At 43.3% G+C, this 144179-nt stretch overlaps 2 protein-coding genes and 1 pseudogene across 9 annotated transcripts; 1 reads left to right on the top strand and 2 right to left on the bottom strand.

The window, feature by feature from the left end:
* The first annotated feature begins 35563 nt into the window (after positions 1-35563).
* On the top strand, positions 35564-40245 carry LOC147465808 (cytomatrix protein-like protein). Of its 4 annotated transcripts, none has more exons than XR_015188113.1 (9): positions 35564-35699; positions 35904-36077; positions 36160-36271; positions 36974-37047; positions 37156-37701; positions 38160-38342; positions 38795-38899; positions 39034-39140; positions 39449-39587. XR_015188113.1 is itself a non-coding variant. In XM_086512487.1 (9 exons), exons 1-9 carry the CDS (start codon positions 35676-35678, stop codon positions 39632-39634), a joined length of 1521 nt encoding a protein of 506 aa, XP_086368613.1. In that variant the 5' UTR covers positions 35564-35675; the 3' UTR covers positions 39635-40245. The 4 variants fall into 4 exon arrangements, 2 of the variants coding, with proteins under 2 accessions (XP_086368613.1, XP_086368605.1); XR_015188115.1 differs by having other exon boundaries at positions 39446-39584; XM_086512487.1 differs by having other exon boundaries at positions 39024-39140; positions 39449-40245.
* A 23951-nt stretch (positions 40246-64196) lies between these two features.
* LOC147465806 (Ankyrin repeat family protein) lies at positions 64197-134376 on the bottom strand. 4 transcript variants are annotated; one of them, XR_015189454.1, is made up of 11 exons: positions 134218-134375; positions 98215-98271; positions 98057-98124; positions 97783-97978; positions 97528-97652; positions 97195-97270; positions 97059-97118; positions 96898-96948; positions 96734-96812; positions 64551-64717; positions 64197-64419 (listed from the first exon to the last, which is right to left on the bottom strand). XR_015189454.1 is itself a non-coding variant. In XM_086522068.1 (10 exons), the coding sequence occupies exons 1-10, from the start codon at positions 134296-134298 to the stop codon at positions 64632-64634; spliced, it is 879 nt and encodes a 292-aa protein (XP_086378194.1). In that variant the 5' UTR covers positions 134299-134375; the 3' UTR covers positions 64197-64631. The 4 variants fall into 4 exon arrangements, 2 of the variants coding, with proteins under 2 accessions (XP_086378194.1, XP_086378207.1); XM_086522068.1 differs by having other exon boundaries at positions 64197-64717; XM_086522081.1 differs by having other exon boundaries at positions 64197-64717; positions 98215-98260.
* Positions 67663-70639, bottom strand: LOC147465807 (uncharacterized; annotated as a pseudogene). The gene is made up of 4 exons (XR_015188111.1): positions 69766-70639; positions 69300-69666; positions 69048-69209; positions 67663-68927 (listed from the first exon to the last, which is right to left on the bottom strand). The product of XR_015188111.1 is annotated as an uncharacterized LOC147465807 (transcript).
* Positions 134377-144179: the final 9803 nt, after the last annotated feature.

Below are 144179 nucleotides of genomic sequence, written 5' to 3'. Positions count from 1 at the left end.
ATTCATAGGAGAAAGAAATAGTTCCTCACTTATCATCACTCTTCTTGCTAGCATACATAATAGCATAGTAATGAAGATGGAGAAGATGGCAAGCTTAAGCATTGAAGCATGGCTCTTGGTTGGATTTGCATTCCATAGCCAAGAGTGTTGGTGTAGGCTCTCAACTTCTCTACTAGCTTGGAGAAGGAGATGGAGCTTTTGCACTTTGCACTTCACACAATGAGAGTGTGTGTGAGTGTGTGTGGAGAGTATACCCCCCAAGAAACCCCCCTTCTTGCTTTGGTCGACCCCCTCTTCTAGCTCAACTTGGAAGCTCATTGGACCCCTCTTCTAGCTCAACTTGGAAGCTCATTGGACCCTTGCAAGCCTGGCCAATCACATGCAGAATGCATATCAAGCAACAAGGGTAGTCTTGGGACAAGTGTCCCCCTTTCCCCTTTGAGAGAGAGAACTTGATAAATGCAAAAACAATCAACTAAATTATCATTGGACCCCTTGGGAGGCTAACCAATAGGCTTTAGGAACACCATGAGGGCAACATGGGTAGGGGCTTGACATGTGTCCTTGCTATCTCTTGAGTCTTGGGCTTACCTTGTGTGTGTGTGTGTTGGGGGGGGGTGTTCTCTCTCATCCCCCTAGCTTTAGGGCTCGACCCTTTGTAGGGGTTTTGTTGACTTTTGTAATGAAATTGGCCTATTAACTTGAGAGTAGCGGAAATTAATGAGAATACTTTTAAGAAATAACTTTGTGAGCATAGCGGGTGAACATAGTTGAAGATAACAACATAAACATAGCAACTAGTTAACTTGGCATGAACAATACTTTTGCTAGAGAGAGAATTTTAGAGAACATGACAACAGTTGAGTACAGGGTTTATGTGGAGCCGGTTCCCCCTCCAATAGCATTTGTATTATGATTTCTCCCATTAAGAGAGACTTGTTACAATATAATATTTGTGTTCCTTGTGACCTAGGTGATGCATGAAGATGGAAAACTTCATGTATCACAAGCATAACATAAACTTTGAAGAAAGCTTTAACTATCCCAAGCCTCAGTCCCAAGACCTCAAACACCTTCGAAGGTGGAGAGAGCTAGCAGGGAATGAGGGTAGGGAAGAGGAAAAAGAAACATTTTATAGGAGAAAGAATTAGTTCCTCACTTATCATAACTCTTCTTGCTAGCATACATAATAGCATAGTAATGAAGATGGAGAAGATGGAAAGCTTAAGCATTGAAGCATGGCTCTTGGTTGGATTTGCACTCCATAGACAAGAGTGTTGTGTAGGCTCTCAACCTCTACTTGCTTGGAGAAGGAGAGGGAGCTCTTGGCCTTTGAACATTGCATAATGAGAGTGTGTGTGAGTGTGTGTGAGAGATTATACCCCCTAAGCAACCCCCTAGCTTGCTTTGGTCGACCCCCCCTTGTAGCTCATGCTTGAAGCTCATTGGACCCCTCCAGGCCTAGCCAATCACAAGCAGGAGGCATTACAAGCAACAAGTGTAGCCTTGGGACAAGTGTACCCCTTTCCCCTTTGAGAGAGAGGACTTGATAAATGCAAAGATAGTTAATTAAATCTCCTAAATTGTCATTGGACCCCTTGGGTGGCCAACCAATAGGCTTCAGGCACACCATGAGGGCAACATGAGGAGGAACTTGACAAGTGTAGGCTTATGCTTTCTTTGTACCAAGAATGCCTTGTGTGAGTGTGTGGGTGTTCTCTCTCATCCCCCCTCATGTAGAGATCACCCCTTCCTTGTAGGGACTGGATCTTTGACTTTTGACACCTTAAGCCCCTCAAGCTTAGGCCCAGTTCCCACTACAAGCTTGGCCCTTAAGCACTTTAAGCTTGGGCTAGGTTCTCACCTCAAGTATAGCCCTATCATCTCAAGCATGTCAAGCATATCAATCATCAAGCATCTCACGCATCTTAAGCTTAGGCCGGGTTCCCACCTCAAGCACCTCAAGCTTGGGTGGGGTTCCCACCTCAAGCTCATCCCTAGCTTACCTAAGGTCAAAGGACTTTTACACTAACTATTGGAGGTCTTCAATGAAGCTAACCCTAAGGTCTTATGCTCCATTGGTTCTTGCTCTTTGATAGACCATCTCTCATTTGGGCCCCTTTAGCATTGGCCCCGTGTTGAGATAGGTCTATAAGCACATGTCTATATCTTAACCTTTGTTCCCGTTTATTCTCCCACATTAAATTATTAGTTTAATATGAGAAAATCATTTGGATTGGTTAGATATTAGATTTTATGACAACTTTTGGAACACAAGCACCTTAGTCAGCAAGCATGACAAAGCACCTCAAGCTTGGGTAGTGTTCCCACAGGCACCTCAAGCTCCCTAGTCAGCAAGCATGACAAGCACCTCAAGCATCTTAGTTAGCAAGCACAACAAGCACCTCAAGCATCTTAGTCATCAAGCATAACAAGCACCTTAAGAATCTTAGTCAGCAAGCACGACAAGCACCTCAAGCATCTTAGTCAGCAAGCACAACAAGCATCTTAGTCAGCACAACAAGCACCTCAAGCTGGGCCGGGTTCCCGGGCCGGGTTCCCACCTCAAGCACAACCCTAGCTTACCTAAGGTCAAAGGAATTTAAAAAAGAGTATGTGCACAAGGTTCTTGATTGTCTCAACATGCAGAAGGGGGAGGCTTTGAGTACTCCATTGCCTGCATATTTGAAACTTAGCAAGAACGAATGTCCCAAATCTTTTGGGAAAAGGCTGCAATGGATAAGGTTCCTTATGCTTTAGCTTGTGGTAGTCTCATGTATGCCACGGTGGCTACAAGACGTGACATTGCACATGCAGTGGGAGTTGTCAGCAGATTTATCTCTAGCCCTGGTAAAAAGCATTGGGATGTTGTCAAGTCAATTCTCAGATCCTTGAGTGGCACTGCATATAGACAGTTATGCTATGGTCATGGAGAGTCATCCATTCAAGGATTTGTAGACAGTGATTATGCAGGCTGTGTTGACAGTTGTAAATTGACAACGGGTTGGATTTACACATTTGCTGGTTCTGCTATTTCTTGGAGATCCGTTCTTCAAGACCGTACATCCATTTCTACCACATAGGCAGAGTATGTTGCATTGAGTGAGGCATGCAAAGAAGCTACTTGGCTTGCTCGCCTAGTGAAAGATCTTGGATTGGAGCAGTGTACACCAGTTCTTCATTGTGACAGTCAGAGTGCTATTGCCTTGGCTAACAATCCAGTGTTTCATTACAGAACAAAACACATTGATGTATGTTATCACTTCAGTCGTGAATGCTTGGCAAACAAGAGCCTTGATTTAGTGAAGATTCCTACATCAGAGAACACAGCGGATGCACTCACTAAAAGTCTCTCCAGCCTCAGTTTCAGCACTGTCGTGAGTTGATGGGCATTAGGTGAAGAGTGGTTCTCTTCCATTCTTGTGGTCTCCCGCGTTGGCCATCAAGTGGGAGAATGTTAGGTTTAATGGCCATGTAGCCGACCGCCCATCACTAATTGCTACTAACACTAAGTGTACAGCTATACACTTGTGTGAGCCACTAACACTAAGTACAATGTGTATGTGCCTTAGTGCATAAGATAGAGAAGAAAGAAAGGGGGCACACAGTGTGTGTTGGCTCTCCCCCTCCAACTTGTGTGTAAGGCTATGGTGGTGTGTGTGTGTGTGTGTGTGTGTGCGATTCATCTTCCTCTTCCGCTGTGCTCCCAACTCCTCTCCTTCAAGGGGTTGCTCAGGGAGGGGGTGCCCAACTGCCTACCTTCTTCTAGTTTGTGTTTGGTGGTGCAGCATTGGCCAATTTTTTTCATGAAGGGCCTAGCAATAACCATGCTTCTCTTTGAAGCTCAATCGCTCGCCTTCCTTGCCTATTTGGGGAGGGGATCCTCAGTAGGCGGATTCCGTCGTGGTAGGACATGCTTCACTTGGTGGATCTAGAGTTCTCTTCCATCAAGGTGGGCTCCCCTCAATCCCAATTCGATGGTGCTGGTTTTTGGCGGCATTGGGCCTTTCAGACGGTTCCTGGCTCCCTGTTGATAGCCTAAGGAATGTGAGGTTTTGTGACATTTGGTCCACTACAAGTCGTCGATAGCAAGTTGGTGTGATGGCAGGGCCTTGCTTGCTGGTGGCTTCGGCCTGTGGTGGTGGTGGTGGTTTTTTTTTTGTCAGCTTTGTCTGCTTTGCTTATAGTGAAGGTTATGTCTCCTTGAGCTTTCAGCCAGTCTTTTTTTATGATTTTTCTACTGCATGGTCTTGTCAGGACAAGGGTCCTGTACCCTAAGAACTAGGATAGTCATGGACTACGGCCAAGGGTCGGGCTAGGCAATGTGGACAGGGGATCCGTCTAGGGCAAGGGGCTAGGAGCCCGCCTATATAAAGGGAGGTTGGGAGGAGGATCTCAGGTCTAGTTTCCCTAGTTCTTACACTGGTATCAGAGCTTAGGAGTTTCTCTTCCACTCTCTCTCTAGGCGTGGTCACTTTTAGCTCCTAAAAATAGGAACTTTAGGTGAGAACCGTGGCCTTCGTAAGGCTTTTTCCATTTTTAGCCAAAAGACTGCCTAAATCGGGTAACACTTCCCATTTTGGAAACAAAGCTATGGTGCACGATTTTCTGTGCACTTGGGCTTGAAGGAAGCGCCCTGGGAAGAAGGGGGGAAGTCCAAGAGCTCGGCGCCTCACACTGTTCAAGCAAGCCACGCACAGCCCGTGTGTGCTCGCGCTGCTTCTTCCTTGCTGCCTGCGGATTTTTTCATCAAAGAAAACGTAACTTTCACATTGCAAGGCCGTTTGGCCATTGGTTTTGAGCCTTGGCCATTGCTAGTGGCCCTTCCCACAGGCAAGGCGGCACAAGGACGAGCCTTCGTGTGCCGGCAAGCCTCCCCTCAATTCTCGTGATCCGGTGGAAGGCAAACGACCACAAATTTTTGTTGAGCAGGAATAACTCAGTATTCCGAACCGGCTGCAAGCCAGATTTTGCAGTTTTGCACACCACAAATTCCAACCGATTTTCCGTTTACATAAGATGCAAATCCAGTTATCGGCCACTATGAATTGATCGGTGTTTTCAAGTGCATCCTCGGCTGCAAGTCAATTGCTGATTTCGCGGTTGCTTGGGATCTGAAATCCGACTTCAAATTCAGCGTTCGGTTCATCAAGTCTACATTAGACGACTTGCAACTTGCTGGACTGCACACGATGCGAACAAGTTTATTAGGAAGCTCGACTTTCTCAATACCTTCAATGTCATCAGCAATTTGAAGTTCCTCGGTGATTTCACCTCTTCGCCAATTCTACCGTGGCTTGAAATTCACCTTCTTTACGATCGCTAGCGAAGTTAGCACGGCTCACTACCGACCTCTGTGTTCAATACGGCTACAAGCTTTTTTGCACTCCAAGGTTCTCTTTTCTCTTTTGTTCGCACAACACAAATTCGCCATGAGTGCAGAAATTGATGATCACCACATGTTCGACTTTGAATACCTGGAATTGGCTCCACCTGTGGATGTCATGGGGCCGGATACTCTCACGGAGGGTTCCATCGTGGCAACAGGGATGGATGGTGCAAACCCAGGTAATCTATCTATGTCTCCTCATTTATCAACCCCTCCTCCTCAGAGCGTGTTGGATATTCTAGAGGATGACAGTCAATTGCCGGATGCCAGGGAGTTTGTCACTTGACAGGACTGGCAAACTTTTGATGCCCGATTTTGTAAGCTAGCTGTAAGGGTCCAAATATTGGTGACGCAAGTAGAAAATCTCACACAATCAATTTACCATTTTTTACTAGAATCAGCTTCTCACTCGCCAGCAACCCAAGGGGTTGTCTGCCCAACAGTTATGACCAAAGAGGTCCAGCAGGTACAAGAGAACTCGATTGTCGATACAGATTTGGTCGTGCCCAATGTGGTCAGGAAATGACTCTCACAATCAGACTTCCAACGGGCAAAGCGTCAAAAATTATGCTTTTATTGCTTAGGAACACATCAAAAAAAGCAGTGTCCACATGTCTGACAAACGTAAACATGATGCATTAGTTAGTGATTTGACATAAACTCCAGTTTTGGTGCAAGGCACAATAGTTATATGTCTTTATGCGTGCATGTGACGTATTGCCCATTTTTTTCCAATTGGGTAGGAAAATGCCCTAATTTCTTTTCTAAAATAATCAAAAAAAATTTGTACAACCAATTTCACGTGCAACACGGTTTCTAAATCGGGTTACCATTGACTTGGGGCCAAGGGTAGTGGCAACCAAGTTTAGGGCATCTACATTAATCAGGACCTCATTTCACCGACTCACTACCAGTCCCATCGGGTACCACTCAAATCAATGCAAGGCATTTCTGGCATTAACTTTTACGGTAGCCACGGGCTTCCACTTTTGTATGCCAGGCATGCTAGCCAGGAGGAATGACATCCACCACTTCATGGATTACGCTTCCGCTACCACACTCGCAAATTTGTCAAGGACAGAATAAGTGATGGATTGTTTAAAATGATTGTCGGTTGTTATTAACACACAACCACACTAAAAGGAAACCTAAATCTAGGACTTATTTCAGGGGCAACGTGCCAAGGCTAAGTCATCCTCATACAATCACGACCCCTGCAATCTAGGTGGATTGGAATAAGTTTTCTGTTATCTCTCTCATCGAGAGAGTCATACCAGAAAACTGAGGAATGCTTATACGATAAGCTGCAAGTCACGCATACGATGCGTAAGAGAACATAGCTTAGGCACACACTCTAAAATCTTAAGGAATGTTCCTCGGCCCAGCATGCTCTTCTTTTCGTTCTTCATCTCTTTCTCTAAGGAACAAAATAAAAAATTTTCTACGAAGTTTTGTTACATGTTTCACTAGTGAGTTATCCTGAGCCAAGATGCTCTAAAACTCTCAGCTAGAAATTGGGCAAGGTGCCATCCACATTAGTCTTCATCGGTTCGATGATTGAACACTAATTGCCATGATGGCTATGAACCACGCATGCTCGTTAAGAACCATTGTTAAACCTAGGATAAGATCCACTTGTTGGTATTCCTTGGACGATTGTTCTCAAGATCGAACAGCTCTACCTAGTGGAGTACACATTGACGTTAATTGATAAGCAAGCGTCTTGTCATTACGGATGTCATTACGGATGTTTAGGGTGTCATTTGTGCACTACATGTTTTTAGTGCAACGCTCAAGTGAGTTTTTGATAATCTTAAACTCACACCGGCTGATCTCTATCACGGAGTATAGACGCAGCAATCAATTGTGACAGCATGGTTGTAAGAGATCGGTAGTTCACTTGTGTGGGTCTCCTGCTCTCTCTATAGCACTACGGAGTGTCTATGGACATACTATTTTGGGGTAAGACCCGGCAGGTGATTGCTACATCACCCCATAGGTTAAGGATCACAATTTGATCTGCATTGAGGATCACAATTGATCTCTCCCAGTTCTACTTTCAAGGAAAGAATTCCACAATCTACCGCGTGGTAGCAGACGAATACACTTTTCAAGTTGATTCCACTCAATCTGTACACGGTTAACTATGTTGGTTACCGTTATCTGCTAGTTGAGCAATTTTCTACAAGAGTCTTATCAAGGGGTTTGACTACGTAGATTCTAATCCAAGGGCTTGGATTGCAAAGGCAACACCCAAGGTTCCCAATGCAATGCTGTTTGTTTTTTCAAGTAGGGGACGTGTTCCTCTCCATTTGAATACATGTAAGTGTACATTACGTTCAAATCTCCAGGTACGCATCTATTGATTTGGTGTCATTCCATTTTTAGTATGCTTTGCTTGGTTTTTCAAGACGTCTAAGTACGCTTGAATATTACAGAGCCATGCCAAGGGCATATAGGCACAAAGTATTTTGGGTCAGGTGTCCAATATATCTTTTTGTCTTATGCTCTTACGAACCTACTTGTAGGGTTCAATTTGGCACATGTTGTCACATGGGATACAACATGGTCTAGGAACTCAAGGAGTTTGGTTTAGCCAGTGTGGAGCAAGATAATGAGGGTCCCTCTCCACTCTAGTCACGGAGTGTTTTTGCAGTTCCTACACACATAAGTACATCTTGTACTTGATGGATGTCGCTTTTTTGGCCATCCTTATTTGAGACATATTCCACATGTGGTGAATATGAGTCTCTGGGACTGACATTGGCGCCTAATTCTTAATGATGCGTCACGATGAAGTCCCTGCATGCTGGTCACATCCGTTTATTAGACCATTTGGAGCACACCGTATCAGGAACAATTTCAGTGGCCAGAAATTGTCGAGTACTCAGTACAGATTTGTTGCAATGGACAAGTGTTGTGAAACCACTTTAACGGAGGGTCGTTTCTACATATATCCAAGTATGCTAAGTTTCTGAGAATGGCTCATGGTTGGTACCTAGGTGTGACTGATATTTCACATTCTGTTATGGTCCACCTCTTGTTGAAAGTCTTTCACTTACGTACCGTGGAAAGTCCCGTCATGGAATTGTGGTTTGGATAAATTTGTGTTAAATGCATGCACACTAGGTGTTATGGGCCCTAGTGTTTAGCACTAATTTATTTGGAGCGGCATGCCAATTCATGGACTTTATTCTCTCTGCACCTTTTTGCACTGCAGGTGCAATCTCTCCTACATATTTATTATCAGTTTACACCCTGCCATACAAGGCACTGGCTCAGGATGGTTGTCTACGGTTGGATGGTCTGAACTCTAGGAGCTTACTCCAGTCCACCCGCTTTCAACCTAGTTGGTTCTCTTCACTCCATATAAAATATATGGCTGGTTACTCAATGATTGAGTAAGACCTCACTCTTACTGCTGCTATTCATCTCGTGCTGGATGGGCAACTTACAAATATTTCTTTTGCTAAAGGATCTGCTAAGAGCATACGTTAGCACAACGCATTTCTGAATAGATGATTTTCTCCCTATTCCAGAATTTGTGTAAGTACGGTTTTCAACTTTGAACACCTGTTGTGATGGGGTTAGAGATTGTTTCATTAGTCTCATACATCAAGGACTTACCAGGTGTGCTGACAAAGTATGTTGGCAAGTAACCTTCATTAGGGATGAACCTGTAGTTCTATGTGTTCCAATATGTTCAAAAGTCTGACATAAGGACACACCCTACTATACTTCTTCGTAGCTATGAAGCTTTTTAAGATACTCACGCGAGTTGGAAATCTGACTCTCAACTTCATGGACAGTTGCGCCAAGGTTTCCTTGCATTATTCCAGTACCTTCAGAAGATCTGAACATTGGTTATGCCTTTGAACAACTCTTAGTTATGGTTCCTCCTTTACAGTACTCAAGTGAGTTATAAATGGAGTTACCATTTAGAGCCAAGTGCTTGCAAACGGACAACAATGTTGAAAATCAAGATGTTGCTCTTGGTTTCATTGAACCTCCTCATTGCATCATGTATCAGTGGGCTCGCGTATAGGATGCCAACACAGAAAACATCAGTCTTCTTACGAAGATATTCCCACTTTTGTTTTCGAGGACGGAAACTCTTCTTTAAGGGGGGAGTAATGTCAGGACAAGGGTCCTGTACCCTAAGAACTAGGATAGTCATGGACTACGGCCAGGGTCGGGCTAGGCAAGGTGGACAAGGGATCCGTCTAGGGCAAGGGGCTAGAAGCCCGCCTATATAAAGGGAGGTTGGGAGGAGGATCTCAAGTCTAGTTTCCCTAGTTCTTACAGGTCTGGACATGGCATTCCTTGTGAGAGAAGGGATACTATGGTGGCTCTTGATTGTGTATCTTCTCAGGTGTATTGGCATTAGAGTTTGTCCTATTGTGATTAGTGCTTGTGTGGGTTTCAACCTTCCATGTAAAAAGCTCGAGTATGGACTATGTAGGTTATATGTTTTGTGGTTGATGCCATCACTCAATGTGGGCATGTCTTGTAATGTGATTTTTTTTGTTTTTAATGTATTATACACACTCACTATTTATGAGTTCTACAAAAAAAAATGTACATTAAATAATAGCCACCATATTGCTATGAATGTGAAGGCAAAGGTAGCTAGTCCACAAGTTGGTGATACAAACAAGCTTTGCATGTAATTCAAGTTGTTTGGTAGCATGTCCATAGTATGTAGCTCTAGAAAATGGCTCAAGGCATGATATGCATTGTGCACTTGTTTTGGCATGTATTCAATTTGACCCCATTAATTTTTTCACAAGGAGCACTTTGCTAGTGCCCTGGCAATGTCTTCTTTCAAGCCAATAGATTTGACCCCATTAATTGCCAGGGCACTTTGCTAGTGCCCTAACAATGTCTTCTTTCAATCCAATAGATTTGGTCACACTCATACTTGTGCCTGATGCCACTCAACATTATAAGTCTCATGAGCTTTTTAGGGATGCAATGTCTCACTGCTATAATGATCTTGATGTGCAGCCAATAGCATTACACATCTCGAATAAAGTTTCAATGCTTGTGTGAAAAGCAAATCTCAATCAAGCTTAGCAAAGAGCTTGCGTTTTGTTTTTCTTGAGGACTGTGTCAAGCACACTAGTGTATTACTTATAACATCTCCCATTGATTGATTGAAAATACCTCCTTAATAAATTTCATGGCAAGATAATTACAAGACTTGCAATGTATGGCATGGTGCCATTTTCGGTTTCAATGTCGCAATACGCATTGACATTAGCATTACTATAAAAAGGTCATGTAAGAATCACTACTAGAATTTGATCCTCATTTGGTGTCACAATCGGTATAAAGCAAGGTTGATACCAATGCAAATTGGTAATATGGATGCTCTATGCACCATAAAATAGGAATTCAAATCAGCGTTAAAAATAGCAACATATCACTTATTTCGCCCAATGAGAAACATGTCATCAACATAGACTGCAATGGTAGAAACATAGCATCCCCACACTTGACATACATTTATCAAGCACATGGAGCTTGCTTCAAACCATACATATTCTTTTGAGCTTGCACACCCTTGTTTTCCTACTCTTTTTGAACAAATTGTGAGGTTTTGCTACATACACTTCCATGTGCAAATCACCATTGAAAAATGTATTCTTTATGTCCAATTGATGTACATTCCAACTTATACACAAACGTTATGAATGGTAGTTATATCAACAAGTGGGAGAGAAAGTCTCATTCAAATCAATGCCTTGTTGCCACTAGTCTAGCCTTATAGTAGCAGCCAACACCACCATTACGCGTATGTTTCCACTTGATGAATCCAATTAGTACCAATTGTGTTTATACTAGGAAGCAAGTCATGCAAAGACCATGTGTTATTCTTCACAATAGTATCATACTCATATTGCATTGGCCAACCAATTTTCTAATTTTTTTGGTTCATCAAATGACAATGGCCCTTTCTCATCATGTAGTGAAACCAAAGAATAATTGGATATATAAATCTCAAGAAAAGGGTAGGACCAACAGAAGTATGGCCCTAGTCTTGAGTAGTTTAGGGATTCCTTAAAGGTAGGCTAGGATGTCTATAAAAGGGATATGGTCGAGTGGAGAACGAAGGTTCAATACTATGTCCTCTTAGTGGTATTACATCTCAAGAAGAGAGGAAAGGAGGCATGGAGATTTGGTGTGCAATTATCAATGGCATTCATGCTTTCTCTATCTCACTTTCACACACACACACACACACACTAAGTTGCATGATAGAAGAGTCAGGAAACAAAGTCTGTGCATGACAAGCCACTTGCAATGAAGAGGGTAGGGGAAGAACTAGTAGCTCACAGCAATTCCAAAGAGGTTTGCCTTGGGGAGTTGCTCCTTTCTCATCCCTAGAGCGGGTGCAACTAAGCAACGAGGTATCCTGGCCAAGCCCATCTTCCTCCAAAGCACTACCTACGTTCTTGAGCATGCCATGGCTTCCCTTGGATTCACACTCCAAGCCCAATCAAGGTTAAGTTAAATTGATCAACTCTCTTTAGGTTATTGCCTCCTCCCAAAATGGACTTCTTGAGCATGAGTTGGGGCTTTGCCTAGGAATTTTGATGAAGCTTGGGGAAATTGTACAATATCACATGGCTTCAATGCAAAGATGAAAAGCAAATCCAGCTTTGAAACTTGAGTTTTTTGAAATTGTAAATGCAACAAATTTTAGAGTGATGTCCTCTAATTAAGGCTTGCAAGCAAATCATTGTTTTGACTTCTAATCTGCACCTCTTGAAAGTACGAAGGAAGCTATGGAAGAGTTGCACGAGCAGGATGAGTTGCACAATGACCACCAATTTGTTGATATGCACATTTTCAATGCCCTATTCCATCGCACAAATCAAATGGAACATAATTCAAGAGCCATAATTGCAAATATGACTATTATCATGAAGCTCGTCAATAACTTTATAACACAAATGGCCAAGGAGAGGTCTCAAGGAAAAAAATTGGAAAATCATGGTGCTGATTTGGCAAACCACCACCGTCAAAGTCTTTTTTGAAAGGGCAAGAAATCTTGAAGACTTCCTAATGTATAAAGGAACTGAAGCCGCTAGTGTGTAGAGGTGAAGGTAAAGAGTGCAAAAAGATGTGGTAAACATAATTTGGCATAAATGGACCAACATTCACCATCAGCTATTACAAGCAACCCTAAATTTTGTCAGACCTTTAGAAACAATCTTAGCACTTCAAGGCAAGGCCCCCCATCCATGAAGATGATTTAAATTGGCAGGCTTAAGAAGAATGTTTCATGCATAGATCATCCCTCACCAGTTACATTTCCCATTATCTAGAAGTGATACCTAAACCTAATAATCTCAATGCATATCAAAAGGTACACATTTTCCTACAAGGTCTGCATCGTGGGGGGGGTCAGTGTAAACCTCCGTATCATGTGCCTTCCAGGCCTATTTTAAAAACCCTTGACCTCTAAACTTTCCACGAATAAAAGACACCCTTTTCATATTCAATTTGTGTAAAGCTTCTTTCTTTAGTACTCTCCCCATAAGTGATAGCTAAGATTACGCACTTGCATTCTAAAACTTTGAAGGATGAAATTTTTGAAGCTTTAGTATATCATGCATATGAAAATGGGCTACGAGCTCCATGACCAATAGTAGATAATTGTAATAGTTTTTGCAATAATCATCACCATAAATGCAATGTGTCTTTTTATGATCGTAAGTAACAACAAAGGCTAAGGTCTCTTGTGGTCCTTTGTCGGCAATAGATTTTGCTGAGGCTAAGAAAGATCATTTATGTTTCAAGTGTCTTTCACGCAAACACACAAAGCACCATTGCTTGCTGAACATGGGTAATGAGCAAAAAAAATCCAAGTGCAATGACAAAAAGGCAAGCAAAAGGTAAGGACAAAGCTTCACTGCTATCTAATTACTACAATTACACCCATCTACAAAGTATACTTAGGTAGAAGTATCTCATTCCACTAAAGCACATAAGTACTTACTTACAACTTTAATGTGGTAGTAGTTAGTGGATCCACATGAATTATTCCATTTGCATGGCTACATTAATGGGCACAAGTTGTGTTTACTTATTTATGATGGAGCAACCCATAACTTTCTCAATTCTGCTTTGGTGAAGCACTTGAAGCTTCCACAAACAAAGAGACATAGTTATACGATGTCTCTTATGCAAGGGCGAGGAGCAAATAAATGGTATGACACTATGGTTAAGGATGTGCCACTGGAAGTCCAAGGACATCCTATGAGTATCAATTTCTAGATTATGACATGTCAAGAGAGGATGTGGTTCTTCAATGTAAATGATTAGTTTGGACCTACTTTAACTTGTAGTTATTTTCAAAACACTTTACATTTTGAGGTTGATGGCACCCATGTTTTATTGTTTGAAGAATAGGATGTCCCTTATTCTCCTATTATATGTACAATGCAATTACTCTAGAAACCGAATGAAATGAAGTGTATCTATTTGTGTTCCTGCATATAAGCTTAGTCAAAGTGAAGCTAAAGAGTTGGAACTCCAACTAGCTGAGTATCTAAGTAAAGGTTTTATTAGACCTAGTTCTTCTCCATGGGAATCCCTAGTAATTTTGGTGAGGAAGAAAATTGGTTCTATGTGTATGTGTGTAGACTATTGAAGTCTCAACAAGGTTACTATAAAGAATATCCTATGCCTAGAGTCAATGAGCCTTTTGATCAACTCTATAGGGCTATATACTTTATGAAAATTGATTTAGAATCGGGATATCATCAATTACAAATGAATGCCAGGGATATCGTGTAAATAGATTTTTGAACATGATTTGGACATTTTGAATTGATTGTGCTTCCCTTTGGGTTTACAAATACTCCCTTCACTCATTACACGTATAGACAATCCTACAACCTTACTTCGATAAATTTATAGTTGTATTTTGGATTATATACATGTTTACAACTGTTCTAAGGAAGATTATTTATATAATCTCAGACAATTTTTTGGTATGCGTAAGAAGCACACTTTATATGCCAAGAAGATTAAATGTGATTTTATGCGAATAGAGGTGCAATATCTTGGTCATATTATCTCCACTAAGGGTCTTGAGATGGATCCTAGCAAAATCTAGGCTATTTTGCCTTCTTCCAAATATTTAGAAAACCTTCAATTTTGGGCATGGCTAGCTATTACTACAAATTCATACAGAATTATACCAGGATAGTTGTATCTATGACTAACCAATCAAAGGGTTAGGGTCATCAAATTACTTGGCAAGCGTGGCATCATAATAGCTTTGATTAACTTACGCTTTAGCTAGTACTTCCATATTACACATCGTTGATCTATCAAAACATTTTGTTTTAGGGATTGATGCCAATAATAAGGCCATTTGGTGCATTGCTACTAGACCTCATCGACTTTGGGAGTAAGAACGTAGATGATTCTCATACACAAAATTAATATATGTATGAGCATGATTTGTGTGCCATTATTCATGCTCTTTGCAATAGCTGGAGGAATTATTTGAGTTGTGTGTCATTATTCATGCTCTTGGCAGCTGAAATAGTATTTGACAAAGCGAGGAGTGTATGCATGATCGTGCAGCCACTTCTTACAGTCCCCACCCTAGCGTGACATCTGCCATGCACCTAACTCATTGAGATACGCTCGCTCTCAAAGCACAAACATGTGGCGCGTTGCATTGCATCAAAACTTGCCTACTAACCAAATGGACTTGCCACATAACTCGACGAGTAACCAAAAATGGACCCGCCACATAACTCGATGAGTTTTGTGGCCACTCCACAATGGTAGGAAGAGAATTCCATGTCCCCATCATGGTGGACAGCCCACGAAACTCGGTGAGTTACGTGTACACCAGCATGGAGGGTCCTTCACGATCTACGTGGCGATCTAGTCAACACATAACTCACAGAGTTACCTGGTGAGTCCACCAACGTGGGACAAGATCACCATGTAACTTGGTGAGTTACATGGCAGAACTCACCAATAGTTCGACGAGTTACGTGGTGATCAACCATTGGCTATGTGACTCACTAAGTTTGTTTTTTATTAAAAAAAAATTTAAAGGGTGCCTCAAATATGTTGGCCTCCAACTCTAACTCAAGTAATCGAGTTTGAGGGTGAAAGCGAAAGAGTCTGAGAGCGTCATAGAGAGAGCTACGAACATAGCACACCATAGTTGCTCCCCATCTCATTGTGTGGCATTGCAAAGGGGCCATACTCGCGTGACAGCACTGATGTGAGACGCGATGACCCGCCGCATCCGAAGACATTCACAAAGGTCCTCTCTCTCTCTCTCTCTCTCTCTCTCTCTCTCTCTCTCTCTCTCTCTCTCTCTCTCTCTCTCTCTCTCTCTCTCTCTCTCTCTCTCTCTCTCACTCTCACACACACACACACACTCACTCACTCACTCTCTCTCTATCTCTCTCACACACACATGCACCAGTTGTGACCAAATAGGTGTTGTCTCTCTCTCTCTCTCTCTCTCTCTCTCTCTCTCTCTCTCTCTCTCTCTCTCTCTCTCTCTCTCTCTCTCTCTCTCTCTCTCTCTCTCTCTCTCTCTCTCTCTCTCTCTCTCTCTCTCTCTCTCTCTCTCTCTCTCTCTCTCTCTCTCTCTCTCTCTCTCTCTCTCACACACACACACACACACACACACACACACACACACATGCACCAATTGTGACCAAATAGGTATTGTCTCTCTCTCTCTCACACACACATGCACCTGGTGCGACTAAATCGGTACTCTCTCTCTCTCTCTCTCTCTCTCTCTCTCTCTCTCTCTCTCTCTCTCTCTCTCTCTCTCTCTCTCTCTCTCTCGTAGAGACACACACACACACCTACTTTTAAAATGTATTATGTGTATGTGTGTGTGCGTGCCAGAACACACACACACACACACATAATACAAGTTTAAAAGTAGGTGTTGTGTGTGTGTGTGTGTGTGTGTGTGTGTGTGTGAGAGAGAGAGAGAGAGAGAGAGAACAAATGGAGAAATGAAATGAATTTTATTTTTTTGCAAAACTCACAATGGTGAGTGAATTATACTAACATAACTAAGAAATTACAAATTCTAGTCATGCTCGTGCTCCGAGCCATGAAGTCTCCCAACACCCATGGATACATCGCCCAATAGGGGAGCCGGAGCCACGTCACGACACTTAAAAAGACACTAGAGATAAACTTAGCTAAACAGGAGGTGCTAAATGGCCTTTACAGCAACAATTGCCCTGCTCCACTCATCAAAGTTCATCTGCTTCCCAATGGCGACAATTGTTTCCTAATTTCTTGTAAAATCTCCATGAATTTAGCTGTTTTCATGGGGTTCTCAAAGACCCAACAATTCCTGGCCTTCCACACATGTTTGAAGTAGAAGAATCTAACAATTGCATGCCAATAAGTAGCACTTGGCTCTTAAACACCTTCCCTCCCAAGAAAAGACTTGTTCTTGAAGAAGCTATCTTCCAGGTCTTTTGTACCCAATTGCAAATCTTCCCTACTAGGCCACAAATCGTCGGACATTCCTTGAATAGGTGAGGGATGTTCTCACTAGCCTTTCTACATTGCGAGCATCTATAAGGACCAATGCCTCTGGAAAGGATCTTCCCTCCAGTAGGTACTCAGTAGATAAGGCTCCCCACAAAACCTTCAAAAGGAAGACCTTCATCCCAAGCGGCCAATGTGGGCACCATATGTTTTTCGTGATTGTCATCCATGTCAGTTTTGGCCATTGCTTGTTAAGGGGGGAAACTAGTTGTTTAAGACCATAAGAGAGTTGTACACGTCCTTGGTTTGTTGGTGAGCCACCACCATGCCTTCCACTCAAACCTGAACTCACAGGTGCTCTTGCTCTTTAAGTTTATCCCCTTTTCCATCACCTGTATCATTCTTCACGTACAAGACACACACACATGGGATGACTATGTTTTATCTCCCTCGTGAGTTTGAGAAACACCTACTGCATCCTTCCAAGTAGCGTATACTACTATTGAAACCCATACCCCTCACATCGTGACATGTGTACACATACACACACACACCTCTATAAGTGTGCATAGGGAAGACAAGGGGAACCACCTTTGGTAACTTGATATCATTGTTGAACCCTTTGAGAATCCCAAAATCAATTGCTAGAAGCTTTGGGATCTCTAGAGTATTTATAGAAATATGGTAGTATTTATGGAGAAAATCTTTGTATGCCATCCGTAAGAATTTTTTTTTTTTTTAAAGGTTCGATATTGGAGTTCCACTACTCATAGTCTGAGGGTTACCTTATCTATCTATTAGAATTTTGTTTCATCCATTTGCATTTTGTGATATTGATCATGTTATCTTTTCAATGCATACACCATGTTGTAGCAGTTGAAGCAAGGAGATGGTGACCCCCCATAGTAACCATAGTCCCCCCAGCAGTCGGCTCCCCCACGACAACCACAACCACTATAGTAGGTTAAGGCACCTCCAGTTCCTACACCTTCTCAAGTGCACATACACACTTTGGTGCAAGAGTTGTTTCATTTTGAGGCACCTTCGATTCCACACCCTCTCGAGTGCCTTCACAAAGTAGGCTAAGGCACCTCCGATTCCTACACCCTCTTGAGTGCACATTTCATGGCACAGAGCGCCTTCATAGTCTTCCTTTCTACCTAGAGTCTAGGTCAGGGCTTCGGAGGCTACCATGGCTACTTTCTCCATGATGCACGACCCGTGCCTTCTAGGAGTGGTTAGTCACGCATTGTGTTGGGCGTACACACTTGACATGGTGTCAAGTGGAGGCCTTGCCATCAATATGCTCTCTCAATTTACAACAGTTTTGTCCTAGCCAAGAGACTTAGTTCCACGAGCACCCTTTTGTATAGAGGATTATCTTCACCCTGGCATGAGAGAGCATGCCTTTTTGCGATAAATGATATACTATGGAGCCATGCCCCACCATTTGGAGGTGCCTACATACCTTGCATACCATCTTTGTGCATAGTTTGTTCTTGGACTACTGTGATAGATGACCAGGAGGGGGGAACATGGATTTGGCATGCTCAGCCAATAGTAGAGGTTCTTGAGGACGATGGAGTTCACAGGTTGTCTGGCTTGCCAACATCCGAGGTAGAGTCGTTGGTTCCTTGGAGCTTAGTCCAGGGGCTTAACACAACTTGGACATGAGGTCCAATCCATGGGCGATACACTCACCCACCTCGTCAAGTAGTTTGCATAGCCAGGAGGCCCTTCTCAAGTATGTTCTAGCATCTTTATCATCACTATTTTCATGTCCTGTATTTTTGATAGTGGGAAGGGACACTCATCTTTTCTTTTTTTGCGTCCTCTTCTTCTTTTCTTTCTACCTCCATAGTCCATACTTCACTCAATATTGTTTTGAGTTCCTGGTATTTCTTCTGTCCACTCTAGACCATTTTGGTTCCTCGAACTCAACCTTCCCTGGTACTTTTGGTTTCTTATGTTTCATTTTCTTTCCCATTTTTTGAGCTTGTTTCCTCATGCTCCTAACGCTTTCCTTTGTTTTTGTGTCCTAAGTTTTTGTCTCAACCTGAGATTTTGTCTTTTAAAAAATCTTTAGCCTTACAAGCATTAAAATCGTGTTTCTTTCACTCTTGGCATCGGATTTTCTCAGGCTATGTATAAAGCTCTTTTCGTCGTATAACATTGTTACCGTCTAGGTTTTGATTTGGAAAGTCATAAAACCTAACAATCGCTATGGTTTCCTCTTGATCACTAGGGTTATCAAAGAACTTTCTATATGCATCATTGTTGAATTCAAAATGCTTCGGAGAGTCATATAACAACTCTCCCTCCTCCTTTTCATCTTGCTCTATCGTGTTGGGTTCATTTGAAGCTTGACACCCGTATTCTTTTAACTGCATTGACCATGTCATATGATACCACATCAATCTCATCATTGCCATAGAACTTTGTCGTGGGACTGTCTTCAATGGCATACACATCCAAGGTTGCCAAAATGTGTTCCCATTCTAAAGGCTCTAGTACCTCTTTGAGAAAGGGTTCTGGGATTTTATAGTCTTTGTATTCTAAAGACCTTTCTAGGATACATTCCTCTCGTTTTAAGCTACCACAATCTAAAGCTCCACACATCCATGGATATTTGGATAGATGTAGCCATGGTGGAAGTTCAGATCTAGCTAATGTAGCTGAATTGAATTCTTCAACAGGAGTTCTTGTCACATATTTGTAACTATGGTCTTTCAATTTTATCCTGGTTGTGGTCTCCCTATTTCTTAGGTAAATATGGTCTTACCCCCAATCTTGGACTATTTTTAATTGTCGTGTGAATGGTCTTCCGACTATGATGTCATAGTTGTTCTTCTTGCCAAAATCAACAATGGAAAATGTATGCTCATATTCAATTATGCAAGAGGTGACAACTACCTTCTCTAGAAGTCCTAGGTGTTTCTCCATATATCAATCTGCAAGCTATAGTTTCATTCTTGTTGCTCTTAAAGCAGGCTTTCCCCATTTTTTCCATGTTTCTTTTATAGCAATGGCTACCCCAGCTCCACTATCAAGAATTGCCATGATGATGACACATTGAAATTCCACAAGATGAGTCATGTTGCCATCTTCACCTTCACAATATTCTCCTACTTTGTTTAATGGCACAAGCCTGGTATTTAGGTGAGGCTTTTCGAGTTCTTAGATTCCCTCTTGAATTCGTGACAAAGGATCCTTTACTCCAAACTTTTTTAGATAGTCTCCTACCATAGTCCACATGTTACGTCGTATTTGTAATAGCTCAGCTAACGTTATTATATATGTCACTAGTGTCGAATATATGTCTATTAGACCTTTAGATTCAATGAATTTCTTGGAAGAGAGTCTTTGTGATGGAACTGCAACAATGTCTGATTTGAACTCATGCTCTCCCATATAGGACGGTAGTATTTTAGCAAATGGAGTCGGATATCTATAGATAGAATAGATCCTTGGTCTCCCCAATACGATTGCATTTCTAGATTTATTTGAGATCCTATCTCAAAATTCCTCTATTGGTGGAAGAAACACTCCTCTCCCATTACTGGTCTAGTTTACATGTTTGCTTAGCTCTTTTCCTTCGTTGGCCTCTCTAACCTGTTTCCACAGTTTGTCAAGACCATATATCTCTCTATGCTCCTCTAGTATGCATTAGCAAAATCCATCAAAAGACTGATTTGTGGTATTCAGCACTATCTTTGGTCCTTGTGCAGGTTTTTTGGGTTCTGGTTCATGCTTCTGACTAGTATCTAGCTCTATTTGCTCTTGGTTTGGTGGAATTATTGGTGGTGGTGGGACAATTATTACATCTTTAGGTCTCCCAATTGGAGTTTCTAGTAAAGCTTGGGCTGTTTGAATCATTTTTTGGTACATTTCAAGCCTTTGCTTCTCTAGTTCCGCATATGGATATATCATCCACCTTCGTTCTTGGGTTTGATTATTTTTTAGCCATGTGTCATAGGCTTTAAGGAGGGCATCTAATGGTTCTTTAACCTTCTCTACCAAAACCGATCCTCCCGAACTAGCACTCTTGGGTTCCTCAACTATGTCTGGCTCTGGTACTACCTCCTGGGTTTCCTCTTCTCTGTTTGTTTCTTCTTGAAGTTTCCTCCCTTTTTCTTTCATTTGTTTCAGTTCTTTAGCTAAGGAAATCTATTTACGTTCCTTCCTAGATTTCATTCTAGCCTTCCTAGATTTCCTTGTGTTTTGTTGACTCTTACATTCAAGGCTAGGCGTATCTATTTTTGGTTCTTCTATGATGGGTTCGTTTGCCATTTTTTGAGCTTGTGCTCTTGTGATTACTTGTATTAGTATCACATTTTCATTTTCTAATCCACTACTTGATGGTATTGCCTCTAGTATGTTCAACGTTACTTTTGCTCCTTTGTTAGGGTTCTTTGGGTAGTCAGAAATCATATGAGTGATTCCACAATCATGACAATATGCATTCACTTGTATTATCTCCATGTGAGGATAGTCTTTCATCAGGTGGTCACCACCACACTTATAATATGTGGTCCAACATATCCGATCATGCTCCATGGTTCGAGCGCTTTTGGTTCTTCAGGTGGATAATATCCCATGCTGGTCATATATCCACTAGGCTCCTCGTAATATGCATGGATTGGTACAAGTGGCTGCTCTTCTCGCTCTTCTACATTTGGTGCATATCTGACCCCTATCGATCTTGTTTGTGGTATTGGAGGTTGTTGTCCTAAGACTGGTTGTGGTCTTTGAACTCCCACTAGTCTCGAAATAATTCCTGTTGTGTATGTCGGCATTGGTGGAACTTGTGCTTGTGCTACTTGGGCTTGCGGAGCATACTGGAATTCTTTTGTGTAACCCTTGTTGTAATAGCACTCTTCAAACGTGTGATTTGTCCAATTTTGCTCTATCCCACACCACTTAGGTTGCTTAACTTTGCTGCATAGCAAATGGATTAATCCTCTTGAGAACTTCTTTGATGACATGTTCTTGATTTAGTGAAGACTCGGATTTTTGTATTGACTTGGCAGACTTGGATCCACTATGCTGTGACAAGGAATCATCATCTAAATCCTTGTAATCTCCTACCTTGTAGACAACACAATTATCTACCAAATATAGAGCTTCTTTCAATAGCTCGTCCAAAATAGTGCTCTTTTTCATGTGTAGATCTTTCTAGGGATTTGCATCCCTTTGTCCTTGCATAAAAATGAGCATTAACCTTGACTAGGTTGGTAGTTTTTCCACTAGATAGAACTTCATATTCTTTTTAGCCTTAATGTTTCTTTTTGTACAAATTTGCCTTCTTTCTGCTTGAATTTATGGATTTGTGAGGTGGTGTTATGAGCTATCCCTCTTTGAGAGAATTCCTTGATAAACTCGTCAAAAACCTCCTTGATTGACCCAAAATCCCTACGTTCCACAAAATCAAACCAGGTGGCAGCATCCTCTTCGAGAGTCAATCCAAATCCTGCAAATTGCATTGGAAAATCTAGAACTTCCTCGGCTCTGATTACATGCACAAAGGCTGCCAAGTGATCCCTGGGATCTTTGCTCCCAAACTTCTTCTTGTTTACCCATTTTTGGACATGGGATTGTTGGATCCTACGGTGGTGTACAAACCTAAGCATAGGCTTTCCCTGTCCTCCTTTATGAGCTCTTTCTAGTCTAAGGTAATGTAAGGGTTCCTCCCCTAGAGGTGCTCCTAATCCGTAATTCCTGGTTGGTCTCACGGGTGGTTGTTCCTCTCTTTGACCCCTTTCTCTCCTCTCTCGTTCTCGGTGTGGGCCTCTTGTCACGGCCGGACTTTGCATTCTCGTCCTGTTCTCATCTTGGTACTACTGATGGAGTGGTGGTATTGGTGGTGCTACTAGCCTTGACATGGCTTGATAACCACCTCTATTTGTGATCTACTCTGATGTTGCATACTATTGGAGACATGCTTGGAATGATGGCGGTGTTTCTTGTTTGCTGATCTTTAGAGTTGGGCAATGGTTGTCCATTGGTCTATGACGTGGTGTCGTAATCATCTGCAAAGGGATTTGTAGACTTGCTAGGGGTTTGTATGGGCCTTTGCCTCTCTTCAAAATCATGCTTCAGCACTTCTAGAGTTATCAATCTTTCTACATCCCTAGGAAGGATAGGCTCATATTCACGTCCATACTTGTCAACATACATTATGTGACTCCCTTTGCTTGAGCTGTAAGCATACAAGTATAGAATCTTTTTTGTACTTAGCTCTAATGCATAGGGTGTTAGGCATCTGAAATATATGGCCCTACCATTCATATACTCATAGATTCCTATGTCTTGTTGGAACTTTCACTACCTCTTGTCAAACACCCTGATGGCTTTAGGGAGATCTACTCGAGGTGGCATGTCTTCCATCTCCGAGATCATCTTCCCTTTTTTGACATTGTCTCCATATTTGTTATAGTCTTTTGGGTCTCTGATAATGAGGTAATGAACTCCCTCATCATCTCAAAACCTATCTCCGTCATCGTACACTAGAACTATTTCCACTCTTCAATACATACACTTTTACGTCGTCTTGCATCAGAGTATACCAAGGCTCCATGGGCATTCGGTTCCCCTAAGAATATGGTTGTATACCTAGGTGCCTAATTCATACTCCTCGAAGGGCTGCCTTCTTCAACTTAGGTTGATTGATAGCTATGGTGTTTTGATCAGCCATAAAGTAAAGAGATTGGTCTGAAGAGGTGTCAGTATCACTACCCTCATCTATGATTGGAGATAGGGGATCTAACCCTGCTTGATTCATGCTCTCTTCAATTGATACTAGGTTAGCTTGGTCTATACATGCTCTATGATCTCTTTGAAGATACTTGCCTGATTTTAAATACATCAATTTATCACTATTTCAACAACCAATCCAAACCATATACCTTACAAGTCCATTTGCAGTCTTCCTTGGTTGTTGCCTTGATTTTTGGATGACCTAAATGCATATATTTATAAAATCAAACACTTTACCTCTTGGCCTTTTGAGTGCTTAGTCCAAATTTTCCTTTCAAAACCTTCATCGAACTTTACAAAAATTGCACAAAAAAAAAAACTCAGGTCAAAATTTTGAAAAGTCAAGCTCTAACTTCCACAAGGTCTTTGAGTGTGATTCTGGAGTCTATTTAACTCACCCAAGGTATTTTTGAAAACATTGCAAGATGGCCTATGGGATGGTATGGTCAAAACCTAAATCTGAGCTTGGTGTGGTAGTGACCATGGTAGTTGCAACTTGAAAGCTTTTTCAACCTAGTGACGTCCTGCTGATTGACTACTACCTATTGAGTCTATACACACCTTGTATGAATTGTTTTGATGCATGTTCGTGTCTGTTTGGCCCAACTATTAGAATCTGGCTTTAGAATTCAGCTTTTGGTTGATTTTAGGGTCTTTTACTTATCCAAATGAGTCACAATAGATACCTTTGGGATCCCTCGACTGTTAGGAATCAACTAGAACCAATTTGGCCCCAAACTGACATAAGTGGTAGCGACTGCGATAAGTGCTTTTTGAGTTTTGACACTTCCTGCAGCTTCCCTATCCGATATATAGTATGTAGCACCTATGGATGACCTGCAATTCCATGGTTTGTCTTCTCAAAAGACACTCTTTCTCTCCAAGTGTGGTCATTTAGGCAATTTTGGCTGGATTTACCTAATTTCTAAACTTTTTTGACCTGTGGAAAGTGGATTTGGCAAGTGCAAGGCTTGAGGATCTTGATGGTATGCTCTATCTGGGAAAATCTGTCAGGTGGCAGCAATTCGCAGTAGCTAACAACCATGAGATTTTTGGACCTTGATGATTTCTATAGCTTCCCCACATCCTGCACTACTCAATGATACCCTCCACCACTAAAAAGCACCACTAAAATATGATTTAGATGAGCTTGCTCTCTAACTTAGTCATGAATGCAAAAATGTTCTTTTGGCACTGCTGATGGCTTCAAAATTCAACTAGAAATTTGAGATCAATCCTTTTAAGGTATATGCAAGTGCACGAACAAGAACTTCTCAATTCAATCTTCCAATCCTTAAAGTTATGCATGTTTCTTGCATGTTCAATCACTTTCAGCTAACAATATGGCACTCAAAAGGAACTTTGGCTGATCTATGCAACCCAAAACTAAGTCTTAACCTAAATACTACTCCTATCTCTAACCTAATACAATAAAGTAGCAAAAACCTGAAACAAAACAAAATAAAATGAAGTAATAGCAGGGTAAAAGATAGAAAAATCTATGACTCTATTCACAACTCATTGCAACCACCTACTAGACACAAACTACGACAAAACTCAAAGTGCAAACTCAATGCATAGTGCACTAAAATCAACAATTGGGGTCGTCCTAAGCTATATGGTAACCAAAGGACAACACTAGAATCCTCAGTCTACCTGAGAGCTCAACATGCCTAACTAACTCTCCTACCTAGAGATAAATGTAATGAACTGTAACACTCAGGCACTGGGTAAAGAAGAACCTCATCGTGACCTCCTTCACTAGTGTAAGTCATATGTCCTCGGCAATGGTGCCAATGGTCGTGGGCCACCGCGATCGAATGAAGTAGCCTAGCGAGAACTCAAACCAACATAAATATGTCAATTCTAGGACGTAGCTGACCCGAGTAGTGCATGAAAACGTCAAATGCAATGTCCTAGTGGCAATGCATTGAGAATAAAGGTGTCACTCTCAAGCCAAGAAGCAGCTAAAGGGATAATGCCTAAGTCTCCTATGCGGTCTATCTCTCACTCTAATGGTCGTTGTGGTGTCAAATGAACTCCAAATGACATGAAATTTAAGATTGGGTATCTCTAGGCTAAATGCAATAGGTTCCTAGCAACCAAATATACAAAAGTCACCGTCGGGTAGGTGAGCAACCGTGATCGTTGCCACCTCTTACCTTCACCAAAAACAACGAATGAGGGGTCGTTTGGCTTCTCCTAGTGCATACTTACCTCTATCCACGCTTAGTTACACTTAAAACACCATTAACAACTCACAAAGAATAAATAAACACACGAGGCAACCTAGAGCTAAAACTGCTCATTGCGTTGCACACACGCACTCAATCACAACACATAAGACATGTACAAGATGCTAAGAGTGAGAGGAAGCAACACAAGAAGTTTTGTTAGCAATGCTCACCCGTACAAAGAGTAGAGAACGTGTAGGTATGCTCTTCACCGTGTAAGCTCAATAGTTATCCGATCCTTAATAATTATAAACTTTTGGCTTATATACCCATGGGTTAAAATTGGGTATTGGCTTAAAAGAGATAATTACTCATTAAGTACAAAGTTGTTTTGATAAGATCGGATTTTGCCTGAGGTTATGAATTACAATGCCGGCTTAGGCAAAAAATGAATAATTAAGTGGATGATTTTTTGTTGACCCATCAGATTTGGCGTGACCTGGTCCTTTGCTTCAACAACAACAAATGGCCATGAAACTCTTTAGGGGTGGGTAGCGCATCCTACTCCCCACCCTTACAAAGTTTTGTGGCCATCGCTCATTTTCTTGATGGTCAGGGGTGGTGTATACGCCAATTTTTTAACCATTGGGGCCCCATTGAGGTTTATGGCATAAAATTGATGAATTGTGCAACACCACACTGACAAGACGGCAATAGATGGGCACCAAAATTTGCAAAGGTGGGGAATGCACCCTCCTCCCTACCCCTAAAAATTTTTGCATCCATCTCACACCATCTCGACAGTCAGTGGCGGTGCAGATTCCAATTTTTTGCCAATGGGTCTCTAGCGAGCCCTATGGCAAAATTTGGCAATTGTGCAGTGCCACAGCGATGAGACAACAATGGATGGATGTGAAACTTTGCAAGTTAGGGAGGAATGCACCCTACTCCTTTCCTGTGCAAAGTTTTGTAGCCATCACTCACCGTCTTGATGGTAAGGGACGGTGTAGACACCAATTTTTCTCCATCGGGTCCTCAACGAGCCCTATGGCAAAACATTGATGATTGTGCAGCGCCACACCAACGATGGCAACGGATGGCCATGAAACTTTGCAAAGGTGGGAAATGCACCCTACTTCTTGCTTATGCAAATTTTCCTAGCCATTTCTCACCGTCTCGATGGTCAGTACTAGCGGCACAAATGTTAATTTTTTTCCATTGAGCCCCCGAGCGAGTCCTATAGCAAAAAATAGTTGACTGTGCAGTGCCACACTGACGAGATGCCAACGAATGGCCGTGAAACTTTGCAAGGGCAAGGAATACACCCTACTTCCTACACATGCAAAGTTTCATGGCCATCACTCACTGTTTTGACGGTTAGGGATGGCACAAACACCAATTTTATTTCCATTGAGCCCATAGCAAGCCCTATGGGAAAAAAATTGGTGATTGTGCAGCACCACACTAAAAAGACGTAAATAAATGGCACAAAAATCTTTGTAGGGGTGAGGAATGCACGCGACTCCCTACCCTTGCAAAGTATCACGACCATCGCTCACCATTATGGTCAAGGGTGGTGTAGACACCAATTTCTTGCCATTAGGTCCCCAACAAGCCTTGGCAAAAAAATCTCTTCCAAATCTGATTGCTGAAGTAAGCTCATTAAATTAAAAAGAATGATTGATGCTAGTTATTTGTTGTCGGAGAAATTACTTTCTCACTCTCGAGTCTGCATACCTCAATTATGTGTATAGTTTCGAATGTTAGGCGTAGAACTCACAATTTACAAGATTTTTGTAAAGAATGGCAACCGATATATATAATTGATGATGGAGTAGCAACAAAAACAACAAGAAGAAGAATAATTATATGATGAAGAAGCAACAATAAAAGGTCATATAATCATTATTCTTCTTTGACATTCTCTCTCTCTCTCTCTCTCTCTCTCTCTCTCTCTATCTCTCTCTCTCTCTCTCTCTCTCTGTGTGCAATGCTTCTTTAGGTCGATGATGAGTTGCTGTCTTTGACATTCTCTCTCTCTCTCTCTCTCTCTCTCTCTCTCTCTCTCTCTCTCTCTCTCTCTCTCTCTCTCTCTCTCTGAGCACACACACACACAGAGAGATCTCTCTCTCTCTCTCTCTCTCTCTCTCTCTCTCTCTCTCTCTCTCTGAGCACACACACACACACACACACAGAGAGAGAGAGAGAGAGAGAGAGAGAGAATGTCAAAGACAGCATCTGAAATTGCAACTTTCATCAATACAAATTAAATGCTGAGACGAAGAATCAACCCCAAAAACCTGCCAATTGTCAAGATATTTAACATGATCCTGCTATAATATTTGTGTGCAAGCTATATTATCTAAGAAAATGACTCTTACAAAAGCAATCAAATTTGGTTGGTGTAAATGAAATTGTAAAGGTTGTGCAACTAATTAGAGTATGCCAACTGCATGCCTTCGACTTTGACATGGCCAACTCACAATATGAGCTATGATGAGCTTCAACAACCCTTGCATGCTGAGAGTTGCAGCCAATAGAGAAGGGTTGGAAATGGTGCAAACAACGAGTGCGAGGAGGGTAAGGAGAGACAGGAAAAAAGCACTATGTAGCATAGACGTGAAGGCTAGGAGGGCGAGGTGATGGGTGCCTTGTCCTGTGCTGTTTGAATCTGGGCTTCAAAGTTCAGCGGCTCAGTAGATATGTGAGAGTGTGTGTGTGTGTGTGTGTGTGTGTGTGTGTGTGTGTGTGTGTGTGTGTGTGAGAGAGAGAGAGAGAGAGAGAGAGAGAGAGAGAGAGACTCGAATGTTTTAATTCATTTTGAGGTATCAACAAGGGGTCACTGTCCACTTATGAATGCAAGGTGTGACTTTTCATGATTTCAAGAGCACCTTTCAATGAAACCACCCTACGCATTGTTAATATTAGTCATGAGTCTCATCTCCATGATTAGTGGCCATCTGAATATATTTGCTTGTTTGTTTAATGAGTGTCTTCTGCTTCCACCAGCCAATCAAAAGATTGTGCTTTTAAAAAAAATAACTTTTTCTTTTTCATTAGCAAAAAGGGTGAGGTACCACTAAGGCCTCACCCCTTATGCCCACCCCCTTGGGGTAGGCCAAAAAGGTCACAATTAAAACTTGGCGGTTTTCTTCAAGGCAAGTTGGGTATCAAACATTTAATGGTATTTACACTAAGTCTTGGTGGTTTTCTTCAAGGCAAGCTCGGAATCTAGCTAGGGTTTTACATTTTAGCCGATTAGAAATACAGTAAACCCTATTATTATTTCTTTTCGAGGGGGAGAGAGAGAGAGAGAGAGAGAGAGAGAGAGAGAGAGAGAGAGAGAATTTGACACATTTACACCATTCATAGCAACGTGGGGTTTGCAATTTTTTGTCGAGTAGAGGGTGAGGTTAAAAGAGCAAATGGCAAAAGGCAACATTGGAGAAAGGTTCCTTTTGATACGAGTCCAACTTTCTGACTCTTGAGACCCTTCACTACCTGAGATGATTCAAAAGGTGTCTCCTAAGTGAATCCAATAGAAAATTTAACGAAACATGATTTGCAAAGGAAAGTTGAATATAGCTATGTACATCCCTCTCTCTCTCTCTCTCTCTCTCTCTCTCTCTCTCTCTCTCTCTCACACACACACACACACACACACACACACACACACACACACTCACTTATCTAGCTTGCAAGTTTTTGGCTAACCCTTGACTGACAGCTTCCCTAGAGCTGCTATTCTCTAGAAAAGTTTCATTGAGTCTCTATAGAAGACCACAGGTAATTGTTCATGGTACCAAATCTCTACCACACCCACACACACCCTTGCTTATTAGATATAGATACTATTCTCTATTTCGGCCCTGCTCCAGTCACTACCTACTTAATAATAATGTGTGTGTTTTAGGATCATAATGAAACCATTGGATCTACATATCCACTTATACATTGTTAATTTTTTGGCTAAGGTTTTGAATCCACCTCATCAATAATACGGCGGGAAGGCATCCCTAGTTGTCTTTGTATGAAGGTATCCTTGGTTGACCTCCCTCACCTAGGTACGGTTCATCAATCTAGCTTCACCTACCTAGCTTTCTGGTGGGTGGATAACAATAGGTAGATATAATTTGCTCACTCCTTGCCATGGTTGGCATACATGCTTTAAATGGATTTTCAGTGGCCCTCTTCACACCTAATTTCATGTGGGTGGTGTAGGAGCTTTTAAAGCCGGTGGAACACATGCATGAACATTCCCTTGTCTATTGTCGGTTTGCATCTGACGGATAAGTATCAAGCCATCCCCAGTCAACAAAGGTGGGTGCTTCATAATGGACCCTCTATTTTTTGTATCGAGGTTCATTTATATGAACCCGTTGGCTTTCTCTGCATACTCACAAACCCGTTGGCTTTCTCTGCATACTCACAAACCCGTCTGGGTCTCATTTTTCCCTGTGAGAGAACGTGCGCATACGCACGTGCACGCACATGCACAATAGAGGATCTCTCTCCCCACACACCCTATCTCCATCTGACTCACTCACGGTTATTGCTCATTGGGAGGCTCTCTGCATACGGGTATGCTCATGCTCCATCGTTCTCTTCTTCTACGTGGCTATCACGTGGCTTCTCTGTGGGTATAGATCAGGTAGTAGGTATACACGCTACTCTTCACACACGGTTTATCAAACACCTATCTACATACGTACATACACACATAACATGCAAAACTTCAGAGGGATATGGTAGCGAAGGTTGCACATCAGCATGCGACTATTGCTGTAAACATTCAAGAGGACGCGGTTAATGAAAACCGTTGCAAGCATTTGTTTTGTCTACTGATGCCTGTCAAGGAGACTTCCCATACTGGATCGATAGCATTTCTCAATCTACAACTTCACAACAAGGACTTCAGGTAGGTGCTCTTGCACCTACTCAGTATTTAAGCATTGCATGATGGTCGAGGTACTGGTTTTTTAACACATGTATAAATGTTTTTCATCTACGGTTAAGTATGTGTCAGTAATCACGCATCAGATAATACACTTGCTCAATACATATAACATTTGCTCAATACGTATAACATTTGAACTAACGATCGAAAAGTGGAACTAGTATTGTGTATTGAAGGTTATATTATATGTTTTGTACATTGAAAATAACCTACATGGTTACGGCTTCCTCGTGCGTGCAAGTCATGGTGTGCCTTAATACCTACTTACTCGTTTTTAGCTTCGATAATGTATAACCTGAATAGATAGTGATAGGCTCATGAAGATATTGGTACTGGTCTTTTCTGGTATTCAGTACATTTAAATTTTTGGATTCTCTAAAAATAGGTATATTTGCATTATTAAGCCTACAGGTATGTATTCTGGAAAATTCGGTGTCAACAGTTGAGGAACTCTGACCGTTATATGATTTCATTTACCTGCCTACCTACCTATACATAGCTCATAGCATAGATTCCATGCCATGGTATTGAACTTGTGGTGATTCTACCAGACTTTAGGTTTTGGAAGCGGATTCGTGTAACATTTGAATTCGTTTTTTAATGCATTTTCTGGTCCTATAATATATTTGGAGGATGTTCTACTGTTATTTTTTTGAAAAAGGTCAAATACACAAGCAAATTGCTAGCATAATTCGTGCGCAACTGAAAATTAATGAAAATGGTTTTTTAGTTACTCTTTCGATCTACATTAATAGAAGAATATAAAAAGTCTTAGCGGAAAGTTAAGGAAAAGGTTTTTTTACTCATTTGGCTCTATATTCAGTCATAGGAGGCATATTTCGATTGTATCCCCTCTAAATCAGAAATGGTACAGGATGTCACTACTTGGTTTTTATACATGCTGTGACCTACCTACATTATTGAACGTACATGGCTAGTTTACTGCATCATAAAGAAAATTGTTTGTAGACTTCAGAATTTGGCATGACCAAGTTTGGCATGATGATTTTTTGACTTGAAAATAACACATATGTATTGGTTGCTAGAGCCTTAGACCTCATGGGAGGGTCTCAGCAGAGATGGCATTGATTGGAAACTTGAAATATTGTCCGTTTTACGAAGGAGATGCTGCCCAATTTTTTCTTTTTAGAGATCTTCAATACCAGAAGCAGGGAATCATTTCAAGGCTACTTACCCAACTTTATTAGCTCGAAACTAACTTATCTTGTGTTCAAGGCTAGTAAGAACATATGCATAGTTGTAAACATTGGTAAAGAAGGATGCAATACGACTTACTGCAGATATTAGTAAAAACCAATTTTCTTAAATTGTACTTCTGTGCAGGAGCTCACTTTTGGTAAAGGTAAGTATATAGTGGTGAATTCACAGAGTTGTTTGATGCTATCCTTTCTTGATGAATAAATGCATAGCTTTTGAAACAAAGGGTTGTAATTTGCTTTGAAATTAATTTAATGATTGTTTAAAAAAGCCTTAATCCTCAAGTGGGGGTCTCAAAGGAGATGGCATTAGACTGGACTTTTTGAGAACTGATCCAATTTACAAAGGAGATGTTGTTCGATTTTTTCTGGAATTAAAAAATGTAAACAATATCGGAAATAAATTGCTTAGTCTTATGTTATGTTGCTGGTTTTTGCTGTAATTTTTGACACCAAAAACAAGGGGAGGGAGTCGTTGACAGGTACCTGTCTTCCCAAGTAATGCCAGTTCTGATGGGCTTGTGTTTCTTGGATGGTGACAGGTAAGAAATTCTTTCCTTGGGATTACAACAAAAACTGTAGCAGTAACGGAAGATCGTCCAATGTACCAACAAATATACCAACTGGATCCTTCTACATGTAGATGTAGTGGAAGCTCATACCAAAGGATGGGCACATAAGATACAACACTAAGATATTATATTGTAATGAGCAAAGATCAAATTTTGATCTAAATGATTGTATTATCCATTAGATACAGAATGTTATATTGGTGTATATGAATTGATTTATGACATCTTGTTTTAAAATATTGTTATTTAATATATTATCTAATGCAATTGTCTAAGTATGGTTCAATTATGAGGGGATTTTTCATACTTAAACACACACACACACACACACACACACACACACACACACACACACACACACTGATTTCTCTTATTTGAAAACTTGAGTTGCAAAGGAAAGTTGAATATAGCTACATATCTCTGTGTGTGTGTGTGTGTGTGTCTCACTCACTCACACACACACACACACACACACACACACACACACACACACACACACACACACACACACACACACACACACACAAAGAGAGTCCGATTTCTATTACTTGAACTAGTATGGCTGGCCGCATTCGGCAGCCTCTCTCCCTTTTTATCGCATGTCCAAGAGCTACTCTTATTTTTGGAATTTAGCCTTCATCTTGCAGCTTGCACCATGTGTAAAGGACACTCCCTTCCGCCATATTATGTTAGTTTAGATGATGACGGAAGTGCAAAGCATGCCCAAAGGCAACATCAAATAGGCAATATACAATGAGACTTCATGGGCAAAAACTAAAAAAAATGAATGTTTTGACAAATCCAAGAGAAAAAGCCTTTCCTAAACATAGTAGAAAATGCCCATGCCCTAGCCATCTATGGAAGACAAAGGATGACACCTACCTCTCTTTCAAAGAAGCACTTTCCACCAAAAGTGTTCTCTACGATTATACTCCAAAATCCAAGATAACCAGAAAGCTACTAGTAGTATCAACAAGAAAGGAACTTGCTGCCAAATGCAACTACTCAATGTAAGCCCAACAACTAGCTCCGTTGGCAACCAAGGAGCTCAAAGGGACACATAATGGAGATAACAATCGATGATGGAGAATAAGAAACTTGCATCACCAAGAAATATACTTAGAGAAGTCAAGAGGAAGAACCATCAATAGTCAAGAGGAAGAACCATCAATAGTACTAAACTGGATTTACCAAGGTGGTCTTAGCTTTTGTCAAAGACTATGCATTTGCTGGAGGTGGGTTATCATTTGCCAAGGTGGTCTTGGCTTTTGTCAAAGACTATGCATTTGCTGGAGGTGGTGGGTCATCATCCAAAATTGGGAACAAAGCACATGCCCATGAAGATGGCACATTAGCGGCAACACAAGTGCGCTATAGGTAATTTGAGGGTGTAGGTTGAAGAAAGCATCCATGTGGTATCATTGTTAGATGTTGACAATGATGGTAAGTTATACACACAATGAGATTGGTATGAGGGGCCCTTGGGAAAAAAGATATTGCTAGCTTGAGAATGCTTTGGTTGACATGCACACCATGTAAGGTGTTTTCATGACAGCAAGCCAAGTTCTTGATAGTCTTAAGTTCTTAATAGTCTTTGTGTTCAAGATGGCGTCTTTTGGACTATGTTGATTGCAACATATTCCTAGCTAAAAAAGGTGAGAAAGATTTGGGCTATTTTCATAGGAGGAAACATGAGGGCTTCTCTCTAGCTGCAATAACATCTTCTTGCATATGGAAGGATGTAAAAACAACAAATAGTTTAACAACATGGCGTTCTTTTCATTTAATAAGCTCCATCCATGTGACCACTCTAGGTCTATTTGATGAGAGAGGGCTCTTCTTCCTCTTGAGGATGTTGTCTATTGAAACATTTCTTTGATTGACATGCACTTCAAGTTTAGAAGAGGGTTTTCTCGATATTAGCTTCTGTTTTCTTGCTACAATTGGCAACACCATTGCCAACTATGAATCTATGTCACTCATCTCCCTTACAATCCTGGCTTAACACCCTAGGCTGTATGCATGTTTTCATATAGCAATCTGAAGTTAGTAGATTCTCTCTCAAAAGACATGCAACTCTCTCTCTCTCTCTCTCTCTCTCTCTCTCTCTCTCTCTCTCTCTCTCTCTCTCTCTCTCTCTCTCTCAATGCACTAGTGGTGGGTATATTTTGAAGGCATATGACAAAATGTAGGACATGGAAGAAAATTTATGACACAATTATGAATTAGAGGCAAATTTTCCCTAATTGTTGATACATATTGGCAAGTGCTCACATTTAATTGCTGGAATAATCACAAATTCTAGTGCAACTCTAATCCAATTATCCTCAGCATGTGTAAAAATTTGAAAGCTCCTTGTAGCAACAACTGGGATAGATCTTGACCACTGGTAGAAGAGAAACGAATCCGCCATGCTAGCCAATCCGTTGACAGACGATCACTGCATGGCATTGGAGGCCCTTAATTTAACTTTGCATAGGCTAGATGTCACCTGCTTTTGCCCTCAGGGATGCAGCCTTGTCCTACGAGGTTGCGCCAACTTGACCTGCAGCGCCTGCTCTTTGCAACCTAGTTCCACGTCGCCTTGTCTGCCACAATGTGCCGACATCTTTAACCAAAAAGGCATTTACGCTAGATTTTGCTCTTTATTTATTTTTTAAGAATCGTTGGCATGTACAATACTGATGCAATTAGGAATTAGAGGTAGTTAAAGTATTGTGATACTTGGTGGAGCCTACATATGTGTGCTCTTGAAGACATGTGGCATCATAAAAGACCTTAACATGGGCAAACAAATCTATATGTATTCTATAATGGCAGTGAGAGTGCCCTTTACACGTGTCGAGAGTTGCGAGCTGAAGGCTAGAGCCCAAAAGTCCTCTGCATGCACGATAAAGAGGGAGAGAGAAAAAAAGAGAGAGAAAGGCGGCCGACCGTACTAGTACATATAAGATTGTTGTCACTAGCTTTGGCTTTATATAACTTCTCTTTGTGCAGGAGTCCCAGTTTCATTTTGATGCCTAGGCCAAGACCAACCAAAAAGATATAAGAGTGTGAAACCATTCAATTTCGTTTGAGGGGGAAAGACGCTGTTGGGCGATGGCATGCGGAACTCCAGAGCAGGTACACAACATCGAAAAACCTACCGCTTGATTGAGAGAGAGAGAGAGAGAGAGAGAGAGAGAGAGAGCCTCTGTATAATTGCATGTTTTAGCTCGATCTACAGAGCGGGTTAAGCGACCTATTGGTCTGCTGTTTTCCATTCTGTCATTAGAGTTCATGAGTGAATTTTTTTTTGTAAGAGCTGGTTGTTCTCTCCGATTTTAGACATGTCTGGACATGGCAATCCTCGACTTGCAAAGGTCGAAGCAAACAGAAGCGGTAGCACTCGAACAAGCCAGTATACTCCTAGAAGAGAAAAAATTGCTGGAGGAAAAGGTTAAACTTCAGCATGATTTGTGGGACTTGGACAAGCAGCAGCTCGAACAGGCTTTGATACGGGTTAGTTTGCCTCACTCTCACTTGATAGAACAGAGGCGAATTATGCATCGTATAATTTGTACAATCATTTTCTGTTTCGCAGACAAAGAAAGAACATGAAAGCAGAAATGCCATTCAATCTTACCAAATTGCCGCCCTTCATGTCTCGCTTGGATCTTATAGGCAGGAGGCCTTGATGTTCAAGCTTAGACTCGGTCAGAAACCTTCCTTTGGGCTACTGTAAAAGATAGTCATGTATGGGTTTGGCTATATTATCTGTTAAAGTGTTTGTCAAGTACTTTTGGCAGCCGTCTGCTCTGGTGTATCATGGGGCTAGTTACAAGTTTTAAGGAAGACTGAAGGGGCTGCTAAATAATTCTCTGAGTGGTTTTTGGTTTAAATGGCTTTCTCTTCAAGTGCAGGACATTGGCCTTGTTTGCAAAAGATTGTCGAGTTTAGAATGGGCCTTGACATTTCTAAACATGCCCCACATCCCTGACAATGTTGGCCTCGGGTCAAGCACTTCTTCTTCACTGGTTTTTGCTGCTTATTTTGAAAATGCCGTTTCTTACCTTCTACACATGGTTTGCTGCACCTTATATATCACTACCTATTGCTTCAAGGCTCGTATGCCCACACAATTTAACCTTAAGACGTTTCAATTTTATGGCGACATAGGAGAGCTAATGGTACTTATGACATCAATCATTAAGCAAGGCTTGGTAGAGAAGATGAGACCATTGAGTCTAGGCAGTGGAGCAACTTTGAGGCTCAGGAATGCCCTTGATCATGCTGCATTTCTGCAAAAAAGCAGCTGAATATCTACCGTCTTGTAACTTTGTTTTCTATCTGAGTAATGAATTCTGGTAGTTCAATGAGATTTGTCATTGTCTAAAGTTTTCGTTTGAAATATGTAGAGGGAGCTGTGGATGAGGTTGAAATTTTGTCTTCAAGGCTGCATGTACTCAACGTCCAGCTTCAGGAAAAGGATGTAAGGTCCAAACGCAGAACTAAATAGAGATCTTATATATTCTATATCAATGCTTTAAACTCTTTGAAAGCATTTGTAATAACGTGTTCAAAACATATGGCAAAGCAGGCTCAATTTTGTGAAGCACATAACAAACATCTCCAAAGAGAGGCTCATTTGCAGCAGCAGCAGAGGCTTGCCGCAGGAAAGTCCATCAGTAACTCTCACCAACAGGCATCTAACATGCAGTACCTCAATGAGCTGAAGCGAAAGCATGAATTAGAAGTTGAAAATCTGAAAAAGGAACAGTGTGCTCTAAGCTTGAAAAGGAAAGAGGAAATGTCTGCTCTGCTTAGAGAGAAAAATTTTGTCTGGGATCAACTGAAACGGATGGAAAACGATTTCACGTCTCGCCTCGACACAAAAAAGCAGGAGCTCAAATGTGCAGAGGAAGCATTGCAGAAGCTTGAGCTGCGTGTTGATGGCTTGCAGAAAGCACATGATGAAAAGACAGTAGAAGCTACCGTCTTGAGAATTAATGTGCAAGCAGTGGAAGCAGAATTATTGAAGCTTCGGGAAGATCTGTCGCATCTAAAGCCATCTGAACATGGTGCTATTAACTCAGATCTTGTCATGAAGAGTGCAGGACCGATTGTGACTATCTCATGTGATGAGGTGAACAAGCACAGTTTAATAATTACCATAGTTGCATTCATACTTGTGTGATTCATTTCTCAGCCATCTGCAAACGTTTGAAATATGCACGTTTGTTATAATGTTTTCAAACCCTAAACTTCTCTCTTGGTCTTATGTGTGTTGCGGATTGTGAAGCTGATGTATATTCTTCATCAATCGTGATTCATTACACGTGTTATGGTATTTTGTGTCTATGTCTTTTGAGTATTGCATTTTGTCATCTATGTCAATGAAATCTATATTTATGATATTCTTAAAACATTCAGGGTGCATATGATTTGACTCAAGCCTTGAAATCATGCTTGAATCAAACTTTCATACTTGTTTGCATTTGACGTTTGATGGATGTATGGAAAAACGATATTTAGTATAATAGGCTTGAAGTATGAGAGTGCAGTCTCATGGTTTTTGTAGCTAACATAATTGTTTTGGTGCAGGGGCAAGTTTTGAAAACTGGGCAAGCAGTGGTAGCTTTGGATGGGTTTCAGGCTTCAAAGCTTTTAGCTGAAAAGGAGGAAGAGCTGAAAAAGACCAGGAAGTTCATGAATGAGCTTAGGCTTGAAAACCAAAATCTACGGTTGCTCTACGCAGACTTGGAAGAACAATTAAAAGAGAAGCAGGTGAAGATTTGTACATGGCTAACTAAATTAATTACATTGTCAATCTGCTTAAAATTTTGTTCTGAATGCATTTTGCGGAGATTTTCTGAGTATTTTGGCTCATTACATTGTTGATCTGTCTGAAATTTGAGTAGAAATGCATTTTGCAGAGATCTTCAAGTGTTTTGGCTCATTACAGTGTTGATCTGTTTAAAATTTGATGGGAATGCATTTTGCGGAGATCTTGGCTCTTGATCTGTTTAAAATTTTAATGTGGATGCATTTTATGGAGATTTTCAGAGTATAGGCTCATTACATTGTCAATCTGTTTAAAATGTTGATGTGAATGCATTTTGTGAGAATTTTAAAGCAATTATGGCTCGCTAAATTATTAGTCTGTTGAAACGTTCGATGTAAATGCATTTTGCGGAGATTTTCTGAGTATCTTGACCTCTTTTGATGAACTGAAGCAGAAGCCAGAAAGGCCCTTTCGTGACAATGGAAAGGATGCAACTTCCCGGAATTTGAATGCTGATTTGGATGCAGTCGCCATAGTTTCTGTTCAAGCATCGCCCAAGGTATGTCAGAACTCTTGTTCTATTTTGTCATTCTGCATTACATCTCTTGTAGTGGTCACACTAAGAAGCATTAATGAACTGATGCTAGTTTCTTCTTAAAAGTCAAGACCTTTATTTCTCACAGGCTTGTGCAGAGTTTAAAAGGAAGAGATTGCTAGCTCTGGCGGACTCTTGTGCACAAGAAATATCTGAGAGGATGGAGCAACCTACAACTGTGAATGGAGATGCTAGCAGCACAATGGTAATGGGCACATGGAGGTTCAACTGCATCACTACTATAATTTACACAATAATACTCACACTTTTGATCCTACATGGTCTACCAAGAATTGTATGTATTTGTGTGTTTGCATCTGCCCGTACGTGTTTGTGTGTACGTGCGTATGCCCATATAATGACGAGAGTGGTGGTGCACCAGCACCAGCCATTAACTAGAGTCTTGTGAAGTGTTAGTCTCATCACCTCTGTCTTTCACATCAACAATGGTGGTGTTTGCAATCACACCAGTATTTTAGGCAATTGAGTCATTCCCCCTCTCTTTGCCAGCAGGATCTCTCTGCAAAAGACCCAAGTAATGAGATGAAGGCAATTGAAGTTGGTGAACAGAGCTTTATGCGAATGTCACAACAAAGCGTGGAGTCGAGGTCTGAGTTGCCAAGTAGTCAAGCCAAGCTCACAAAGAACAGGCTATTTTCCTCAGTTTTTGGCATACCCAAAGTTGTAGCTGGAACATGAGGAAGAACAGGCTATTTTCCTCGGTTTTGGCATACACAAAGTTGTATGAGAATCCAGGGTTGGGCTGTTGGATGTGGTGAGTAGAGTAGAAACTACTGATTTTAATGCATTCGGGAAGGGATATATACATACATATTGCTCTGAGAGAGAGAGAGAGAATTTCCAAAATATTACAAAAAATATGTGCTATGAGTGGTGGCACCCATAACCCATGCACATGACCTTGTGGTAAATAAAGCGAAGGATTAGCCAATGCACATGACCTTGTGGTAAATAAAGCGAAGGATTAGCTAATGACTAGCATAGGCAAGTGTTGACAGAGTCCTGGGCGAATCATACCAAGCTTTGGTTTTACAAGAACCAGCTTGTGTTTGGTGGCAGATATTGGCGTCATGTAGCAAGATTTTGCCGTAGCCAATGTGAGTTAGTAGTTGGATGAAGATAGGTGTCGGGATGAGTCTACAATGCATTGACTTCAATGAAATATTTTCATATTTTCTCCTGATGTAAAAATGAGCTCAATTAGATTTGTCTTAAGCCTTGTGGCTTCTCATGATATAAATCTCGAGCAAATGGATGTAAATACTGCATTTCCTTACGATGACTTAGAGAAGGAAATTTACATGCTTCAACATTTCTAGCTCTTATCCCACTTCTCAGTGTCCAAATCATGCACCACACTTCTTGATGGAAGCACCACAATCAGGAAGTGTGGTACATGTTACCAACATTTTGTCTAGAATGGAATTGTGAGTACCCCTTACAAGCTGCCATTACTTTACCCAATGGCCCCCTTAGTGCCAACTTGCTAAAGTGAACGTCTTGCAAGCCACATGAGACATACTTATAACTACATTGACATGCTGTCACACGTCAAGGCATTGCACCGCCACAAGAAACACAACCATGAACACTGATACTCCATGTAACGCCATTGGCTTTGAAATCATGGGGGACAAACTAAGGCATCCAAACATGGTTACCCCACTTGTACACTTTGACTTGAAATTTGTCAAACTAGTGTAGCCTTCCCTCTTAGGTAGCCTCAATCCAATCCAAAAGAGCCTTAATCCCTATACTATTGTGAGAAATTTTTAATGAAATGATTGGTTTTCTTCGTATGGATTCTTTGCCCTCATTCTCAACCTCACGTGGGCATTGTGATTCCGTCAAAGTCCAAGCGAGGGGGGTTGTACATCGTGGCCCTCCATTAACTGGCAATTCAAACAGGGCATTCACTTCTCAAGCTGCTGACACATCAGTTGGCAGAATCTACAATCTTTTAATTTTTTTAAGCCAATCATTGGCACGCAAATGGACGTAATTGCAAGGTCTCTTTTGCTATGTAGAATTTGCCCCGCCATTGCGTTTGATGCCAGGAATGGTGCTCGTAGGTTGTTGTTTGGTCCCCCTCGTCGTGGATGTTTGATTGATGGCAAAGGACACTGAGTGCCCTTTCCTTGCAATCAATGCTCCCCCATGGCTCTCTGCCTCCACCGGATATAGGGCTTTCCCTACCCCTTCAATTTTGAGATTGCATCTTGGTTTCTTGGCATACATTGAGGACAACGAGTCAACTCCTTTCTATTACCTCCGTTCGGAATCTACTCAAAGTGTCGAGAAAGCCTTTTTTCCAATAGTGGCTCTCTTACATAGATACAATATATATGTGTGTATGTATGTCTGTATGTGTATACACACCCACACCCACACACTTACACTTGCTCACTATATTTAGTATGGGTTGCTTTATCCTTGACTCACACATACAATTTTTTGATTCACCCATGTTTAACTAGGATTCACTTACTGGTTAATGTCCAAGTTTGTATTTGGCTTGACCCATGTTTAACTAGGATTCACTTATTGGGTAATGTCCAAGTTTGTATCTGGCTTGACCTAAGGCCTACATGTGCCATGGTTGCTAGTAATATTGTCTTATGGGTGATTGCGTTGCATGATTACCTCAAATTGAATGGGACTTATGTTGATGTTGATCATTTTATGACAGTGGTTGCAACTTATCAAGTTTAATGGGGCTCTCAAAAAATCTTGGTCAGTATGGGAAACAACCTCTTTTTGTAGCTAAGTTTTGCCTTGAGCATAACGTGGTCACTTCATCTAGCTAGGATTGCTTCATTCAGCTACACACACATATGTTGATGTAGTTGATGATTATAATTTCTTGTGGGTTATTACCTTGAGTCTATGTATATATATATGTGTGTGTGTGTGTGTGTTTGTCCCTAGTGCGCCAGCTGTGGCTTATGGTGCAGCCCTCTAAGGATTATAAAGCCCATGCTCTTGCAGTTTGCGATCACGTGGGGATTCTCTCTCTCCCTCTCTTGGGATGAGGCCTCCTTCCCACAAATACTTGGTGTACCCGGGAGATGTATCTCCTGCCCCACTGGCCTAGGTTCTCGCCCTTTGGTGTTGACTAGCCTCCCCTTTGAGCACTAGTGTCCAAGGACGCTTGAGGCTGCTCTTGATTTGGTATCCACATGGAATCTGCTTTCGACCTATTGATAGCATCTATACTACAGGTGAGGGGCATTGTTCCCTCACTTAGCCTTGCAATTTTATTTAAATTGAATGAGTAGGATAATAATGCATCTTTGTTGTGCATCTTTTCATCTTGCAATACTACTATGAAAGTGAATGGGTATAAGGGGTGTTATGCTCTGGCAAAGGTTCTTTGCTATAACTTGGAGCATGATACACTACCTCTTCACAGGTTTTCTCAAAATCCAATGGTTATTATAAGTATGTAGTTTGACGAAATGAAACTTTTTACTTCTAATGCTAATTTTATTGGTTATTTAAAATAGTTAGTTGATTCACTAATAGCTGAATATAATGCTTTGCCCGTTTTCATAGCTTTGTCGACTGAAATCTGCTATAATGTAACTTTTTCCATCTTTGTCTCGTGACACCTAAGAATTTTGATGGTAAATTGGTGGTTACTTATGCCATGCCACTCAGGCTACTGATAGATTTGAGTGTTGATGATGCTTAACCAATGCTTGTTTGCTTGATAATACCGGCTGTGTAAGGTTTTCTGGTCCCATGCTGGTTGGATTTTTTTTTTTTGCTGAGATGATATTGGTGGCTTAGGGGAGGCGGCCTTCTAATATTCTTAGTTTTTTAACCTAACCTACTATAAACAAGTTATTGTCGTAAACTAGAATGTGGATTAAACATGATTTTTTAAACCAAGAACACCAAAAGTCCTTGATGTAGAGGCTGGCCTTTTAACTATGCCAATTTCTAATATTTTTCTTGTTAAAAAAAAAAAGACAGAATGTTGTGCATTTAAAGGCTTTTTTCTATCCCGATTGGTAGCTCAGGCACTGATGTTATTTGGTGTGGTGATCTTGGCCGTGATACTAAGTGGTCTCTTATAAACCCTAGTGAAAGCTCTTGATGGTGTGGGATTCCAAAAAATCGGTGTTTTTGCAACTTTTGATATTTTTTTTTCTAAAAAAAATGGGGGAATATGGCAGGCTGTTTTACCTATTACTTGGATAAGTGGTGGAGGCATTTAGCATATAAATTTTTGGCCAAGCCTTTTCCAAGCAAGTGTCGATGCTTTGGAAGAAAACTCAAATCTAGATGACTATTGAAGTAGGGGACAAAGTAACATATTGCTTTAAGTAGATGCGGTAAATAATTGCATATTCAAAAACCGTAATGAAAGAACTAAAAAAAACATTTTTTCTTTTTTTTTTTGCAAAACTCACAATTGTGAGTGGATAGTATTAAGAACATTTGAAATATACACCAACCTCGAGCTCAGACCGAGCCTTGAGGGTCAAAGGATTACAAGTTCTCTGCTTGACAGAGAAACCACACTACTCCTAGAACTAAAAAAAAACCTTAATAGATGACCCAATTTGATTTGAAAGAAACACTTTTTGATAACTAAGTTTCACTTGACTGGCTCAACAATGGTTATTAAAATACATAGGCTTTTATTGTCCATGCAATTGTTTGTATATTACTGAAATTAACGTGAAACTTGTAAATATTGTTTGAGTTTGATATGATGCTTGGCTCTCTCAAAATATGGAATTGCCCTTTTGGCATTGGGGATGAGTCTAGCTGTCTAAACACAAGAAGTTTTAGACAAATTCTCACAATATTTTTCACATTGTGACTTACCTCAACAGACCGGCGGTCCCCTGCCCCCAATCGTACCTAGCTAGGTATGCGATGCCTCTTGAGCAAAAGCTCATGATGTTATGCATTGTATGAAAAACACTGAGAAAGACTCCGTTTTCCTACATGAGAAAATTTCTAAATCTTCTTGTGAAAGCTTGATAGTTGTAGCAGGCTATAGTGTCACTTTCACAGGACACAGTTAGTACAGTAGGCTACAGTGTCACTTTCACAGGACACAGTTAGTACAGTAGGCTACAATGTCACTTTCACAGGACACAGTTAGTACAGTTGGTCTAGGGTGGTTCACACTGGACGGACCATCTGGCCTGGGGAGTGACACGTGGCAGGGTACCGACAGTGGTCTAATGGACCTCGTGGCTAGGTCACCATATGGCTGACATTTATGAGCCGTTGGTGGCTCTTTATGGTGGTACATATGAGTAGTAGCGGTTGGTCATCGACATATTCTCTTCACCTCTGGTCCAGCGACGATGAGTCGGCTAGAGTGATACACAGAGCATGTCTTCACCATCCCTGCACATCTGAGCCTCAACACCCCATTGTACCTGTGAGTCCTAGGCTGGAGCTGAGTGTTCTGCCACGCTAGAGTCTGTATCGGTGCTTTGAGATAGCCGAGTCACTTGTTGTGGTCTACTCTACTGCTGCTGTTGTGTCTCTATGAGCAAGGGTGTGTCTATTGTTTCCTGTTTTCAGTCTGTTTGAGTGAGATTGTCACGCACATTGCACTGAGGACCACCCACTGTAGAGAGCATGGCACATTATCCGCGCTACAGGTGCTCTCATTTTGGCGATCACGGTTGGACCTCAACTGAAATCTCACTCTGTGAGTACAAATCTTGAAGCTAGTTGGGTCTATCTAGGTTAGCCTACCTTGCCTTGCACTGTTCTAACTAGTCTAGTCCTCTCACGCCCTAGACATCTCTCGCCCTGGTCCAACATGTACTCGTCCTTGGTCTAGTCCTCCTCGTCCTTGGTCTAGACCTCCTCGACCCTGGTCTAGTCCTCCTCGTCCCTGGTCCAGCCTGGTCTAGTCACTTACCTGGTATGGTGGAGTCTAGACCTGTCTTCAACCAGTTACAAGTTTTCTTGCCCAACGCTTGGTTGGACTAGTGGTCACTGCATGACACATACAAGGTGGTCAGTCGAGCGTCAAAGCTCACTACTGAGCCCTCTGAAGTACTATCACAGAAGACAACCTTTGGCACCTTGTAGAAGTTCATCGACCTCATCACCTATACCTACACATACGACATCACCCATTCCTTCATCCGGTTCCTCATCTTCCCGATCACCTTTTCCAGTAAAGCTCTCTCCTATTCTGCTACAGCAGGCTATTGAGCAACATGCTCATCAAGGAGTCATGGAGCTGTTAGCTAGTGTTTTTGCCAAGGTAAACATCAAGTTCCCTACCTTCAAAGGACTCTCTTCAGAAGATGCTGACGACCATGCAAGAAGGTTTGTATCTCTCTACAGGGGTCGTGGTATGAACAGAGAAGATGCTTATTTGGTACTATTTCCATCCACCTTGGATGGCTTAGCAGACAAATGGTACAACCAATTTGCAGAGAATCATTTTGCAACTTGGGCAGCCTTAAGGCAACAGTTCTGTGCAGCTTTCAAGCCAGGAGACTACCAGGAGAAGGTGTTGGATGAGTTGGCCAACATGGTGCTCCAGCCAGAGGAGACTTTTGCAGAGCTTATGACTAAAACTAAGTCTCTGGTGGCCAAGCTTCCCCAGCAACCCAGTGAATTCATCGTTAAGAAGTGGGTGGAAAAGGTGCTCCCCAAAACTTCTCAGCAAAAACTCCGAGAGAGTCTCCGACCGGACGCAACTCTGGTAGAGTTCATTGCAGCTGCTACTAGGATAGAGGGGGCTAGGAAACTGTTCAGCAACTCCCCTCACATAGAGACTCCCTCTGTGTTTTTAGAAAGTAGTCCTGCTGATCCATTGACTTCTTTGCGTAGAGAACTTGAAGCCCTAAAGTTACATAGAGCTCTTCAAGAGGACAAATCAATATCCCTCAGACAGGAGAAGCCCCCACATCACGACGCTTTGGATCAAATAAAGAGAGAGCTAGAAGAGCTTAGGTCTCAGCAGGAGACGAAGCCACTCTCCAAGACACCCTCCACAGGACTGTCCCCTTCGGATTTACTGCCACTTTTGCGAAAAGTCGGGGCATGAAGACAAGGATTGCTACTACCTCAAGGGATTGCGACAAATACAACAAAGTCTTGGTCCTACTTTTCAACAAGGGCCAGCACCTGCATCCAACATGGTCTCTCCATGTGGCCATCCACACCACATGCCACCTTTATTGTCAGCCCCTCCAATGCAAGGTATGCAGAGCACTTTTCCCTCTCAGAGCTTTTATCACACCCATGCTCCCTCCCCACCTCACAGCTTCTATGCCTCCACCTCCAACTCCATGGAGCAAGGACCACCTCGTCCTTTGACTCGTCCATTGAATCGGCCCATTTTGTGCTACAGATGCGGGAAATATGGTCATTACCAAAGCAAATGCCCTCTGCCCGAAGGGTCCCCTCCCTGCCGTCATTGCCCTGATATAAAGGATCACTACAGTAAGGATTGCTCTACAATTGGGGCATCCACAGCTTCGAACCCAAGTCAAAGCCAGACTGAGTTTGCCTTTCCCAAGCTCAATTTGATAGCAGTTAGCACTGTTTCTCAGCCGCCCCCTTCTACCCACGTGGTTATCCCTAAAAGTAAGCCGCTGCAGTTGGTAGAGGAGCCATCGGGCGTCCTCACCCGGGCCCAAAGAGCTGCTCTCGGTCTTAGCATTCCAACAAGTTCAACTCCCCCACACAGTCTCACACCTGTGGATATCCTGCCTGCAGCTGTTAACAAGCTATCTCCCAGTGCCATGAAAGAATCCAAATCTTTGCTCTCCGATATTGATGAAGCTTTCTTGGAAGCAGTTTCCGATCTACAAAAGATCAAGGTACCCGAGAAACCACTGGTAGAACAGGAAAAGCTTAAGGTAGAGTTAGACTTGAAGAACACCTTCCAACAAGTGTATCTCTATGACATGTTGCGACTAGATGCAAAGTTTAGAAGTGACACCCTTACGATTATTCAATCACTTTATCCTGCAAGTCCTAGTGGCGGGCACCTCCCAATGCGACCATCAGAGTCCTATATGATATCCAATCCCGCTGCTCCACTCACTGATTATAGAAGCCCTCGCCTGACAGTATCCGTTTTGGATCGGAAATTCTCAAGAGTGATAGTGGATGGTGGATCTGGCATCAACGTGATGCCCGAGTTCACTATGTTAGCTCTAGGTCTACAACCTACTCGCCCTGCTCCCTTCACAATTACATTGGCCGACCAACGGACAGTCTACCCAGTGGGCATAGTGGACAATGTGCCTCTGCAGGTACAAGACTTTACTTTTAACTTGGATTTTGTTGTGGTTCTTCTTCCCCAAGTTGAGGGCGGATTTCCCTTTCTCATTGGAAGACCATGGTTGCAGCACACTAAAGCACTTCATCATTGGGGAAACGATGCAATGTGGATACATACTTCTGGCTCCCCGATGAAACCCATTCTCTTAGAAGGAGGTATGGATCCTGTGGTGCAGCAAGTTTCTTTGTCAATGGAAACCAACCCTGAACAAGAACAACCTACTACACCTGAAGGGTCAGACAAAGATCTGTTGGAGTGGTTAGAAGCTACCAAATCTATGCCATGCTATGGAGTCTTTATTCACTCCTTGCCTAGAGGTACACCCTCTTCCAATGTTTCCACAACAACTAAACCCAATGAGCCACCTGAGCCAGCTCAAAGGTTGATTGTCATAGAAGTTACCCCAGATGCGCCCTTGGTGGAAGTCTTTGAATTTGGTGAACCTATGGAGGATCATAGGAGCGGGCAGAAATCTTCTCCCAGAACAAAGCTCCCTTCACAGAGCTCGTTCTGCCTTATGAATTCCATTCTCATGATAGTTGTCTTGCTCATGGTGGCTGCGCTCTGTAGCATCTCCTCTTTCAACCAGTGGACCATGGACTTCATCTACAACCCTAGTTCCCCTCACACCTCCTCGCCCTCAGTCCCCCCCTCACACACCCTCGCCCTTCCCTACCCTCCTCCTACCTACCCTCGACTGACCCTACCTAACTCTCGCCCCTACCCACCTCCTCCCTTTTGCCCTCGCCCTTGCCCTCCCCCTACTTGCCCCTACCCACCCCTCTTGCCCTCGCCCTCGCCTTCCCCTCCCTAGGCCTCGCCCCCTCCCTACCCCCTCGTCCTCGCCCTCACCTACCCCTAGCCCTCTCCCTACCTCCCTTGCCCTCGCCCTCGCCCTCCCACCCACCTACCCCTCGCCCTCTCCCTCCCCCCTACCTACCCCTAGCCTTCTCCCTACCTCCCTCGCCCCTCTACCTACCCCTCGCCCTCCCACCTCCCTACCCCCTCGCCCTCGCCCTCCCCCTCCCACCTACCTACCCCCTCGCCCTCCTACCTACCCCTCGCCCTCTCCCTATCTCCCTCGCCCTCGCCCTCCCCCTACCTACCCCTCGCCCTGCCCCCTACCTACCTACCTACCTCGGATTTGAAGCATTCACCTGGGTACTACCTACCCACCCCTCGGCTTTCAAGCATTCACCCGTGTTCCTTGTGGATTTCAAGCATCCCGTTGTTGTTAATGCTTTTTATTCTGCCTTTAAGATAGAGCTTAACCTCACCTACGCTATTACTCGAGCTTCTGATCATCAATCTTTTCAACAATTTCATCTGCAAGTGAGGACGAGGTTATTTTCTTCTCACTATGGTTATGGAGGATAAAGATGCGCTGGATCCGAACAGAGCATATCTCTTTGCTGAGGAGCCTCAGTCTGTTTTGCCGATTGGGATTCTTGGACTATGCAATCATATTGGGTTCTTGCCTATTAAAAGGCTTAAGGCGTTGCAAGCAGGGCAGTGATTACTCCACTTTTGAGGCATGTAAGGTCATGGTTGGGCCTAGCATCTGCTTCAAGAAATGTATGGATGCAGTACCCAATGGTTTTCTTTCACAGTTTTTTCAGTATTCCTCTCACCAAGACGGTGAGCGGTCTTGTGGCGGGCAACCTGTAGTAGCAGGCTACAGTGTCACTTTCACAGGACACAGTAGTACAGTTGGTCTAGGCTGGTTCACACTGGACAAACCCTCTGGCCTGGAGAGTGATACGTGGCAGGGTACCGACGGTAGTCTAGTGGACCTCGTGGCCAGGTCACCACATGGCTGACATTTATGAGCTGTTGGTGTCTCTTTATGGTGGTACATATGAGTAGTAGCGGTTGGTCATCGACATATTCTCTTCACCTCTGGTCCAACGATGATTCGGCTAGAGTGAGTCTATACACAGAGCACGTCTTCACCATCCCTGCACATCTGAGCCTCGACCCCCCATTGTACCTGTGAGTCCTGGGCTAGAGTTGAGTGTGCTGCCACGCCAGAGTCTGTATCGATGCTTTGAGATAGTCGAGTCACTTGTTGTGGTCTACTCTACTGCTGTTGTTGTGTCTCTGTGAGCTAGGGTGTGTCTATTGTTTCCTGTTTTCAGTCTGTTTGAGTGAGATTGTCACGCACATTGCATTGAGGACTGTTGAGATGCCGAGCTCTACATCTTGAGCTGGCATCCACTACGGGTCTTGGCCGCTTACGACATTTACTCACTGGCGTGTTAGGTGACCGACACGGAGGATCTCTGCCAGTGATTCTACAGCTGAACTACACTTATAGTGCCAGCCTAGTACGCTTCTAGCGAGTTCACACTTAGTGACCGCATGTCATATGTGCTACTTTTCAGTTTTAGCACTTAGTCATTTTCTACTGTCTTTTCAGTGAGAAGAAGAAGAAGCTTTCCATCTTGTGTGCTTTGTGCTTGTCTTGTGTAGCTCTCTTGCATCCTCATTCTTTACATGGTATCAGAGCCTGGTGCATGCAAGAGAGGCTAAGAGAGCAAGAGCATCACAATCCCTTCGTTCACAATCCACGACCAGATGCAAGTTTAGGAACAGGTCTCCAAAGTGCAGTATACAGAGATTTACTGTACAAGTACAGTGGTTGTATGTATGCTTGATTGTGGACACTCGTTGAGTGTAGAAAGCGTTACAGGTACCATGATAGCAGGTTCAGCAGATTTGCAGGTTTTTGCAGATTGCAGCTATTTTGTCTTAGTGCTTCAAGATGTCTGACGGTTTCAGTCAGATTGTCACTGAGAAGCTTGAGAAAAATAACTACCCTGCATGGAAGTTCAGAATAACAAATTTCCTAAAAGGAAAAGGTTATTGGGACTATGTAGAAGGAGACAATGAAAAGGAACCAGAGATTCCCGAGGCAAATGCTACAGCAGAACAAAGGAAAGCTTTGAGGGACTAGCAACAAGGCAAGAGAAAAGTGATGTATTGGCTTTCTATGAGCATCACAGATGGCATGATGGGCTATCTACAGGATGTTGAAACCCCCGCCATTGCATGGAAAAACTTAGGCAGAGTGTTTGAGGTGAACACCAAGGCCAGGAAGCTTCAACTAAAGTCGGAGCTAAATCAGGTTAAGAGGAACAACCTCTCCATCAATGATTATGCTTTGAAGATCAAGAGTATCATCGAGGCTCTTAGATCTATTAAAGTCTCAGTGGAAGACGATGACATTGTCCGTGCATGCTTGGATGGCCTAGGAGATGAGTATGTACATTTCAGGTCTTCCATGAATACAAAAGACGACATCCCCGGGTTCCAAGATTTGATTTCTATGCTTATTCTTGAGGAGAAGAACCTTGACACATCTTCTTCTCATGGCAGTAATAATTCTGAACAGGCCTTCTATTCTATCTCCAACAGAGGTAGAGGTAGAGGTAGAGGTCGTGGTTGAGGCCCAAGTGGTTGCAGGGGCCAATTTCAAGAAGGTCAATCAAATCAAAACAATACAGGTGGCAGGGGAAACCAGTCTCAAGGCAGGGGGAGTCAAAGAGGTCGTGGTGCAGGATCAAGCAGACAGCAACATACTGCAGATAGCAGAGAATGTTGGACTTGTGATGAAAGAGGTCACATGTCACGTGACTGTCCAAAGGGAAAAGCAAGTGGAAAGAGAGAACAGGGCAACTATGCATCTACTAGCAGAGATGCAGATGACAACAAAAACGAGCACATGTTTGTTATGCAGCATGTAATGAATACAATGACTGCAGAGAATTCCACCCAAGATGATGTTTGGTATGTGGATTCAGGTGCCTCTAATCACATGAAGTTTCGTGGAGAGTGGTTTAGAGATATGCGCAAACCAGATGTGTCAGGCTATGTGCAGACAGGAGATGACAGAGCTCACCCCATTGCTCATGTAGGGGACATACCTTTAAATACGAAGAGTGGGAAATCAAAGTATTTAGCAAATGTACTCCATGTCCCAAACATTACAAAGAATCTTGTTTCTGTTGGACAAATGGTTGAGCAGGGTTTGCAGGTTCGCTTCAATCCAAATGGTTGTTATGTAGAAGATTTCCAGAATGGCTGTAAGCTGATCACAGAGGGAAAATGTGTGGGCAGAATGTTTACGCTGAATGTAGACATGCCTGAGGTAAAAGCTGCATTATTTGCATAGGGCACAGATGTTGTGGCTGATGTTGACATTTGGCACAAACGCATTGGCCATGTCAATGAGCAGAGATTGCGCAGCATGCAATCAAAACAGATTGTAAAAGGTTTGCCCAAATTCAAGGTGGATGGTATGCATAAAGTGTGTGCAGCATGCCAGTTTGGAAAACAGTCAAAGGGCTCATTTCCACATGAGCGCAATGTATGTAAAAAGCCACTTGAGGTGGTGCACACAGATGTTTGGGGTCCAACCGATACTTCAAGTATACATGGTTGAAGGTATTATGTCTCTTTCATTGATGACCATACAAGGAAAGTATGGGTCTACTTCATGCGTAACAAAAGTGAAGTGTTTGGTCACTTTCAAGACTTCAAAGGCATGATTGAGAAGGAGACAGATATGCAAATCAAGACATTGAGATCAGATGGAGGGGGAGAGTACTTCTCCAATGATTTTTCAGATTTTCTGCGAATGCATGGTATACGCAGACAGTTTACATGTAGATATACTCCACAGCAGAATGGGGTCGCAGAAAGGAAAAACAGGCACATTGCAGAGGTTGCATGTGCATTGATGAATGAGAAGAACATGCCTCATCATTTCTGGGCTGAAGCTGTAAATACAACTGTATACATTATGAACAGGACACCTACAGCTGTGGTGCATGATGTAACACCTGAGGAAAAGTTTACAGGTACAAAGCGTGATTTGGCACACTTGAAAGTGTTTGGCTGCATAGCTTACGTGCATGTACCAGATGAGTTGCGTAGGAAATTGGATCCTAAAGCAGAGAAATGTATTCTTGTGGGATATTCCCTTGAACAAAAGGGGTACAGGTGCTACAATCCTACTACACGAGAATTACAAGTGAGTAGAGATGTAGTCTTTGATGAGATGAGCAGCTGGTACAGTAATGCACATGGCACTATTGGGGCTGATGTAAAAGATGATGTGATTGTACAAAATGTGAGGCCACAGTCACAGGTTTTGAGTGGACCACAAGAGTTCTCTTCTCGTGGCTCTGTTGAGAAGCCATGGAATGGTAGACTACGTACGCAGGTTACTCCACCAGCAGGTACAGGGAATGTATCACGAAAAGGAAAGAGAAAGGTTGATGAACCTCCCTTTATGGCTGATGCATCATCAGGTTTTTCACATGTAGACATGGATTCAGATGGTTCTGAACAAAGTCTTGATGAGGAATTTGGAATTCCGGCTGTCAGGACACCTGGTGTAAGGAAAGTACAAGAAGATGCTAGAGGACAAAGGAGTGACCCAGGACCGCGCAGATCTAACAGAGTCAGAAATCCAGTTCAGAAATTGACTTATGATGGGTATCTAGCGCATCACCAAGCCTACATGGCTAAGGTGATACAGGATGTGGAGCCCACATGTTTTGAGGATGCAATTGGAAATGTGCATTGGGATGACGCAATGAATGAAGAGATGGCTGCATTGGAAGCAAACGACACATGGGAGTTGGTGCCATTGCCAAGTGGCAAGAAAGCTATTGGCTGTAAATGGGTGTATAAAACCAAGCATAAGGCTGATGGTAACATTGAGCATCACAAGGCAAGGCTGGTCGCAAAGGGCTATGCACAGACGTATGGCATAGACTATGAGGAGACCTTTGCTCCAGTGGCAAAGATGACGACTGTGAGAGCTGTCATAGCAGTGGCTGCATCTAGAGAATAGATTATGCATCAAATGGATGTAAAGAATGCCTTCTTGAATGGTGAGTTGCAAGAGGAAGTGTATATGGATCAGCCACCTGGTTATGTCGATCCAGGTTACCCAGATTATGTATGCAGACTTCTCAAAGCTTTGTATGGTTTGAAGCAGGGCTCTAGAGCATGGTATGACAGGATTGCCAAGTATCTTGTCAGTATTGGGTTTAGGAGAGCTCATGCTGATCATTCACTCTATGTACGTGAGAGTGATGTGGGGATTGTGGTCATTACCATATATGTAGATGACCTTATTATTGTGGGTGACAATGCTATGGAGATTGACCATGTGAAGGGTCTGCTTAAACAGGAGTTTGAAATGAAAGATTTGGGCGAGTTGTGCTACTTTCTTTGCATTGAGGTGATCAGGACTCCAGAGGGTGTATGGCTATCACACAGACAATATGCTTTGGACATGTTGTCAAAGTATGGTATGGCTGATTGTAAGCCAATTTCTATTCCCTTGGATGTGAATGCAAAGCTGAGTGCAGAGAAGGGTGATGTTGTTGAGGATGTCAATATGTACAGGAAGATTGTGGGTAGTCTAATCTACTTGACTATCACGAGGCCAGACTTGAGCTACACAGTAGGCTTGGAGAGTCAGTTCATGCAGCTTCCGAGGAAGCCACATTTGGATGGAGTACGACGCACACTTCGGTATGTGCAAGGGACTCTTGACTACGCATTGTTCTATGCAGCAGATGCACCATTAGCATTGTATGGGTATACAGATGCAGATTGGGCAGGTAGCATTGTTGATAGGAGATCTACGAGTGACTTCATGTTCTCTTTTGGGAGTGCTGCTGTTACTTGGAGCAGCAAAAAGCAGCCTACGGTTGCTTTATCGAGCACAGAGGCCAAGTACAGAGGTGCAGCAGTTGCAGTGTGCGAGGTAGCTTGGCTACGCACATTACTTGAGGACTTGGGAGTGCAGGTGGACCAGCAGATTGTCATCCATTGTGACAACCTCAGCAGCATGTAGTTGGCTAGGAACCCAGTGTTCCATGCAAGGACTAAGTACATAGAGGTCCATTACCACTACGTTCGAGAGCGAGAGTGTTGGCGGGCGACATCGACTTGGTCTACGTCATCACAGAGGAGTTGATAGCGGATATCTTTACCAAGGCCCTCGGAGCTGAGAAGCTTTGACGTTTCCGGACTATGCTTCGACTCTGTGACATGCAGAGCTCGAGGGGGAGTGTTGAGATGTCGAGCTCTACATCTTGAGCTGGCATCCACTACGGGTCTTGGCCGCTTACGGCATTTACTCATTGGCGTGTTAGGTGACCAACATGGAGGATCTCTGCCAGTGATTCTACAGCTGGACTACACTTATAGTGCTAGCCTAGTACGCTTCTAGTGAGTTCACACTTAGTGACCGCATGTACATATGTGCTACTTTTCAGTTTTAGCACTTAGTCATTTTGTACTCTCTTTTCTGTGAGAAGAAGAAGAAGCTTTCCATCTCTGTGTGCTTTGTGCTTCTCTTGTGTAGCTCTCTTGCATCCTCATTCTTTACAAGGACCACCCACTATAGAGAGCACGACACATTATCCGCGCTACAATAGTTCTACCATTAAACTGGTTTGATTATGAAGCTTATAGGTCATCTTTCAATATTTTAAGCATTACTAAAAACTTCACATGAATTTTACTTCTCTCTCTCTCTCTCTCTCTCTCTCTCTCACACACACACACACACACACACACACACACACACACACACACACACACACACACACACACACACACACACACACACACACACACACACACACACACACTTGTTCTTATCTGGACTAGAGTCCATATGTAGTTGTCACTCTATACCACACCCTACCATATACACGAATATTTTTATGACCAATAATTTGAATCTTGAAGCTGGTGTCATACAACTGTAAGGCTTCTATTGCAATATAACCTTGAGGGATCATGTTAGTATCACCAAACATAGCCTAACACATCACAATTATATCCTAATTTGTTGGAACTTTGACCTCTTGTACCTCGCCCACCAATGACAAAGGCATGGTCCTTAATAGGGATCCAAATAAACTAGATTCAATAACACCATAGTTTACTGAAAAGAGTTATTCACAGGCTTCAACTCCTTGTACCTAGTCTAAACTTTCGACTACAAACCCCCATTTTGTGCTTGAAATGTATTTATGCTCCCCATTCCAAATGGCCATCAATGGTATCCATGAATGAATGGAAAGGCCTTGATACATTTTACAAAATGGAGTTAATGCCCAGATGGCCATGAATGGTATCCATGAATGAATGGAAAGGCGTTGATACATGTGCAAAATGGAGTTAATGCCCTACCTTTTGACATCCAAAATCTTTTACATGGCCCATTCAAATGAATGACATCTTATCGATCTACACGCGCGACATACACAACTATTCTTAGAAACACTGAACCCAAGCTATCCTTAGAAATACATAACCCACTATCTTGGGTAATCGAAGGTTATCTTAACCCCTAGTTGCATTCAATCCTATCGGTTCGCCCGATTATGTGTGGCCTAAGTATTTAATTTAGCTTCTTTTGGTTGTATCTTACTAACAATCTTACCTTCCTTCTTAATATTGGATCACATGCACTGCCAGGTGTACAAAACCTGTTTTCTGACAATAAATCCCCCCCCCCCCCCCCCAACACACACACACACACACACACACACACACACACACACACACACACACAAATAAAAAGTTGCTATAAATTCATTCAAGCTCACTCTTCGTAATAGGGCTCACATACATCCGCGTACACTTTCGCACAATTGCGCAGGTGAGCCATGCTTCAACCTGTGATCATCTCTTGCGAACAACCTTTCTTGAAACTACTCCTTACTTGCCACAAGCATCGTTCCATGCTTGCAAAACCCTAGAACCCCTAAAATTATACACTTCACAACTGGTTTTTTTTGGCTTAGCTGGAGCTTTGAGCGGGTAGTGGACTTGAACTAATAATCTTTGAGACTATCACATAATGTGGATGCTCATAATGAAGTCAACAAAGGCATGCATGGGTGATTCAAGATGACCTTTCTATGTTTGAAATTGTGGTTCTTTTATTATAGGAAGTGGTGGTCTTTCTCTGATTACCCACATGCCCTTCCTTGTCCTGTTCTTTCCTACAAGCGAACACCCGCGTGCGCACACACACACACACACACCCCAAAGGATCTCTCTCTCTCTCTCTCTCTCTCTCTCACACACACACACACACACACACACACACACACACACACACACACACACACACACACACACACACAATATTGCATGTATCATTACTCATGCTTCACTACAAAAAATTGGACTAAAAGAGCATGGCTTTATATATAAAAAAACCCCTGTTTCTTACCATTACATCTCAATTAACCCTTCCATTACATGATCACACAGACAATTGTCACAATAGTAACAAATGTTTGGATGCTCGGCCGAAGGTAAGATACGGTTGACTAAAATCACTCCTAACTCCCTAGTGTGGGGTGTTTGGTTAAAATATCCTTGTAAGGGTAGGCCAATATGGGGATACAAATATATTTTATGATGGGGTAGAAACTGAGCTAGCAAAAATAACTGTTAGAAAAACCCACGCTTCAGTAAATGTCCCACATAGTAATACTGTGGCCCTAACCCTAGGGCTTCCTTTACCATCGCCAGACGGACATTGTTCCTGAAGTGTGCCCGACCCCAAAGGGTCACCCGTGTTACTCTTTTTTTATATGTCAACCATTTAGTATGCGCAACTGATGTTCCTAATTGAGGGAATAGAAGATGTCCATAACAAAGTATGGTGTTTTGACGGATGGACTCTCTTGACTGCTGCAGATGAGCAATAGATATCGCTATTACTTGTTCTTGCATATAAGCCATAGCTGATGAAATATAAAGACACAGCTTAAGACAACCTATGAGAGAAACTTGTAAACTGTGAATGAGTTTAGAAAAGCCCAAGGCGGTTACACTGCACTATGAGTTATAACCTACTTGTCTTATATAGACCCATACTGCAACCATGAGTCTGTGGGTATCCGTACTAGAGGCCCTCCTTATGTGCCCTATTTGATTGAATCCTATAAACACTTTAACTTGTCCTCTGTGTTCATGACGTTTGTTTCTCCTAGGAACCTACCCTTTTGGCCTTCCTACCGAATTTAGTTTCTTAGAAAATGTAGGTATTTGTTTAAACCTTCCAATGTCCGAGTCTTTACCTCATAGAAATTCTTGAGCTGTGCATTAACTTTTTTCCGAAGTTAATATTACTCTAACTTTCACCACTAGCAATAAAAAATTATGGGATTCATTATTGCCTCCTTTGTGTAATTACTCAAATAGGTTTTATTTATTGCCTATAAACCCACTTATTGTAGATCTTTGGGAAATAGATTGAGGCTCCTTATTTGTTTGACGTTGTTGCACATTGTCACCATTTGCAGTCCTTGAGTCTTCACCGTTCTCAAGCTCCATGTACTCATCACCTGTTTCTTTTGTTGTTTTCTTTCCAAGTAATCTTTGTACATATTTTGTTCGTTAAAAATTACATCCCTACTCCTAAAGATTTTATCATCTTCAGGATTCCATAGGCGATACCCAAAGTCACCTTCTCCATAGCCAATGAAGAAACACTTTTTGGACATTTCATTTAGCTTTGATCTTAGGCTTCTATCTATGTGCATGAAAGCCTCACACCCAAACACTTTGAGAAATACATAATTCACCGGTTTACCTGTCCATGCTTCTTTTGGAACTCCCCCATCCAATGCCGTTGAGGGTGATAGGTTGATTAAGTACACAGACGTACTTACATCTTCTGTCCAAAGCTCAAGCAGTAGGCCTTCATGTAGCCGCATACTTTGTGCTCGCTTCATGATTGTCCTATTCATCCTTTCTGAAATCCCATTTTGTTGAGGTGTCCTTGGGGTTGTCTTTTACCTCCGAATGCCATTGCTAGCACAAAAGCTTTCAAAAGCTTGGCTGCAATATTCACCTCCATTGTCGCATATGAGGCATTTAACCTTGGTACCTGCTTCATTCTCCACAAAGGTTTTTCACCTTTGAAATATGAAAAACACATTGCATTTATTCTTCATGACATAAATCCATGTTTTTCTAGTGGCATCATGTATGAATGTTACAGAATACAATGAGCCACCAAGTGATGGTGTACTTGCAGGACCCCCAACATCAGAATGAACCAACTCAATTTTTTATTTTTTCTTTCATTTCTTGATTTTTGAAATTTTACCCTCTTTTGTTTACCATAAACACAATCTTCACAGAACTTTAAGTCCACTTCTTTCAAACCTGGTAAAAGCTTCTTTGTTTGAAGGATTTGCATTCCTTTGGCACTCATATGCCCAAGCCGATAGTGCCACACCGCACTGTCGACTTCCATAGCTATTGCACAAGTTGAAAATTGCGTGCTAACAGTACACAAGTAAAGTGTACCGACCTTTTCTGCCTTGGCAACCACCAAAGATCCCTTTGAGATCTTCCATCGTTTGCTTCCAAATGCAATGTTGTGACCTACATTGTCCAATTGTCCTGTAGAGATCAAGTTTTTGCAAAGAGAAGGAATATGCCTAACATCTTTAAGATTCCATTCATTTTCATTAGTAGTTTTGACACAAACTGCACCTTTGACGACAATTTCACAAGCTTCATCATCTCCCAAATATACATACCCAAAATTACCTTTGGTGTAATCTTGAAAATGTTGTTTGTGTGGTGTCACATGGAATGAAGCCCCGAAATCTACTATCTAGGAATTAAACACATCGTCTAATGAGAGAATTAGAGAATCTTGCTCTACTTTACCTGCCACATTAGCCTCCAATGTTGGCTTGTTGTCTTCAGACTCCGATTCTTTCTTCTTCTTGGACCAACAATCCTTCTTGACGTGGCCCTTCTTGCTGTAGTTCCAACATTTAAGAACTGACTTTGTGCGTGACTTGCTCCGTCTTGAGCGATCACGACCCTTTTGGTTTTTGAACCTCTCCTTAGGCCTCCTCTTGTTTCCACTAACAGTGCAACACTTGATGATTCTCCTTTGCTTCTCCTTCGCATTTCCTCGCTTTGGAGAACACCCACAACATCATCAAACATAAGAGTATTTGTGGAAAAAATAGAATTACTTACAGCCATCACAAGGCCGTCCCAACTATCCAGTAGAGACGATAGTATAAGGAGAGCTCGCACTTCGTAATCGAAATTTATTTTCACCGATCGAAGTTGACTTATGTTGGTGTTAAAGTCATTTAGATGTTTTGCAGCTGAACCATTTTCTGTCATCTTTAGATTGAACAAACGCTTCATGAGAAATACCTTATTGGATGCCGATGGTTTCTCATATGTCGTCAAGTGACTTCATCAAGTCCTCCATGGTCTTCATCCCCGAAACGTTGGAAGCCGCTGTTGACGCCAAGCTTAAATGGATTGTTCCCAGTGCCTTTCGATCAAGGAAAATCCATGCTTCATCTGCCATCGTTGCGGGCTTCTTTGCAAGACCGCCTAGTGGGAGATAGAGGTCCTTCTGGTAGAGATAGTTTTCAATCTGCATCTTTCAATGTTGGTAGTTTTTACCATTGAGCTTGTCGATCTTGAGCTTCCCTTCCCCCGCCATTACTCCCACTCAATTCAAGGAATCCTTTCGTTGAGATAATTTAGCTACGAGAAATCCTTGCTCTGATGCCAGTTGTTAAGAAATATGACGTAGTTAAGTAAATAATTGAGTAGATTACTTAATGGAGAGAGATAATTTTCACACACAAGAGATTAGAGAGAGAGAGAGAGAGAGAGAGAGAGAGAGAGAGAGAGAGAAAGAGAGAGAGAGTACACATGATATACGTGGTTCACCCAATGTGGGATACATCCACGGGAAAGCAGCCACTTAATGGCTTTAGTACTTCAAACAAGAAGTAGGTTACAAAGGGATTATACCCTTAATAGAGCTCCTGCCTTGCTTCACTCTCACCACCTCACACCCACCTTGTTGCATCAACTTCACATTGTGAAATGTGTGTAGAAATAGCCTCCTTTTATAGGCCAAAAGGGCTGCCCTCTCTCATGAGAGGCAGCCATGTGTAGCCGCCCTTGTGTAGATAAGTCCAAATCGGACCCTCCAATCTGCCCATGTGTGGTTGCCTTGAGAAGACAAGTCCTCCTTTGAAATCGGCCACCGGCCATTGACTTCCGACCATCGGCCCCACTGACCATTGACTACCGGCCACCGGCCAAATGACCTGCCGTTTTTCGACCACTTTTTGGCCGCCATCCTGCCATAATATTCCGGCGATGCTCAAGACTGACCGTGAAAATTTTGGTTTCTGACGAGTGATTTTTTCTTCACGCACGATGGCTTCTCCTCATAATGGGGACCTTATAAATGTGTGTTTTTGGTGATGAGTTTAAATGGTGATGGGTAAATCATGCTCCATATTAACAGCTTCAACTTCTTGTACCCAGTCTAAACTTTTCATTGCAAACCCCCATTTTGTGCTTGGAATGTATTTCAGCTCCCCATTCCCAATGGCCATGAATGGTATCCACATGACTCAATGGAAAGGCGTTGATACATTTTGCAAAATGGAGTTAAGGCCCTACCTTTTGCCATCCAAAAATTGTACATCACCCATACAAATGAATGGTATCTTATCCATCTACTTGTGCGGCATACACAACACAACTATTCACCGAACCCAAGCTACACACAACCCACTATCTCGGGTAATCGAAGGTTATCTTAACCCCTAGTTGCATTCAATCCTATCGGCTTGCCCGATTATGTGTGGCCTAAGTATTTAATGTAGCTTGTTTTGGTTGTATCTTACTAACAATCCTACCTTCCTTCTTAATATTGGATCACATGCACTGCCAGGTGTACACAACCCGTTTTTTGACAATAAATCCCCCCCCCCCAAACACACACACACACACACACACAAATAAAAAGTTGCCATAAATTCATTTAGGCTCATTCTTCGTAATAGGGCTCGCACACATCCGCGTACAGTTTTCCACAATTGCACAGGTGAGCCATTCTTTTAGGCTCATTCTTCGTAATAGGGCTCGCACACATCCGCGTACAGTTTTCCACAATTGCACAGGTGAGCCATGCTTCAACCTATGATCATCTCTTGCGAACAACCTTTCTTGAAACTGCTCCTTACTTGCCACAAGCCTTGTTCCATGCTCACAAAACCCTAGAACCCCTAAAAGAATACACTTCGCAGCTGGGTTTTTTTTGGCTTAGTTGGAGCTTTGAGCACGTAGTGGACTTGAATTAATAATCTTTGAGACGATTCACATAATGTGGGTGCTCATAATGAAGTCAACAAAGGCATGCATGGGTGCTTCAAGATGACCCCTCTATGTTTGGAATCGTGGTTCTTTTATTATAGGAAGTGGTGGTATTTCTCTGCTTACCCACATGCCCTTCCTTGTCCCGTTCTTTCCCAGGCTCACACATACTTGATATGGATGAACCTTTCTTAGTTACTCGCGTGCGCGCATGCACACACACACACACACACACATGCCCATACCTCGTTGGATCTCCCTATTCTCTTACTGGTCTTTTGGGGTTTGCTGCTCTTGATAGTCAGACCGTGGCTCCCTACTCGCGAAGCCTCGGACCCTATGAAATACGCCTCGCATGCCCACGATGTTCTCCCCCAATTCACACAACACACCCCCCCCCCCCCCCCCCCCCCCCCCCCCCCCCCTAGCTACCTCGCTTTCAAGCACTTTGGGTTGGAGATTACTTAAAAACTTTACATGAAATTTTACTACACACACACACACACCTACCTATGTGTATATAATTGTTAGGATATTTGATTATACAACTTAACACAAATGCGGCCAACATACAACCTTGCTATCTGTCATTCCTTTCATCATTGTCTATTTAACTGATGGGAAGGTTTATTTGAAGGTATCTTTAGTGCTACTGATATCACATTTACGTTGATGAATGTTACGAGAAAACTCAAGGGTATTGAATTTTTCAAAGTATACCTGCCTCTTACTTTGCACTCTCACGAGGCAAAACATGCTAAAGACTACCTTATTCCCAATAGATGAAAGATGCAAAACAACAAGACGAGCATGTCTCATCATCATCATTGCTGTTTGGAAAAACAGAAATCCACTTTCAACAAGGCCACAGTCAAGTGGTGTCTCTATTGTGAAAACGATCACTATTAATTTCTGAAAATCCCAGTCTCACTGTGCAATGCGAGTGAGAGAACATATTACCCTAGCAAGCTAGGGCTCAAGTAAACAAAGGCCAATAGGATGCACGACATCTGGTTAGGGCTAAGACTTCTAGCATGACAACATTTTCATCTTGGTTGTGCATAAATATTTTGTCCATTTCACATATTTAACCCTTGCCCAAAGTCTATGCACCTCCACCACCAACACAAAAAACAAGTGAGGCTGTTTGCTAAATTTGGGATACATACAAATTTTCTCAATTTTGACGATCAAACTTGACCACTTTGAGCATGATGTAAGCAATTAACTCTAACTCTTGTAAAAGCCTTGCAAACTTGGCAGCATTCAAGTGAGCAAGAATGGGAATTGGAATGGAGAGGGCTTTTTTTCTCTTTTTGCTTAGATGATGTATTTTACCAAAAACGCTCACTCAAAAGGTGATTTGAGCAAGCTTTTGAGAGAGCTTTTTTTAACATTGTTATCTCTCTCTCACACACACACCCAAGTGTGGTAGATTGCTTATGCCATTTCCCTCTTGAATAAGAGTTCTTGGGTTCAACCCCTCATCGGCTAGATCTTTAAGGTCTCTTGGGATAGTTTCCTACGACATTAAAACTCTCTTCTTCTTCTTCTTCTCTCTCTCTCTCTCTCTCTCTCCCCCCCCCCCCCCCCCCCCCCCCCCCCCCCGCCCCCAAGTAGCACGCACTTGAGCTTAGGGTGATTGTGTGTGTGTGTGTGTGTCTCTCTCTCTCTCTCACTCACACACACACACACACACACACACATATATATAGGTAGAGGTTTGGAACGAGCTTCAAACCTCTACCTAGGAGTAATAGGCACTCCTTGACATTAGCTCGTTAAAATCATCATCACCATCATCATCATCATCATCGCTATTTTGTCAAATTAGACTTCAACTTCCAATGCATTTTATATTGTAGAGTAGCTGAGGCACAATCAAGTGGTGTCTCTCTTGTGAAAACAATCACTGTTCATTTTCCAAAAATCCAGTCTCATTGTGCAATCCAAGCGGGGAAAAGACATCAACTTAGCAAGCTAGGGGTCAAGTAAACAAAGGAAAACAAGATGCACCACATCCGGTTAGGGGTAAGACTTCAACATGTCAACATTTCGATCTTGGCTACATGTGAATATTGGTCTTTTAGCCTTTGTACATAGTTGTCCAATAGGTCATCTGACCATTTGTACATTTCTTTTTTGTAATCGAAACGATTACACATTAGTGAAAAAAAAGAACAACAATTGCAACACTTCGATTATTGAAAAGGTATACGAGTCTCACGAGTGCATTTTGAGGCAATGGAAGTCCCATTCATCTATGACATGCTTGAAAGTCTTATCACATTCATGGCATCCACAATGCATACATATTATAGATTGAAGAGACCATATAGCATAAAAAAAGGGCTTTACTAAAGATTACATAGGTAATTACAGACAACAAGGCTTTTGAAACTTCATATAAGTCATGCTTGTCTTGTTGTTCTGTATGTTTCATCTAAAAGGAATAAGGTAGCCTCTAGCGAGTGTTCTAATTCAATGTCCAAACAGAGTTTTTTCAGAACATTCCCTACCATCATTGTGATATCAGTAGCACTAAAGAGACTTCAAAATGAACATTCCCATCAGTAAAACGGACAACGATGAAAGGAACGATAGATGGCAAGTTTGTAAGTTGGCTGCATGGTTATCAAGCGAAAGTGTAGGAGGAAATGGGAATTTTATGTTAACCTCCACCTCCATGCGCAAGTTTTTCCATAACATACGCTAATATCACAGCACTAAAGAGACCTTCAAAATAAACCTTCCCATCAATAAAACGGACAACGACGAAAAGACCGACAGTGGCAAGGTCGTAAGTTGGCTGTAATGTGTCACATAAGTTGTAGTAATCAAATATCCCAACAATTTACACCGATGGTCAAAATAAATGCAGCAATTCTGCATAATTATCAAGGGAAAGTGTAGGAGGAAATGGGAATTTTATGTTCATCTCCCTTTGCCCTTGCACCTCCACCAACACCAAAAATAAGTGAGGTTGTTTGCTAAATTTGACATACATACAGATTTGCTCAATCATGACAAGCAAAGAACACTCTGGGCATGATGCAAGCAATTAACTCTTGTGAAAGCCTTACAAACCTGGACAGCATTCAAGTGAGCAAAGATGAGCACTCCTTGACAATCGGATCGTCATAATCATCGTCACCATTATCATCATCATCATTGCTGTTTTGTCAAATTAGACTTCAACTTCTGTTGCATTTTGTATTGTAGAGTAGCTGGGGCACAATCAAGTGGTGTCTCTCCTGTGAAAACAATGACTGTTAATTTTCGAAAACCCCCATCTTACTATGCAATGCAGGTAGGAAAACATATCAGCCTAACTAGCTAGGGCTCAAGTAAATGAAGGCAAGTAGGATGCACCACATCTGGTTAGGGATAAGACTTCTAGCATGACAACATTTCCATCTTGGTTGCATGTGAATATTGGTCTTCTAGCCTTTGTACATAGTTTATCAATTGGTCGTGAGAGTTACATAAGTACAACAATTCTGCACAAGTATCAAGGGAAAAGTGTAGGAGGAAATGGAAATTTTATGTTAATCTCACTTTGCCCCTTCCCAAGGGCTGTGCACCTCCACCGACACAAAAAATAAGTGAGGTTGTTTGCTAAATTTGAGATATATACAGATTTGCTCAATTATGACAATCAAAATCGACCACTTTGAGCATGATGCAAGCAATTAATTCTACACTCCGAATCAGATCATAGATGGCCTCTCTGGACTATGAAAATTCTGATGTCCTTTCAACAGCTGCAGGAAATACAGTCGACACATAGGGGTCCATCCCTTAATGAAATCTATGGAAAGCTCTATAGACCACATGTAAAGAAATGAGCAGGGAAAATCATGGACATCAGGACATCTGCCGGTAATGCAAAACCTGTTGAATGATCAAACTCCTCAGCTAACTCAGGACTCACTCTCCTGCTCTCCCCTAATAGTGCCTGCTGTAAGAGGCCCATATGTGTGAATTGTAGGATATTATTTTACATTTGGTTCAAGGATTTATCGGCATACACCACCTTGGTTACACGTGAGTCCATAAAACTCTGTGTAGGAAAAGCTTCTTACGGTATTACTTATAGAGCAAGTTTGCTATATGAGCTTAGGCATGATTTACAAGGCATGGCAACGTATGCACCTAGTGCAATAAATATACTCCAAAGCGATCGCAGGCATTAACTTTGTCCATATAGACAAAGCAACAAAGATAACTGCTGAGTTTAGCACTAAGGATTAAGGAAAAGTATCTGTGAGTACAAGCATGATGAGCATGACACTAGGACTACACTCTGTGCACCTTGGGCTTGTGCTCTTAGGAACAAGGCAGAAACTAGTCAATTGGCACCAAGCACAACTATTCTATTATAAAGAGCCCAAAGCATCCGTCTTTCCTACTATAATGAGATAAAGCATCATACTTGATGGTGCCTTCTAGTGAAGGTAGGGTATCTGGTCTTCTTCAAAGAGCAACCTAAGAGAATGTAGTTGCATCGCTACGAATGCCTCTCAAAAATGGTCACCTTAGCTGTCTATTTGCACCTACAACACAGCAAGAGCTCACAACTCCAATTTTACTTGTGTGCTTATCACATACAATAAGCCAACGCATCCAAGTTTATTAAAATCACGTACTAAAGTCTTGTCACTACATACGCATGACAAAAGAGTTCTTGTGTGCGTGCATGCGCACGCACGTGTGTGTGCGTGCAATGTTTGCTGATTGGAAACAAGTAACTTAGCATTTATCTTGGCATGGTCAGAACGGCGATGGTGGCAATTCGCTCAAACTAGAAAGTATACATTGGAGCATGGTCTTCGATCAAACCCTAGTCCAGCATTCTCCCAGATAGGCATTTTTTCTTTTACAGCAAGGCATTGGTTCGATATCACATGTCATTGACTCTATTGGAAATGTACTTTCATTTCAACAGGCGATTATTTCTTTTGCGCTTGGTATGCATTAAAAACACACATGGCAGATTATTCGTGATCTTATTTCTAAATCTCCACCGCTCTTTGCTGACGATCGACTTCGAGGATTGGAATTTTTTTGGTTCCTCTATGCTTTCCTCAGCGAAGCGAGTATATTATCATTTGCAATTATCCTTCTGGATAGAAAAACACTGCAATATGGTATGGAATATGCATAAATGTACTAAATGGTGGCACAATAAGGACATGAATGTTTGGCATACTAGAATTCCCATGGAGATGTCTGATTGGAGTTCTCCCAACTGGCAAATTTCTTCATACCCGAAGAATTGCTTCTTCATGATGCATTCATTGCACTACAAAGATTGAGACTAACTATCCCACATCCGTTGTGGTACTGCTCTCATATGCATCGGTTTGTTGATTACATGTATTCGGACTCGTTTTCCTGGGATATCATTGTCAAAGTCGACGATGCGGAAGCGTATGTTAAGTATGGAGCCTGATTTACCCTTGTAATTTTCTGTGGTAAAAGCGCACATTTGTAAGGCCCCCATTATGAGGAGAAGCCATCGTGCGTGAAGGAAAATCACTCACCGGAAACCAAAATTTTCACGAACAAGAATCAGAGGCAACTTTAAAGACCTCGGGGGCGGAGGCCCCCGAGACTTTTTTTTTTCCGCTCTCCGCCCCCGAGACTTTTTTTTTCCCGCTGGAATATTATGGCCGGACGGCAGCCGGAAAGTGGTCGGAAAACAACCGGTCGGTTGGCCGGTGGCCGGTGGCCGGTAGTCAATGGCCGATGGCCGGTGGCCAGTAGTCAATGGCCGATGGCCGGTGGTCGGAAGTCAATGGCCGGTGGCCGGTGGCCAAATTCAAAAGCGGACTTGTCTTCTCAAGGGCGGCCACACATGGGCGGATTGGAGGGTCTGATTTGGACTTATTCGCACAAGGGCGGCTACACATGGCTGTCTCTCATAAGAGAGGGCAACCCTTTTGGCCTATAAAAGGAGGCCATTTCTACACACATTTCTTAGTGTGAAGTAGATGCAACAAAGTGAGTGTGAGGTGGTGAGAGTGAAGCAAGGCGGGAGCTCCATTAAGGGTATAATCCCTTTGTAAACTACTTCTTGTTTTGAAGTACTAAAGCCATTGAGTGGTTGCTTTTCCGTGGACGTAGCCCACATTGGGTGAACCACGTATATCGTGTGTACTCTCTCTCTCTCTCTCTCTCTCTACTCTATAATCTCGTGTATATAAATCTGTCTCTCTCCATTAAGTAATCTACTCAATTATCTATTTAGCTACGTCTTATTTCCTAACAACTGGTATCAGAGCAAGGTTTGCTCGTAGCTAAATTATCTCAAGGAAAGGATTCCTTGAATTGAGTGGGAGTTATGGCGGAGGAAGGGAAGCTCAAGATTGAGAAGTTCAACAGCAAAAACTACCAACATTGGAAGATGCAGATTGAAGACTATCTCTACCAGAAGGACCTCTATTTGCCACTAGGCGGTCTTGCGAAGAAGCCCGCAACAATGGCAGATGAAGCATGGATTGTCCTTGATCGAAAGGCACTGGGAACAATCCGGTTAAGCTTGGCGTCATAGTAGTCTCGTACGGTCCCGTACGTTTTGTACGCGTACGATGATGTGCGGTACTAAACGAACTAAAAAAAATTATGATGTACGATGACGTTATGTACGTTCAAATTTAAAAAAACAAATAATTCTCAAGTCTAAGGGCCTAAGGCTTAGGCCTTAATACTTACTTATAGAAACTTGACATTTGTATAGATTACAAGTTAGTAGTTACAATACTACATAGTACATAGTACAATGTAAAGAGTCAAGACTCAAAGACTAAAGAGAATGAGCATTACATAAACCAAAATGATCATTGAAATTTGATAAGTAGAGACCAAGTGGCAAGGGCTACAAAGTACTCAAAAAGTGGCAAGGGATACAAAAAAGTGGGGGGACCAAGTGGCAAGGACTACAAAGTACTCAAAAAGTGACACACCATAATAGAGAGACTAAATAGTAAAGTCACTAGTCACTAGTGCTCTCATCATCTTCCTCATCTTCCTCTTCTGAGCCTTGCTCATCAACATCATCCTCTTCCTCACAAGAGTCGAAGGATGACGGCTCATAATCTCCATCACTAATGAGGTTGCCTTCATCATCATACTCTGGCTCTCGAGGCTCTCTATCCTCCATAGTGATGGCCGCCGCACAAGAGCCGCTTCTGGAGCCTCGCCGCACATAGGTCCTAGGAGCCTCCGTGGGTGTTGTTGATGCTTTGCCTCTACCTCTTGTAGCCCTGGCACCTCTGTCTCTTGTAGCCGATGTAACTCCATGGATGACGACCTTCTTGCGTGATCGTGTGTGAGAAACCCGGCGATCAATCTCCTCAAGCTCCAAGTAGAGCTCACGAAAAATCATTTGCTCCTCAGGGTCTTGCTCTTTATTGACACTCTTTAGAGTGTCAATGGTAGTGTGAGCTCATCCACGTTGACCTATTTGACATTTACAACATTGGACAATGAAAACATAATTAGTATATTCAAACTAATTAAAGACTAGACTCTAGAGTATAGAAAATGGAGTGAGTAGTGATTATAATTTATAATTTATACCTGTCGAGCCATAGGCATCTCATGCATAGAGCGCAACATGCGTAAATTGGAGCGACAATAGATAAGTCGCTCTAATTGCTTCGTTGAGAGCTTGTTTCGGATTTTGGTGTGGATGAGGGAGTATGCGGACCAATTACGCTCACATGCTCCCGATGAGCAATCCTAAAACACATCAAGAGAGGCATAAGCTATAAGAGACAATAGTTGAAGAGATTAAGCATAAAATGTAAAAGGTTGAGGCTTGTCGCTTACTTGGCCAAGAACCCTCAAAGCAAGTCGTTTGAGAGTAGGCAATTGATAGCCAAAGCTCTCCCACCAAAATAAAGGCTTCACCAAGGATTGCCGCTTCCAACACAAGTTGGAAGTAAATGCGGTGCCTCGTTGGTCGCTATAGTTGATTACCTCTTGGAGAAATGCTCCAATGTCCTCTTCTTTTAGCACCTTAAAGAGGTAATTGTTGCGCTCCTCAATAAGCTCTTGATTTGCAAAGAGTTCGGGCTTCTTGTAAGCCGGATGCAAGAGAGCCGCAAAGTAATGGATAGGTCTCTTCATCCAATCCCACCGCTTTGTGATTAGGAGGAGAATGTCGTCTCTCTTGGGAGAGTCCTCGAGGTAATCACTACAAGAAGAGAGAGGAAATGTACTAAGTAGAGAAACAAGCATGTAGAATTTAAATATATAGAGAATGACATATGTAATAATAAATATGTAGTTATACCGTGTTCCATCGGGAGCCCCATCTAGGATTGTAGACTTCTCAATCTCCTTGTAAGCTTCCTCCATGAAGTGCCATAGAAGCCCAATAGTTGCCCCTTCCATGTCGGTCATGCGGAGAGCCTTGTACAAGGGCAAGATCGCAACGACAAGACCCTTAATTTCTTGCCAAAACTCCTCCCGCAAGCAAAGCCGTTGGATGGCTTTTGCATCTTGTTGGGAAGCGGCGGACTCTCCATTCATCCACTCCTTAAACTCATCGGAGACCATGGTCTTTTGTATTTTGTTTTGCACATCATAGAGCCGCTCTAAAAGTAGCCACATGGCGGCAAAGCGAGTGGCCGATGGCTTCTTCAACTCAAGGTCGGAGTAGGTGCGGTAAATGGCAAGCACCCTCACTTTGCCATTGATGAAATTGATGATGGAGAGTGCTTGGTTGAGGATATCTTTCACCCAACCTAGCTCCCCTATGTCTTCAAAGAGAAGGTCAAGGCAATGAGAGGCACATGGAGTCCATACTATGGATGGAAATTCCTTCTCTAGCCTCTTACTCATTGCCTTGCAATTTGAAGCATTGTCGGTAATCACTTGCACGACATGCTCCGCACCAACCTACACAAGAGGCATTTGTGACAAGAAGAGTTAAAACTTAAAAATTAAAACATAGGACTCATTGGCAATTGCTCAAGACATAAAGGCTCGATTTACGGTTTTACCTCAAGAATGGCTTGGCGAATGTGCTTCCAAATGAATGCCCCGGTCACTTTCTTCCCTCTCGAACCCGCATCCACCGCCCGTAAGAAGTACGTGCCAAGAGGACAAGAAACAAGAATGTTGATGATGCCCCTCTTCTTGCGGTCGCTCCATCCGTCGGAGAGGATAGAGCATCCATACTTTGCCCCACCCGCACGTACGGGCTCAAGTGACTTGTCAATCCTTGCCCTCTCTTCATCAAGCTTCTTTGTTCTCATGTCATGGTATGACACACCCGTCCACCCTTCGCATGGACCAACCGCCGCAATTGCTATGATCATCCTCTTCCATCGCTCCAACCGAAGAATGTTGAAGGAGAGATTGCATTCAATCACCGTGCGGGCAATCTCTATTTCCGCGATTCTTTGTCTCTCCTTGAGGAAAGACAAGGGGCCGGAGCATCCACCCACCGATTTCGCAAGAGAAGTTTGCTTTGCCGTCTTCGGAGGCCGGCCACCATCACTTGAAGACCCCTTGGACTTCTTGGACTTCTTGGACTTCTTGGAGGAGGCACTACCATCACATGAGGCCGCGGTGGCACCGGTAGCCATGGACATAGTTGGAGAGGCCTCTTCCTCCGAATCGGAGCTATCAACATCCGGCAACACGAACTCATCCGAGGTGACTCTACCCTTGCGTGTCTTCAATGGAAGATACTTTCTCTTGCATTCCGCAAGGATATCTTCGGGGATATTAGGACATGGCCCCGCTTGTCCTCCTATCTTTGTCAAGTGGATGATGAGACGGGTGACGGAAGAGGTCATAGCTTTTGGGCAATATTTGCACCACCACTTGCAAGAGTTTTGCTTGCCCCCCACCCGCTCAAAATATCGGCAATGCTTCTCAAAGGCTTCATGAAGAGGAGGCGGCATTATGTAGTATGTAGCTAGTAGCTACTAGTATGATGTACGATGTATCAATAGATTAGAGAGAGAGAGAGAGAGAGAGAGAGAGAGAGAGAGAGAGGGAGAGGGAGGGAGAGAGAGAGAGACCCAAGGAAGCTTGAAGGAGAGACCCGTCACGGTGTCACCCAAGGGACCTTGAAGGAGAGAGATGGTAGACCCAATGGAGACTCGAGAGCTTGAGAGCTTGAAGCTTCAATGGAAGCACATGGAGATGAGAGGGTAGAGCATTGAGAGGCTTAGGGCTAAAGCTTGTAGCTTGTAGTTGTAGGTTGTGTTGGATAACAAAGGGGAAGGGTTGCTTAAATAGGAGAGGAAGAGCATGTGAGGCTTGACATTTGAGCAATGGGCATTGGCCCTTGGGCAATAAGCATGGCAATGTGCCAATGGCCCATGGGCAATAAGCATGGCATTTGGCTTCAAAACTGCCTGCAAACGGCTCCAAAAGGCCTATAAACTGGACGTTGCAAAACGGTCAAAATGCTGCCAACGGTCATAAACTGCCGAAAAAAACAGGCCGGACGGAACGAACGGAACGCACGGGACGGGACGGGTCCGGCCGGACGAAACGAGAGGTTCCGTTCGACGTACGAAAACTACCCTGCTTGGCGTCAACGGTGGCCTTCAATGTTTCGGAGATGAAGACCACGGAGGACTTGATGAAGTCACTTGACGACTTCTACGAGAAACCATCGGCATCCAATAAGGTATTTCTTATGAAGCGTTTGTTCAATCTAAAGATGGCAGAGAATGGTTCAGTTGCAGAACACCTAAATGACTTTAACACAAACATAAGTCAACTTCGATCAGTGAAAATCAATTTCGATGACGAAGTGCGAGCTCTCCTTATACTATCATCTCTACCCGATAGTTGGGACAGCCTTGTGATGGCTGTAAGTAATTCTATCTCTGGCACAAATACTCTTAAGTTTGATGATGTTGTGGGTGTTCTCCTAAGCGAGGAAATGCGAAGGAGAAGCACAGGAGAATCATCAAGTGCTGCACTATCAGTGGAAACAAGAGGAAGGCTTAAGGAGAGGTTCAAAAACCAAAAGGGTCGTGATCGCTCAAGGCGGAGCAAGTCACGCACAAAGTCAGTTCTTGAATGTTGGAACTGCGGCAAGAAGGGCCACGTCAAGAAGGATTGCTGGTCCAAGAAGAAGAAGGAGAAAAAGTCTCAAGACAACAAGCCAACATCGGAGGCCAATGTGGCAGGTAAAGTAGAGCAAGATGCCCTAATTCTCTCATTAGACAATGTGTCTAATTCCTGGATAGTAGATTCCGGGGCTTCATTCCATGCGACACCACACAAGCAACATTTCCAAGACTACACCAAAGGTAATTTTGGATATGTATACTTGGGAGATGATGAAGCTTGTGAGATTGTCGGCAAAGGTACAGTTTCTGTCAAAACTGCTAACGGAAATGAATGGAAGCTTAAAGATGTTAGGCATGTTCCTTCTCTTCGTAAAAATTTGATCTCTACAGGACAATTGGACGATGAAGGTCACAACATTGCATTCGGAAACAAACGGTGGAAGATCTCAAAGGGATCTTTGGTGGTTGCCAAGGGTGAAAAAGTCGGTACATTTTACTTGTGTACTGTTAGCACGCAACCTTCAGCTTGTGCAGCAACTACAGAAGTTGACAGTGCGGTGTGGCACTACCGACTTGGGCATATGAGTGCCAAAGGAATGCAAATCCTTCAAACAAAGAAGCTTCTACCAGGTTTGAAAGAAGTGAACTTAGAGTTCTGTGAAGATTGTGCTTATGGTAAACAAAAGAGGGTAAAATTTCAAAAATCAGGAAATGAAAGAAAAAATAAAAAACTTGAGTTGGTTCATTCTGATGTTTGGGGTCCTGCAAGTACACCATCACTTGGTGGCTCATTGTACTATGTAACATTCATAGACGATGCGACTAGAAAAACATGGGTTTATGTCATGAAGAATAAATCCGATGTATTTTCCATATTTCAAAGGTGGACAGCCTTTGTGGAGAATGAAACAGGTACCAAGGTTAAATGCCTCAGATCCGACAATGGAGGCGAATATTGCAGCCAAGCTTTTGAAAGCTTTTGTGCTAGCAATGGCATTCGGAGGCAAAGGACAACCCCAAGGACACCTCAACAAAATGGGATTTCGGAAAGGATGAACAGGACAATCATGGAACGAGCACGAAGCATGCGGCTACATGCAGGCCTACCGCTTGAGCTTTGGGCGGAAGCTGTAAGTACGTCTGTGTACTTAATCAATCGGTCACCCTCAACGGCATTGGATGGGGGAGTTCCAGAAGAGGCATGGACAGGTAAACCGGTGAATTATGCATTTCTCAAAGTGTTTGGGTGTGAGGCTTTCATGCACATAGATAGAAGCCTAAGATCAAAGTTAGATGCAAAGTCCAAAAATTGTTTCTTTATTGGCTATGGAGAAGGAGACTTTGGGTATCGCCTATGGAATCCTGAAGATGGTAAAATCTTAAGGAGTAGGGATGTAATTTTTAACGAACAAAATATGTACAAAGATTACTTGGAAAGAAAACAAACAAAAGAAACAGGTGATAAGTACATGGAGCTTGAGGACGGTGAAGACTCAAGGACTGCAAACGGTGACAATGTGCAACAACGTCAACCAAATGAGGAGCCTCAACCTATTCCCCGAAGATCTACAAGAGCAAGTAGACCTCCAGAAAGGTTTGTTCCTTCCTTCAACCATCTCTTGATCTCAGATTTTGGAGAGCCGGAATCATATGAAGAAGCTATGCAACATGAATCCAAAGAAGAATGGACGAAGAGCATGCAAGTGGAGATGGACTCACTACATCGCAACCAAACATGGGAGTTGGTTGAGTTGCCTAAAGGTAAGCGGGCACTTCAAAACAAATGGGTGTACAAGCTAAAGGAAGAAGAAGGTGGGAAGAAAAGGTATAAGTCTAGGCTTGTGGTAAAAGGTTTTTCTCAAAAGAAAGGTATTGACTTCAATGAAATATTTTCTCCTGTTGTAAAAATGAACTCAATTAGGCTTGTCTTAAGCCTTGTGGCTGCTCATGATCTAAATCTCGAGCAAATGGATGTAAATACGGCATTCCCTCACGGTGACTTAGAGGAGGAAATCTACATGCTTCAACCAAAGGGGTATGAAGTAAAAGGTAAGGAGACAATGGTTTGCACATTAAAGAAGAGCTTGTATGGTTTAAAGCAAGCATCAAGACAATGGTACTTGAAGTTTGATCGATGGATGTTGGATCATGGATTCACAAGATGCAACTCGGATCACTGCGTCTACATGGAGAATTTGGGAGATTGGAAATTCATCATCCTAATGTTGTATGTTGATGACATGTTGATTGCAAGTGCTAACATGCAGGACATCAAAGACCTAAAAGAGGAGCTGTCCAAATCTTTTTCAATGAAAGATTTAGGTGCTGCAAAGAGGATACTTGGTATGAAAATATCAAGGGACAGGACGAAGAAGACAATAAAGCTATCTCAAGAAGATTACATCAAGAAGGTACTAGAAAGGTTTGCAATGCATAACCAGTTTCTACACCTTTGGCTGGTCATTTTAAACTAACGAAGGATATGTGTCCAAAGACACAAGAGGAGATAGCCTATATGTCTAAAGTTCCATATGCTGCAGCAGTAGGTTCTCTAATGTATGCTATGGTCTGGACAAGGCCAGACATTGCACATGCAGTGGGAGTTGTGAGTAGGTTCATGGACAACCCAGGTAAAGAGCATTGGCAAGCTGTGAAGTGGATACTTAGGTATCTAAAAGGGACAACAACAAATGCTTTGTATTTTGGAGGAACTAATATTTTTCTAGAAGGGTATACTGATGCAGATATGATAGGTGACAAAGATACTCGAAGGAGCACTACTGGCTATGTGTTCACGGTTGGAGGCACAACAGTAAGCTGGGCTTCAAAGCTGCAGAAAGTGGTTTCACTTTCTACCATGAAAGCAGAGTATGTAGCAATGACGGAGGCAAGCAAAGAAATTCTGTGGCTTCACAGATTCTTAGAAGAGCTTGGATTCAAACAAGACAATTGTGTCTTGTACAGTGATAGCCAAAGCGCTATCTATCTTGCGAAGAACTCAGCCTTTCATTCAAGGACAAAGCACATTGAGGTGAGATATCACTTCATACGCACTCTTTTGGAAGAGGGACAACTAAAGCTAGGAAAGGTGCATACAAGTGAAAATCCTGCAGAAATGTTTACAAAGGTGGTCAACAAGAAGAAGTTGAGCTTTTGCTCATCTTCAATCGGCATTCAAGGATAAGAAGCCAGAATGGAAAGCAGTCACAGGTTTGGTTTGGAGATCAGTCTCCAAGTGGGAGATTGTTAAGTATGGAGCCTGATTTACCCTTGTAATTTTCTGTGGTAAAAGCGCACATTTGTAAGGCCCCCATTATGAGGAGAAGCCATCGTGCGTGAAGGAAAATCACTCACCGGAAACCAAAATTTTCATGGACAAGAATCAGGGGCAACTTTAAAGGCCTCGGGGGCGGAGGCCCCCGCCCCCGAGACTTTTTTTTTTTCGCCGGAATATTATGGCCGGACGGCAGTCGGAAAGTGGTCGGAAAACAACCGATCGGTTGACCGGTGGCCGGTAGTCAATGGCCGGTGGCCGAATTCAAAAGCGGACTTGTCTTCTCAAGGGCGGCCACACATGGGCGGATTGGAGGGTCCGATTTCGACTTATCCGTACAAGGGCGGCTACACATGGCTGTCTCTCATAAGAGAGGGCAGCCCTTTTGGCCTATAAAAGGAGGCCATTTCTACACACATTTCATAGTGTGAAGTTGATGCAACAAGGTGAGTGTGAGGTGATGAGAGTGAAGCAAGGCGGGAGCTCCATTAAGGGTATAATCCCTTTGTAAACTACTTCTTGTTTTGAAGTACTAAAGCCATTGAGTGGCTGCTTTCCCGTGGACGTAGCCCACATTGGGTGAACCACGTATATCGTGTGTACTCTCTCTCTCTCTCTCTCTCTCTACTCTATAATCTCGTGTATATAAATCTGTCTCTCTCCATTAAGTAATCTACTCAATTATCTATTTAGCTACGTCTTATTTCCTAACAGCGTAGAGACCAAGGGGAGAAAACATGAGAGAGAGAGAGAGTCTCCTAAACCAATCAACCTTGGCAATGAATAATTGTCAACTGATATATAATACAATCATAGTAATAGGGAATGGCCGTTTTCAGGTCTCCGTTCCCCGTTCCCATTCCAAGCTCCCGTTCCGAATCCCCGTTCCATGTTTCAAACGTGAGTACCCGTAACAGGGAATGGCATTTTGTTCCGCGTTCCCGTTCCGGTTTCCCGTTCCTGGTAACTATGAATACAATGGGGGGTGAGGGTTGCTTATATAGCCACCTCGGTAGATTGCCCTACCCAGACTTTGACAAATATGTGAAATAAATCTCTAAAAGCCAAAATAAATAATGGGATCACATTGGGCAGTTCACTTGAGATGCCAAAACTCTTAACACCCTCTCTGCAGCTCATAGTGGACATAAATAGTGAGACCAAGTCGATGAAGAAGCTACCATGGACACCCCATCAAAGCATCCGTCTATCACCTCGGGTTTGCTACCCTCAACTTTGTTCCTTAGAAGAATGCCATCTTGAGCATCGGATGACTTTAAAAAACTAGAATTGTAGACAATACTACATCCAAGAATCCCCATTCGTGTGTCCAAAACACTCCAAGATAATGAACTATGGAACACATCTTGTTCATAATCCGACCAACAACAAAGGATTAGTGCGCACTCATCCATAGTGTTTTAGAAACGTCTGATTGGTTCCTTGCCAGATGCATGTGCCTTGAACTCCGACCCATGGGTTCAAACACCGATAACTTGAACTCCAACACAAGGGTCCAAATTAATTATACATAGCACTTCTTGCCCCTCTCTGCCACTCACAAGCCTCTCTGTGGTTGAAGCTAGTGGTGGCATCTACCCTCTGATTGGAAACCTGGTGTCGTGGCCATTGTGGTTGCCACCATGTGTGCCATGCCGATCTCCTCTATCAAATCTTTATCACCGTTATCTCTGTCCAGCTTGCCTTTGTCTTAAACTTCCTGCTTTTGTCTTTGGCTTCAAACTCTCGAGCCAAACAAAGCGTCGTGTCACATTTATAACAATTGTGGTCGGACCTCATGGGTACCGAGGTAACTAATTGAGTATTGGTATTCCCATCCTTGTCAAGCTTGTCTTTGCCTTTGTCCTCTAGCGAACTCGTCCATTTGCTTTTGGCTTCACAATCTCGAGCCAAACAATTTGCCGGTTTCCTTGAGAACTGTGTCGGCGCATAGGCTGCTAACTGGATGGTGGTTAACCTACTGTCCATAGCCATTTGTTGGTTTTGGTCATTGATGTCATTGGCGCTCGAGCAAGAGAGGACCGTATTGAAGTTGCAAGATCTGGAAATCTAAGAATCCTTCTCGCACTCCAAGAGGTGGCTGCAATAACCAAGCCCAAAATAATCTCCAAGCAGTTCCCCAAACTTGTCCTCAAGCCATGCCAAAAGAGGGCTCTCTCTAGCCTCCAATCTCCTCGCCTCTTCCAAGCCGCCACAAAGCACTTCAAAGGTGGGTGCAAGGTTTGCACGAAGCTGCTCTAGACACACAGCACAGAGGGCTCCACAATCCACCTTCCAAGCCGCTCCAAAAGCTCTCGAAACTTCTTCAAAAGAGTCTTCAAGAAAGATAATCTCCGCTCCGCAAAATTCCACTTCAAAATTCCCAAGACAATCCACCCTGAGGGGGGTCTCCTCCAATGTCCAAGGGGTGCTCAAACCCCACAGCTGAGTAGCGTTTTAGAACACTACGGCTTGCACGCGTCTTCGGGTCGCTGACAAGTGGGGCAAGTGGTTGTCGTCAAGGATTTTGAGTTGGTACCATCGTCACTAACACGGAGGGGACATAGCTCCGCAGATTTTCACTTCAGAACTGCAATACACTTGACCCGAGGGGGGTTTACCTTATGGCCCAAGGGGCAAGCCCTCAACCTGCAGCGTTTTAAAACGCAAAGGAAAGGTGGGGGTTCTATTGGTTGCCGGAAGGAGAACTGTGGTGATGCCGTTGTCACGTGCAGAGATGCTATGGGTTTATTGAAACGCACGGCCAGGAGGGGGTGCGTTGCCGTAGGGAGGATCAATAGCGAACGTTTCAAAACGCAGCAAGACCAAGGGTGCCGGTGCCGTTGGTCACAACGTTTTAAAACGCTTACGGGAGGGGGGGTTCTACGGTGCCGTCAAGAGCATGCCCAATAGTGTTTTGGAACGCTAAAGCTAGGGATAATTGCGACCATGGTAGCATGCAGAGAAGGGGAGCTAATGGCGCCAGAAACTGTTGGGTTAAAGGCTTAAATAACCCCTTTTTGTACATTTTTATACTTTGTCCAGGTTCATATTGAACCTGGACACATTTTTTAAAGGTCACTTATAATAAAAGTGGGAAAACCCAAAACTCACTTATTGAGTTTTCCCCAAAAACGTGAGCTCTCTCTCTCTCCCTCTTCGTTCTGCTAGCGCTTCCTCTCCTGTTGGCTTTCGCCACCCCTCTCTGCACACACTGCACATCTTCGCGTGCTCTATCACTTGCACACACCGCCGCGCGCTCACCAACTGGTATTAGAGCCAGATTAGGGTTTCAGAAGCTTTGCGCAGGAGACTGGACAGCAGGCGAAAGGCTTCTCTCGCGTCAAATTTCCGCTTTCATCGCGAAGCCCCTTGCTTCCGGTGTCACCTAGGGTGATTAGGGTTTCCAAAACAACCTAAAACAGGCTGAAATTAGGTCAAAACAGGTAAAAACCAGAAAATTACAGGTCAAAACAGAAAAACGCAGGTGTTCTAAATCGATTCCTCTGAATGCCCCTTGCTTTTCCCACTCAAAACAGGTCCATTTGATGCAAATTGATGCGCCAAAACAGTAAATTTGAAGAAAATTCAGAATTGGACTGTTTTTATGTACACAAATTGAGGTTTATGTACGCCTTTTGTGGGTTTATGCAAGTACGCATTGGGGATACTTGTTAATTGCTGAAATTTTCAGCACATTGTATGCAACGTGCGGTACATTGTGATCATTGAAAATTTTCAGATTTTGTGTAGACACTTTCTGTTGCATTTTTATCCATGCAAATGGCCTCTACTTCCTCGTCGTCTGATGCCAAGAGCTTGATGGAAATCAAGCGATTTGACGGTACAGGTTTCGACCTATGGCAGGACAGGATACAAGGGATTTTGTTCCTCAAGGATTGTGAGGACGCCCTTTTGGCTGTAAAGCCTGAGGATATACTGGATGAGGATTGGGCCAAGCTCAACAAGAGGACAAAGGCCTATATCAAAATGGCTGTGACCAATGACATCCTGGTGGACATAAAGGGCTTGGACACTGCACATGCAATTTGGCATAAGTTGAAGGTTACTTATGAGAATGCCACCCCTGTGAATCAGATGCATTTGATGCGCAAACTGGTGAACATGATGCTTGACGAAGCCAAGTCGGCTTCTGAGCACTTAAGTGGTTTCACCAGTGTTATGAGTCAGCTACAGGATACTGGGCTTCAACCTTTTGATGACAAGTTGAAAGCCATATTTTTGTTGATGACTTTGCCAGACTCTTGGGAAACACTTGTGGTTTCTTTGAGTAATAGCCCCAACCTCACATATGATGGAGTGCGAGGCTCCATCTTAAATGAGGAAATTAGACGCAAGTCTAGTGGTGGGGAAGGTGGCAGTTCTGCTAACAATGCGAGAGGCAGAAGTCAGAAGCAAAATACAGGTACCAAGACTCAAAACAGGAGCAAAAGCAAGTCTAGGGATAAGGATGTGACTTGTTACCAATGTGGCAAAAAAGGCCATAAGAAGCCAGATTGCAGGTATTTCAAGAAAGAGCAGGAAAGAAAGAAAGAATCACAGGAGAAGAAGAAGACAGAGGATAAGAAAGGGGAAAAATCAGCAGGTACCTCCTCCAAGGATTTGGAGACTGTCAATGTATCCTCTAGTGTGGGTATCACAAAGTTATCCGACAGTGAGGAGATCTTGGTTGCAGCTTCATGCCCCTCAGATTTTGTTGTAGCAAATGCAGAAGACATGCTTATCTCGCGTAGAGATGTCATTGATGCATTGCTAAGTGCAAATGATGGCCTTACACAGTCTTGGATAGTAGACTCGGGTGCCTCATTTCATGTTCTCATTTCATGTGACTCCATCTGTGGAGTGTTTTGCTTCTTATCATGCAGGCAAGTATGGCAAGGTTTACCTTGGGGATAACCATGCTTGTGACATTGAAGGAATGGGCACTGTGCGCTTGGCATTAAACAATGGCCAAGAGTTTATGCTTAAAGATGTAAGGTATGTACCAGGCATCAAGAAGAGGCTATTGTCTGTTGGCCAGATGGATGCACAGGGTTATACAACCATTTTTGCAGGGGGTTCATGGAAGTTGCTTAAGGGATCAATGCTCATTGTCAAGGGATGCAAGAGTGGTACATTGTACTATTTACATGGCAAAGCTTTGCCTGGCAAGTTTCTTACAATGGCCGAAGTTGCTTCTCATTTGGACTTGTGGCACAAAAGACTTGGCCATATGAGCCAGAAGGGACTTGATGTGCTCTCCTCTTTGAAGAGGGTTGATGTAAAGGGCACCAAGTTAGATTTTTGTAATGACTGTTTGTACGGTAAACAAAAGAAGTCTTCTTATTATTCTGGTGTCTCGCGCAAAGCTAATGCTCTTGATTTAATTCACTCCGATGTATGTTCAATGCCTGTTAAGTCTTTTGGTGGTGCATCATACTTTGTTACATTCATTGATGATTGCACTAGGAAAGGCTGGGCATATTTGTTAAAGAATAAGAGTGAGACATTTAATGCATTTAAGAGGTTTCATGCTTTTGTGACCACGCAAAAGGGTAGTAAGCTTAAATGTCTGAGATCTGACAATGGGGGGGAGTACACGTCTGCTGAATTTCAGCGTTATTGCGAAGAATATGGGATTAAAAGGGAGTTGACAGCCCCTTATAATCCATCTTCTAATGGTGTGGCTGAGAGGTATAACCGTACTTTATGTGAGAGAGTGCGTTGCATGTTGTCCACGGCTAATCTCCCTCACGGGTTTTGGGGAGAGGCTTTGAAAACTGCAGTTCATGTATGCAATCGCTCTCCTAACAGTACGCTAAAAAATGACATTCCAGAGGAGGTTTGGTCTGGCAAACCTGCCTCTTATGATCATTTGAGAGTGTTTGGCTGCGAGGCTTTTGTCCATGTTCGTAATGACTTGAGGACAAAGCTAGATGCCAAGTCCATCCAAGGACTCTTCCTAGGTTATGGAGAAGAGGATGAAATGGGCTACAGGATATGGTTGCCTCAGTTTAAGAGGGTAGTACGCAGCCGAGATGTAGTGTTCAATGAGGCTAAATTGCTGAAAAATGCTACATCTTCTGAAATTGACAAGAAATCGGTCAAATTTCAGCCTCTCTTGCCACCTATTGATGTTGAAAAAGAGCCTCAAGATGCATTACCGCAAGCTGAAATTGATAATCAGCTAGTTAACCTTGAGCCAAAAGAGGTAGGACATGATTTAGATGCTCCAAATGAGGATGGACAGCCACCTGTCATGGCTGAAAATGAATTTCAGCAGCATGAGCATGTTGAAAATGAGTTGCCTCCTGATGTAGAACCTGTGCCTGAGAATGTAGATCATTGGGTACGCAGGTCTACTCGTGTCAGAAGGTTGATACAGCGCTTTGACCCCTCTTTGCATCATGTTATGTTGATAGATGAGGGAGAGCCTCTTATATATAAAGAGGCAAAATCATGTGAGTTAAGCAGTAAGTGGGAGCTTGCGATGCAAGAGGAAATCAAATCTTTGCATGCAAACAATACTTGGGATCTTGTGCCATTGCCTAAAGGAAGAAAGGCTCTTCCTAACAAATGGGTTTACAAGGTCAAATGTGTTGATGGAAAGCCCAAGTATAAAGCAAGGTTAGTTGCCAAAGGGTATGCACAGAAAGAGGGGATTGACTTTCAAGAGATCTTTTCTCCTGTTGTAAAGCTTACGACATTGCGTGTCCTTTTTGCTCTCGCTGCAGTGCTTGACTTACAATTGAATCAAATGGATGTAAAAACAGCTTTTCTTCATGGTGACATTGATGAAGATATCTACATGAAGCAACCTGAGGGTTTTGTAGTTCCTGATAGAAAGGAACTTGTATGCAAACTAAGAAGGGCACTGTATGGTTTGAGGAAGTCATCACGTCAGTGGTACAAAAAGTTTGATACTTTTATGCTGTCTCAAGGCTTTAAACGCAGCCATTCAGACCATTGTTTGTATACAAAGAAGGATAATGATGGAAGTCCTATAATCCTTGTGCTATATGTAGATGATATGTTGATTGCTGGGAAGCATAAGTCTACCATTGATGCTCTTAAACGTCAGCTGAATTCAGCTTTTGCAATGAAGGATTTAGGTGATGCTGAGCACATCTTGGGCATGAGAATCAAGAGAGAGAGAAAGCTGAAATTGCTCTTCTTATCTAAAGAAAAGTACATTGCTAAAGTACTTGACAGGTTTAACATGGCTGAAGCTAAGTCACTTGGAGTAGCTTTACCTCCACACACAAAACTTAGCAAAGCCGATTGCCCAAAGGATGACGTGGCAGTGAATGCTATGAAGGGAATCCCTTATGCATCAGCTTGTGGTTCTCTTATGTATGCGATGGTTGCCACTCGTCTTGACATTGCCCATGCGGTGGGAGTTGTTAGTAGATACATGTCCAATCCAGGCAAAGCACATTGGAAAGTTGTGAAATGCATTCTGAGATACTTGTCAGGTACACAATCTAGGTGTATATGCTATGGCAAAAGTGACCTGAAGTTGCAGGGCTATTGTGATGTAGATATGGCAGGTGACTTGGATACCAAGAAGTCCACTAGTGGCTATGTGTTTGCTATTGCTGGTGGTGCTGTCTCTTGGTGTTCACGACTGCAGAAAATTGTGGCATTGAGTACTACTGAGGCTGAATATATTTCAGCCACTAAGGCTTCTAAAGAGGCCATATGGTTGGGCAGACTTGTCAAAGAGCTTGGTATGCCTGCTAGTACTCCTATCTTGGGATGTGATAGCCAAAGTGCTGTCTATTTGGCCAAGAATGCCATGTTTCATGCACGGACAAAGCACATTGATGTGCGATACCACTTCATACGACAGGTATTGGAGGATGGTCTAGTCACCTTGACTAAGATTCACACACAGGATAACCCTGCAGATGTTCTCACCAAGAGTCTTGCTAAGGCTCAACATGAGCATTGCATACAGCGGTGGGAGTTGGTTAACTTAAAGGCGTCATTTATGCCTTTAAGTGGGAGGTTGTTGGGTTAAAGGCCTAAATAACCCCTTTTTGTACATTTTTATACTTTGTCCAGGTTCATATTGAACCTGGACACATTTTTTAAAGGTCACTTATAATAAAAGTGGGAAAACCCAAAACTCACTTATTGAGTTTTCCCCAAAAACGTGAGCTCTCTCTCTCTCTCTCTCTCTCTCTCCCTCTTCGTTCTGCTAGCGCTTCGACACATTTTTTAAACGTCACTTATAATAAAAGTGGGAAAACCCAAAACTCACTTATTGAGTTTTCCCCAAAAACGTGAGCTCTCTCTCTCTCCCTCTTCGTTCTGCTAGCGCTTCCTCTCCTGCTGGCTTTCGCCACCCCTCTTTGCACACACACTGCACATCTTCGCGTGCTCTATCACTTGCACACACCGCCGCGCGCTCATTAGAAACAACGAAGTGGGGAAGGTCTTCTCTTCTCAAGGTGACGCCTTGCTCCATCAAAGTAACAAAGCACGAAGCTTTGATACCATGTTCAAGTTGACGATGCGGAAGCGTAGAGACTAAGGGGAGAAAGCACGAGAGAGAGAGAGAGAGAGAGAGAGAGAGAGAGAGAGAGAGAGAGAGAGAGAGAGAGAGTTTCCTGAACCAATCAACCTTGGCAATGAATAACTGATATATAATACAATGGGGGCTGAGGGTTGCTTATATAGCCACCTCAGTAAACCAGAAATAAATCCCTAAAAGCCAAAATAAATAATGGGATCACATCGGGCACTTCACTTCAGATGCCAAAATCTTAACAATCTTTTGGTCAATATTTCTAGCTTTTTGGAGTGTTGCTTCAGCGGTATGCTTTTTTTTTCTCGGGTCCGATTTTGGATGCTTTGGTCAATTTGGAGAGCACGTACCCTCCTCATGTTTTAGCAGGTTCAGGTTGACCAAGTAATTCTCTTCAAAACCTCTCTTCGTCAATCTCTTAAATATGCCCATGACCTTGACGAGCTCCCCTTATGAGCTCTACTTTGACTGTTTTTTATTTCCCATATGTAATGTTTTTTATGGGTTTTCCTCGATTTGAGGTTTTTCATTAGTAATTCAATCTATCATTACAAAAAATAGTGTGTGCAATGTAATGTGTCTACGCACTACTACTAAGGAGTGAATTTTCTAACAAGCATTCAAATTTACAAAAGCAAGAAAGATTTAGTCACTTTTGCTACAAAGCAATGGTGAGAGAGATAAGGTGAGCGTTGTGACTCAACGACCATAGCAATGTGATGGTGACACAGCTGGCCTCTTCTCTTTTGTGGTGAGCATCTATGGCTGAACATCTTTGACGAAGACAATGCCATATCTTGTGTGTTTGTAACTTTCAGCGTGGGTGCCCACATTCCAATGCTATGGCTGCAAGTATTTTCCCCTTGCTGCTTAAGGCACCAGTCTGAAGGGAAGAGCGAGCACCTTCAAGCCCCTTCAATTTTAACTTTAACTTGCAAAGATAAAAAAGCTTCAATTTTTCAAGGCAAGAAAATTGGATGAAAGGTACGATTTTTCAAGGCAAAAATATTGGATCACAGATTACCCTATGGTTGGTCAGGGCCAAGGCCATATCTTGGGCGTATGTCCATGAGTGATTGTGGAGGGTTTTAGGGTAAGGTTTTTTGCGTCGAGATCATAGGTGCATCTGATCACTGACTTGTTTGGCACTCACACATTCTCTCTCCTTAGGTTGTCCATGCCAAGCTCTTTATCAGCCAGAATCCTCTATGCTGTGCCAAGATTCTTCTCTTTACGTCCTGTACTTGCATTTGTGATCTTCCATGTTACTGAGAAACATTGATGGATTATTGAAATGACCTTCCTGTTTTGAATTAACTTGATTGAGTTTTTGCAGATCCTGGTCGAGGGACCTAAACCCTAGAAGAAGAAGAAGAAACAAAACGTTTACCAACTTACACATCTCAGCCAAGTGGCCCAAGAGCTTATTGGGTTAGGATTGAAAATCCTAACCCCCAAAGACTTATAGTACCCTGTCCGATGGGGCCTAAACACCCTAAAAATAAAGCAAGGCACTCACACACACAAAATTGTGTGAAAGGGTTAATGATATGATAGCTGTACAAATAGCCCTCGTTTTGCGAAACTGATGCCACATGGCAGCACTGTACGGACCAGCCCAACGGGCGCTAGCTTTTGGGCCATATGCTTCTTGACTTGATTCTTTTCATGAACTCCTTTTGATTTTGGCCAAGGGCCTTTAAATATGTAAACAGGGTCTCTCTCTGGATGAATATTCGGATCCCTCGCCAGAACTTCCCTCCACTCAAAAGCATTCTGAGGAGACACATGCTCAGTACATGATTCGACAATTGGTGTATCTAGTCGAGCAACAAAACAGAAACCTACGGATGATCATTGATTTGGAAGCTTTGCACAACTATTTGGGCTCCCTGAATCCTCTCGTTAACCTTGTTATCCCTCTCCAACCTTCTCAAATTTACTCTTCTCTTCCTCCTGACCCTTCTCAAAATCTCCTTGTTATCTCTTCACAACAGAGCTCTGAATATGTCTCTAAATCTCTGGGAGGCATTTTCCGAGCATATGGCTTCAGAGGAACGACTGCATGTAGCTTTGAAGTACCGCTACCGTTGCCTTCTACACCTCCACCCTATGTCCCACCACCACCACCTACTGCTCCTCCTCCACCCTCTTATTCATCGGATGGGCACCATGATCACTACTATTACTACTCAGCAACTCTGATGGCAAGTTCCCTTCCAAAACCCGTTAAGGATGGTGGTGCTATAGTTAAATTTTTGACCCTCTCAGGCGTCCAAGATTCTCACAATGCTCTCGAGTTTCTACACCAGTTCGAAGTCTTGTTCACTAATGATAACTTTACACAAGAATCCAAGTTGCTACGAGTCACCTCTTTCCTTGGTGCCTTGACATGGTGGGCTGCCTTAACCAAGAAACCTAATAGTCCCAAAACCTAGCATGACTTTAAACTCTCCTTTTACTCAAGCTTCCATGATGAAACCTTTAAAATAGACATACTTGCAACACGGTCGGCCTTAGGATGTACCCCTCAGACACCCTTCTAGCATACAACCAAAGATTTTGGAACACTTATCCCATGAAAATTTTTATCTCCCCACAGTTAGCTGCAAGATCAGGTATTGATGAATATGCCAAAGGAACAATGATTAATGGGACTTACACATCATCAACACCATTGATTGGATCACTTCGACTTCAAATTCAAGCATTTGCAGATCCAATTGACTTCTACATTATGGACTTGGACAGATGTGATGTTCTGTTGGGTATGCCTTGGTTCTACAAGAGTTATGCCCGGCTCGATGCAAGAGAGCGAACGATTCAATTAAAGATTAGAAACAAGGAGTTATTATTGGACTTTAGTATACCAGCTGGTTAGGGAGCGATGTCAGATTAGGAATGGACTGTACAAATCCTTGAATTAAAGAAAAGGACCATGAATTTTGAAATTTGTATGAATTTGTGATGAATGATGATCATGATGATCTTGGGTGTGTGATCGGCATCCAAGCATAATCTAATGTCCTTTTATAGACATTGGCTATGATACTCGCATATCACAGGTTTTCAAACGCATCCGAGGTGTCTGTAGCTAGCTTCTCTCTTTTATGCGCACGGCCATCATTACACAAGTATGCATGGCTGAATGATCACTCATGGGATTTCAATTGTGTGATTGTTAGAAGTATAAACATTCCTTTATTCTGTTCCTTTGTTGTATCCTGCAATCGAGGACGATTGCTTTAATTTTAGGAGGCGGTATGTGATGGGTTTGAAGGGTTAGGGTTTTTGTGTCGAGGACATAGGCGCATCTGATCACTGCGTTTGTTTGGCCAGCTTCTCTCTCCGTAGAAAGATGGTCCACGCCAATCTCTTTGTCAAAGCCAGAATCCTCTATGCTGTGCCCATATTCTTCTCTTTATGTCCTACACTTGCATGTGTGATCTTTCATGTTGCGTGAGAAACACTAATGGATTCTCGAAATAACCTCGGGTCTTGAACTAACTTGATTGAGTTTTGCAAATCCCGGCCGAGGGGCCTAAACCCTTGAAAAAGAAGAAGAAACATAAAATTTACCAACTTATAGATCTCAGCCGAGTGGCCCAAAATTTATTGCGTTAGGATTGAAAATCCTAACCCCCAACAACTTACAGTACCCCGTTCGATGGGGCCTAAAAGCCCTAAAAATAAAGCAGGACACTCACACACACAAAATTACGTAAAAGGGTTGATAACATGGCAACTGTACGGATGGCCTGCATTTTGGAACTGATACCACGTGGCAGCATTGTACGGACCGGCCCAAAGGGCGCTAGCTTTTGGACCAAAGACTCCATGCTTTTTGTGTACTGCTTTTGATTTTGGCTAAGGGCCTTTAAATATATAAATAGGGGTCTCTCTCTGGATGAAAATATTCTACTGCGTGGAAAAGCAGAGGAGAGTCCCTTGAGTAATATCTTTGCGAATCAATAATAAAGAAATATTGAAAGGGGCGCCAATCTTTGGGGCCAGTGCCATCTAGGGGTGGGAACCCCGCCACTCCGTGTCTCTTGTGTGGATTCTCTCTCTCCTTCTCTTCTACAATTATTCAAGTTGTTTTGAAGTACTAAAAGTGCTGCCAAGTGTGTAGATTACAGTTATCTCTGCGTTTCCGTCCGATCCATCACCAAAAGTGATTACAACGATTTAAGCTAGGCGTCTAGGTAGGGCCGATGCAAGAGCTCCGACTCCATCATTTGTTGTACTTCTAGCAATGGCGCGTCGAGCTCAGCCACTGAGTATGGCGGTATCCAAGAAACGGCACAACTCTTGCCGGTGCAGATGAGAGAAGAGAGCAAGAGCTCGTGAGACGGCGGGCTGCTCCACGCGTGCCACCTGTGCCATTTCTCTCACCGCCCACATGTGTCGTTCTTTAGCAAGCTATGCCATTTACAGGCCTCTTGCAACACTGCACTTGGTGCTAAGTAGTACCGCTGATCAACCATCCTCTCCTATCAATAGCCGCGCTTACTGGGTTTAAGATCTCCTTGTGCCATTTCAGGTGATGCTTGAGCTTGTATTGTTTCGAAACCCGTTTCATACACCTTTGAAGCGCATGAAATGTTTCTATAGTTTCTTTCATATGAAACCCGTTTCTTATCATGCTTATCAAAAGTTTGTGAAATTTAACGTTTGTTATAAACATAAAAAATTGGGTGCTATAAATTCCGTACAATTCTATTGTACCAAAATCCATATGCATTTTAGCTTATATATTGTAGCTATGCATTGTCTTTGTGTGGAGCATTTGATGGCTCATTGGATGAGACTTTAGACATCTTTGTTCATCTGTGGATCCGACTCTTACTTCTTTATGGTGGTTTCCAAAGACAATGTTGTCACGTGCATCATTCTCATTGTACTTATTCATGTGTATAATTGTTGGTTTTCAACCCTTTTTACAAGAATTTCAAAGTTAGAGAATAAATACCCTTACATATATGACTCTTTTTTCTCTTGCCTTTCGTACATTTCCAATGCTTGTTTCATACCTATGAAACCACGTTTTGTACGTACACTTTGAATCGATCTGGCAACATTGCTGAGCATCTTCTTAAGATCCTCTACCAATTGGGTTGTCCCTACACCATTTACGCCCATGTTGTATCATGGCCTTCAATGGCCCGCATCATTGCCGCAGTTTCCACCATCACTTTGCAACACTAAAATCTGCATCCACGGCCATGCAAGGTATCGCTTCTTTGACTTGCTCTCCCATCTCCATGATAAGTTGCTTTTCGATACATTCTCCGTGGCCAATAGCCGTATCTTGTGCCTGCCTGGCGGCCACCTTTTGTTTTCCTCTCCCACTTAAGTGTTAGAGTGGATGCGGATAATTTTGGAGGCACAGCCTAGGGGTTTTGTTACATGCTTGGACACTGCAAGCGAGAAATCAATTGCAACACACGAACAAAAACTACAAAATCACTGAACTTAAATAGAGAGAAAGAAAAGGAGAGTTGACACAAAACGGCGGAGTTCTGTCCCCAGATGCACTGGCCCCAAAGACCGGTGCCCCTTTCGGTATTTCTTTATTATTACTCGCAACAACAATAAAACTCCCGAGGGTCCTCTGCTCTCAAACTTTGTATCCACATGCTCTGCACAGTGAGGCCCTTGGGTTCTTTATGAACAATACAAGGGTTGCCTAATAGCAGAGCCCCAAAAGCAGTTCTCTCAAACGCACTATACCCCAAAACCATCTACTCCCAAAAGCTAGCCCTGGAAACTGCCAAAAGCTACCAGCGTGATTTGCGAAAATCCGTACAACCTGCCACGTGGCATTAGCAACACAAAATGCAAAAAATCCATACCGCAGTTGCCACAACAACATGCCAACGCGTTTTATGGAAATCACCCTCAAGAGTTCAAAAGTTCTTTAAGTTGGTTGGGGTTCGGCTTCTCTTGTTCACTTGGCCGTTTCTCTTCCAGTTGGGCATGCCATGTCATCACTTTGTGACACTCCAAGCGAGAAATCAATAGCAACACACGAACACAGACTGCAAAATGACTAAACTTTACTAGAGAGAGGGAGAGAGAGTCGACACAGCACGGCGGAGTTCCGCGCCCGAAAGCACTAGCCCCAAAGACTTGCGCCCCTTCCGGTATTTCTTTATTATTACAAGTTGCAAAGTACAACTCCCAAGATAAATAGTACAAGGGTTGCCTAAAAAGCAGAGCCCCCAAAAGCAGTCCTCTCAAAAGCACTAAACCCCAAAAGTATCTGTTCCCAAAACCTAGCACTGGAAACTGCCAAAAGCTACCAGCATGATTTGTGGAAATCCGTACAGCCTGCCACATGGCATCAACAGCGCAAAACATGGAAAATCTACACAGCAACTGCCACGCCAATATCCGTACAACATGCCACGTCAGCCTGTCAACGCATTTAACGAAAATCATCCTCAGAGTTCAAGCTTTGGGATTTTTAGGGTTAGGTGTCTCGATCGGTGCTCAGAAGTTAATTAAGTTGGTTGGTTCGGCTTCTCTTGTCCACTCGGCCATTTATCTTCGAGTTGGCATGCCAGGTCATCACTTTGTGACATTCCCCCCTCTTGGAAGAATTGTAATCTCCCTCGATTACACCTGCAAAAACAGCCAAAGGAGAGAAACTCTCTTCGGTAGACACTGACTCTATGCACTCATCTTTTCATTTCACATGTCAATCAAGTAAACATGCCCTCACAAGACAGTACATCTATAAAGCATGCAATTCATAAAACCACACACTTAATTCACATTGATCTCCATGTTTTTAATCATTTAACCTTGCCATCTCATTCTGTCCAAAACTCTTGATGCACCTAGATCACTCTGCAGCCATCTCATCCTTCCGGAATTCTTGATGCACTCACAACAGTATCTAGTCAACTCATCCAGATAGACATCTTGATGCACCAGAATCTCATCCAATTCACTTAGCCATCCCATCCAGATCTCACTGATCTCTAACAGGTATCTAGATGCACTAAGTTCAAATCATTCATCAAACAAAATGCTGCAGCCATTTCATCTTTCTATATGTCACGAGGACGTGGCAGCTGTTAACTATGTCACGAGGACGTGGCAATTGCTAACCTTAGTTGTTGGTTTCTTTCCAATGATTTTTGTTTAATTTTTGAGACCCTCTTTTTGAAGTTGCAAATGGTCGAACATTGTATGGCCAATGTAAACGGTAGTTTCACTTGCAGACGGAAAGTTGGTCGGCACTGGAACTCGTAAAGTAAAAGGATGTCTAGGCTCAATTCAAGATCATGTATGTACCCCCGTCGCACTTAGCAAGTTGGTGGATACTAGGAAGTGAACTCAATAAAGGCATAAAGTCAAGGTGGGATCACCAACAGAAAGTATCCGACATTTGGGCCACATTGCACTTTTGGATGCGGTCCCAATGGGGATAGATGGTCAGAAGACCAATGGGAGCCCAACGGAAGCATCTCCTAAAATTTAGGGAACTGCTATTTTGGGCCATGAAATGTGTTCACGTCATTACCTCCGGTATGACAAGGGGAATATTTAATTACTCTACTGCAAAGTCAACTGATGCACCAGATGAGAGATTTTTAAGCAGGACGCCCAATGCGGGGAAATTGCATGTATGAGTACCAAGTGGCACTTTTTGGTCAATTTACCAAGTCTGGGAGAAGAGAACTCGTAACTGACTTTCTGGAGCAGTTTTGGAGACTGTTAACGCTGATTTTCAGCCATTTCTCTCCATTTTTGAGCTTCCCATGACTTTACCTTGAACCAAGGAGCTCATTTTCAGCATTGGAAGGCATAAGATGCGTGTTTACAGGGCTGTTTTGCTGCGTTTTCAGCGATACGCAGGTTTTGGCAACCATGGAAATCTTCCCCTTTTGCATCTATTAGTTCACAGATGCATTACAGGTCAAGGGCAGCAGAGGGGGCGCTCGATTTATGCTGGGGGGATGCTTCATTGAGAACCTGTCATCACAGGTTAAGAGCTATGGAGTGCTTTCTTTCCCTCTTATGTACAGTGTGGTGCCAGGAGTGATGCCCTGCACGCTACACACTCCTCTCTCTCTCCCCTACGTGCAGTTATGTGATGCCCCACAAGAGGGCTCTTCATTTGACTGATGTACAGCTGTGTGGGTTCATGCTTTGGTGCTGAGGCAAGAGCCTCCTTGAGCAAGAACAGGGGTAGCTAGCTGCTACTCCAAAGCAAGCACCGGTGAGGGTCATAACCTCACCGTACAGGTGCATATTCAGCGCTGTGTATGCGCTGTAAATTGAATGTTTTTCAGCCATACGGACGCCAGAACCATTGGGAATAGTGCCCCACTGGCAGAGGATAGTTAGGGGACTGTTTGGGGCTGAAAACAGGGCAAAAACCAGTAAATACAGCCTGCTGAATTTACTGTTTTTGGGCAGGAATCAGAGGGTTTATGCCAGTGCAAGTGAGATCCAGCAGGGGAATTGATTTCGCGCAAGTTTTGGGGCTATTATGCTGCCAAAATTTGGCCAAATCAGGTAGTATCTAGTGTGATACAGGTAAAGGATTCCCAGGACTCTACTTTGTAAATTTACCCTCTCAAAGAATAAAGAAATACCGAAAGAGGAGCCAATTTTGGGGCCTACAGGTTGTCGGCGTCTACTCTGGGCATTTTAGCTTCTGAGCCGTGTGTGTATTCAAGTGTTAATTCCCGTCGCAGGTTTCCTTTGCAAAGTGCTCTGTGTGTGTCTAAAGTAAAGAATTACGGGTGAAAACCAACGCCTACCGCCCCACCACGGGTTGGTTTCACTATACATGTCTCTAACAATACACACATTGAAAAGCACATGTTTTTCAATTCAATTAAGGAAATTTCCAATTCAGTGCATATCTGTTCATAAAGTCATTCCACAAATTACTATCATCTTGTCAATACCCTAAAATCTCAACGAGAAATTAGTGACTTTGTTCAATCTAGGCAATCGGTGACAAAGGAGTAGAGTAACTCCCCTCTCGTGCAGTCCGCACCGCACCACATTCAACCTACTGATTCATCGATAACTTTTGGCATAGACACTGCTAATAGCCCCAAAGCTTCAAGGTACAACTCTCTTTGAAGAAAATTTGCAAAGTTCTCCTCCTCCATCCACTTTGCATCGAGGGCCAAAAATGTACTCTTGACCCAAATTATCCGGTGGACCTAGCTTACCTTTCTCTTTTATCCGTTGATTTCCTCTTCTTCCGAGAGTGCTTCAAGTCTTTCATTATCTGGTTCATCTTCTTTCAAGTGATCTCTCCAGCTCTTTTTGCAAGTACAATTTCCACTTTTATGCACTCGTCTGTCCTCTCAGCTTTCGTCCCGACCTGAGAGGAGAATCAATGGCCTCTCGCCATCTTGCGTGAATCTCATCCATCGGGTAAGTCTTCAGATGCTTCATATATTTCGGGTTCAAGAAATACTTCATTAATCTTTTCACACACGTTCAACCTGTAGTTGACATTTGTACTCCGCTCTATCAAACTCCCCCGCCATGTCCATGGCTGGCGTTTCAAGGTGGCTCTCACTCTGTGGTTCTTTCATGGCTATATGGCCCTTAAGACAGAGCGATGAAGACGAGAGCACACCCGATGCGCAGTAGACTAAGGGTGGAGTGGCTAATAAATCTGGGGCAGGGATGCAAAGATTCCTTGCCAAACAAAATCTTGACTGCTCTGTCAGATTCTCCTTGAGAACCTATGTGTGTTGTACAAGAGATCGGATCCTCCATAGAAGAAGAATCTTTCTCAACTCTCATACCATTGTTATAGCCTTGGACACTCCAAGCCAGAAATCAATAGCAACGCACGAACAAAGACTGCAAATGACTGAACTTTACTAGAGAGAGAGAGAGAGAGTTCCACGCCCAAAAGCTCTGGCCCAAAGACTAGTGCCCCTATCGGTATTTCTTTATTATTACGAGTTGCAGAGTACAACTCCCAAGGGTCCTTTGCTCTGTGCAACACTTGAGGGTCCTCTGCTCTCAGACTCTGCGTCCAGATGCTCCGCATAGTGAGGCCCTTGGGTTCTTTATAAATAGCACGAGGGTTGCCTAAAGGCAAAGTCCCAAAAGTAGTTTCTCTCAAAAGCACTCAACCCCAAAAGCATCCGCTCCCAAAGCTAGCGCTCGAAACTGCCCAAAGTTGCTACCGTGATTTGCGAAAATCCGTACAGCCTGCCACATGGCACCAACAACGCAAAACGCGGAAAATCCATATAGCAGCTACCACGTCAGCCTCCGTACACCATGCCACATCAACATGTTAGCTCCTTTAGCGGAAATCATCCTCAGAGTTCAAGCTTCGGGAATTTTAGGGTTAGGCCCCTCGGCTCGTGCTCAGAAGTTCTCTAAGTTGGTTGGTTCGGCTTCGCTTGTCCACTCTGCCATTTCTCTTCTAGTTGGGCATGCCATCTCATCACTTTGTGACAGGTTTCATAGTCCCTTGGCTTTTGTGAGCTGTTACAAGAGGTTTTTACGCCACCTCAAAACAACTATGAGTGACAAGCCCTTAAAAATAGTATGTGCAAAGCTTATTTATGTAACGCCTTGACAAAGAGATTACTTATAAAGACTAGGAGAGTCTAAAACCCACCTTGAGTTGAGAACCATGTGACATAGAGACAGGAAGAAGCATTCGTCTTTGAATCATTTCGAGAGAAGTTTCAAAACGTTAGAAAAATTTCCTAAGTTTCTTCATCTAAGAAACGAGTTTCTTGGCAACTATAGATGAGATGTGAGGTGCCTTTTGGCCTCCCAACTATTTCCCTAGTGCCCGGGTGGCACGACCACTGGCTTGCGCTCGATCCAAAATGGCATCGCTGTATTAGCCAATCATCTATCAGTCGGTTACTTCGGGCCTTAAATGTTGTGCTATTGCGTGCACACCATTTATATCCACCAACTTTGCTACTTATAGTTCTTTATGCATCTGAACTTCATTCTATGCAACAGGCCCCTTCTACTAATGGAGACTTTCTTTTGCGAAATAAATCTTACTCTACTATCTGGCTTTTTATCCACAAGCTTTACTACTTAAGTTCTTTTTGCATCTGAACTTCACTGTGTGCAAGAGGCCCGTTCTAATGGAGACTCTCTTTTGCGAAACAAAGCTTTCTCTAGAGATGTTTCCTTGTAAATTGTCTTCAACGAGATGATCTCCCGGTTGGCGGAGATTAAGCTGAGGTTATCGGCTCTCTTTTTATCCCTCGCGGGGTTAGCGAGATGCCTAGCGGTTAGCAGACGCCTCGCGGTTAGCGAGATGGGAAGGTTGCGCAAATTCGCGGCTAGCGAATAGCAAAGGCTCTGTTGGTTAGATAGAGAAAGTCCACAGATAACGGCAATTCATAAGAAATTGGAAAAGTTATTTTGTTGAAATATAGGATTGTCTTCATTAGGCCTTGTTTGAATTGTTTTGGTATTGTTTGAAGGGTTGTATAAAAGAATATGTGTCTGGAATTAATTAAAGAACACTCTTTGTATATGTAAAACATTGTGATAGTAATTAGAAAACAAGAGCGAGTGAGTGTGGTGTGGAAAGTGGGAGACTAGTATCCTAACAGATCAGGTCTACGGATGGGTAGACCCGATTAGTCGGGTACTTTTCACAAGATTATTAGTTAGTTAAGTATAAGTCTCATATCACACCTATGATTTATGAATGGCGGCCGTGCCTCTTAAACGTGGGAAAAAGGCATTGTTTATAGATCTTAAATATGTCAATGAGATTTTATCTTTGTGATATATAGGAATTAGCTCCCATTAAAATCCCCTTGATTATCGACCTGGCCTGTGGTGTATGATCCTTATGTCCACCATCACGATGGATAGAGGACTTCCTCTCTTCTATCGCTCGTATCTCTACTTCTTGGAAACGGAGTAGAGTGTCGTCAACGGAACTTGAGAATAAAGGAAGGCCATCTATCAAGTCGTCCCAATCTTCTCGGGGTTGGGAACTTCACATTGATATACAACATTGAGATCCTATTTCACGAAGAAGGAAACACATGGACTATTATAGCCGCGCCCCCCCTTGGTTGTCACTATGAGGCTACCATCAAACTCTTTCATGTGGTGAAAGAAGAGTGTGAGGTGTGAATTACTAAGCTCCATATACCACACACTCAAGGGAGCAAATTCAACCTGTGTGATTAAAGATGTGGAAGTCAGGGATCACTTTCAGACACCTTGCAGATGATGACCTTAGTTATAGGTCACATTCTATGAAAAGGATCAAGAAAGCTGCAAGTCTCATTGCACATGTTATTGCTGCAGCATGTTGCAGCTGTTCATGAATTTGGTATAATAAAAATGTGTTCCAAATTGAGACACGTTCCATCTCTTTCAGCCCTTACAACTTAAATCAAAATAATAGATTGAATACCTTGGGCATTTTTTGCAGCTACATTTGCTCCCGCATCCATTAACAAGAATACAATTTCCGTGCAGTTAAAGACAGCTGCCTGTGAGTCAAAAGTGAGATGATCTTTAGTTTGCTGGTTACAAGACTCTTCCGAACCTTGATATCTGTGGTTCAATATTACTCACTAAATGAAGCAGCGACATTCCTTGCTTGTCCCGATAATTTGGATCAACGCCCTGCAGATGTCAATAACATTTTGTCAAGGACTTTATCACGCTCATCACTACATTTATACCTGGTCCTCCAATCTCACACATTACAGCGCATAGAGAAAAACTTTCCTTACAGTTGCTAGGAGATCTTTTACAGCTGCCGTATCCCCATTCTTTATAGCTTCCCAGATTCCCTGATGTGAAAATCAGCATACAGTGAACGTACAATGAGCAATACTTCAAAAGAAACTCATGTAAGCCCCGTCATACCTCTCCGGTGGATTCGTACTTTTTGACCATAAAATGGCCTCCATCATTGCTTGATTTTGCGGTGGAAAAGAACAAACTGCACATTTGCAACTCAATTACATCCACAAAAGGCCAAACAAATGATGTGCACGATTGTCATAGTAAAACAAAACCCTGCAAGCATGCATCCACCAGCAGAACAATGTATATGCAGAAGCAGACATATAGAATAATTTACTGAACCCCATAAAGCCATTCACCAAACATTTTGCAAACGCAAGTACATGGATATGTAAAAGTAAATATACCTAGCCATCATCCGCCCATTGGAACACATAATTAAGCATGTCTAACCTTGGAAGCTCATTGCCATAAGATGGCCTTGTAGGAATTCTCTTGACTGAGGAACTTTCTTCAGAGGGTATCGCAGGTAACTTCTTTGAAATGACTGGTATGACCACTGGTATATCTGGGACAACCTGCAGCGATAAATCAACTTGGCCCCATTCAAAATCGAGCGGCAAGTTGAAAACCGCAGCAATCAGGTTCATACACAATACACCACACACAGAGAATATGCATAATTCTAACCAAAAAATGTCTACAGACCGGTGTCCCACTTGGTAGTTGGCATATGCAGAGAGGCATCCCACAAGTGCACTCCTGCAACTGTGCCACTGGAGCTGCTGAGGCAGTTTCCTTGGCAGGAAATGGGCTATCATCAGATGAAAGGTTTAACCTGGCCAAAGAATCTGTAGCTATTGCTTTATTGATAGCCGTGGGCACGCCTCCTCCACCATTGATCCTATAAAAGCCCCCCAAAAAATAAAATGCACTTTGTTCACTTATCCTACTTCGACAGACAATTGTAGTAGAAACTTACTGTTTGGTTCCTTGGAAGCACTCATCACAGACTCGGACAGCAGATTTGACGCCAAACTGAGGCAATGCCTGTAATATTATAGCAACAACTGAAGTCCTTATTTTGTTTCTGGAGAACAGCACTGGTAACTTGAAGGCTAAAGCCTGAAGGATACCTACCATCTGATTGGAAGAATGTTCATTGCAGAGGCTCTTTCCGCAACATCTGCAATGGTGCTGTCAGAAGATATATTTAACAGCTACATGATTACTTTTAACACCAAATATATTTGACTGCAATGTTGCTTAGAATCCTGATGTTACAAACAGTTAAATTTGGCAATATTGCACAAAGCCATTAATAGTTAAACATGAGTGTAAGGTCGTTAGACACAAATAAAGGTAGGTAGACACATAGTACCTTTATTGATGACAAAAGTAACATCAATTTCACCCCAAAAAAAAGGGTGGTGGCAAAAAGTACCTTTATTGCTATATAGATGACCTTCCAAAAGTAGACCTGTGAGAGACTCCAATGTGGGGGGGGGGGACGGCATTTGTTTTATCTTGAGAGGTTGATAAGATGCAAACAAACCCAAAACAATGATAACGCATAAATGAGGCGATTTGAAAGTGACCAAGCTAGATACGGCATGATTCATAAGTCTTAAGACTTTACGTAAGGTTGATATGTTTTAAACTGAATAGGCCCAAGTGAAGAGAGCAAGGACTGTAAAGACGCTCAGGACAGAGTCTACTACCCTGATTTCCAAACCATGAAAATGTAGCCATTTTGCTGTTTATATGGAGATTTCCATAGGAAACCACGTTTCTAAGGAGAAACGCCTAAAGTTCCCATGCTTCCCAAGTATTTACTATTCGAGCCCATATCATAACTTCTCTTTGCTACTATGTCCCTGTCACGTGCAGTGGAAGGGTTGATGGATTTTAACTCGGATCTAGTACTTCGCACAAACACAATGTTACTTTACTTGAGAGAAGAACACAATGAAGAGAGAGGCAAAGAGAGACGACACCGCTTGTCGGATCCCAACCACCCTCAAGGCTCCCTTGCTTTGTTGCCAGTGCAAGTACTCAATGGCTAAAATGTTGACAACTAAGTGCTCCATGTTAATGATCTGCGAAAACGCTAGATAATGATGTTGATGCAACAAATGATAGGGCTGATTTGGTGCAAAACATTGGCTGATCTGATGTAAACACGCTGGCTGATCGGATGCAAACACGCTGGCTGATCTGATGTAAAAATGCTCGCTGAGCTGATGCAAAAACTCTCGCTGATTTGATGCAAAAACGCCAAGGCTGATATGCTCATGCTTAAGGTGCTGGAGATGGAAATGCTAATGGATGCTGAGGGAAATGCTAGGGTATTGATCTTTTGATCTTCTAATGCTCCCAATGGGGACCAAGGGGTTGCTTTCACGATTTGCCCTACCTACTTTTTATAAATGTCATGTCAAAGTCACTTACTAATAAATGACTTAAGTGATTGTTCATATGTCACGTGCGCACTTCACTTGCGCCACGTGGGCACCCTTCTGCCATAGTCTAACATGAGTCTTAGCTTAGGACTGAGCTTGGCACCTTTGTGAGCCTCTAGCGGGACGTGCATGTCCAGGCCAGTCACACTTGCGTACCCTCTCTTGCACAAGAACAGTCATTTCATCATCCAGGCATTTTACCGCGTGAACCACCTCTTATAAGTCATTTTATTAAAAGTGACTTTTGGAATTCTTTTTGTAAGTTTGTTGAAAAAGTAGGTAGGGCAAATTGCTAAAGATCTATAAAAGAAACCATTGGGCACTCAATAGAAGCAGAAGAAGCAGGGACACAAGGAGGCAGACACCCAGCAGGCAGGCAGCACCTCAGCAAGAGCCCTAGCGTTTTCTTAAGAAGAAGAAGACCCAGATCAGCCTGGCGCTTTCAGTTTTCAGCCTTAGCCTCGCGAGAACCCGCTCCCACCTGGTTGCAGATCCTCGCCAGATTCCCCATCTAGTCCCAGATCAGCCTAGCGTTTTCAGAATTCAGCAAGATCAGGTAGCGTTTTTGCATTTCAGCATTAGTACGACTCGGCGGTTGCAGATTCAAGCGGCAGTGCTGCCATAGTAGCAGATCCATAGCAAAACATCTAGCGTTTTCAGTTTTCAGCATTGACACCGTCATCGTCAACACCATCATCGACGTCGACGTCGTCATTGTCATCGTCATCGCAGACGACGACACCACATCGTCATCGTCACAATCACCGTCGTCGTCGTCGACATCATTGTCGTCCACATAGACTAGCAGTACCTGTCTTCGACACAGAACCGTCGTCGACTTCATCATCTTCGACACAAAACCGTCGTCGACTTCATCATCTTCGATACGGAACCGTCGTCGACAAAGACCCTTGGTACCTCATCGCCGACTTCGTCGTCTTCGACATAGACCTCGTCGTTGACCTCCCCGTCTTCGCATAGAACCCACAGTACCCCGTCGTCGACATCATCGTCATCGACAAAGACCCATCAGTACCTCGTCGTCGACATCATCGTCATCGACAGAACCTCAGTACCTTAGTACCCCTTCAGTACCTCAGTACCCGGTCCCCAGCATCAGTACCCATTAGCATCAGCATCATTGTAGTAGCATTGTGCAAGAATAAAGAAAGTACTTGCTCTGGCAACAGAGCAAGGGGTCCCTTGAGGTTGGGACCCGACATCCCTGTGTCGTCTCTTTTCTCTCTCTCGTTTCTCTCTTTCTTTCAACTCACTTCAGTTCTTTCAAGTGAAGTAAAGTGTCCCTTGTGTTTGGGTGTGGAGTACTAGATCCGAGCAAATCCTTATTCTCTTCCACTGCACGTGGCATTGGTATCAGAGCTTTATGTATGCTTCGGCTTCGCGAACTCAAGGGAAGAAACATCAAGAGCCAAGAACCTCAAGAACTCGAGAACCTCAGAACTCAAGAACCCAAGCAAGACCAAGAACCCAAGGAACCTCTCCCAGTTTTTTTTTCCTTAAGAATCTTTGAGTCCCGACCATGGACTTACCAGATCCCATCTTCATTACCGTGTCTTTGAAGGAAGATCGACATCGGATACACGAAAACCCAAATCTTGAGTACTAGGATCTACTCGCCTTGTATGCGGATATGGAAGGAGTTGGAGACATAATCTCTAACCTCTTCTGCATTTATATTCGCATGTAGCATGCATCCATTTCCCTCGTCATTGAACCTTTGGAAAGGACTCCTGAACCAAACTTCAGTCCATCAGCACCGGTAATGTTTTCACCACAGTTAGTGTTCGGGGAACAGCTCTTGCTACAGCAGGCAGAGTCAGCACTATCTGGTATAGAGCCCAGGCTGATATTCGGCAATCATAGTAAGGTTGGACAGTGCCCCTTACACAGTGTTTGCATCACCGGCAGTACCCACAACACCCGCAGTACCATCAGTCCCTGGTTTCGAAGGAATTTTCATCGGTGATGCATCCACAGTATCAGAAGCATTCATCAGTCAACATCAGAAGTACAGAAGAAGTTCGGTAGCTATGCCTCACTATTAACATGGAGGATGTCACGTGCGCACTTCACTTGCGCCATGTGGACACGCTTCTGCCATAGTCTAGCATGAGTCTTAGCTTAGGACTGAGCCTGGCACTTTTGTGAGCCTCTAGCGGGACGAGCATGTCCAAGCCAGTCACACTTGCATAACCTCTCATGCACAAGAACAGTCATTTCATCATCCAGGCATTTTACCGCATGAACCACCTCATATAAGTCATTTAATTAAAAGTGACTTTTGGAATTCTTTTTATAAGTTTGTTGGAAAAGTAGGTAGGGCAAATTGCTAAAGATCTATAAAAGAACCCATTGGGCACTCAGTAGAAGCAGAAGGAGGGACACAAGGAGGCAAGCAGGCAGCACCTGAGCAAGAGCCCTAGCGTTTTCTCAAGAAGAAGAAGACCCAGATCAGCTTGGCGTTTTCAGTTTTCAGCAGACAGCCCAGCGTTTTCAGTTTTCAGCCTTAGCCTCGCGAGAACCTGCTCCCACCCGGTTGCAGATCCTCGCCAGATTCCCCATCTAGTCCCAGATCGGCCTAGCGTCTTCAGAATTCAGCCAACGTTTTTGCATTTCAGCATTAGTGCGACTCGGCGGTTGCAGATTCAAGCCGCAATGCTGCCACAGTAGCAAATCCATAACAAAACGTCTAGCGTTTTCAGTTTTCAGGCTTCAAAGGTCCGCAAGGCAGCCACTTTCTTGACAGGGAATGCGGGACAATGGTGGACAACTTTATTGCTTCAAGGGCAAGCTCCGTCCACATGGATTTATTTCAAGCAGATTTTTGCAGCAACATGGTTATCTGATGATTTCGAAGCAGATGTCATGACAGAATGGCACCAGCTTGATGCTACTACTTGCAAGAATCTGGATGACTACAATCGGAAGTTTTGGAAAGCTCTACTTCCAGTAACTTCTTATAGGTTTGTGCCATTGATAGAACAGATTGAAAAATATTGTTGTGGCCTACCCAAAGGATTGAGAAAGTACTGCGCGAAGACCAAAGTCACTACTTTGACGCAGCTCATCGAGGTAGAAAACACTGGCAATGGTTTGCTCAAGGGAGAAAATTGTGAATTCAATGCTGGCGTCAAGGAAGGATCGGCCGAGAAAAATTCAGCGAAGAAGTATGTTAACAAGGAGGTTCCTAAAGTGACTCAGGAGCCAGCCAACGCAGGGAAAGGCAAAGCTTCGGCTGAATCAGAAAAGGGACCAGCAAAGAAATGGAAAAGACGTTTTCCTCGCAAGTCTGAAGAGCAAAAGAAGGTCCTGAGGACAGAGAACAAATGCTTTATTTGTGAGCAGCCTGGCCACATTGCTTACAATTGTCCTACAAAGAAAAGGCCAGCTGATTCTGAAGACAAGGAGGACAGGAAAGGAAAGAAGCCCATGGCTGGTCTAGTGCCAGATATGGTGGGCGACAAGCCAAATTCAGATGCAAGTGAGCTTTGCAGAGCATGGGGAAAGGTCAAGGATCAAACGGTGCTTATTTTCTTTGATCCAGGTGCCAAAGCCAACTTCATTTCCCCAAAATTGGCTTCAAAGTTGGGAATCAGACTTGAAGAGATGGGGTATACAGCAGAGGCAGGTTTGGCATGTCCTGGCCATACAGAGGCTGTGACACCCATCATTGGAAAGTTGCGTCTACATATCCGGTCCTATGTAGATGCTGAAGAATTTTACATCATGCCACTGGACGGATGTGATGTGTTGTTAGGTATTCCTTGGTTGTTTCGTGTACAGGGAATCATGGATGCCTACAACAAAAAGATCACTCTATAGAGCAGGGGAAAGACTCACATTCTGGATCTAAAGCTTAAAGGGGAGTCTATTCCCACTGTATCAGCTTCAGCTATTACTTCTGTAATGAAAAAGCATCTTTCTACGCACTTGGTTTTTGCACGTGAAGTGTCAGATTGTGATGAATCAAATTTATCTGTGCTAGATAAAAAAAGGTCAATGTTTTTACAACAGTATAGTGATTGTTTTTCCGATTCATTACCGTCTCAATTACCGCCAGAGAGACCCGAGGACCATGCGATAGATTTGGTGCCAAGTAGTAGCCCACCAAATAAGCCTCCGTACAGGGTTAGTGCGGCTCAACAGAAAGAGATAATGGGCCAAGTACAGGAGCTCTTAGAAAAGGGGCTGATTCAGCCCAATTCATCTCCATTCTGTTCTCCAGTGTTGTTGGTGCAGAAAAAGGATGGCTCATGGCGTATGTGTATCGACTACCATGCACTGAATAAGAATACCATCAAGAATAGGTTCCCTATACCTAGAATTGATGATATTATGGACAAATTAGGAGCAGCAGCTATGTTTAGCAGGATAGATCTAAAGAGTGGGTACCATCAGATCTGCATTAGATCAGAGGATGTGCATAAGACTGCTTTTAGAACGACGTTTGGCCTTTACGAATTTTTAGTGATGCCCTTTGGTCTCACAAATGCTCCTGCTACGTTCAATAGGATGATGGACAGAATTTTCTGTCCACACCAACAGTTTGTTGGTACATTCTTTGATGACATGATAGTCTACTCAAAGAATGAAGAGGAGCATAGGCATCACTTGGCCATTGTGTTTAAAGAGTTACGCAGTCATAGGTTGCTCATCAATGCAAAGAAAAGTGAGTTTTTTCTGGAAGAGATTCACTTTCTAGGACACATTGTCTCAAAGGATGGTGTCAAAATGGATCCTGCAAAAGTTGAAGCGATCAAGTCATGGCCAGATTTGAAGACGGTGCATGATGTCCGAAGCTTCTTGGGACTATGCTCCTATTACAGAAGGTTTATCCGAAATTTCGCAGAGATTGCTTCACCTTTACATGCTCTTCAAAAGAAGGCAGTCACCTTTAGATGGACACAGAAAGAGATTTCAGCTTTTAATCTCTTAAAGGAAAAGATGACTTCAGATCCAGTCATTGTGTTGCCAGATCTTAGGAAGTCATTTGTGGTCCAGTGTGACGCCTGTGGTAGTAGCATTGGTGGAGTGCTAATGCAAGATGGCAGGGTAGTAGCCTATGAGAGCAGAATTTTGCAAGGGCCAGAGATGACCATGCAGGTCTATGAGAAAGAGTTACTGGCTGTGATTCATGCGCTCTTAAGTTGGAAACACTACCTGCTAGGTGTAGACTTTGTTGTCCAAACGGACCATCAGACCTTGCGATATTTCTTGACACAGACAAAGCTATCTGAGAAGCATATGCGATGGGCAAATATCTTGTCCATGTTCCACTTTCAGATTGTGCATGTGGAAGGCAAGAAGAACGTTGTGGCTGATGCCTTGTCAAGGAAGCCACAAATTTCAGCTGTGTCGATTCCTTATCATCATGCACTTGATGATATGAGGGAACAGTATGAAAATGATGAAGATTTTGCAAGGGTCTTCTAGCAGCTAAGGGATGGACAACGTCATGAACACTATCTTCTCAAAGATGGGTTCATGATGATGCATGGCAGATTGTCTGTCACAAAGCCATTGCGACGCAAAGTTATAGAAGAGAGTCATGTCCCACCGTATGCAGGGCATCGTGGTATTGATGCTACAGTTAATGCAGTTGAGACATTCTTCTACTGGCCTACATTGAGAAGAGATGTGGATGCCTTTGTGAGAGAATGCCTAATTTGCCGGAAGGTCAAGTTTGACAGGCAAAAGGCACCAGGGTTATTGCAACCACTACCTATTCCAGATAAACCATGGGAAAGTATTGCTATGGATTTTATCTTTGATCTTCCGAGAACGCAGACAGGAAATGATGGTATTTGGACCATTATTTGCAGATTCAGCAAACATGCTCATTTCATTCCTGTCAGGAAGAAGATAAAGCCAAATCAGATGGCACGCTTGTTTATGAGCAATATTTTCAAGTATCATGGCATGCAACAGTCGATTGTTAGCGACCGTGATCCACGCATGACAAGTTTGTTCTGGAGAGGCTTATTTGAGAATATGGGCACCACGCTCAAATTCTCTTCGTCCTTTGATCCTCAAACAGATGGGCAGTCAGAAGAGGCAAATTCTATTGTCCTAGATCTGCTGAAGTGCTATGTGTCAAAGCATAAAGGAAAGTGAGAGCAGTATTTGCCATTGGTGGAGTATGCATACAATAATACAGTGCATTCATCAACTGGCAAGGCACCTTGTGAGATAGTTGAAGGTGGCAAGAAAGTTCCTCCCATACTGCATACAAAGGACAAGATATTTGAAGCAGATAAGTATGTTCAAGACATGGATGAAATGTACAAGAAGGTTAAAGTGGCCTTAGAAAAGACTCAGGGAAAGCAAAAGAAAGCAGTTGATCGTCACCGTCGTGAAGTGGTATATTCACTTGGTGATTGGGTGCTTTTGCGCTTTGAAAAGGCAAGGTTAAAGAAGATGAAAGGCAAGGAAAGACTGTTTCCAAAGCTCTGCATGCGTTACTAGGGGCCTTTTCAAGTATGCAACATAATCAGTGATGTTGCATATAGGCTGAAATTGCCTAACAGTTGAAAGATTCACAATGCGTTTCATGTGAGTCTTCTCAGACCCTATGTGGGTGATGTGCCAGAAGATATGCCAGCTGAAGATCAGCCAGAAGTCGAGGAACTTGACAAGATCTTGGTCCCGGAACAGATTTTGGCACACAAAGAAAGGAAAGTGAAAGGCAAGGTTGCAAGGCGTTACTTGGTAAAGTTCAGAAACTATCCACCAATGGATGCTAAGTGGATGGAAGAAGGTGAACTTGCAGAGTCACCAACTGTGTTATCACTTTACCTGGACGCCTTCGATTTGCAACCTACCTTGACCACTTGAGTTTCAAAGCTACATGGATTGTCAGTGTGACAATGGCTTCTGAAACAAATGATGTACATGGTATTTAAAGTGAGCTCAAATGAAATACCTGTTACATGAATGTTAGAGCTGTACAGATTGTCAGTTTGGCAATTGCTCTTATGGAATGTCCAAAAGTTTGGTTAGTGCTATAGAAGTGAGTATTTCTTGTCAGTTTGTCAAGGGTACAGTAATTGCTTCTATTAAAGAGTACATGTGTAACTGCATTCTTAAACTGTCGGTTTCGGTATGCTCGAAAGTGTTACGGGATCCAACGTGTACTATAAGACAGTGGCAAAATGTGCAGCTACCATTTTGTCATTGGAAAGTTAGTGACTCAAAGCAATGGCAGAGTGCGAAGCTACCGCTATGTCATTGGGACAGGGTTCACACGCAGGCAATACATGAGTCGACAAGGTGTTGAATACACCACGGTTGACAATGAGCATGTATGTGTCGTACATGTATCGACAGGTGTTGAATGCATCAGTGTTGACTGTAAGCATGCACGACATAGATGCAAACGAGGACGTTTGAGATTTCAAGAGGGGGGTATGTCACCAGCGTGTGACTACTATCTATCCTTTTTGTTGATTTCTTTCTTATTATCTATTTACTTTCACTTTTTGGAAACACCCCTCGGGAAATCTAACTGCCCTGCATTGCATAGCTAGTGTGGAACTGTCCAGAGGGAGTCCAGGCCTGAGGGCAAGAGAGCACTAAGGTTGGACAAGGACTATGGTTAGCCAAAGTGGGGTCATTGACTAGCCAAAGTAGAATCCTTTGCTATAGAGGCTACACTTCAGTTCTGGATGTGGCCACAGTGTACAAAGAGGGTCAGATGACCTAGAAAGATACAATGGCAGCATCTCCTAAAATTTAGGGAACTGCTATTTTGGGACCTGAAAATGTGTTTGCGTCATTACCTCCGGAATGACAAGGGGAACATTTTCTTACTCTGCCGTGAAGTCAACTGGGCAACCGGTTGGGAGATTTTTAGGCGGTAACCCCGAAACGGGAAAATGCTTATAAATGTGCCAAGTGGCACCTTCTGGTGCACTTTCCTCATGCAAGAGAAGGGGGGGCTGAATTTTAATCTGGGAGAGGCTCATTTTCAGTTTTGTCACAGGTTAAGAGCTATGGAGTGCTTGCTTTCCCTCCTATGTACAGTGCGGTGCCAGGAGTGATGCCCTGCACGCTACGCACTACCCTCTCTCTCCTCTATGGCAGTATGTTATGCCCCTCTAGTGGGCTCTTCATTTGACCAATGTACAGTTGTGTGGGTTCATGCGCGATTGCCGAGGCAAGAGCCTCTTGCACAGGTACTGGATTAGCTAGCGGCTAATCCTCCGCAGGTACAGGTGATTCGGAGAGGTTTCACGCTCGAAATCTCGTCTGATTCAAAGGGCAAGTAGCCCTACACGTGCGGGAGCTCGAGGACTTGCTACGGATGCGACCGGCACGCGAAACAGAGCCCGAAACAGTAAATTACAGCCTGCTGTGTATTTTTGCAGGTTTAAGGTTTTGGCCCTAAACGGACCCTAATACCCCCAGGAGGTTCGGGGACGCAAGGGGACCGCTGTACAGGTGATCTGGCACATTTTCGGGGCTGAAAACAGAGAATTCAGCGTGCTGCAGATTCTCACCAGGTTTTGCAAAGTGCCCGTATGCATCAGGAAGGTCAGTCAATGCGTGGGAATACTGACTGTGAAGGGTTCTAGTACAGTTATGCTGCCGAAATCAAGCCAGAACAGTTGAAATTCAGCCAAGCTTGTGCGGGGCAGTTTGTAGGGAACCACAACGTTTATTCCCACTTTTAAGCAATAAAGAAATACCGAAAGGGGCGCCTAAGTTAGGGGCCAATCTGGTGTCGGTCTACTCATACAGGTGCAATCTAGCAGCCTGTATCCCTCTCCCCTTTGTTGTGTCTTGAAAGTACAGGTAAAATAGACGACTAATAATGGGTGAAAGCTAAATCAAGGTTTAAAGTAAAGTCTACCGCCCTTTTTGGAATGAACACGCCGGTTTCAGAACCTCAGTTCCTTAGTACCCCTTCAGTACCTCAGTACCCAATGCCCAGCATCAGTACCCATTAGCATTAGCATCATTGTAGTAGCATTGTGCAAGAATGAAGAAAGTATTTGCTTTGGCAACAGAGCAAGGGAGCCCTTGAGGGTTGGGACCCGACATCCCTGTGTCGTCTCTTTTTTCTCTCTTGTCTCTCTCTTTCTTTCAGTTCACTTCAGTTCTTTCAAGTGAAGTGTCCCTTGTGTTTGTGTGCGTAGTACTAGATCCGAGCAAATCCTTATTCTCTTCCGCTGCACCTGACATCATATGCCTATATGACTAGTGACTATATTGTGCAAGTGAGGGTATGCAACTATGACCTGCCTGATCATGCACGTCCTTCTAGAGGCTCACAAAGTGCCAGGCTAGATCCTAAGCTAACTAAGACCAATGCTAAACTGTAGCACAAGCTTGTCCACATGGCTCTAGTTAGTGCAATGGGCACGTGACTTCCCCCCTGTTAGAGGTGAGACACAACCGCCGAACTTCTTCCTCTGTACTTCTGATGTTGAATGCTTTGATGCTTGTGGATGCATAAACCCATGATAACTCCTCCAAACTTGTGGATACTGCGGAATGTAGGTACTGCTATGATGTAAACACCGACCAGGCGACTTACAAGGTAGCCATACTAATGTTACAGAATATCATCCTTGATGCTGACTCTGCCTTGCGAGCAAGTACTACCACCCGAATAGTCCTCCTGTCATGACAACATTGAGGGTGAAGATGAAAGGTAAGGGTGCTCAGAGGAATATCCAATGGTTCCAAGTCGACGGAAGTAGATGCACGCTAAATGCAGAAGAGGGTTAGGGATCCTTTCTCCAACTCCTTCAATATCCACATTTGTGGCAAGCAGATCTTGGTATTCAAGATCTAGATTTTCGTGTATCTGATGTCAATCTTCGTTCAAAGACATAGCCATGAAGACAAGAGTGCGTCCGGTGCACGATGGACAAAGGGTGGGAGTGGCTAATGAGTCAGGGACACGGACACGAACCTTCTTTGAAAACAAAAATGTGAGAAAGGTTCCTCGGGTTCTTGGTTCTTCTTGGGTTCTGGGTTCTGGGTTCTGGGTTCTTTCATGGAGTTCGTGAAGCCGAAACACATGTAGAGCTCTCGTACGAATGTCAGGTGCAGGGTTTAAGGATTTTAACTAGGATTTAGTATCTCGCACAAACACAAGGTTACTTTATATGAGAGAACTAAATTGAACACACTGAAGAGAGAGAGAGAGAGAGAGAGAGAGAGAGAGAGAGAGAGAGATGATACTGCATGTCCGGTCTCAACCACCCTCAAGGGCCCCCTTGCTCTACTGCCAAAGCAAGTACTTGCTTACTTGCACAAATGCATAATACAATGGCTAAATGCTGAGTATTGAGTGCTCCATGCTGATGATCTGCAAAAACGCTAGATAATGATGTTGATGCAAAGAATGATAGGGCTGATCTGGTGCAAAAACGGTGGCTGATCTATGTAAAAATGCTGGCTGATCTGATGCAAAAACACTAGCTGATCTGATGCAAAAACGCTAGATGATCTGATGCAAAATGCTTATGGATGCTGAGAAAAAACGCTAGGGTACTGCTCGGAATTGGGTATTGATCTTTGGTGTTGTAGGAAGATCTGGTGCAAGAACGCTAGAGGTACTACGGGTACTTTGTGCTCTCCAGTTCTTGACAGCAACTACGACCTCGCCAGTCCTTTGCACAGTGACGACCGACCTCCAGACTCGCATGTTCTTTTCACAAGGTTCGGATTAGAGGATGTTCTCACCAAATCCACCTCCAACACGAAGCGAGAGCATGGCGACCAAAGACTGCAAGACCAATAGCCTGAAACACCCAGGACTACACATGCTAGCTTTGCCGCTGTCCTAGCAGGCCCGAGCAAGACAAATCGCATTGGACAACTGTAAGCCACCCTTGACATGGTCATGGAAGAAAACCGCGATCCCAAAGCGTGCCTCAGCATGCTCGAGGCACGATTTGGACTCCATGGTCAGCCTCACAATAGACAAGGTGAAGGAAGTCGAAGCAAAGGTCACTCAAGCTCACACGATTGCACTTGCCAAAGTGGAAACTTGTCTGAAGACAGAACTACGGGAACGTTAGCTTCAAGAAGAGAATGCCCTCAAGATTCGCATTGGAGGGCTGCCCCAAGCATGGGACGAGTGCAAACAATGTAACTATGTCAAACTTTGTAAATAATTAATTTATTTACGAGAAAAGAATTATCTAATTAGTTGTGTGCACATCAGAATAGATCTAGCAGTTCTGGGGCCTCAGGTGCGCCCAAGTTTGGGCTAGAGCACCTCAGGGAGACCCTAGCAGAAAATACCCTGAAGCCCTAGCGATTGGGAAATCGGGTCTTCAATGAAGGGGTAGATAGTAGCCTCAGATTTCAGGCTCAAAAAATTACGCGCTAGTGCAAGCGCAGGAATGAGATGGGGTCCTTAGAACAATAGTAACCCTAAAGCCTGAATTATTTTTACGGCCTTAGGGAAATGATTTGCGCTAGACCAAATGGCCGGACAAGTGCGAACAGGTAATGCCAGAGCAGTGTCGATACGGCATTGTGCTCGGGAGCAGCTAACATTTCATTAGTAGCATCTGTGTGTGCAGTTGTGAGTTAATTTGCACATTTTATTAATAGCCTAGGGACTTTTAAATGTGAAAGTTGAATGGTTTTAAAGTTATTAAGTGTGCCACTTGGCACACTTACCAATGCAAAACTAGCTCTCTCTCTCTCTCTCTCTCAACCTCTCTCTTTCCTAGCGCCCCCTCTTCCTGCTGGCTTGATAAGAGCACCCCCTCCCCCATTTCTCAGTGTTGGCAATGCTCCTACCCCCCCTATTGTGAGTATGCTCTACGCATTGGAGCCCTCCATGGAAGCTTGAGAGCAGCCCCTTGCGACATATGTGGTGGCCTCGTGCTCCCATTGTCTAGAACAAGGGTTCTCATAGACATAGCCAACGTTTGGTGAAGTTTCATCACGAGAAGTTGCAGCAGGTACTCTCTTCGTAGAGTGTGGTGGCTGTAAATTCTCTGTTTTCAGCCCCTAATGATCTCTTTTAGGGTGAATTTCAGCAAAATACACATAGAATCTAGTTCTTCTCTACCTACACTACGCATACACAAAGTTTGGTGCGATTCCATCGCAAAAAGGATCTCTATTTCGGCATTGGAAGGTGCTCAGGTAACATTTTCAGATTATGTGCAGAAAATTACAGCAAGCATGTGTGCGTGCATTTTGCGTGTTTCTCCCTTGTTTTTATTACACGAATGATTATGCATAAAGGGACACAGTTAGCAGAAGGTAGACTCTCATTATTGAGAGCTTCCATTGAGTTTTGTGGAAGATAGACTCTCATTTTCGAGAGCTTCCCAAAATCTCATAGCAGAGGGAAAATCCTCTCAGTATTAAGAGAGTAGCTTTCGCACTCTCTCAGTCAGAAGCAGAAAAGAAAGAATAGAGGAAGGGCTATTGCCCCGTTCCTGTGCTTGTAAAGATTCTCCCTTAGTAATATAGATAATCTCTTTATGGGGAGGGGGACCGGCCCATCGTCTGGTCCCCAATGAAGTGTCAAGCGTTTCTTCTATCTCTCTAATTCTCTTGAGTATTTGAAATAAAATTAAAAGTCAGTTTACGCTTCCATACTTTTGTGACAGTGGTATCAGAGCAAGGTTCTCTCTCTCCTTCAACAGCAGGTGGCAGAGTTGCAAAAAGCTCTCTCCCATCCAGAAGCCCAAAAGATTCTCCATACCCTTGAGAAAGGCAAGGAGAAAGTGCAGATGGGGTCGGGAGAAATCCCGCAGAACCCAAAGACGCAAGAACCAAAGAAAGATCCTTTAATTGGAAACTCCCACATGCACAAGAGGCAGAGGAAACCTCCAGAACGTCATGTCCGGTTTAATCCAAAGGTTCAAGAGCACGATCCTTGTCACCAGCGTGTGACTACTATCTATCCTTTTTGTTGATTTCTTTCTTATTATCTATTTACTTTCACTTTTTGGAAACACCCCTCGGGAAATCTAACTGCCCTGCATTGCATAGCTAGTGTGGAACTGTCCAGAGGGAGTCCAGGCCTGAGGGCAAGAGAGCACTAAGGTTGGACAAAGACTATGGTTAGCCAAAGTGGGGTCATTGACTAGCCAAAGTGGAATCCTTTTCTACAGAGGCTACATTTCAGTTCTGGATGTGGCCGCAGTGTACAAAGAGGGTCGGATGACCTAGAAAGATACAATGGCAGCATCTCCTAAAATTTAGGGAACTGCTATTTTGGGACCTGAAAATGTCTTCGCGTCATTACGTGCAGTTTGACATGGGGATCATTTTGTTACTCTGTGGCCAAGTCAACAGAGGCTGCAGGTGAGATATTTTTAGACCCGAGGGTCTAAAGCGGGAAAATGCACAAATGAGTGACACTTGGCACTCTGAGGCAGTTTACTACTTATAGAGAAGGCAAAAACGTGATTTATAGCTGGGAGGCTCATTTTGCAAGTCTCTGTCACAGGTTGAGAGCTATGGAGTGCTTGCTTTCCCTCCTATGTACAGTGCGGTGCCAGGAGTGATGCCCTGCACGCTACGCACTGCCCTCTCTCTCCCCTATGGCAGTATGTTATGCCCCTCTAGTGGGCTCTTCATTTGGCCAATGTACAGTTGTGTGGGTTCATGCGCGATTGCCGAGGCAAGAGCCTCTTGCACAGGTACTGGATTAGCTAGCGGCTAATCCCCCCGCAGGTACAGGTGAATTCGGAGAGGTTTCATGCCAGAAATCTCGTCCGAATCAAAGGGCAAGTAGCCCTACAAGTGCAGGAGCTCGAGGAATTGCTACGGATGCGACCGCCACGTGAAACGGAGCCCGAAACAGTAAATTACAGCCTGCTGTGTATTTTTGCAGGTTTAGGGTTTTGGCCCTAAACGGTCCCTAATACCCCCAGGAGGTTCGGGGACGCGAGGGGACCGCTGTACAGGTGATCTGGCGCATTTTCGGGGCTGAAAACAGAGAATTCAGCGTGCTGCAGATTCTCGCCAAGTTTTGTAAAGTGCCCGTATGCGTCGGGAAGGTCAGTCAATGCGTCTGAATACTGATTGTGAAGTGTACTAGTACAATTATGCTACCGAAATCAGGCCGGAACAATGGAAATTCAGCCGAGTTTGTGCGGGGTAGCTTGTAAGGAACCACAACGTTTATTCCCTCTTTTGAACAATAAAGAAATACCAAAAGGGGCGCCTAAGTTAGGGGCCAATCTGGTGTCGGTCTACTCATACAGGTGCAATCTAGCAGCATGTATCCCTCTCCCCTTTGTTGTGTCTTGAAAGTACAGGTAAAATAGACGACTAATAATGGGTGATAGCTAAATCAAGGTTTGAAGTAAAGTCTACCGCCCTTTTTGGATTGAACAGGCCGGTTTCATGGTTCCATCGACGGGATTAAATCACTTTTTCCCATAGAAGTGAGCCTTGGTCAGATTGGGCTTGAAGACACAGGGGATCATAGACCAGACACAGGAAATAGCAATTATGGCTGACAGACCAGATGATGTGACTGAAGAGGTTTCCTCTTCACAGGGTCAACAGACACATGAAGTGGGTGAGTCCTCAAGACCACCACAGACAGATGATGATATATTCAGGACCCAGTTGGCTACTGCTGTGGCTATGTTTACACAAGTAATGCAGAACCCGAGGTTTTTAGCCTTTCCACAACCCCCTGTTCCGTCTCAGCAAGTTGGGTCACTGGATCATATTCAAAAGCCTGTTAAGGCTCGAGCACAGGTGATTCATACTGCACAGTCAATGGAAACACCTGTACACTTGACGGAGAACATGCAGTCTCCACAACCTATGCCTAAGGTGCAAGAATAGGTGGCTGAGATGCCAGTATTTCAAGCTGTACCAGTTCAGCCCGCCACCTTTCAGCAACCTATAGCTGGTTCTAATGGGCAGGGAAGTACCCTACAGGCTATGCAACAGGTCTTCCCACCACCTTCAGTACACCCTGGCTATTTTGGAGGTGGATCGGTATTCCAGAGCATGGCTGGTCATGCACCTGGAAATCAGTTTTACACGCCAGGAACAGTGTTCGGGGGTGCTCAAACGATGATGCCTAACCCCATGTATGGTGTCACGTGCATGCTACTAGGGTTTCAGAGCACTCAGGGCCAATTTGGGATGCCACAAGCAAATTTTGGTATGGCTGGAATTACAAATCAGCACCCAAATATGGCATTTCCAGGTCAAGTTAATAGCGGCCAAGGAACACAGATGAACCCTAATAGTATTCCCATGTTTCAGTCACTTCCATATGACAATTTAACGCCGCTGGAGAGGCCAACTCCGTACAAAGAAGGTGGCAAAGGTGTGTCTTTCACGACCTTTACAGGGTTTGATAACAGGAAGAAGGCTCTCTCATTCCTCCAGCAGTTTGACAAGGTCTATGCAGGGGGAAACTTTACAGAGGCTTCAAAGGTCCGCAAGGCAACCACTTTCCTGACAGGGAATGCGGGACAATGCGGGACAATGGTGGACAACTTTATTGCTTCAAGGACAAGCTCCGTCCACATGGATTTACTTCAAGCAGATTTTTGCAGCAGCATGGTTATATGATGACTTTGAAGCAGATGTCATGAAAGAATGGCACCAGCTTAATGCTACCACTTGCACGAATCTGGATGATTACAATCGGAAGTTTTGCAAAGCTCTACTTCCAGTAACTTCCTATAGGTTTGTGCCATTGACAAAACAGATTGAAAAATACTGTTGTGGCCTACCTAAAGGATTGAGAAAGTACTGTACGAAGACAAAAGTCACTACTTTGACGCAGCTCATCGAGGTAGCAAACACTGGCAATGGTTTGCTCAAGAGAAAAGATTGTGAATTTACAACGGGGGCCAAGGCAGGATCAGGCAAGAAAAATTCAGCCAAGAAGCACGTTCCCAATGAGGCTCCTAAAGGGACTCAGGAGTAAGCCAACGCAGGGAAAGATAAAGCTACGGCTGAATCAGAAAAGGGACCAGCAAAGAAATGGAAAAGACGTTTTCCTCGCAAGTCAAAAGAGCAAAAGAAGGTCCTGAGGACAGAGAACAAATGCTTTATTTGTGAGCAGCCTGGCCACATTGCTTACAACTGTCCTACAAAGAAAAGGCCAGCTGATTCTGAAGACAAGGAGGACAGGAAAGGAAAGAAGCCCATGGCTGGTCTAGTGCCAGATATGGTGGGCGACAAGCCAAATTCAGATGCAAGTGAGCTTTGCAGAGCATGGGGAAAGGTCAGGGATCAAACAGTGCTCATCTTCTTTGATCCAGGTGCCAAAGCCAACTTCATTTCCCCGGAATTGGCTTCAAAGTTGGGAATCAGACATGAAGAGATGGGGTATACAGCAGAGGCAGATTTGGCATGTCCTGGCCATACAGAGGCTGTGACGCCCATCATTGGAAAGTTGCGTCTACATATCCAGTCCTATGTAGATGCTGAAGAATTTTACATCATGCCACTGGACGGATGTGACGTGTTGTTAGGTATTCCTTGGTTGTTTCGTGTACAGGGAATCATGGATGCCTACAACAAAAAGATCACTGTACAGAGCAGGGGAAAGACTCACATTCTGGATGTAGAGCTTAAAGGGGAGTCTATTCCCACTATATCAGCTTCTGCTATTACTTCTGTAATGAAAAAGCATCTTTCTGCGTACTTGGTTTTTCCTCGTGAAGTGTCAGATTGTGATGAATCAAATTTATCTGTGCTAGATAAAGAAAGGTCAATGTTTTTACAACAGTATAGTGATTGTTTTTCCGATTCATTACCGTCTCAATTACCGCCAAAGAGACCCGAGGACCATGCGATAGATTTGGTGCCAGGCAATAGCCCACCAAATAAGCCTCCGTATAGGGTTAGTGCGGCTCAGCAGAAAGAGATAATGGGCCAAGTATAGGAGTTGTTAGAAAAGAGGCTGATTCAGCCCAATTCATCTCCATTCTGTTCTCCACTGTTATTGGTGCGGAAAAAGGATGGCTCATGGCGTATGTGTATCGACTACCATGCACTGAATAAGAATACCATCAAGAATAGGTTCCCTATACCTAGAATTGATGATATTATGGACAAATTAGGAGCAGCAGCTATGTTTAGCAGGATAGATCTAAAGAGTGGGTACCATCAGATCTGCATTAGATCAGAGGATGTGCATAAGACTGCTTTTAGAACGACGTTTGGCCTTTACGAATTTTTAGTGATGCCCTTTGGTCTCACAAATGCTCCTGCTACGTTCAATAGGATGATGGACAGAATTTTCTGTCCACACCAACAGTTTGTTGGTACATTCTTTGATGACATGATAGTCTACTCAAAGAATGAAGAGGAGCATAGGCATCACTTGGCCATTGTGTTTAAAGAGTTACGCAGTCATAGGTTGCTCATCAATGCAAAGAAAAGTGAGTTTTTTCTGGAAGAGATTCACTTTCTAGGACACATTGTCTCAAAGGATGGTGTCAAAATGGATCCTGCAAAAGTTGAAGCGATCAAGTCATGGCCAGATTTGAAGACGGTGCATGATGTCCGAAGCTTCTTGGGACTATGCTCCTATTACAGAAGGTTTATCCGAAATTTCGCAGAGATTGCTTCACCTTTACATGCTCTTCAAAAGAAGGCAGTCACCTTTAGATGGACACAGAAAGAGATTTCAGCTTTTAATCTCTTAAAGGAAAAGATGACTTCAGATCCAGTCATTGTGTTGCCAGATCTTAGGAAGTCATTTGTGGTCCAGTGTGACGCCTGTGGTAGTAGCATTGGTGGAGTGCTAATGCAAGATGGCAGGGTAGTAGCCTATGAGAGCAGAATTTTGCAAGGGCCAGAGATGACCATGCAGGTCTATGAGAAAGAGTTACTGGCTGTGATTCATGCGCTCTTAAGTTGGAAACACTACCTGCTAGGTGTAGACTTTGTTGTCCAAACGGACCATCAGACCTTGCGATATTTCTTGACACAGACAAAGCTATCTGAGAAGCATATGCGATGGGCAAATATCTTGTCCATGTTCCACTTTCAGATTGTGCATGTGGAAGGCAAGAAGAACGTTGTGGCTGATGCCTTGTCAAGGAAGCCACAAATTTCAGCTGTGTCGATTCCTTATCATCATGCACTTGATGATATGAGGGAACAGTATGAAAATGATGAAGATTTTGCAAGGGTCTTCTAGCAGCTAAGGGATGGACAACGTCATGAACACTATCTTCTCAAAGATGGGTTCATGATGATGCATGGCAGATTGTCTGTCACAAAGCCATTGCGACGCAAAGTTATAGAAGAGAGTCATGTCCCACCGTATGCAGGGCATCGTGGTATTGATGCTACAGTTAATGCAGTTGAGACATTCTTCTACTGGCCTACATTGAGAAGAGATGTGGATGCCTTTGTGAGAGAATGCCTAATTTGCCGGAAGGTCAAGTTTGACAGGCAAAAGGCACCAGGGTTATTGCAACCACTACCTATTCCAGATAAACCATGGGAAAGTATTGCTATGGATTTTATCTTTGATCTTCCGAGAACGCAGACAGGAAATGATGGTATTTGGACCATTATTTGCAGATTCAGCAAACATGCTCATTTCATTCCTGTCAGGAAGAAGATAAAGCCAAATCAGATGGCACGCTTGTTTATGAGCAATATTTTCAAGTATCATGGCATGCAACAGTCGATTGTTAGCGACCGTGATCCACGCATGACAAGTTTGTTCTGGAGAGGCTTATTTGAGAATATGGGCACCACGCTCAAATTCTCTTCGTCCTTTGATCCTCAAACAGATGGGCAGTCAGAAGAGGCAAATTCTATTGTCCTAGATCTGCTGAAGTGCTATGTGTCAAAGCATAAAGGAAAGTGAGAGCAGTATTTGCCATTGGTGGAGTATGCATACAATAATACAGTGCATTCATCAACTGGCAAGGCACCTTGTGAGATAGTTGAAGGTGGCAAGAAAGTTCCTCCCATACTGCATACAAAGGACAAGATATTTGAAGCAGATAAGTATGTTCAGGACATAGATGAAATGTACAAGAAAGTCAAAGTGGCCTTAGAAAAGACTCAGGCAAAGCAAAAGAAAGCAGCTGATCGTCACCGTCGTGAAGTGGTATATTCACTTGGTGATTGGGTGCTTTTGCGCTTTGAAAAGGCAAGGTTACAGAAGATGAAGGGCAAGGAAAGACTGTTTCCAAAGCTCAGCATGCGTTACTATGGGCCTTTTCAAGTGTGCGACATAATCAGTGATATTGCATATAGGCTGAAATTGCCTGACAGTTGAAAGATTCACAATGCGTTTCATGTGAGTCTTCTCAGACCCTATGTGGGTGATGTGCCAGAAGATATGCCAGTTGAAGATCAGTCGGAAGTCGAGGAACTTGACGAGATCTTGGTCCCTGAACAGATTTTGGCACATAAGGAAAGGAAAGTGAGAGGCAAGGTTGCTAGGCGTTACTTGGTAAAGTTCAGAAACTATCCACCAATGGATGCTAAGTGGATGGAAGAAGGTGAACTTGCAGAGTCACCAACTGTGTTATCACTTTACCTTGAAGCCTTCGATTTGCAACCTACCTTGACCCCTTGAGTTTCAAAGCTACATGGATTGTCAGTGTGACAATGGCTTCTGAAACAAATGATGTACATGGTATTTAAAGTGAGCTCAAATAAAATACTTGTTACATGAATGTTAGAGCTGTACAGATTGTCAGTTTGGCAATTGCTCTTATGGAATGTCCAAAAGTTTGATTAGTGCTATAGAAGTGAGTATTTCTTGTCAGTTTGTCAAGGATACAGTAATTGCTTCTAATAAAGAGTACATGTGTAACTGCATTCTTAAACTGTCGGTTTCGGTATGCTCGAAAGTGTTACGGGATCCAACGTGTACTATAAGACAGTGGCAAAATGTGTAGCTACCATTTTGTCATTGGAAAGTTAGTGACTCAAAGCAATGGCACAGTGCGAAGCTACCCCTATGTCATTGGGACACGGTTCATACGCAGGCAATACATGAGTCGACGAGGTGTTGAATACACCAGGGTTGACAATGAGCATGTATGTGTCGTACATGTGTCGACAGGTGTTGAATACATCAGTGTTGACTAGGAGCATGAACGACATAGATGCAAACGAGGACGTTTGAGATTTCAAGAGGGGGGTATGTCACCAGCGTGTGACTACTATCTATCCTTTTTGTTGATTTCTTTCTTATTATCTATTTACTTTCACTTTTTGGAAACACCCCTCGGGAAATCTAACTGCCCTGCATTGCATAGCTAGTGTGGAACTGTCCAGAGGGAGTCCAGGCCTGAGGGCAAGAGAGCACTAAGGTTGGACAAAGACTATGGTTAGCCAAAGTGGGGTCATTGACTAGCCAAAGTGGAATCCTTTGCTACAGAGGCTACATTTCAGTTCTAGATGTGGCCGCAGTGTACAAAGAGGGTCGGATGACCTAGAAAGATACAATGGCAGCATCTCCTAAAATTTAGGGAACTGCTATTTTGGGACCTGAAAATGTCTTCGCGTCATTACGTGCAGTTTGACATGGGGATCATTTTGTTACTCTATGGCCAAGTCAACAGAGGCTGCAGGTGAGATATTTTTAGACCCGAGGGTCTAAAGCGGGAAAATGCACAAATGAGTGACACTTGGCACTCTGAGGCCAGTTTACTACTTATAGAGAAGGCAAAAACGTGATTTATAGCTGGGAGGCTCATTTTGCAAGTCTATGTCACAGGTTGAGAGCCATGGAGTGCTTGCTTTCCCTCCTATGTACAGTGCGGTGCCAGGAGTGATGCCCTACACGCTACGCACTGCCCTCTCTCTCCCCTAGGGCAGTATGTTATGCCCCTCTAGTGGGCTCTTTATTTGACCAATGTACAGTTGTGTGGGTTCATGCGCGATTGCCGAGGCAAGAGCCTCTTGCACAGGTACTGGATTAGCTAGCGGCTAATCCCCCCGCAGGTACAGGTGAATTCGGAGAGGTTTCACCCCAGAAATCTCGTCCGATTCAAAGGGCAAGTAGCCCTACAGGTGCGGGAGCTCAAGGACTTGCTACGGATGCGACCGGCACGCGAAACGGAGCCCGAAACAGTAAATTACAGCCTGCTGTGTATTTTTGCAGGTTTAGGGTTTTGGCCCTAAACGGTCCCTAATACCCCCAGGAGGTTCGGGGACACGAGGGGACCGCTGTACAGGTGATCTGGCGCATTTTCGGGGCTGAAAACAGAGAATTCAGCGTGCTGCAGATTCTCGCCAGGTTTTGTAAAGTGCCTGTATGCGTCGGGAAGGTCAGTCAAGGCGTGGGAATACTGACTGTGAAATGTCCTAGTACAGTTATGCTGCCGAAATCAGGTCGGAACAGTGGAAATTCAGCCGAGTTTGTGCGGGGCAGCTTGTAGGGAACCACAACGTTTATTCCCTCTTTTGAACAATAAAGAAATACCGAAAGGGGCGCCTAAGTTAGGGGCCAATCTGGTGTCGGTCTACTCATACAGGTGCAATCTAGCAGCCTGTATCCCTCTCCCCTTTGTTGTGTCTTGAAAGTACAGGTAAAATAGACGACTAATAATGGGTGAAAGCTAAATCAAGGTTTGAAGTAAAGTCTACCGCCCTTTTTGGATTGAACACGTCGGTTTCAATCCTCCTGATTCTCCTCGGTCTTCTTTCATGAAGGATCTAGATGAAGACGCAAGAACCAAAGAAAGATCCTTTAATTGGAACCTCCCACATGCACAAGAGGCAGAGGAAACCTCCAGAACGTCATGTCCGGTTTAATCCAAAGGTTCAAGAGCACGATCCTCCTGATTCTCCTCAGTTTTCTTTCATGAAGGATCTGGATGACATAGTCGCTCTAGAAGACATGTTTCTTGACGATCGATCGCAGCGGGAAGTGCATTCAAGGGAAAGGACTCCTGTCCTTAAGGAGTCTAAGCATAGAAAGAAGGAGCATCATAAGAGGAAGCACCACAAGCAGAAAACATTCAAGTCAGGTGATAAAGATGTAAAATTCGACACCTACAATGGACGGCGGGATAATGACAAATCTTTGGCTTTCATCCGCCAATTTTAAGTTGCATTTGCAGAAGGGAACTTTAAAGACAGATCCAAGCTTCGCCATGTCAGTATGTACTTGAAAGGCACCGCCAGCAGTTGGTGGTTAACCCTGATCCTAGAAAAACGCAAATCCCAAGATTGGACTGCTTTCAAGAAGGAGTTCTAGGCACAGTTCCTTCCTCCAAACTATGAGGAAGAGGTAAAGAAAGAATGGGATCGACTCTCACAGTCAGAGAACGAAATTGTTCCACGCTATGTGGATAGGTTTTGGGACGTTCTCTTGAAAGTCACTCCATTCAAGAAGATTGAAGATTCGGAGAAGATGCGCAAGTTTGAAGTAGAATTGCATGAAGCCTCGCAAAAGGCTATGAAGCTTTACCCTCGAGGTAACTTGCAGATGCTTATGGAATTAGCTCGCATAGCTGATGGAATATATGACAAGGGTACTCCCAGGAAGATGGAGCAAAGCACCTATCATGCCAAGCAGAAGGCTCTCCATAAGCAGCCTACCTCTACTTCTTCTTCTCAAAAAAAGAAAAGAACCGCCTCCAATGCGGAAGCAAAGCCAAATCAGCCCAAGAAAGGAAAATATCTCTCCTGCTAAATTGAGAACCTACATTAGCGAAGGAAGATGCTTCAAGTGTGGACAAATTGGACATATGAAGGGTGATTGCCCTACTAAAACCCCGCAACCACCCTCTTCCAATGCAGTCCCGGATGTACAGGGGAATACAACCAAGGATGGAAAAGAAAGAGCTCTTGTCAAAGCATGGGGTAGCATCAACAACCAACGGGCTCTTATTCTGTTTGATCCTGGTAGTACAAACAATTTCATCTCTACAAAGCTAGCCAATGACCTGAATTTACAGCCCAACCGTTTTGGAGTTTCTATTCAAGCACAATCTGGTTTCAAAGGGCAGAACTCTAGTTCTACTCCAATCATACGGAAGCTGAATTTGAAGGTCGACAACTATAAAGATCAAGAGTCTTTCTTACTAGCTTCACTTGAAGGGTGTGATGTCATCTTGGGAATGCCTTGACACTACAAGATGCATCCCATTCCTGACTATGTTCAGAAAACTTTATCCTTTGATCATAAAGGAAAGGAATATCTTGTACTTGCGGATGCAGGTGATTGGCGTATCCCCATCACCAATCACATTGCAATCAAGAAAGTAATGAAAAAGTGTGTTTCAACGTACTTGATTTTTGCAAGAGAGAGAGATGTGTCTGCTTCACAACTTTCTTCCTCTTTAGAGCAAAAAAGACTTAAGTTATTAGAAAGTTTTAAAGATTGTTTTGTAGACAAACTTCCAAATGAACTCCCACCTTCTCGACCTGAGGATCATACAATTGATTTGATCCCAAAAAGTTCTCCTCCAAATCAACCCCCTTATCGAGTTAGTCTAATGCAGCAAGAGGAAATCCTCAAACAGGTCAACGAACTTTTGGAGAAGGGCTTAATAAAGCCTACTACTTCTCTATATTGTTCACCTGTCTTGCTAGTACAGAAAAAGGGTGGCACATTCCGCATGTGCATAGACTATAGATCTCTAAACAAGATCGCAAACAAGAATCAATTTCCAATCCCTCAGATTGATGACATTCTTGATAAGTTACGAGGAGTTACTGTCTTTAGTCATATAGACTTGAAAAGCGGGTATCATCAAATCCGCATAGCTCCTCAGGATGTACATAAGACTTCATTTAGAACAACCTTTGGGTTGTATGAATTCTTAGTGATGCCTTTTGGACTCACTAATGCACCAGCCACATTCAACAGAATGATGGACAGAATCTTTAACTCATATAGAAGATTTACAGGAGTTTTCTTTGATGACGTCTTAATCTTCTCAGAGACGGAAGAAGAACACTATAAGCATCTCGCATTAGTGTTTGAAGAATTACGCAAACACACATTATTTGTGAATGCTAAGAAGAGTGAGTTCTTTCTAAAAGAAATCCACTATTTGGGCCATATAGTATCTCACAACCACGTGAGACTGGACCCTGATAAGATTCAAGCAGTTGTAGAATGGCCTACGCCAACTACAGTACATAATGTACGAAGTTTTCTCGGCCTCTGTTCCTATTATCAGCGTTTCATTCGAACCTTTGCCGCCATAGCAGGTCCCCTCCATGATCTGACAAAGAAGCGGATTCCATTCCATTGGGGGCCTGGACAAAAACAAGCTTTTGACAAGCTTAAGTATCTACTTAGTCATGGATCTGTTCTCACCGTCCCTGATCTTCACAAACCTTTCGAGGTATACTGCGATGCATCTGGAGATTGTGTACGAGCAGTTTTGAACCAAGGTCACTCCATAGCCTATGAAAGTCGGCGCCTTAAAGATGCAGAGTCGCATGCTTCCATTTATGAAAAAGAGCTAATGACAGTAATTCATGCTCTTTCCATTTGGAAAGATTATCTCCTAGGAGCTGATTTTATAATCAAGACAGATCATCAGAGTCTTCGCTACTTTCTCACAAAGAGGAAGTTATCAGAAAAACAGATGAGATGGGCAAACTTTCTTTCAATGTTCCATTTTCAGATTTTACGCACTTCTGGAACAAAGAATGCAGTTGCAGATGCTCTCTCCAGGTGTCCAAAGATCAATGCACTGACAACAATTTATCATGAGGAACTAGAATCTCTCAATGAGATGTAATCCAGACTTCGCTACAATTTGGGCAGATCTTCAAGCTGGTCACTCAAGGCAACCTTATTCCATTAGGGACAATACACTATATCGTCAACAAGCAATATGCATAGCTCAGCCCTTACGACAGAAGGTGATGGATAAAGCACACAATTCTCCTTATGCCAGGCATCGGAGAATTGCTGCTACCACTAGTGCTCTCAAAAGATATTTCTTTTGTGGCCAACACTCCGTGCGGACATTGAAAAATATGTACGCAAGTGTTTAATCTGCCAAAAAGTGAAATACAACAGACATAAAGTTTATGGCAAGCTTCAGCCACTCGCTATGCCTAACACGCCATGGGAAAGTATTGCCATGGATTTTATTACGGATCTTCCTAGATCCAAGAATGGAAATGATGCAATCTGGACTATAGTAGACAGATTCAGTAAGCAAGCACATTTCCTTCCAGTTAAGAAGACGATCAAAGCTGATCACATGGCTAGAATATTTCTAGCTCAGATTTGTAAACATCATGGATTGCCAAAGACTAGTGTCAGCGAGACAGAGATCCTCGCATGACTAGCCTATTTTGGCAAGCATTGTTCGAGAACTTGGGAACTAAGCTTGAATTTTTGTCAGCTTATCATCCTCAAACAAATGGTCAAAGCGAAATCACTAATACCACTGTTTTAGACCTCCTCAAGTGCTATGTTTCGGAACGACAATCCGAATGGGAACAGTACTTACCATTAGTTGAGTTTGCGTATAATAATACCATGCATTCCTCAACTGGTAAAGCTCCCTTCAAAATTATTTATGGGAAGCCACTCTTACTTCCTATTATGGTTACCAAAGAAAACATCTTCGCCGCAAATGAATTTGTGCGCAATATTGATATTGCCTATCAACAAGTAAAGCAAGCGATTCTTCGTACTCAAGAGCAACAGAAGAGAAAAGCAGACAAGCACAGAAGGAATCTCAATCTTGAAAAAGGACAATATGTCCTACTAAAGTTTGAGAAAGCTAGATTGAAAAAGCGGGTCGGAAAAGGGAAAGTTGTTAAACTTTCCCATAGATTTTACGGCCCTCTCAAGATTACAGATAAAGTCAATGACGTGACTTTTAGATTGGATTTGCCTCCTCATTGGCACATCCATAATGCTTTTCATGTAAGTCTCCTCCGAACATATGTTGGACCTCCTCCAGTGGCGCCACTACAAGAAGATCCTCCAGAAGTTGAAGAGACTGAGGAAATCCTTCAACCTGAACAGATAATACACCACTCTGAGAGACAACTAAAGTCCGGGAGCCTACATCGAAAGTATTTAGTCAAGTTAAAGAATTATACCCCTTTAATTACAAAGTGGATGACTGAGTCCGATCTCAAGGACTACCCAGACATCTTGCACAGTTATGTTGACGCTCTACAGTTGAGGTCAACTGTTTAGAACCAACATGGATGTAACTATATCAGACTTTGTAAATAATTAATTTATTTACGAGAAAAGAATTATCCAATTAGTTGTGTGCACATCAGAATAGATCTAGCAGTTCTCGGGCCTCGGGTGCACCCAAGTTTGGGCTAGAGCACCTCAGGGAGACCCTAGCAGAAAATACCCTGAAGCCCTAGTGATTGGGAAATCGGTCTTCCATGAAGGGGTAGATAGTAGCCTCAGATTTCAGGCTCAAAAAATTACGCGCGCTAGTGCAAGCACAGGAATGAGATGGGGTCCTTAGAACAACAGTAACCCTAAGGCCTGAATTATTTTTACGGCCTTAGGAAAATGATTTGCGCTAGATCAAATGGCCGAACAAGTGCGAACAGGTCATGCCAGAGCAGTGTCGATACGGCATTGTGCTCGGGAGCAGCTAACATTTCATTAGTAGCATCTGTGTGTGCAGTTGTGAGTTAATTTGCACATTTTATTAATAGCCTAGGGACTTTTAAATGTGAAAGTTGAATGGTTTTAAAGTTATTAAGTGTGCCACTTGGCACACTTACCAATGCAAAACTAGCTCTCTCTCACTCTCACCCTCTCTCTTTCCTAGCGCCCCCTCTTCCTGCTGGATTGATAAGAGCACCCCCTCCCCCATTTCTCAGTGTTGGCAGTGCTCCTACCCCCCTATTGTGAGTATGCTCTACGCATTGGAGCCCTCCATGGAAGCTTGAGAGTAGCCCCTTGCGACATATGTGGTGGCCTCGTGCTCCCATTGTCTAGAACAAGGGTTCTCATAGACATAGCCAACGTTTGGTGAAGTTTCATCGCGAGAAGTTGCAACAGGCACTCTCTTCGTAGAGTGTGGTGGCTATAAATTCTCTGTTTTCAGCCCCTAATGATCTCTTTTAGGGTGAAATTCAGCAAAATACACATAGAATCAAGTTCTTCTCTACCTACACTACGCATACACAAAGTTTGGTGCGATTCCATCGCGAAAAAGGTCTCTATTTCGGCATTGGAAGGTGCTCAGGTAAGAATGATTATGCATAAAGGGACACACTTTAGCGGAAGGTAGACTCTCATTATTGAGAGCTTCCGTTGAGTTTTGTGGAAGATAGACTCGTTTTCAAGAGCTTCCCAAAATCTTATAGCAGAGGGAAAATCCTCTTAGTATTAAAAGAGTAGCTTTCACACTCTCTCAGTAAGAAGCAGAAAAGAAAGAATAAAGGACGGGCTATTGCCCCGTTCTTGTGCTTGTAAAGATTCTCCCTTAGTAATAAAGATAATCTCTTTATGGGGGGGGGGGGGGACCAGCCCTTCTTCTGGTCCCCAATGAAGTGTCAAGCTTTTCCTCTCTCTCTCTCTAATTCTCTTGAGTATTTGAAATACAATTAAAAGTCAGTTTACGCTTCCGTATTTTTGTGACAGCAAACAAGACTTCTCCGAATGCATTAACCTCCTCAACGAGACTCTTAAACCGGTCCACGTCGACTACGATGCAGTAGAATGTATCATCAACAAGTACAACACCAAGCACAGACCGAGTGAACATGCCATTCTCAAGTTCAAAGACAAGTAGGAACGGCTTTGATTACTCAAACAATCGCATCTTCTCAAAGACACCGGATTTTGGATTGCCGAAGAACTCATCTCAACACAAGTCAAGCACAAAGGTGAATGAGCTAAAAAAAGTGCGTGCAGCACGAGCCAAAGGAAAGGGGGCAGTATACTGTGGAGGGAAGGCCATCATCCAGGAGTTTTGAGCTCCTAAGCCAACTCTCTGCTCACACAGGTTTCCTGTTGGGTTTTCTTTCGATGGACTCTTAGTCCTTAATTGATGTGTCGATTACCCTCACCTAGAAGAAGTGGATGTAATGTTTTCATTTGGTCCCATGGGTCATATCTGACCTCCATGGACGATAATTCTCTCTCTCTCTCTCTCTCTCTCTCTCTCTCTCTCTCTCTGTCTCTCTCTCTCTCTCTCTCTCTCTCTCTCTCTCTCTCTCTCTCTCTCTGCACCAACAGAGGCACTATTATGATTGGGCACACATTGGCACGGTTGTACTCATCCCATCCTTAAGCAGCATTTAACTAGATGGGCAGAGAGAGGGTGTACGGGCAGCAAGACAGGCAGATTTCAGGAGAGGTTCTCTCCTCTTGATCATATTCTGACACTTAGAGCCATTCTTGAGGAGAGGAGATCACGTGAGAGACGGCTCTATTGTTGCTTTGTTGATTTCCGCAAAGCCTTCAATATAGTGCCTAGAGCTAGATTGATGCGCAAACTGCAAGAGATGGGGGTACCCAAAAAGTTGATTTGGGGGATCATGGCTCTATACAAGTTAGTAGTGGGGCATGTACGCACTCCAGAGAGGATTTCTAATTTGGTTCACTCCAATATTGGGGTGAGACAGGGCTGCCCACCATCTCGTACACTATTTGGCATGGATGTGGATGAGGTTGCTAACTATATTGAGAGGGATGGTGATAGAGGAGCACAGTTGGCAGGGACATGGATCCCACTATTGTTAGATGCTAATGATATTGTGTTAATTTCTGGCTCCTCGAAGGGGATGCAGCGCCATTTGAAGGCTTTGTACACATTTGCCCACAATAGTAAATTGTCTGTTAACCTGGGGAAAACCAGGTTATGGTGTTTAACACCACACCACAGTGGGGTCACGAGGTCAGCACCCACTTTTACATATGGCGAGGAGACGCTGGAGTATACAGATACATACCTATCTTGGGGTAGTCTTCAATGGACCGGTGTTTTCATTGAGGAGAGCAGCAAACTAGACTGACGAGAGCTTATGCAGCCTTGGGAGGACTGGAGAAGATGTGTTCGCACGTTCAATTTTAGGAACCTCGAACAAAGCTGTGACTTTTTGACACTCTTGTGGCTTCCGCTATGCTCTATGGGGTTCAGATTTGGGGACCCTCGGTGGACCACCATGGCAAATCTGGTAGCACTGATGGTTGGAGATGTATGGAGAGGCCTCTAGTCTCTATGATCTCTCAAATGATTCGGGCTAAGGCCTCAGTGCCACATGAGATTATTCAAGCCAAGCTAGCTGCCCCCCCTCTCATGGTCGAGGCCCTTACTAGATCACTATCCTTCCTGCATAATTTATGGGACCTTCCTAAAGACAGATATGCTCGGCTAGCCCTTGAGTCATCTCAACAGCTAGCGCTATAAGGGGACACAGCATGTTGGCATGGATAGATGACATCATGGTTTTCAATCACATGAATTCAGCATGGATAGACTGCCTCCGTTCCGGTACTCCTTGGATGCACCCTCCCTATCTCTCACACGGACAGAGACCACTAGACTCATACGTCAGAATTTGATTTAGCTAGACACCAGGAGCACATGGATCATAGTCATAGGGACGCCCATTTTTGGGCTTCCCGTGTCAAAGTCGACGATGCGGAAGCATAGAGACCAAGAGGGGGGGGGGAGAGAGAGAGAGAGAGAGAGAGAGAGAGAGAGACTCCTAAATCAATCAACCTTGGCAATGAATAACTAAATGTGTATACAATGGAGGAAAGGGGTTGCTTATATAGCAACCTTCGTAAATTGCCCTACCCAAGACTTTGACAAATAAGTAAAATAAATACCTAAAAGCCAAACTAAATAATGGAATCACATTGGACAGTTCACTTGAGATACCAAAACTCTAACAACCTCTCTGCAGCTCATAGTGGACATCAATAGTGAAACCAAGTCGATGCAATAGTGGCCATCAACTGGATACACCTCGGTGTTGCTCTCCTCAACTTTGTACCTGAAAGTAATGCCATCTTGAGCATCGGTTGCCTTTGTAGAAACTTTGAACTGTAGACCATACTACATCCAATAATCCCCATTCGTGAACTATGAACACATCACGTCCAAAATATAAAACTCCAAGATAATAATGAACTATTGGAACACATCTTGTCCATAATCTGACCAACAACAATGGATTGGTGCACTCATCCATAGTGTGTTGTTTAGACATCTGATTGGTTCCCTACCAGATGCATGTGCATTGAACTCCGACCTACGGGTCCAAACACCAATAACTTGAACTCCAACACAAGCGTCCAAATTAATTATAATGAGCATTGCTAGCCCCTCTCTCTGGGCTGAAGCTAGTGGTGACACCTTCCTTTTGACTAGAAATCTGAGGTCGAGGCCACTGTGGCCACCACCACGTGTGCCATGTCGATCTCCTCATCGTCGAGTCACATTCATGACAATTGTGATCATACCTTGTGGGTACCGAGGCAGCTAACTGAGTACTGGTACTGCCATCCTCGTCCAACTAACCTTTACCGTTGTCCTCTAGCGAACTCCTAGATTTGCTTTTGACTTCACAATCTCGAGCCAAACAATTTGTCGGGTTCCTTGAGAACTGTGCCGATGCATAGGTCGCTAAATGGATGGTTGACGATCCGTTATCCATAGTTTTTGGTTGGTTTTGCTCGATGTTGTCGACCCTCGAGCAAGGTGGGGACATATTGAAGTTGCAAGATCTGGTAATCAGGTACCTTCTCGCACTCCAAAAAATGGCCATACAAACCAAGCCACAAATGCTTCAAGCCTTCTCCGCTCCTTCTGCTCTTGCTTGTCCAGCTCCAAGTCGCTTCACATGCCACGCCAAAACTTTGCTCGTTCAAGCCGCGTCACCGCTCCCTCTCTTCACCTTGATAGCAACCCTTCAATGCTCACAGCCCTAGGTGTTTCAAAAAAAACGATGGGCCATAATGCAAGGTGTCGCCAAAAAGGGGCTACTAGCCTTGCGAAAACGCTGGCCTTTTGCGCCCGTATACTCTGGCGGTCAAGGAGAGGGGAGAAGGTGGCGCCACACGGGCTGCCTTTGCAGTGTGTTTCAGAACGCCCATAGTGGCCCAAGGGGGGTGGGGTTGCAGCTACGCAAGGGGACTACCTCTGCAGCATTTCAAAACGCTCGTGGAGCAGCTATCCAGCACGCTGCACTGCAGCTTAAAATGCAGGAGGGGAAGGGCCTTGTGGGCTGCAAAGGGGCACTGTCAACAGGAAAGGGAGGGCAGCATTTTAGAACGTCGAAAGCAGAGCGCACGGAGAGATGCCGGCGATGAGTAGGGTCTTCTTCTTCTCTTCTCTTGCGCGCTGCTCCTCCACGCCAATGGCTTCAATCACCGAGCTACACCAAGCTCTGATACCAAGTCGACGATGCGGAACTGTAGAGACCAAGGGGAGTGAGCACGAGAGAGAGAGAGAGAGAGAGAGAGAGAGAGAGTCTCCTGAACCAATCAACCTTGGCAATGAATAATTGAATGTGTATACAATGGAGGCAAGGGGTTGCTTATATAGCAACCTCAGTAAATTGCCCTACCCAAGACTTTGACAAATAAGTAAAATAAATACCTAAAAGCCAAACTAAATAATGGGATCACATTCGGCAGTTCACTTGAGATGCCAAAACATCCCGTCCCCACTTGCCGTCCCGCCCTCTTTTTTACACTAAAAATCCACTTGAGCCAAGTCCCCTGTCCCCTAACGCATCTCTTGTGACTATGACATGGATACAGCCGACACAAGTGTTGGGCACGAAGATGGCTTTCTATAGAGAGCATCTTCTCCAACTAACAGAAGACGGATATGTGATCAGACCAGCCTATATGGACAATCATTTATCCTATGGGATACAATGTGCTATTGGTCAGATGTGCACATCATCGCATCAGCTAGAGACTGAGACTGGCAGATTTTGGAGAATACCAACAGAGGCCAGGATATGCTAGTTGTGTCATATAGAGCCAGAGACAGAGTTACATCACATTTGTGGTATACTATGAGATGCGAGGCCGCTTTCATTGTCAGAGAGGGCTTTGGACCATTGGCTAGAGTCATGAGATATCAGGTTCAGAGATGCCTCGGTTTGTTTTTGCTGGAGCTACGCAAACACAGAGAGAGTCTCTTGAGGAGATCAAGCAATGGGAGACATTCACAGAGGGAGATTACTGACTTCTTTAGAGCAAGGACTCAACAGCCACATGAGCATGCTTCACAGCAGACTTCAGAGCCCACTTATACCAGAGGCATATTAGTTGAGACAGCCATTGAGCTCAGGAGAGCTAGACGCCCTCATCTACGAGGGCGACCACGACATCGACGGAGGCTCCATCAAAATATCAAGACTATTCTAGCACGACATGGGAGACGCCCAGTACGACTATTTACAGAGGCGAACATTGGCGAAGCTCTTTAGCGACTAATGCAGTACTTTCTTGGACAATGCCCGATGTCGGGCATCCTCGGGCACTGATGATGATGATGATTTTAGTCTTTCACTTTACTTCACTTCATTTTTATTGTAGCCAGACATTGGATTAGATCTACCAAGATTGTATCAGTTTGGTCTCATAAGTCATTTTGGCCTTCTAAAGATGTTCAATATAACATTTCATTTCATCGTCTCTCTCTCTCTCTCTCTCTCTCTCTCTCTCTCTCTCTCTCTCTCTCTCTCTCTCTCTCTCTCTCTCTCTCTCTCTCTCTCTCCAGCATTATTTACTATTTAGGTGTTTTTTATGCCTCCCGTTCCACGCCATTCCCATTCCCACCCCCAGCCTTTCCCCTGTTCCGTGGGGATCCTGTCATCAATCCCGTTCCGCATTCCGGGGAACTCTGGACAAAATGCCATGCAAATGCAAATGTCAAATGCCACAGCCACAGGTGTATAACTCATAAATGCATTCACATAACATGAATACATGAAGTCCATCCGTTCAAAGCAAGTATTCCACCAAATCCACCTAGACTCTTGCCTGATCATACAGCAAGCCAGCTGCTCAAGCATGTGCTTAGAGCAGGATTATTTCCTCTACTCAAGGCGGGTATACCACCAAGTCCAAACAAGAATAAACAAGTCAAATGAGTTCATATAGATACCAACCAGATCCCAGCAAGCTCAGTCCATATCAAATAAATATAGGTAGTACTCAAAGAAGAATCAAACAGATCAAAATAAGATCAAAAGTTCAGACAATTGGAAAGTAATATCTCAATCACGATCAAACAAGTATCCAATTCTACTAGCAAACAGATTCTTGTCCTCGAATCCATAGAAGTGGACATCCATCTCCCATCCCTCTAAAAGCTTTTAAATCCATCTTCCTTGTCCAAATCAGTCCTGCTATCTATTATCTATCAACAAACAAACATCAGGTAGACACATGCTAGTATTTTCTGTAGAAACCCTGATTTGTTGCTAAAAACCCTAATTTTTTGAATTTGTCATGATCAAAATCTATTCAACCAAATGTGTATTGTTCTTCAAGAGGATCAACGTTGACTTTTGCAACATATCCAAATTTGCAACCGCCAAGAGATTTTGAGATGTCTCTGAAACACAAAAGCATCAAAAGCCCAAAAGGAAAAACGAGCTTGTCAAGCCATGGAAAGGATAGCCCGCTAGCTGCAAGCTCCAACCTCTCAAGCTTGATGGTGAGCCCATATTGGCTATATGACTGGGAAGTGAGCCAGATGTCCATTTCTTATTCTTATTTATGTGAGAGTTTTGCTTGTGTCATATCATGAGCGCAGAATGGATCCTCGCAAGAGACTTAACACTCAAGCTCAAGGTTGAGCTCGTATTGGTTATATGTTTGGGAGGTGGGCCAGATGTTTTTCTCCTTATGCTGATTTATGTGTGAGTTTTGCTTGTGTCATGTCATGAGTGCAGGATGGATCCTGGCGAGGGGCTAACACTGAGGTAGGTGTGCTTCCCGAGGAGATGATTTTGCAAAAGGTGGCAAGATTGGTGGTGCCCTATATGTTACTACAACACCAAACGATTTCTTCTTATCCATATTCGATGGATATGTATGGCTGTAATGGGGTTGCTCACATGCTTCGCACACTCTGGCCCTTCGAGAGAGTTCTCAATTACACCCCACAACAGAGAAACAAGCTGAATGTGTTCAAGAGAGGAAAGAAAACCCTAGCAGGCCTGCTTGCTGAGCAAAAGAAATTTGTGAAAACCTTCTTGCGTTGCACAATGTGATTGGATGTGCTTGCGCGACTGGCCCTCAGCCTACGTTTTATAAGCTGCATTACTAGCTGGTTTGCTCATGTGATGAGAAGGCATGGTTGATGGTAAACAATGCCGATCTTTCAACTATATATACCGTAGTAATGGTCTCCTACCACAAGGTTGAATCAGCATTCGTGTGTTTAGGGATTGAGGCAAGCGCAAAAGGGATTTCAGAGCTTGTATGAATTGTGCTTGCTAACTATAGTGTTTAATGCACTCAGCTTGTAAAGCCTGGATCCTATAGTTTTAGCTCTGTTTATCGATCAGATCAATCATAAAATAACCAACAAAAGGATGTCAAGCTTAACTTGTGTATTGAGCTTGCACTTTTTGTGCCAGCATAGAGAGATATGCTGCTTCCTTCGTGAAAATATTGCAGCTCCCAGTTGAAATAGAAAAGATGCGAAAAAGAGGACGAAGACAACTAGTCTCCAACTACAAGATCTCGTTGGTGTCGGAGATTGATGGACAACACAGCTCTCTCTCTCTCTCTCTCTCTCTCTCTCTCTCTCTGAATACATACCCGGCGTCTGAAGGTGGAGAAGGCCGAGCCGCAAACTGCGCAGCGGGCAGCTTCTTGGAAGATGGGAGGCGTCTCCTCCATAGCGTCGCAAAGCGCTGCCAAATTCTGCCTCTGCTCTAGGTGGTCGCAGCTCAAAAGTGGCTGGTCAACAACAAATACCCGCATTTGGAACTGGCATATCCTGGAAAATTACCAACATAATCTAAATTTTGTTGATTCAAATGCTTTTTCAGAGGAATACTAGCCTCGGGACTAAGTGGCACGGACATGGGAGGGTGGGATCTACGGCGGGGGCATTGTGGGACATAGATCTCAGTGGCAGTGCCGAAAGTAATACCCTAGATTATTACTTTTTGTAATAAAAAGTAATCTAGGGTATCCTAGATTACTTTTGGCTGTCGCCCTTTTGCATACATGTTTTAAGTAAATTAGGAGCTCCACGTTTCAGAACACGCATGGCGTAGTGGTTAGGGTATGCACCTCTCATGGGTGACGTCACGGGTTCAAAACCCACGTCCGCAAATGGGGGTACCCTAGATTACTTTCAAAAGACGGGTACCTTAGATTACTTTTGTAATAGAGTACCCACATTCCAGATCTATGCCACAATCTCTCGGCCGTAGATCCCACCCTCCCATGCCCGTGCCACTTAGTCCCGAGGGAATATTGCTAGGTTCTTAAACTTTTCAATAGCCAGGAATATTCTTATCTCCACATGAGGTATTTACCTCTTCATCTCGTATGAAGTCCCTTTTCAAAAGGAGTGTGATTGTTGCAGGGTTCGAATGCAGGCGGTCAGCATCAGCAATCACTGCTATAAGCCAAGTGGGCGAAGGGTTTGCGTGATCCTGCCTGCGTTGAATAGGTTTAAAAAAAACCTATGAAGCAGCCCCTGGTAGTGGCATCTCGTCGCCCATTGCCTTTCCTTGGCAGAGCTTTGAGAGAGAGAGAGAGAGAGAGAGAGAGAGAGAGAGAGAGAGAGAGAGAGACAGTTACACTCAACCGTAGTTGTAAAGACTGCCATGTACTCAACCTCACAACTAGAAGTGGTCGCAATAGGTTGCTTCTTGCTCAAGCATGAAACAAAAACCACTCGTGTGTCATAACAACCAACCCAATCTCCCTAACATAGTGATAATGCACCTCAATGTGCTTGTGCAAGTATGGAAAATTGGGTTCCTCGCAACTGCTAATGCGCTTTGACTGTCAATGTAGATGATGTTGGCAGTGTCCTATCTAGCACCCAAATCAGCTATAAGGCGTCTGAGCCATACACACTCAACCGTAGCTGTAAAGACTACCCTGTACTCAACCTCACAACTAGAAGTGGCCGCAGTAGGTTGCTTCTTGCTCAACCATGATATGCATGAGCTGCCAAGCATGAAACAAAAACCACTCGTGTGTCATAACAACTAGCCCAATCTAAGTCTGAAAAAGCACGTAAATCTGGCGGCAATGATCCCCCCTTGGGATAAAATAACCCAAGATGTAAAGTGCCGCTCAAGTAGTGAAAGATCCGCTTAACAGCCTGCCAATGCTGAGACCCTATGCTATGCATAAATCTGCTAACCTGTGAGACTCCAAACTGAATATATGGCCTCATATTGCATACATAAATAAGGCATACAACATCAATTTGGTAAAGAGTGGCATCGACAGGATCACCAGCATCATGAAGACTTAACCTCAAATATGTTCCCATGGGAATGGCAATAGGCTTGTAGTCCTCAAGTCCAAACTTATATAGCAATGTCTCTATGTAACGTGCCTGACACAAGGCAATACCACCATCACACTGCTTAAATTGTATGCCTAAGTAATGATGCAACAACCCCAAATCTTTCATCTTGAAAGTAGCATTCAAATCAGCCTTAAAATGAGAAATATGTGTCTCATTTGGACCAGTGATCAACAAATTATCCACATATAGAACAACAATGAGAAGTGCATCACCCTCACGCTTTACATACAAAGTGCTTTCTATTGGACAGTTACAAAAGCCTTGTTTAACCAAATGAGTTCTAGCCTTCTCATACCAAGCACGAGGAGATTGCTTCAACCCATACAAAGCTTTATTATATTTTCACACTTTATCTTCTTGTCCTTTTATGACAAAACCACACGTGTGGCTGCGTTACATAAACTTCCTCGAATATATCACCGTTCAAGAAAGCAGTAACAATATCTGATTGATGTACATCCCATCCAAAATGAGATGCCAATGCACATAGAAAATGCATAGTAGTCATATGACAAGTGGGAGCAAAAGCTCTTCATAATCTATGCCTTTCTATTGTGCATAAACCTTTGCAACAAGTTGAGCCTTATAGTGATCAATCTCACCATCCGGCTCGTGTTTCAAATTATAAACCCACTTTGTACCAATGGCCTTTTTTCCAGGATGCAAATCACATAAAGTCCATGTGTCATTTTCTATAAGTGCATCATACTCTAATTGCATGGCAACCATTTTTTTTTAATTCTGTGCTTCATCAAAAGATAGAGTTTCCTCTACATCACATAAGCTAGAAACAACCAAAGCATAACAATCGGATGCATAAGATGCATGGCGAGAACCTGAACGAGTACAACTAGACAAAGGTGCATCCAATTTACTGTCACGCAGAGTATGCACTAGCCATTTTGGCATACCTCTAGCATGTTCATTCTCAGCCCTTTCCACATCAAGTATAGCATGTACAACTGCATCAGAAATAGGCTGATCCGTAGCATTTTCAAAAACCCCCATAGATTGTTCATTTATCTCGTTGGAATTTATATTTAAGTTCCCACCACTAAAAAGAGGCAACAAACTATCATAAATGTCCTATGAGCTTACATTACTATCTCTAGTACATGACAACAAGGGATGAACTTAATCTTTCACAAACACAACATCTCGTGAAACCAAGATACGCTTTGTTTGTGGATGGTACAACCTGTAACATTTGCTTTCAGTACTCTAACCAACAAAAATGCATTTGACATCCTTATCACCCAATTTTCTGTGTTGCGTTTGTGGCACCAAAGCATAAGCCAGACAACCAAAAACGCGCAAATGATCAATAGATGGCTTTTGATCATGTCATGCTTCATATGGAGTCATAGACTGCAAAGCTTTCGTAGGACACATGTTGAGTACATAAGTAGCACACATGATAGCCTCAAGCCAAAATGCATGTGGAAAAGCTTGACTTTTGACCATACATCTTGCCATCTCCGTAAGCGGCCTGTTTTTCTTTTTAGCAACACCATTTTGTTGAGGTGTATACGGCACTGTACATTGGTGTTCTATCCCACAACTAGCCAAAAATGCATTAAACTCATGAAACATATCCTCCCCCCCTTGATTTGAACGGAGGGTGCCCATAGTACATTTAGAGACATTTTCCGCCATAGCCAAAAATCGTTTGAAGCACATAAACACTGCATACTTAGCTTTAAGTGAATACACCCATGCATGCTTGGAGTATTCATCAATGAATTAATTCAAGAAGTAAAGGTGGTTGCCCAAGGACGGAAGTTGCATGGGCCCACAAACATCACTATGCAAAAGCTGCAACCTGCATGTAGCCCTTACTAAACCATCCTTTGGAAACTTCAAACGCTGCATCTTACCCAAAATACATCCTTCACAAACATGCTTCATTGGTGCTTCAAGAGGTGGCAAAGAAGCAACCATATTAGATTTTTGCAAAACGTAGCAAACTGGCAAAATTTAGATGCCCAAAAAGTGCATGCCAAAGTTTTACATTTGAAATGGCCTTTGAATCCACAACTGCATTTGCAAAAATCTACCCACACTTATCATACAAAGTGAGCTTATACATCTCACGACACAAAATACTAGATGCAACAATTTCATCACAAAAAATGAGATCATGAACAATACATTTGTCATCCACAAATTTGACAACAAGACCAAGTCTAGCAAGTGCATATACAGAAAAAAGATTCTTCTTGATCCCAGGTACATAAAGTGCATCAACAAGTGTGAAAGAACTGCCATTCGCAGCAGTCAACACAATCTTTCCAACTCCCTTGATCAGATACGAGGCATTGTTGGCACACAAGTGATTGTATTCCCATGAGGGACATCCTCGAGAGAGGTAAACAAGTCACGATGAGAGGTAATGTTCTTTATAGGACCACTGTCAAAGTACCACACATGAGCATCTGCAAAAACTGACATACATGCGTCATGGACATAAGGATCATAAGTGCACTCTGCACTAAAAGCCCATTCCGTATCTACATCAACATCGCAATCTCCTTTCACAGAAGACTCTACAATAGCTACACTTGTAGTGGAACCATCCTCTTTCTTCTTAGCCTCTTTTCCCTTCATTTTTGGACAGTGCTTGATCAATTGATCATTAGCTTTACAATAATGGCAACTATAAGGACATGGGTCCTACGGGCAAGGCCACCGGCAGAGCCGAACAGTGTGTACGCTAGGGGGGAGGCTATAAGAGAGCATGGTTGGGTGGAGACTGGCACACGCATTATCACCTCCCTTTCACTAGTATCTGAGCTATTCTGGGAAAGGGGAAAAGCGGGTTGCATGTGCATGTGACGTGCTGCTTCTCTCCCACGATTCGCAGACAGAGACGCCTCCGCTCTACAGCAAAAAGAAGGCAGGCACAGAGTCTTGTGCGTAGCACGCGAACATAGACAACAATAGCCGCCCCCCACAACGGGCAACTAAGGCAAGTGACCAAGGCAAACTCGACCGGCAACTCTACAACACTGAGGCTCCGTTGGCTGCGCACGTAAGAAGGACCTCTAAGCCCTTGCATGAAGGATGGTTGAACCCACCCCATGAGAGTGAGAGGCCAACACTCTACCATATGAGCTATTTTAGCTTTGTTGTGTATAACAAGGAAAGATAGCATACTTGTGTTGAAAAGAAAGCTAGAAGGAAAACGAAAGCTTCAAACTTCAAGGAAGTAGTTTCACCCTTCCTTTTGACTTCTTGGAGAAATGCAAGTTTTCCTCCAAAATTCCTTTTTCTTTAAGGAGGAAGCTTTACACGCGAAGAAAAGCCTTCACAAAAATGACGAGTTTTTGTTAAGAATCCATGAAGGTGTTCTTACGACAAACGACACGTGAAGCGCTACAATTTCCACGAAGCGAGGTTTGCATGCAACGCAAATTGCCGAGCATAAAAACACAAAGACTTCAAGCTTTACAAGGTATAAGTTGACGTTTTTTTTTCTCTCTTTACATTAATGTGTGTTTACCATGGCCAGTGAGGATATCCCACCTACGCACACTTTTGATTTTGAGCTCGTATATCAAAATCAGGGCACCACTAGTGCTACTGACACCAAGATGCATGACAATGATGATCTAGAAGATCATGGCCTTGTAGGTGTTGGAATTAGGGTTGCAGAGAAACACACACAGCTTGGAGAAGACGAAGGAAGCTCAAGGCACACAATAGAGAGTGTGTTACTTAGTGTGCAATGGAATGATAGATAGCCCTAGAGTGATGGGCGTATATACAATGCACGGGGGAAAAAACCTCCTAAAGAGGGAAAAAATGCCCCGGCGGTCCTAGTGTGTTCACACACATCACTACCACATGTATATGGTAACAAATCCCCCCTGGAGTGATGCGGTGAACAAGAGCTGGCACATGAGTAAAGGGAAGTGCCATGCCTTGAGGACAGGATCAGTCCACAAAGGGGAGTAAGCCCAAAGCTTTGCGGAAAGCTTCAAGCTTCTCACAAGACAATGCCTTTGTGAAAAGATCCGCAAGGTTGTCCCGTGCTGGCACATAAGCCAAGCTGATCTCTCCTGCTGAGAGCCTCTCCCTGACATAGTGGTAATGCACCTCAATGTGCTTTGTGCGAGCATGAAAAACTGGGTTCCTCGCAACTGCCAATGCGCTCTGTCTGTCAGTGTAGATAGTGTTGGCAGTGTCCTGTCCAACACCCAAATCAGCCATAAGGCGTCTGAGCCATACACACTCAACCGTAGCTGTGAAGTTTGCCATGTACTCAGCCTCACAACTCGAAGTGGTCACAGTAGGTTGCTTCTTGCTCAACCATGATATACATGAACTGCCAAGCATGAAACAACAACCACTTGTGGACACTCGTGTGTCAAAACAACCAGCCCAATCTGAGTCCGAAAAAGCATGTAAGTCTGGCGGCAATGATCCCCCCTTGGGATAAAACAAGCCAAGATGTAAAGTGCCACTAAGGTAGCAAAAATTCCTCTTGACAGCCTGCCAATGCTTAGACCCTGGGCTATGCATAAATCTACTGACCTGTGAGACTACAAACTGAATATCCGGCCTCGTGTTGCATACATAAATGACGCAGACAACAGCAGTTTGTTAAAGAGTGACATCAGCAGGATCACCAGCATCATGTAGACTCAACTTCAAACCTGTTTCCATGGGAGTGGCAATAGGTTTGCAATCCTCAAGTCCAAACTTACATAGCAATGTCTCTATGTAACTTTTCTGACACAAGGCAATACCACCATCACACTGTTTAAACTGTATACCCAAGTAATGATGCAACAGCCCCAAATCTTTCATCTTGAAAGTAGCATTCAAATCAGCCTTAAATTCAACAATATGTCTCTCATTTGGTCCAGTGATCAGCAAGTCATCAACATAAAGAACCACAATGAGAAGTACATCACCCTCACGCTTTACATACAATGTGCTTTTTGTTGGACTATTACGAAAGCCTCGTTTAACCAAATGAGTATCAGCTTTCTCATACCAAGCACGAGGAGATTGCTTCAACCCATACAAAGCCTTCTTACATTTGCACACTTTGTCCTCTTGTCCTTTTATGACAAAACCGCGAGGCTGCGTTACATAAACTTCCTCAATTTGTCACCATTCAAGAAAGCAGTAACAATGTCTGATTGATGTACATCCTAACCAAAATGAGCTGCCAATGCACATAGAAAATGCACAGTAGTCATACGACAAGTGGGAGCAAAAGTCTCTTTATAATCTATGCCTTTTTGCTGTGCATAACCCTTTGCAGCAAGTCGAGCCTTATGGCGATCAATCTCACCATCCGGCTTGCGTTTGAACTTGTAAACCCACTTCGTACCGCTGGCCTTTTTACCAGGAGGAAAATCACATAAAGTCCATGTGTCATTTTCTATAAGTGCATCATATTCTAATTGCATGATGGTAGCCATCCAATTTTCTGAATTCTGTGCTTCATCAAAAGACAGAGGCTCCTCAACATCATGTAAACTAGACACAGCCAAAGTATAACAATCAGATGCATAAGATGCATGGAGAGAGCCTGAACGAGTACGACTAGACAAAGGTGCATCCAATTTACCGTCACGCAAAGTGTGCACCAGCCATTTTGGCATACCTCTAGCCTGCTCATTTTCAGCCCTTTCCTCATCAAGTACATCATGTACATCTGCATCAGTAATAGGCTGATTTGAAACATTTTCAGAAACCCCCATAGGCTCTACATTTGCCTCATTGGAACTTACATTCGTATTTCCACCACTGAAAAGAGGCAACAAAGTGTCATAAATGTCCTGTGAGCTTACATTACTGTCTCTAGTACATGACAGCAAGGGCTGAACAGAATCTTCCACAAACACTACATCCTGTGAAACCAGAATACGTTTTGTTTGCGGATGATACAACCTGTAACCTTTGCTTTCAGCACTATAGCCAACAAAAATACATTTGACAGCCTTATCATCCAATTTTCTGCGCTGCACTTGTGGCACCAAAGCATATGCCAAACAGCCAAAAACACGCATGTTCTCAATAGAAGGCTTTCTATCATGCCATGCTTCATATGGAGTAATAGACTGCAAAGCTTTTGTAGGACACCTATTAAGTACATAAGTGGCACACATGATGGCCTCAAGCCAAAAAGAATGCGGTAAAGCTTGACCATACATCGTGCCATTTCCGTCAGTGACCTATTTTTCCTCTCAGCAACACCATTTTGCTGAGGTGTATAAGGCACTGTACATTGGTGTTTTATCCCACGACTAGCCAAAAATGCATTAAATTCATGAGACATATACTCCCCCCCTCGATCGGAACGGAGGTTGCCCATAGTACATTTCGAGACATTTTCATCCATAGCCAGAAATTGTTTGAAGCACATAAAAACTTCGGACTTCGCTTTAAGCGGAAATACCCATGCATGCCTAGAGTAATCATCAATGAAAGTCATGAAGTACAGGTAATTGCCCAAGGACGGAGTTTGCATGGGCCCACAAACATCACTATGCACAAGCTGCAACCTGCATGTGGCCCGAACTGAACCATCCTTTGGAAATTTAGAACGCTGCATCTTACCCAAAATACAGCCTTCACAAACATGTTTGACAGGTTCTCCAAGAGGTGGCAAAGAAGCAACCATATCAGATTTCTGCAAACGCAGCAAACTGGCAAAATTCAGATGACCAAAACGTGCATGCCAAAGTTTTGCATCTGAAATAGCCCTTGAATCTGCAACAGCATTTGCAAAATTTTGTCCACACTTGTCATACAAAGTGAGCTTATACAACCCATGGCACAAAAGCCCAGATGCAACAATTTCATCACCGAAACTGAGATCATGAACTGTACATCTGTCATCCACAAATTTGACTACAAGTCCAACTCTAGCAAGTGTGGATACAGACAAGAGATTCTTCTTGATCCCAGGTACATAAAGTGCATCAACAAGTGTGAAGGAACTGCCATTAGCAGCAGTGAGCACAATCTTTCCAACTCCCTGAACTGGATAAGAGGCGTTGTTGGCACAAGTGACTGAATTCCCATGAGGGACAGACTCGAGAGAGGTAAACAATTCACGATGTGAGGTGATGTGCTTTGTAGCACCACTGTCGAAATACCACACATGTGAATCTGCAGCAACTGACAAGCATGCATCATGGACAGCAGGATTGTAAGTGCCTCTGCACTAAAAGCCCATTCTGCATCAACATCAGCAACATAGTCTCCTTTCACAGAAGACTCAACAATGGCTGCATTTGTAGTGGAACCAGCATTTGTAGTGGAACCACCCTCTTTCTTCTTAGCCTCTTTGGCCTTCAACTTAGAACACGACTTGATCAAGTGATCATTAGCTTTACAATAATGGCAATGCATCTTCTTTTTGCCCTTATCACCAGAATTGCCAGACGAAGTGCTGCCAGCAGAAGCATTAAGAACAGAATTTTTGCCACTCGCAGCAAAACCATAAGAAGTGGCTGCATTACTGTTACCACCCTTTCTTTAAGAAGCAATAAAAGCCTGTTCAACTGCATGCTGCCTAGTCCTGTTTTTTCTAGAAAGTGACTCTTGCAACAGCAATGTGCATAATGCATCAAACTTGACAACTTCAGGATTTCCTTGGGTCATCAGTCTCCAAGGACTAGCAAAAGTCTGGTAGGAATCTGGTAAGCTATCAAGAACAGTCTGCACAAGGGAACTGTCTGAAATGACTTCACCTGCAGAAATAAGTTGCTCATTGATATCCTTGACACTAGCAAGGAAAGTGTCCATATCATCTTCCTCATGCATAATCTTTGACTCCAGCTCTTTACGCAGCAAAGCAATTTTAGCCTCATTGCGGCTTGCATAAAGACCTGCTAGAATATCCCAAGCCTGTTTTGCAAATTTTGCTGAATGGATGTGAGGAACAATGGTGCGCTTCAAAGACAACGCAATCAATGCATGAGCCCGTGCATCCTTAACATCCCAACGAGCTTGTTCTGCCATAGGCAAAACAACTCTAACAGTTGCAATCCTTGCAGCAAGACCTGCAACATCCTCAACATCGCCTACATCCTCAGAACCAGGACGTACATCAATGCCCTGCACAATGTTCCAGACACCCTTTGACACAAGAACATGTTGCATCATATAAGCCCACATAGGGTAGTTGTCCCCATCCAACCTGTCCTCAGCAACAAACATCTTGAACACATCTGTGTTGTTGTTGTCAGCCATGGTA

This window comes from Adiantum capillus-veneris, chromosome 1 (assembly GCF_014529385.1).
Source record: "Adiantum capillus-veneris isolate H3 chromosome 1, ASM1452938v2, whole genome shotgun sequence".
Lineage (NCBI taxonomy): Eukaryota > Viridiplantae > Streptophyta > Polypodiopsida > Polypodiales > Pteridaceae > Adiantum > Adiantum capillus-veneris.
This window is presented reverse-complemented; position numbering and strand designations above follow the sequence as displayed.

Excerpts from the sequence above, each read along its gene's own strand:
- LOC147465808 (XM_086512479.1), top strand. The coding sequence starts at position 35,676 with ATGGCATGCGGAACTCCAGAGCAG. Across the intron at positions 37,048-37,155 it reads TCCAGCTTCAGGAAAAGGAT|GCTCAATTTTGTGAAGCACA; the intron begins GTAAGGTCCAAA and ends ATGGCAAAGCAG. Across the intron at positions 38,900-39,023 it reads CTGTTCAAGCATCGCCCAAG|GCTTGTGCAGAGTTTAAAAG; the intron begins GTATGTCAGAAC and ends TATTTCTCACAG.
- LOC147465806 (XM_086522068.1), bottom strand. The coding sequence starts at position 134,298 with ATGGAGGAGACGCCTCCCATCTTCCAAGAAGCTGCCCGCTGCGCAGTT. Across the intron at positions 98,272-134,217 it reads TCTCCACCTTCAGACGCCGG|CACCATTGCAGATGTTGCGG; the intron begins GTATGTATTCAG and ends ATCTTCTGACAG. Across the intron at positions 97,653-97,782 it reads AACTACCAAGTGGGACACCG|GTTGTCCCAGATATACCAGT; the intron begins GTCTGTAGACAT and ends TTATCGCTGCAG.